The sequence below is a fragment of the Vidua macroura genome, chromosome 6 (assembly GCF_024509145.1).
Source record: "Vidua macroura isolate BioBank_ID:100142 chromosome 6, ASM2450914v1, whole genome shotgun sequence".
Classification (NCBI taxonomy): domain Eukaryota; kingdom Metazoa; phylum Chordata; class Aves; order Passeriformes; family Viduidae; genus Vidua; species Vidua macroura.
In genome coordinates, this window is record NC_071576.1 from 12644713 (window position 1) to 12788891 (window position 144179).

At 41.5% G+C, this 144179-nt stretch overlaps 1 protein-coding gene across 2 annotated transcripts; it reads left to right on the forward strand.

Moving 5' to 3' along the window:
• The first annotated feature begins 9846 nt into the window (after positions 1-9846).
• BCL11B (BCL11 transcription factor B) lies at positions 9847-101068 on the forward strand. Of its 2 annotated transcripts, none has more exons than XM_053980242.1 (4): positions 9847-9904; positions 23518-23886; positions 52250-52465; positions 99057-101068. In XM_053980242.1, exons 1-4 carry the CDS (start codon positions 9847-9849, stop codon positions 101066-101068), a joined length of 2655 nt encoding a protein of 884 aa, XP_053836217.1. The 2 variants fall into 2 exon arrangements, with proteins under 2 accessions (XP_053836217.1, XP_053836218.1); XM_053980243.1 differs by having other exon boundaries at positions 23521-23886.
• The last annotated feature ends 43111 nt before the right edge of the window (positions 101069-144179 follow it).

The following is a 144179-nucleotide window of genomic DNA, read 5'->3' on the forward strand; positions in this document are numbered from 1 at the left end:
AGGTTGGGGATGGGATCTGTATTTTTAAAACCTTGGTGCCAACTGCTGTGTGCTGTTGTACTGTGGCTGACTTTTGCTTCCTTTACATTTCCTCTTGTGTTGTAGATCTAAGTTGTCCAAAGTATCTGCTGCAGTATGGCCTCTGGACCCACATCTCCTGGTGACCTGGGACATAAAGTGTTGTATGACAAATCCTGACTCGATCAAATTGGCAATAGAGTCTCAAGAATTATTTAGGTACCTAATGACCATTGGTTTCATTATCAGGCAAGACCCAAATTGAGAATTTGTGCATTGTTTTTCAGTGGCTTGATGTGTCCCTTCAAAATCAGAGTATTTTCTAGACTTTTCTAAACTATTCCCTTCTTCCCTTCTGAGCAGACAGTAGTTTTGGTTACCCAGCATTGCTCTTGTATCTCCAGACAACATCTCCAGTGGGCTGTCATAAATTTTCAGTCCTCTTGCATTCCATTTTATCTTCAGGCAGGGTTACAGCACAGACCATGGAGCAATCACCCAGAAAATTCAAGGCTGTGCAGGTGCAAACCTTGAGTACCATCTCTGTATGACATTGAGGGAATTTACTCAAGCTGACCCATGTCTTGTACAGTTCATGAGTAATCACATGACATTTTCATATTGCTGTTGTTTAAAAAGAGAGGTAGAGGTGCTGTTGGGAGGTGGGTTTTAGCTGTTAAGAGAACCATTTTTCAGCCTGGTAAACTTGCATTTTTGCTTCAGTCCTGCAGCTTGGCTGGGTGACCTTTCAAGGTTATAGGAACACCTTCTATGCCTCCTTTTTCTTATTACTAGTTCAAGCATTTCAATCATTACACACCTTTGTAAACTACCTGGAGATGCATGGGAGACATAAATGCAAAAGCAACATTATTGGTATTGCATTATTATTTTCCCCAAACAATTAACTATTTTCTACAAATCAGAGCATATGATTTCTTGTTTATTGTGTAATAATAGCCCTGTGTTGTGATGGTGAGACACAGATACGACTTTTCAGCCATGTACAGTACTCTTTCTTATCTTTAATTAAATGCTATTCCCTTGTATTGGAACACATTCTGTGATTACACATGTTTACAGTCTCTAAGTAACTTACCATCAAATACACTAATGAAAATCAGTGCCCCAAAGCAACTTGTGCCTTTTGTCCTGTACCAAACCACACCTCTCTAATATTATTTTTTAATTTTATTGGTACTTCCAGTTTCCACTTTAAAAATTAAGGGGTTGAATTAAGTACTTTTTTATGAATTTCCTCTAACCATCTCTGCTTTTGATCTAGGGACATGTATCTATCTAGCTCTCTGCCCTTCCCCAGCACAGTAACCCCTGGGGATACCATAGAGCATAGAGATGATACAATTTAATAAAGTCACAATAAAACATCCAAGGCCTTTCATACTTTTTCACTTTCTTTAACTCAATTTATTTTTCATTTCATGGACAGAGATTTAGTCCTGGTATTAGTTTATGATTTTGCTGAAAGAATTACCGAACACATACAAAAAGGAAATATTATTTTTATTATTTATTTTGTGCCATGTATACCATAGGAAAAAAAAAAGAGTTGAAATCACTTCAGTACCGCTGTGTTTTTCATTACAAAGTTATTACATATAGAAATTACTCCAAATTATCTGAAATGAATGGAAATTATGAGGTTTAAATTCCCCAGGTTACTGCAAGCACAGCACTGGAAATTTATTTTGTCATCTTGCTGAACATAATTGCTACAACAAAATTTCTTCCATTTTACAACCACAGCATAACTTATTTATACCAGTGTTGTTGTAATTTTACATCAATAAGTTGCATGGGAAGGAGTACACAGGTGGTAATTGAAAACAGTAATTTGTAGTGGGGTCCAGGTGGAATAGTTGGCTCAGAGAAGATTTCATTTGCTGCTCTGTACATGCTCCACTTCTCAGTGGCCTTTGACTAGGGTGCTATCAAACCTCTGGCCCACCCAGCACTGAGGGGGCCTGATCATCCTAAATTACCTTTCAAAGCAGCAGTGAGCAGTGGAGGTGAGGGAAAGAACTGATCTGTCCTTGTGGCACTGACCTGCAGTTCATGCTCAGAAGTTGGAAGCAAGGTGCATGGGGAGAAGGTGAAATCACAACTGGGAGAGTGAGAAGCAAGATCCTGGAGTCAGCAGCAGCATCCTTAAAGGAACTGAGCTGGAAGGGAACACAATCCAGAGCTGGAGTATGCTTGTGTGTGCACATGTGTGTGTTCTCAGTGTGTTATGGCCAACGCCAGCTGTTGCCCCTGGCTTTCCTGCTCAACTGTCTTCAGCAAGTGCAGCAAGACATTGTCATTTTTTTGTCAAAGGGAATACTGTTACTTGATCATTTTCAATTAAGATGTGACTAGTTGCCTGAGACACGAGCAATGATGCTAACATTCATATTTTGCTCCACTCTTTATAAACAGGAATGTGTAATTTGGGTACAATATACAAGCACTCCCCGGCCAGGCATCCACATTTCTGCGATCCGTAATTGTCAACAGGAATAATGAAACTACAGAGGCTGATACTGAACCTAGAAACTGATGAATTTCCCTGTTTGAGTTCTGTTGCACAAGTTAAAATAGTAAAAATAATAATAACAACGATGCCGATTTGTTACTATGGATATACCCTATTTAAATAAAATAAGGTAGGATGAAGGTAGAGGGAAAAAGAACAAGAATGAATGGGTTGTCGCTCTCTTCTGATGTTCAGATTCAGATTTTCATGATTCACAAGAGACAGGTTGGAATATTTCTGTCATTAGTTCAAGCTGAAGATTTCATTGCAATATTCAGAGCTTAGAGGCCTTTGTTATTTTAAACAATCTAAAGATTTCAAATCCTCTTAAAATGATCTGAGAAGGGAAAGAGAAGAAATTGGTTGAAACTTGCACTTGAAGACAGAGGAGAGCTGTACCAGATTTCAGCTTGTGTAAGTTCTGAGGAATACCTGTGGAAGGAAGGGGGTTTCTTTGTCCCCACCACATGCCAGCCAACTTGTATGTGAATCTCTAAGCAAGACTATCTTATGCATTTCCATAATGGACCAATTTTTAAAGTACTTTTCAGACAAAAATAGCCCTCAAGTTCTATTGTTTTCAGGGGTTTTTCAGGGATTTTTTTTTGGATGAATTTAATGCTGCTTCACAAAACTCAGCTTACTGCACCAAGCAATGATGGCATTTGTTTTCCAAAGGCAAAAACAATCCTTGGATTGAAGTAGTTAGAAAGATGTGCCAGTTTTTTTTTTAAAAAAACCTCCCCAGCAACAGCGGGTTTTGCCCATCTTCCTTCAAATATTTTTTTGTCCTAAAGCGGGTGCTGTGTGGATGTACAAATGGCATTCATAGTGGGATGGAGTACTTATAGCAGATGGAATGCTTGACTCCTTTTTGTGTTGGATGCTTGTAAAGCATGTTCCCCTCTATCTTTGCCTGCCAGCATGTGCACACAGGTGAAGGGAGTCCTTTGCAGGATGAGAGAAGGTGCTGGACAGAATTGTTATCTTTTAGAAGGACCCTCAAGTTACAAATGTGGAGGAAGGTTTAGCTCTCCCTGCAGTCCCTAAGGTCCTGCAAATGATTTCAGTGGGAAAAAAACTGAATATCTACTGTCAGAAAGTCTGAAGCTTAAAAGAAGGAGAACATGGAAGGAGAAGGAGAACATCTTGCATTTTTTGTGATTTTTAGAAAGCCTCAAAATTAAAACAGTGGTTTTTTTTTCTGTTCTGGCTTGCTGGTTCCATTAGGGTGTTTTTTTTTTTTTTTTGTTTTGGTTTTTTTTTTTTTTGTTTTTGTTTGGTTTTGTTTGTTTTTTTTTGTTTTGTTTTGTTTTGTTTTGTGGTTTTTTTTCTGTGGGTTTTTTTTTTTTTCTTTTGAGAAGTGGCATTGTTTTGCTTTTGTTTATTTTTATTGAAAATAGGTGCAGGGGAAACTCAGCCCCAGCATTTGGACTATTATCTAGTACATTTGACACTTGGAAAGAGTTAGAAAAACAAGGGAATGTGTGAATTGAAAAAAAAAACCTATCAAAAAATCCCAGCAAAAGAACTCACAGGCCACTGACTGAGGAAATGACTCCAAGGAAGGTTTAAAATGTAAATGTTGAGAAAAATCTCATTTTCTAAATTCACTTCTAGAAACATCAGCAAGTCACAACCACTAAATATAAGGGGACACCAAACGTCTTGAAAACACAGCAAAATCTTCATCCCTTTTGCTTCACTCCAAAAAGTCTTGGGAATGGGGCAGGGGATAATACATTATCCTTTTAAGCCTTCATTTCACTGCACTCTCAAATACACTAGTGTCATGGAAAAGAAAATCAAGTGAATAAATGTTGCAATTTATATATATTTGAATAGATAACAAGAACAATTTTACTGTTTGCCATAAATGAAAACCCCACCAAATCATTCCTCTAATTGAGGTTCTGAAGCTCTGTTTATGGCTGCAAAGTGATTTGATTAAAAAAATTACACATTTTGAGTTATTATATCACCCAGAAATTTGATGCCACTTAACTATGTAATTTTCAGAAATGATATAAAACCACTGCAGAAAAATATTCAGGGAAGCCCAAAAGACCTCTTTTTATCTGTTTTTATGAGTCTAAAATGAGAACTCGCAGAGATCCTTGCTCTGTATGTGAAGGCTGAACTGCCACCTCGGGAGCTTTATTAATATGTATGTAAATATGATCTGGTTAGATCCTGTGTTTCTGTGCCGTTTCACAAGGTGGAGCGGCTAACTAAGCCGAACAGATCAACGCCCTGTGTTTATTTTCTTTTTTTTTTTTTTCCTTCTCAAGCAGCAACATTTAAAGATTCAAAGAGAATGAGGACAGCAGCCTCATTTATGCAAGATTGTCTCAAACTTCCTTCCTTCCTTCCTTCCTTCCTTCCTTCCTTCCTTCCTTCCTTCCTTCCTTCCTTCCTTCCTTCCTTCCTTCCTTCCTTCCTTCCTTCCTTCCTTCCTTCCTTCCTTCCTTCCTTCCTTCCTTCCTTCCTTCCTTCCTTCCTTCCTTCCTTCCTTCCTTCCTTCCTTCCTTCCTTCCTTCCTTCCTTCCTTCCTTCCTTCCTTCCTTCCTTCCTTCCTTCCTTCCTTCCTTCCTTCCTTCCTTCCTTCCTTCCTTCCTTCCTTCCTTCCTTCCTTCCTTCCTTCCTTCCTTCCTTCCTTCCTTCCTTCCTTCCTTCCTTCCTTCCTTCCTTCCTTCCTTCCTTCCTTCCTTCCTTCCTTCCTTCCTTCCTTTCCTTCCTTCCTTCCTTCCTTCCTTCCTTCCTTCCTTCCTTCCTCCTTCCTTCCTTCCTTCCTTCCTTCCTTCCTTCCTTCCTTCCTTCCTTCCTTCTTCCTTCCTCCTTCCTTCCTTCCTTCCCTTCCTTCCTCTCTTCTCTCCCCCCACCCCGCCCCAACTTCCACACCTGTATCAAAAACAATTTACTTCTAACTTAGCATAAGCTTTCACATTAAAGACGTGAGCAGAAACCAAAATGACATCACACAGAATCTGCAACTACAATTTTTCCACTGAAAAAGTTGTTTGAAATATGTCCAAGTGGCACATGAAGATTATCCTCCATGAGGATATTTGGACTTCCTCTTTACACTGATGCTGATGTTATTTTATGCATCTATATCTGTGACAAATTAGCTAAAGACACAGCACAATTTAAGAAAAGAAAAGAAAAGAAAAGAAAAGAAAAGAAAAGAAAAGAGGAAAAGAAAAGAAAAGAAAAGAAAAGAAAAGAAAAGAAAAGAAAAGAAAAGAAAAGAAAAGAAAAGAAAAGAAAAGAAAAGAAAAGAAAAAAGAGAAACCTAGAAGATAAGCCTCTGTGCTGAGTTCTTGACTCAGCATGCCTTGCTGTATATAGGATAAAATGGAATTTTGACATCAGATGAGCTTATTTTTCCCTATAAGGATGGTGTTTCTCTATGAGAACTCCTCAAACCGCTTACATATTATGAAAACAGAAAGATATTATTATCTTCTTATACAAGATATTTAGTGCAAGAGAGTGCTTTTCTCACCCCTAATTTAAAGCAAGGGACATAGTACTTTTAAAGCTAGCAAAAAGCTTGTTTTCTTCTTGCAGATGATGCTCCCATTTTGCTTGGCCTTTTTTTTTTTCTTTCTTTCTTTTAGAGATATTTTAGTGGGGGGTTTGGGTGTTTTGTTGTTGTCGTGGGGAGATGCCGTCCCAAGTTTGCAGGCCGGTTGGGCGGAGGCCGGAGCTCGGCCTCATCCCCAGGACAGCGGAGAGGAGGCTGGGGGCGCTCAGCCCCTGTGCCGGCGGCGGGCGCCCAGCACGGCCGCGCATCTCGGGACAAAGCGGGGCGATGCCGGGGCCGCCGCCGCCCCGGGCAGCACCCGGGGACCCTGGGCCCTCTACAAGGGGCTGCTGCGGCGGATGGGGAAGAGAGAGAGAGCGCGGGGCCAGCTGCAGATGGAGGCAGGTCGAGGCATAGGTCAAGGTTAGAAAGAGCCTGCTATTGATCTGGCTTTGAACGCGAGACAGGGAGAGCAGAGAGACTAAAGGGGGAGCTGTGAGACAAGACATTAACAGCTTTCAGTGCTAATGATCACAAGTGCCAGACAGGGGAGGAAAGAGAAGACTGAGAAATCACTTTGGAATTTTTTTTTTCCCTCTGTTGGGATGTATTTTCGGAGGAGGAGGAAGAGGCAGGCTGGGGGTCAACCCCTAAAGCCTTGCCCGCAGCCGGAGGGACGGGAGGGGACTTGCAGTAGCCCCGCTGCCCCGGGCAGTCGGGAGTCCTCCTGGTCAATCATTGCCGGCCCTTATCTCCTGCTCTCGGTGCCCACTGGAAGACACTAGTTAATCAACAGATGATGCCCAGTAACTTCCCGATAAGCTGCGCTCCCAAGGGGTGCAGCTTCCTGCAGCTCGCCGAAGAGCGGCGGCGGCCGCGGGCGGCCGGACTTTGCACCCCCACAAGGGCCCCGTGGCCGCGGCCGCAGCCCCGCGGCGTGGCCTGGGGACGGGCGGCGCTGAGCGCAGCAGCACAGCCACACAAAGCCTCTCGGCCCTCGCCAGCCGCGAACAGAGCGGCATCAAAGCGGGGAGAGCCGTGCGGGCAGCTCCGTCCCCGCCCGATCGGCCCGGACCCCTTCCCGCGGGGGCGGGAGGTCAGCGAGGGGAGGCTTTTCTCCCCTCCAGCTCCCCTGCGATGTGCCACATCCTTTACCCCGGACTCGGACACGGCTGCCCCGCAGGGCAGGAGAGGGGGCTCCTTCGGGGAGCCGGGGGCCATGGACCTGTCCCTCCCCGCCCAGCGCAGGGCCCCTGCCATCACCACGGTCATTTTCCTTTGCAGGACACCGCAGAACAAAACCAAACACACAGGGCGAGCAAGCGCAGCAGTTTAAACGCAGTTAGTGGTCTTGGACGTGTTTGTCGAGCGTAGTAGAGGCGGAGGGCCGGGCGCGGGCACGGAGGGCAGTGCCAGGCTGGCCCGGCGCCCACCGGCCGGGGATGGGGGTGCCCGCCGCCTTCGGCACTCGCCGGGCCGGGCTGCGGGGTCTGGCAGCTCCGGAACGCGAGCTGTGAGCGGGCGGGCGGGCGTGGGGAGGGAGAGGCAGATTTGCTGTGAGGAGGCGAGAGCGATGCTGTTTAGCCAAATTCTTCTCAAAGCTGATTAAGGGCACCGAGATGAATTCTGGTCCCCTCAAGACTCTCATGCGATTTAATACGAGAAACACTCATTTAACGTGGAAAGTAAATGACATGAGTGCGGCGCGGGTCTCCAAGTGGGCTCCGGGAACAGGCTGGTTCCTTGGTTTCCTGGTCCATCTGCCTCCGAGCCTCAGGCCTCCCCTCTCCCCGTTCCTCTCGCCCTGGCGAGACCTGGTGCTGAAAAGCTGTTTTCACCGAACTGTTTACTTATCGGGGGAGGAGGGAGAGAGAGAATCAATCTGGGGAGATGGGCCGGGAGAGCGGAGGGTAGAGGGGAAAAAGTTGGTTTCCCAGAATCTTCAAGTTAGAAACGCACGCAGTTGTGGGCATTTACCTGCGTGTGAGATAGGAGGACAAGTGCACTGGGATGCAGCTTCTGGGAGCTCGGCGTCTCTCCGTTCGTGGCTGAGACTTAATTTCTCCAAGGAAAAATAGTCTCTGCCAGGATTTTAAGGGAAGGGGGGTTGGGGGGTGGGAGAAGGTCGGAGCGTGTGTGCGTGTGTGGATCGAGTGTGCGCGCGTGTCCCGCTACCATCGCACTTCGGGTAGGGAGAGAGGAGGGGAAAAAAATCCCTTTCCCCAGCCCACACAGATATTTGTGTTGTTGTAAAACTGTTTGAAAGAAATGCAGGGGGAACGCGCTCGCCGCCGAGGAGCTGCGGCGGCGCCTGGAGGGAAGGAAGAGCAGCCCGCGACCCCTGGGAAGCCTCCGCTCCTGGGCACGGACGGAAGGAGCACGACCCAGCGCCGAGCCCGGGCGGCGGAGAGCGGCGGCCGCGATGAGCAGCGGCGAGGCGGCGGCACGGGCGGGCAGAGCGGCACGGGCGGGCAGCGCCACCGCCTCCCCCGCGCCCCCCGCGGACCCCGGCACCCTCCCCCGCCCGAGCCGCCCCCGCCGCGGCCAGCGCCGGGCTCGAGGAAGTTTGGCTGTGCGTGAGGATGCGGATTTATTCCTTCCCCCCTCTCTTTCCCTGGCCGCCGGCGCTCCGAGTACTGAAAGCGGCATTGCACAAAGCCCGGAGCGGCGGCGAGCCCTGCGTGTGCCGTAGTTGGTGTGTGTGCGGTGTGTGTGCGTGTGCGGTGTGTGCGGTGTGTGCGAGTGGCGTTTCTTGTTCTCTTGCAGGGTACAATGTTAAAAAGCCACCGCTAGTCGCCCCCAGTGCTCCTACTCTCTGGGTCTTTTTGTCTCTAGTGCAGATTAAACGTCACGTCCGCACTTGAACTTGAATTTTATCCCATTGTACAGAGGCAGCCCCAGCCATAGAGAGACAGAGCGCTCCCAGAGAACCAGAGACTCCGCCATCTTCACATTGCAATATATAATAGTAATAGCCAGCACCAGCCCAGCTGCACTGGGGGCTTCCTTCCCTTCCAGTCCCAGTGCCAGGCGAGGGGGGAAGAGTGCAAAGTGGTGCAGGAGCACTGGCAATCCAAAAGCACCAGGGCAAAGCAGTGCCACTTGAACTGGGAAAGAGGAGACACAGTTTCGGCTACCCCTTTTAAAAAAATTTCTCTCTGTATATCTACCCAGCAAGGGTCAATCTCTGAGAAACATTTTTTTTTGGCGAATTTTTTTTTTGAGTGGGGGCTATCCCAATTCTAGTACTTTTCTTCTTTTTTTTTTTTTTTACTACAGTTTTAAATTTTTTTTTCTTTTTTTTTCTTCATTCTTTTTTTTTTTTTTTTTTTTTTTTTTTTTTTTTTTTTTTTTTTACCCTCTTGGTGGAAAAGCGCACTTGCCAATTTGCCAAGCACTCTGGAAAGAGGGAAAGAGAAAAGTGTCACTGGCGGTGCATATCCTCTTAAGTTCAAGAAGAGATCTGGAAGTCCAAGTGGCAGAAGCAGTGGAGAAAGACAGTGTGTGAAAGAGAAAAAGAGCAAGAAAGAGCTTTTTCTGATGATGATGATTTTTAATTGAAAGGGAATCCCAACCAGTGCACCACAGCAGCAACAAAAAGGAGGCGTTTTTTTTCGTTTTTGATTTTTTTGAAAGAAGAACTCGATAAAGAAGAAGAAGAATAAAGAGGGGGAAAAAAAGAGGAGGAGGAGGATCGGCCCCCCAACACATCCCCCCAAACCAGTGCAGCTCTCCAGGCGATGCCAGTGTAAATGCCAGGGCAATGTCCCGTCGCAAGCAGGGAAACCCGCAGCACTTGTCACAAAGAGAGATTATCACACGTAAGTTTGAACTTGGAACCAGACCGAGCCGAAATCGAGAAGCAAAATTAGGGAAGGGGAGGAAGCGGTTGGGGAGAGGGGGGTGTGTGTGGGGGGGAAACTCCAGGAGCAACCAAAGCTGGTAAATGACTTCAGAGAGAGGGAGAGGAGAAGGGAATTAAAGAGGGGAGGGGGGTGTGCGGCGGGGGGGATGGGCTGGGGGTGGAGGGGGGGAGAAGCCCGAAGTTTGCCGTGCGTTTTTGCAGCGGTGCGGAGGTGAGGCGGCCAGGCAGGCGGGAGGGCAGGCGGCGTGGAGCGGGGAAGGAGCTGCCGGCGGGCAGAGCGCGGCGTGGGGCGGCGCGGGGCTCTCCCGGGCAGCGGCTGCATGTGCGGGGGGCGGCGGAGCGGGGCGCGCTGCTCCAGGCCGGGCCGGGCCACCCCGGGCCCCCGCCGGGCCACCCCGCCGGGGCTCCGCCGCTCGCCCCGCACCTCGTTCCTTGCTTCGGGGGTAACACGGAGCGGTGGGAAAAGTTGGCCGAGAGCCTTGCCTCGGCGTGACAGCCGCGGAGGGTGGGGGGAGGAGGATCAAGGTGGGCAGCAAGGGAGGGAGACGCGGAACGGCCGGGGGGACTTAGCGGGAAGCACATGGAGACTGTGGGCCGGCGGCGGCGCGGCCGAGCCCCCCGGCACTGGAGCGCGGGGCAGGTAGACGGCCAGCTGCGCCCAGCCCGCCCCAGGTGCATCGCCGGCGGGGGAAAAGAACTCTCCGAAGCGCGGGGCAAGGCAGAACCAGCTCGGCTGGGGCTAGAGGCAGGGCAGGGGCTGCCGAGGAGCCGGGTGCGGGCGGGAGTGTCTGTCGGTGGCGGGAGACGCGAGGAAATCCGAGGCGGGGACCGGGGATGGAGTGCACGAAATGCGGGTCGGGCAGCGGCACCGGCTCGCCTGCGGGGCAGGAGTGGAGGCTGCACTTTGCTGAAGCTCCCATTGTAAATGAAAATACACACAAATACCCTCCCTCCCTCCCCGCCCCCCCCCCACCCCCCCCCCCCAAAAAAAATAGGGAAGGAAAAAATAGAGGGGGGGAGGGAAAGAGGCATCCCCCTCCCCCCAGCATCAGAATCCCCCTCCTCCCCGTTCCCACCCCTAAAGCTCCGGGAGAGGGGCGAGTGCCTGCAGGCAGAGTAGGGGGCAGGTCCCCGAGCGGGCGCCCCACTCCGGCTCCCGTCCCCCGGGGCCTGTGCAGCGAGGCGGGGGGGGGGGGGGAAATGTGGGGGCGCCTCCCGGGGCTTGCGGCCCCCAGCGCTCCGCGCTGCTCCGAGGCCTCCGGGGCACGGGAAGGGGGAGGTCAGGAGGGTCCCCATTTCCCTCCTATAGCATAGGACAAGTTTGGGGGGTGGTAAAAAAATGCCCGGAACGCCGTGGCCCCGCACCCGGCAAGCCAGGTGGGACCCCTGCCCCCCCCCCCGCCCCGCAAGACGAGTCCGCAAGTTGTTGTGCTGCGGGGGGCGGCGGCTCGCACGGAGCCAGCCCGGGGTTGAGCCTGAGCCACGGCGGATCCGAATATTTATATTGAGATTTTAAAAAATTTAAATAAATAAATAAAATATTTCCTCGGCTTCTCTCCCCTCCCCTGAAAGCCAAGAATAGGAGCCATCTGCCAGGAGCATTTGGTGCTTGCGAGCTCCTCTCTTTCTTTGTTACCGGTGATAAATTTCTGTTTGTAAGATTTCCTTGGGAATCGACATATATATGTGTATATAATTTTTCCACCTCCATTGGGATTTTCTTTTCATAGCAGAGGGCTGTTGGGGGACGGTTTGAGTTCCAAAATATAAATTTCTTTCGCTATTTTTTTTTTCATACACACACACATACACACACACACACACACACATATATATATATATACACATTTTTATTTGCATCTTTATTTTTCAAAAAGTACCCCTCACCCCACCTCCAGCCCACCAGCTGGTGGAACCTTGATGAAGATGCATCTGGTATTCAGCTTTTTCTGGGGGGTTGTTTTTAATTCATTGTTATTTTGGAACCAGATTTACATCACCATAAAAGGTAGATTCCCCCCTTCCTCAACTCCCTCTCCTTCGTTAATTGCATTTTTGATTTTAACCATCCGGTTTGGAAAATGTCTTGTCCTTTTTGTTGGTGGCTTCTTATTTTTCTCCCCTTTCTGTTTTTAAATTTTCTTTTTAAAAGAAAAAGCATCAACAGCCACCTAAATCGCCCAGTGTAATTTCTCCCACTTGTTTTCTGTCTCACTTGCGAGGAGATGTGGGGTGTTGAAAGGGGGTGTGCGGAAAATCTGTTTTGTTGCGCGCGTCTGAATTTGTTTCAATGGGTGAAACATTTCTTTTCTCGTTGATGTTGCTGCTGGGGAGGGGGGGAAGGGGGGTGGAGAAGAGAGTCAGGTAGGCTTGTTATTCCAATTTGATCTCCTTTTCCGATCGCTTTACTTGAAGGTAAATAATGAGGCAGGAGAGTATTCAAAGGTGCCGAGGAGCTGCGTGTACAATGGGTTTAGCGGGAAGGCTGGGGGAGGAATGGAGAGCAGAGCTGTACGAGCTTCCCTCCCTCCCCTCTTGTATTTATCTATCTCTCCATCCTGAGGAAGCTGGCGGAGAAATCAGGCTGCATACTGAACAGTGGCAGAAAAAAATGAAGGTATCCAGGGGAGGAGGTGGTGGGAGGCGGGGGGGCGGGGGGGAGCTGCGTCGGGCTGGGGTTGGGGCTGGGGAGCAGGAGCGCAGGCATTTCAGCGCACAGGTCTAAGCCTCAGCTGCAGGCGTGCAGGAGAGGGGATCGCAGCCTCTGCACTCCTTGGGAAATGTCATTCATGGGGGAAAAGCAGCCAGGCAGTGTCCTCTCTAAATGGGAGTTTGGAAAGTAGTGGGCAAACAGAATAGGAAACCAAAGCACTTACAACAAAATAGAGTCAATCCCAAGCCAAGACCCCAAAGCTAGGATGAATTGATATTGTTTTCAGAAATCTTGCTCTTATGTTTTGTTTAGCTTGGGCTTTTTTTCGCCCTGTCTCCCTTTTTGGCATCTGTAAGGGAAGTTGCATGTCAGGAAGGATTGGAGGTCTCTGTCAGGCAAGGAAAGAGATGGCGAGAGAGATGGGGAGAGAGACAGAGAGAGAGAAGGGTTTTCTAACACTGTTCAGCTGGAGTTTATTTGGTTTCATCCACTTGGTGTTTGGAGAAACATTTAGATCCTGAGTGTAAGACAAACAAACTCAAAAAGGAGAGAAAGTGCAATGTAGTTGTGCTCCAGAGTTGCAGCATTTCATTAGCACAGTGGTCTTTAAGACTGCAAAACGGAGTGGCCTGCCTGTGTTTGTCAGGCTCACCCAGGCAGCCTTGTAACCGTGTATGTGCAGGACAAAAGAAAGAGGTGAAACACATGGTGAGAAAAAAAGCAACTCTGGACCTTTCTTCACCACTGGTTGACAGATCAAACTTGGTAGCCAAGCTCATTTAAATGGTTGGACAATGCAAAAGAACTGATTATGTATAGAAGAGGAGGCTGAAGTGTTGAGCTGCTCTGTGCAAAGAAATGTTATTTTGGTTTTGTTCAAATTGCTGATTTTCCAGCTTAAGATCTTCCATTTTTAACTTAAGAAATCTGTTTTCAAACTAGCCCTGCATTTTGCATTTGAAGGAAATGTGAAAGGAAAGAGCATGTGAAAACCTCACTGGTAGCAGTTTTACAGAAGGTGGCAAAGCCAGAACATTTCTGTAAAGCAGCAGCAAAGATTGAGAGGGAAAAGCACAGGAAAATCATACAATTCCAGGCAGAGAACCAGGTTTCCCAAGGCAGGTCTTCAGTACCTGGTCAACAGGTTTCCTAGGAAGAGCAATAATTTCCTGTATCACTTTGTTTTTTACGTAGTCATTAAAAATCATAACAAAAACCCCTATGATTTTTTGCATGTCAAAGTTTTGCAAATTGCTCCAAGGAGCTTCTCTTAAAATGCATTTAGATTTAGTGCAATTAACGCACTTTCCCTGCAGAACAAAACCCACACCAATGTAATCAACTCTAATACAAAGAGAATGTAAGCTGTGACTGAAGAATTAGAGAGGAAATTACTATTATTTTAAGGATGGATGACTTTTTCATAATACCTGCATGGCTGTGCACAGAAAAGCACAGCCTTTTAAAAGACATTACATGTGTTTACTTTAAGTAGGACAGGGGAAAACAAAGGTTGTTTGCCGTCGACTTCCAGGTTGTCTTTCATTTGAATATATTTGTATTGGACTTACAAGATAAGTAAAAAAAAATACTGGCACATTTTCATAGTTTCTGTTCTTTAAAAATGTTTTTTAAAACTGCTGCAGAGTAACTAGGTTGTGGCTGTGGGTTGTTCTGTCCTTTTTGGTTGGTGTGTCCGGTGGCTTAAATAGATATACAGTGGGTGAGAAACCATTTTGCAGTTTTTTTTCTTGTCGGCAGATGCAGAGCATATTTTGTCAGGCTTATTTAAATACTGAGAAATAATACTCTTCAAGATTTCACAAACTGGCTGCCTTTAATAGAAATGGTGGGAGCCGTTGTTTTGCACAAAATGTGTGTTTCTCTGCAGAACAAAGGGTTGTCTTGTGGCATATTTGGCAATAATTATGACTTAGAGAAGTGTGCGCTCAAAGTAGTGGTACAAATTTTTGATATCATTTTTAGACGCTGGTTGACTTCAGCTGCTCTTCCCAGGGCTGAGCTTGCTCCGAGCAAACCTCTCTGCTTCCAAAATGCCTTGTACACGATATTAGCTTGTCTCCCACATTTCCTACCTGCATCTCTGCTCTTTGTGTTGTTTGTTGATGGAAAATACTTTCCAAAATAAACTTCGCCGGCTGCCGGAGCCTGCCGTGTGCCCCGGCCGCCAGTGGCGGGGGTTGGCGACTAGGGGGAGCTCCCAGCCCGTGCGATGGCCGCGCGGGCCCCGCCGCGGGACGCGCGGGATGCGCCGCCGGAGCCCGCACCGCCGCGCCCGGCGCGCACCGTGCTGCGAAATGCGCTCGGCGTAAAGTTGTAGTATTGATTTTCATGCGAAGATCTATATAGAGCTAGCCGAGAGAGGCTGACAGCGAGACAAATCTATTTTTAGCTAAATCGCGGCTGATTAATTGACTCGGGCGGACAGAAGTTTTAATTAAAATTAGTTTTTAACGGTGCTTTTTATTGTCAACAGACAATGTTTAAGTTCTCAATTTGTTGTTGTCAGATAGTGATCAGGGTAATGATACCTGCACATGAGTGAGCTCCTGCGTGGTGGGGTGTGGGGGGAACCCACAGAGCGTATGTTTGTTCCAGTGGATGTGAAAACACAGAGTGAAGAAGCTGGAGTTGTAGGACAAGATGTGTGCAGCAGCAAAGCAGACACACATGTACAGAAATTGGCTTCTATTACATATCAGAAAGCCGCATGCACTTCTGCGGAGAGGATTTGATATGAGATAGTTTAATGTACTTTGATCCTCAGGTCCTTAGAGCAAACTATCTGTAGTTCCTGCAAATGAAAATAAGCATTCTTTTTTTTTTCCTAGAGAAATAAACACAAAATCACATCTGTCACGTAGAAGTTGCTGCTGAGCAGCTCACAGGCTTCTCCGACAGGCTTGTGCTGTTCTCTGCTGCAGTCGGCTTGGGTGTCGGGGATGGACTTTCGCAGGACGCTTTCTTAACCAAACGTATAATTTAGTGGCGTGCACACGGGAAGCTTTGGATATGTGTTTCATGCATCCTGAGAACTCCATCGAGTTGCAGCACTATTAACATAGCAGAAGCGTCTTCTTACTTTTAGGGTGCAATATGTGCATGGAGGTTCTTCTGTGACAGGAAAGTGCGCTTTATTCTAACCTTCAAGAGAAGTAAATTAGGTCAGACAAAGGATCAGGGCTGTCATCAGCTGTACAAAAACCCTTCACTCTTGGGTAGAGAGGACCAGTAATTTATCTGATGATTTCTCTACTTCATTTAATGTTTGAATTGAGCTAGTTGGAAGCATATACACAGCAGCCAGCTCATTTGACAGACTGGTAAGCTGAAGAGCACAGTGCCTGGGCCGTTGCTGATGCTAGTGTTGCACAGCCATGGAGAAAACCTTCCCTTCTCCCCTCCCAAAACCTCAGACTTCACTTACTGTGGCTTTCTTTCTATTGCATGATTGTTAAATTTTATCAAGAGAAACAGCTATCCCTCTCTCCCCCTCCCCTTCCTCTACCCACCAAATTCACACACACCCACGCTCCCCTTCCTCTCTCTCCCTCTTCTGCCTCCCACCCTTCCCACTCCCTCAGGTCAAAGCCTGGTGGGAAAGCCTCCCTGCAGAGACCTGTTACCCCAAAATGGCTCTCAGCCTCCTTGCCAGAGCATTTCCTAATCTTTGGTTGCAGTTTGGTTTCTCTAGGGTTGCAGTGCAGTTGTTGGTTGAATTTAGTCTCCCTTCAGTACCGTCCAGAGAAAGCACATGGAAAAATAAAGAGGGCTGGGGTTTACCCACATGCTTTAAAGTTAGCAATTCCACTAAAGCACTTGGTGAAGCATCAGCATTGTCTGTTGACGGCTTTATATGTATGTACCTTTTTAATGAGGGAGGGAAAAGGCATCAATAACTGCATGCACTGATAAATGCATGATTCATTCAGTTGCTTGTACTATAGCATCTTCCTCCTTGGTGTTTATTTACTTTTTAAAAATGTATCTGGGCAGGCTGCACACCATTTCTCGGCACTCAGTTGCAGCCTCAGAGGTTCCAGAACATCAGTTAAATTTGCTCGTTGTCTGTCCTCCTTCTCAAAAAGCTGTTGCTTGATCAGTACTGTAGACCCTTGCTGGAGCTTTAAGTAGCAGCTTATTTCTTTGCTTTCTTTTTTCTTTGCTTTTCTATTTTTTCTTTCTTTTTTTTTTTTTTTTTTTTTTTCAAAGGATATATAAAAAATGCCTAAAGCAGGCTATTCGAAAACAAATTAAAGTAGAGGGACACACTTCATGCATTGCAGGCACGCGCCAGTAGAAGGGGGTTAGAAGAATATAATCATTTTACTGGCAAAAAGTGACACCAGATCGGGGATTTGATTAATGATGCAGCATTCACAGGGACTTAGTTCTATATTTTTGACATATGCAAGTCTTTTGTGTAGTTGCCTCAGTGCAAGAAATTCCGTTTTGTTTTTTTCCTGGAGCAGCTGATAATTTGTATGTGTGTTGGATATGCCCAAGGTACTTTCCAAAGACTAAGCACTAGACAGCACAGTACAAAAAAGGAATCCAAAGTTAAGGGAGAGGAAAAAAACATACTGGTTTACTTAACTTTTTTATGACCCCTTTTACTAAGCCACTGGAAGAAGCCATAAATTCGCTGAATGTTATAATGAGTATGCTTCAATGAAAGTAAAAAAAAAAAAAAAAAAAGGCTTAAGAAAATCGTATATGAGCAACAGTGTGCCACAAACAATTGAAAAATACAGTCTCTTTTAAGTCTGATATTTAAGAAAAGATCTGTTGTGTGTTTAATACATGCTCAAAACTAATTACTTAATTTTGATCATGCCTTTTAAATCCTTGGGTAAGAATCTCTGCTTCCAGTATTCTTTTCTATGCCAATTGAAAGCCTGTACCCAAATACTGCTCCTTCTCCTTTTGTGGCACCGAGCACTCCTTTCTCTCCTTGGTTGTCGTTTAGTTTTAAATAAAACAAATGTATTCACTGGGGAACAAAGAGTGCTTTTATATCACATCATCACATCCCATTTTATCTGCAGAGATTTACAGCTTCTGCAGTCTATAGAAGAGCCTATACATTTTCTGCTTTCAAAAGCAGTAAATATTTTTTATGAATGTATAGTTTACTTAAGAGACACACTACTCTCTTCCGTACCACTGTACATAGTTTCTGAAGAAATAACATCTGACAAGTGTTGGTGATTTGTGCAGATTCTTGGATATTCTTGTCTTTTGTCCTGTTTGGGTCCGGCGTGGTTATTATGTTGTTTTCCTTCTTCTTTTCCCTAAATCCTGATGTGTTGACTGGCTCTTTGTGGCAGTGCTTGGGCTTGTTCTGTCTCAGGTGCGTACAGAGGGTTAAACTGCTTTCTGAGAGATTCGGTCTTCTGCAAAAGGTGCCTGAGGTACCAGTGCTGCAGCACAGTCCTTCACCTCGCAGCCCTCGGCGGGTGCTGAAGCGTTGGAGTGACCGGGTCATTTCGCGCGCCCTCTCTGCACCGCCGCGCCCCGGTCCCCTCGCGGTGCCAGCGGGGGCGGCCGGCTCCATCCTGCCCGCGGGGCCCCGGCACCTGCCGCGCTGTGCCGCTGGCCGCCGGCACGTGGCGGCGGGGGACTGGACGGCGGCGGCTCTGCGGCTGCACCGGGGCCCCGCTCGCACGGCACGGAGGGGCACAGCCTCGCCTGCCGCTGCTCCGGCTGCCTTTGTGCGCTTCGCACATGCCGGAGAGTCCCTGGGAAAGCGAGGCAAAGTACGGTCTCCTGAGTTTTGGGAGCTTCTCCATCAAGTTGTCTTTTTTTGGCAAACTCAGCCTCAGACTTACATTTAGGAAAAAAATTAAATACCACAAACAATTGCTTTGCAGTCTTCAGAAAAATTAAAAGTTGGTGTCAGATAAGCGGTGCCTGGTACCGCTGAATGTGATGCTGGTGCAATATGTAGGCATAATCTCAGCTCTGCACCTTGTGGCTGCAGGGAGCTGCTGGGATGCTCTGGAAGCAGGTTATGGATAAACTTCGACGGCAAAGAGCCGCGTTGACCGCTTTGAGCAGCGTTAGTCTTTGTGCAGCAAGGATCCTGACACCGATCTCGGTGATAACCCAGCCAGAGAGCGTGTGATTCGAGCTACTTTCCGTTAAGCATGTTGATGTTACAGTAAATGTGACATGTGGGTGTTGATTGAAGGGACATAATTTTCAGGCCTGCTTTGGGCCAACACCCTGAAGAGCAAGTCAGTCCTTTGTGCTCGCTCCCCAACTAGGCTGAGCTCTCTCTGCCTGTGCCTTCAAGACAGCAGTGACTGTGAGAACAGTGCACTTGATGTGCTGCAGCACATTTCTAGGCAGTATCCTGCACCTGACCACCAAGAACTGTGTCCCCATGGTGGACTCCGGGCTCCCCCAGTTTGTCCCAGAGAAGGGTGGCCTCTGGGGTAGGCTGTGCCTGGTCTCCCAGGTGGGCACAAGGGTGGGCAGAGGCTGTGGCAGGGTGCCGTGGCAGGCAGGGCACCCAGCAGCACCTCTGCAGTGAAGGCACTGGCAGTGCTCGCCTTCACCACCCCGTTATTGATTTGTGCAGAGAGCACCCACGGGGGGGGAAGTTTCACATGCAACACTTTGACCCAACACCAAAACATTTCCTCTGCCCCCTTTGCCTCATTTTGATGCTGTAGAACAAGAAAAATAAGGAAAAGAATAGGTTGGCAACTTCTAGATTCTTTTTTACCCTGGTTCTGCAGAGCAATAAAAAGACAAGAAAATAAATGGTTGCTGTCTGGACCCAGTCTCATCCAAACTCTGTGAACAAACATCCATGGTTCTGTCCTTTAAAGCTTTGGAAATGACTTTTAGCAAAGCAGTCTTTTCCACTATTAGTGGGTAAGATTTTGGAACAACTGACAGGCAGAAAGTAGTAAGCATTTGCATTCACTTTAATACTGGGCATGAGAGCATTATTTGCATGGGGCACATATGCTCTAATGATATCACCACGCTGGAGTAGGAGTGCTGGTGGCTTTGTGACAGTGCCTTCATGGAATTAAGGGGTTTGTCCACTGTATTTCGGTGTGGTAGACAGGCAGAGACCTTGGAGATGCTGCTTAGAGTCCAGTCAGCAAGTGTAATGCTTTTTTTTTTTGAGTAAAGCAAATGATTTAGATCGTCCGGTTGCTTTAATTTCACAAAGCCATCATATAACAACTGTGTCACTCATGTCCCCAGAGATTGCCCATCGCCAACTCACTGTGCTCCCTAGGCAGGCAATGCCAAGGCAATCCTCTGTGTAGGAATCTCTGGATGTAGGGAAAATACTGGGCACACCTTAACACGCCTGAAAGAACCAGGGCACGAGTCCTGGCTGGAAATAGATAATTTGCTTTTTTTTTACTTTTCCCATGTAAGCGACATGAGATGTTTTCCCTTCTATTTTGTGTGGCCTAATTTCTTCTTCTTAAAAATATAAATTAATTTAAAATAAATACTTGTGAAGAAATACCCTATTACCTCTAAACCCGTCTACCAACAACAGCAATAAAACCACAGAGTTAAATTCAAATAATGTGAAGCGACTCATTTTAAACCCACAGACACAAGCAGAGTCAGAACTTTAGATTGAGACTGGCCTAAATTGCCCCACTGGTATTAAGGGGCTCCTTAAACAGCCTAAGATCTTGGCTGTTGTATTAACCAGGCATGACCCAATGTGTTATGGGCTGGACTTGCAGGCTTTTTTCTCTTTCCCTTTGTGGGTTTTAAATCTCTCCTGTAATGTTACTTGAATGTAGGTTTTTAATGGCTTAATTGAGTTGTCAATAGGAAGCCTTTTCTTTCTGATGTTTTTTTATTCTAAGTAAAAAAAAATAAATGCAAATTGACATGGATAAAATGCATTTGAAGATCTATTCAGTATTTTGTTTTTCATTCTTTTATGTCTGTTTTCCATGTTGTGAATAAGGGGATGTAATATAGCTTTTGCATTGTTGGGTGAATAGCTGGTCTCATGATTGATGATTTATTAAGCTCAAATCAGAAATAGAGTTGAGTAAAAAAAAATCTTTTGATAGTTTGAAACCCAATTACTACTGATCACGAGGGCTCGGCGTACCAAGAAAACGAAAAGCTGATTTTTGGTGATGTGACGACTGCCAAAATATGAAGGAATACCAGATGTTATTTTAAAAAAGTGCCATTGCAGAGTCCTTGGAAAGAGAGAGTGAGCGAGTGTAAGCGAATAGGCATATGTGGATTTAACTAATATTCAAATGAAGTGTAGAACTGAAAAGAAAGAATTCGTAACAGTTTAGCTGTTCAAACCTCCTTCATGTTTCCACAGACGCCTGGTCAGGACCCTTATCAATTGCAGTAATTTTGCTACGCTTTCTGAAGAGCACAATCTAAATCACAGGCAAAAAAAAATTATGAATCCTCACATCAAAAAGATAATAAAGTTGAGATCTGTGCTTTTCTTTATATTTGTTACATATATATAAATGCCGAAATTCAGTTTTTGTAATTTAAGACATAGACTTTAATCAAAAGGCTTTACAGGAATGTTAGTGAAACTAGTAAAAAGCATTTTTCCCCCGTGCCATCTTTTATTCTTACGACCCTTGGTTCAGTTCTTGTTTTTGTGTTGTCTTTTCCAGCTCTTTGTCCCATCTCCCACTTGTGTATCTTCGTGCCTGTGTGTGCCTCTCTGTACAGTTTTTTAAAATATTTTGACACACTCTTCCCCCTTAATAGGAATTCTGGCTACAAATTGCATGCACATTTCTAAAAGACCCTTTTCACAGTCCTTTTCTTTTGGCTCTAAAATGATGTATATGTAATTGGTAATTAAAAGTGCAAGCTCTCTTCAATATAAACAATATTGCTCAATGTTAGATCATTAAAGGGAGCTGCAGCATTAAATAATTACCTTTTGCATCGTGACACACTGTTCGCAGGTATCCACTCCCTTCCCTGCAGTGTCTTTTCAGCACAGGGTTATAGTCACATTTTCACTAAGGCAAGGAGACATCTTTTCATGATATAAATTGCTGAATTAATTGCTTAGTATTGTCTTCAAACTCCTTTTAAACCTAGATTAAGAGGAAAACGGTAATTAATGATTTTCAGAATGAATGAGTGAGTTGGGAAGCATAAGCCTTCTTGTGCCCATCGTTGGCTCCAGCAGGATGGTCCATGCCTGGGCACTTCTCTGGGGTCCCTGTGCTTTTCTGCCGTCACTGTCGCTGCTGCTGCCGCTCTGCCTCCGCTTTGCTGTTAGAGAGCTCTGATGCAACTCATAATACAGCTGGTAGATCTGCTGATCAGTTATTTATTCTGGAAGGCAAAAGTGGGAGTGATTCTTTTTCTAAACTACCTTTTTTTTGAGGCTTAATCATTTTTGTTGCCAGGCAATGCATTCCACCTTCTACCTCTTGCCCCTTTTCTGTTTCTTGTTGTTTTCAGGTTTTTGTTTTGTTTTTTTTTTTTTTTTTTTTTTTTTTTTTTGCAATTGCTGTGGGGTGGGACAAAAATCCTTCTGTTTTCAGAATGGAGAAGCATCCAGGTCTGAATTATAACATCTGTCTATCACAGTCTTACTTCTTTGAGATATTTGTGTTACTTACTTTCCCCAGGAAATCCATGAGGAAACTAATAGAGAACATTTTTCCTCCTATTCCTTTAATCCTGATTCGATATTCGATTAGAGGTCTCAGTCACTGATTTACATACTGTTAGTTCCTCTGTTTTGTTCAGCCTAAATCCTATAGTCCTTGCAGAGGCAAACGAGCCTTAGGCAAAAGTCAGTGGAAATTTTGCCTAAGTATAGTCCAAGGTTTGTATGATTTGGCAGTTACATGGCAGAACAAGAGAAGACAAACAAAAAACCATGTTTTGCCCAGAAATGGATTGTGATCCACAATTATTTAATAGTGTAAAAATTATCTTCTGAATACTGATTTAAAATATACTGTGTTTTATTAATTGTCAAATGAGAAGTTACATATTTTCTAGAAACTTATTCAGGTCACCCAGAAATTCTTTCCCAGTCTTTGGGGGTAAAGGTAGAAAATTCAACACATCTGTGGACAAGATTTAAACAAAGAAAAAAAAAAAACCCAAAAACTTTTATTAGCCTATATAGCAATGGCAGGGTTTTTGGCTTTGGAAAAATAGAGTGGAATATTTCAAGCTCAGCCAATATTCCAGTACGTTAAATAAGTGCCTCATTCCCTTTCCTACTGTACACAATTTTGAAACCCCTTAACTGCTCATGAGACCATACTCTGCTTATGTTAGTCTTGCAAGTAGTTTTTTGTAATTTCTGCTAATGGGTGGTCATTTAATCTTGCCGGTAACTCTGTAATGGGACAAGGTGGTACTAATTTTGTATGTCACGGGGAGCCCAGTCCTGCTAGTTTGGTGCATAAAAGCTTTCCCTCTCTCCCTGAAAAAGAAGGAAAGACTTGGGTGCACAAGCTTTGCTGGATGGGGCCTTGGCCAGATGGCTGGGAGACGCGGAGGGAATGAGAAGGTGGGATAAAAAGAGAGGAACTATTTCAGAATGTGACTTGGGGCTCGAACGCTTGCAAAATGGCTCTTTGCTGATATCCTTGTAGTGCTGGCAGCAGTGGGAAGGAGCTGTCAAGAAAGCTATGCCAGGTCAGCCTTTCCATTTTGTTTCGGGCAGGCTTGGTTGCAAAATATATTGAAATCATTCTGGGAGAGCGGAAAAGCTGAAAAATAAAAGAAAGATCTAATCAGCCTTGGCTCCTTTGAGGGGGGTGGGGGGAGGCTGGGCCTCTGGTGATGCATCCTTCAGAGTCTGTGAACGCTCAAAGCAATCTCTTTCTCTTTTCCCCTCGTCCCTTTCCTCCCTCTTTCTCCTTGTCCATGCAAAGCAGAGGCTGACCATGTGGAACCGGCACTGGCCGACGAGGACGAGAGCCTGGCAATAGCAGACCCAGGCGGCATCAGCATCGCCGCAGGCGGGACAGACCCCGACTTGTTAACCTGTGGACAGTGTCAGATGAACTTCCCGCTGGGAGACATCTTGGTTTTTATAGAGCACAAGAGAAAACAGTGCAATGGCACTGGTGGTGTCTGCTATGAAAAGAGCATGGATAAGAGCAGCCCTCCCCCCTCCTCACGCGCCGAGCTCAGGAAAGTGTCAGAGCCAGTGGAAATCGGGATCCAAGTCACACCCGATGAAGAAGACCGTCTTCTCACGCCTACAAAAGGAATTTGCCCCAAGCAGGAGAACATTGCAGGTACAGCACGTTTTACACTCAATCAACTTGCCTAGGTAATCTTTTAACTAGAGTCCTCTAGAAAGTGCCATGAAACAGGCTTCAGCAACACGTCTTTTTAGGAGCCATCCATCTGGAGGATCCTCACGGCTCTGCAGGGCTGTCCATCCCCTGTTTAATTCTTTGTAGCTGTCTGTGCAGGGCCAGCTGCTGAAGAAAGGGGCCTCTCAGGCAGCTGGGAGAGCTAAGGGGCAGTCTGTACATCTGGGAAAAAGCAGAAAATTTGGGTCAGAAAACATTTCAGGAACATCCTTAAACAAGTAGCAGTGGCAGAGGGATAGGGGACTTTGATGAGGTACCCAATTCAGTCCTGTTCCAGATACCCTTTGTCACATGCAAACTCACTGGGAAGGGCTGCGTCCTGACACTAGGAAAAAATCCTCTTTCCACTGACTGGTAATGGGAAGAAGATTTTTTTGTGAGGGCTAAAGCAGGGTTCCATTAAGTCCTTCATTTTTCATTCCCTGGGGTAGATGTCAGCTTCCTGGCCTGCCTGTGCTGCCTGTGCTGCCTGTTCTGGGTCTCCTTAGATGGCTTGGGTTGGGTGGGTAACACCTCCACTCTCGTGCACACCCCAAAGAGACTTTCTGAATAAGGACACAAGAGCACAGGCTGGCCTGGATGAGCAAATTGCAAATTGCAGGCATTTATTTTTCTAAAACTCTCACATGTGGTGAAGTTAACATTCATTCAGTGGACCTCCCCCGCTCAGACGTGGGCAGGCAGGTGATGATTATCCACCTAGGTGAGATGGTATGCAGTGGTTCCTGCAGAGTGCCTGGTATGGGGTTGCTTCCATCAAGCAGGGTGTTTTTCCCCTCTGCAGTGGTGAAAGGATGACTCTCCTCCCTGCTAGTGAGTGGGGGTTTTATGTTACACAGTAGGATCTCCCCTCAAACAGGCCTTTTTTGTTCAAACCGACTGCATCCCATACAGAAGACCAGTGACAATCTGCCTTTGCTGCCACTATCCCGATTTATGTAGGAATTGTCCTATGGGATTAGATCTGACAGTCCAGGATCTTTGTGGTGGAGATGCTCCCATGAGGGGATCCCCAGAAGGCAGGTGAGCAGCTCCTATCTTTACAACTGAAACGTAAGAGATTTCTGCCTTTAGTGTTTGAGGTGTCTGAGCCAGTTCCCAGCATCTCTGACAGGCTTGGGCATCACATCAGTGAGGGTGTGGGCTTTAAAATGCTGCGGTCTTCAGACCTCCTGTCTTTTAGGACAGGGCATACAATGCCCATTGACTACACTGTTCTCTTCTAGGAGTATTTTTTTGGGTGCAGCCACCACCCTGACATGGGGCAGCTGGTAGCTCTGGGAGCATTGGCTGTGGCAGGCCTGTGCTGTAGCATTGGAAGCAAACCTACCATAAGACCTGACCCTGTCTTTTCCTCGTCCTTTTTCAGCTTTCCTCATTCTTTTGCAGTCGTGAATACATTTCTTGGTAGAGATGACTACAGCATGGTGTAGCAGATTTGAGGGTTAGATTTTCCTTTCCATTTGGTAGAAGCAGAAGGGAAGTATTCAGGACCTTCCCTACTCTGCTGAAGGCTGCCTGAGTGGTGCTGAGCACTCCCAATAGCAGTTGGTTTCTGTGCAAGCTGATGGCACTCAGCCCCTTGTGGAGGGTGTGCAGTGCTTAGTAAGGCATGTTTAGGAGAGCTCTGCTGCAGTTGCAGTCCAGAGCTCATCTCTTACTAATCTCTACCCAAGTTCAGTCCATAGTACCTCAATGGTTACTCCCAGAGCAGCAGGGGCTGTCCCATCCCAGCTTCGGGGGGTCAGCAACAACATAACCAAAGCTTTTGCCATGCAGAAAATCTGCTGGGGTAGGAGGTCGTGAAGGAGATGTTCACATGTGGAAAAGGCATAAAAAAATTAAAAGCCAATCTGGAGCACCTAATCTCTTTCAGACTAAACTGAATATCAAATGAAAAATATGTAGGAAAGATTTTGAATTGAGAAAAATAAAAGGGTTTATCATTTGATTGGCATTTTCTCAGCAGTGCGTGGAGATAGGGACATCCACTAAACAGTGCTGTAATAATACTTTCTCAATTAGGAGCCCAGCTCTGAGATAAAAAGGTGCAGTGTCCTTCCATATTTTTTTTAATAGCAGCGGATAGTTTTCAATAGTAGGATAAAAGCCTCACATTACAGCCATGGAGGGTAGCCATGAAAAACCCACAGAAGTCATTCACTGGAAAGGCTTTAGTGGGATATACCAAACCCCTTATTTATATTTCAATAGAAAGGCTTTCTGCATTAGCCAAGAAAATCAGAATCTGCATTTAACATTAAAGGTATTTCCCAGTGAGCGGCTGTAGAGCATTGTTGTTAGATTTGTTAAAAAAAGAGACTAAATACGATTTCATAAAAGGGAAACTTAATCTCTAAGGCAGCTTTCTCCTACCCTGCCACCCCCTCTCTTTATTTTTTTATTTTTTTGTAATAATGCAACAGCCTACAGTATTTTTACTTTATATGTGACGAAAGATATTCTTAGCCTTTCTGTACTGCGACAGGAAGAATGAATTTCTTTATTCCACCAAGAAATATGTAAAATAATCCCTTAGAAGTATGGGGAGATATGTTTGTTCAAAGCATTTAAAATGTTATTTTAATCAAAGGCACAAAACACTCTACATGCTGTGTCAGCTAAAGGAGACCATTACATTTTAACAGCAAATCATGTTCTTTTTCCCCCTCCTAGGCAGCCCCCCCCTTCGAAACTAACTTTTTTTTTTTTTATTAAATAAAAAGGCAAAAAAGATTAAAGAATAAAAAAAAACTTCAGTGGCTCAAATGTATAAAGTAATTTAATATGGTGGAAGCATTAATTATTTTAGCTTAATTGAATTCTGAGGACTGCAGTAGTTGCATTTTTGTAGACAAGCTCTGTTTATTATTTCTTTGTGTAGATTAACAGTAAAGGAAACATAGATAACTTTCAGTTATTTATTGTAAAATAAATGTGTCAATTCATGTGTAAAGCAAGCTGCTCAAAGATAATTGAGTCTTTATATTTGAAGAGGGAAACCAGAAATCACCCTTTCGCCACTCTGACTCCCTGAAATATGCTGCCACCACTGCTGTCCTCGAAGAGGTTTCAGCTCCTCTCCTTGATCTTGTGTTATTTTTGCAGACCTTCTTATTTGGTCAGAATGATTTATAAAGCCTTCCGTGGTGTGACTAAGCCACCAGACCTTACAGCTTGCCATGGCTGAATGCTCTGAGGGTACGGCAAGTGCTGAGCTTGGCTCTGCCATTGTATCTCTTGTAGCTCTGAGTGTGAGGATATTGGGATGCAGAAACCACGCTGAGTATTCATCCTGAATGAACGTGTCCTGAGGTCTTTCTTCCTCTCTTTTTTTTTTACTTTCTTGGTAGCTCTTCTTGCCCCAGTCACTGAATACCTCTTGACCACACAACAGTCCTTGTGCTGCTTTGAGGGACACGTTGAGGCAGAACTCAGGAGCCCACGAGAATTTTTATGTATGCAACACAAATCTCCGACAGACATTTCTGTATTCCAGTGGAAACAAAGGCAACTTTGTCTCTGCAATCAGCTTTTAAAGATCTGCTGATAATGAAATCTGTCATCTTTCCCTGACTGGTAACTTGCAAATCCAAGTTTTCAAGGTGTTTTCATTTAGTTACCACTGTCCATAAGATGTGTGGTAACATGTTAGCTGGCTCTGAGAGGACGTGACTTGCTTAGGAGCAGTCTGCCCTGTAAAGGCTTTTTTTTTCCTGTTTTTCAAATTGGCTGACCTGTTTGAAAATCAGTTCTGCCTCTTGTATAGAGGGTGTGATAGTATCGAAGAGATGTACCAGATTGTTGCACAGCAAAACATAACCAGGCCAATGAGTTGGCAAGTAGTTATTGGTCACTGTGTCTTTTATTTCACTGCTGGCAGGTATTTTGGAAAAAAATAGACCACGGTTGTATTTTATACCTCTTTTTATCTTTCATATTTATCAGATCTTGGGCATAATCAGGTGACCTGTCCTGGCTGAAGAATGACCTGGGAAGGTGCTCCCACTGTCGTTCCACTGATGGTATCTCATCTCTTCCCCATGGCCCTGTGGTCTGTTTATTAGCAGGATTATCTGAAACTACCCAAGTTAAAAAAAAAGGACCAATCAGCTTGATTTTAATGCTGAGTGGTTTCATAGAAGCCCAGCAAAGAGGAGGGAGCCTCTGTGGAGCAGGCACCACTTGGACCAGACCTTTTCCAGATTCACTGGCAGGTCTGGACCTTCAGGCCACCAGACCTTCACAAACATATAACTACAGCAGCAGCAGAGGTTCACTAAGATGGTGAGCTAATTTTTGCAAAGATAGTGCTAGGAAAGGGGAGGGGGTTGATTGGAATTCCTCATTCATCCTGTCCCGGCCACCAGTGCTGGGCTCTATACATTGTACTAGATGTACACCATGAAAAAAGGCTCCCTGTCAGAGGCAGGATTTAACTGCAACCCCTGCTCCATGAATGTTCATTTCAGGCTTTTGAATGGTAAAACTGCCAGTGAGAGAAACTAAATAACTCGCATGTGCTGGAAGCCAGAGATAAACACCGCTGCAGGTTGCCATGAAATGGGCTATTTGATATATTTAGAATTGTTATTTTTCTCCAAATTAAGATTAGTTAAATCCATGTGTGTTGTGTGAGTGACTGTTAACTCAATGGCATGGATTATCCTTTTTTCAAATCTTGACAGCTAATTATTATTGCTGCCTACCCTGAGACATTCTCTTACAATGTACCATTATGGACCCGTGCACCCATATTTAACTGCAGGACTCAGACAGCCGTCGTGATGCCTTCACACGTGAGGGGAGAGAAAGGCGAGCTGAAACAACCCAAGGACTGCGATGGTGACATCAGGCAGGTTGGGAAGAGGTGTTCTGAAGCTGAGCTGGCACAGGGCTTGGTGGCTGTCCCCTTCCCAAGCCTGTCATGGTACCAGGTGCTGCTACCAGAACCTCCCTGGGGCAATGGGTCTTGCAGGAGTGACTTGTAAAAGTGAGGTCAGGAGAAAACAGTATGTGAAGAAAAAGAGGCTTCTAGAAGTATGTGGTAACAGTGCCTGAGAAACTCAGCTGCAATCCTTTTCATGAGGCTTTTCCAGGCTTGTTTCTTCCCTTGAATCTGCTAGGGTTTTCCTGAGTGCAGAGGAGTTACCTGGTCACCTCCTCCTACTCCTTTGCTGCTTCAGCAGGTATTTAGCAACACGTTCTGCTAATTGGTGTTGCTGAACAGTAAGGGGAGGACACAAGACACGAGGAAGGTGTCAACTGACAGTGCCCTGAGAGTGGGTTAATGAGCAAGCTTCCAGCCCCTGGGACCTTGTTGAGGTCCCTGCTGCGGTGTGGAGAGAAAAACAAACAGGGTGATCTCTCACAGAGCCCTGCTTGCACCTGCTTGGATGGGGGTGGAGGGCATGCTTGGGGAGCTTGGCTCTCCTCTGGGGACAGGGCACCCGCAGCCCACAGGAGTAGCCTGCAGCGGCAGCTGCCCTCCCCGGGTTTGCTGAGGCTTCAAGCTTGAACAAGGGCTGCTGAAATGTTGATGGCTTAAAATTTTAAGGCTGCTGGTGGAGGTCAGCATGGGGCTCTCCAAGGAACATGATTGTGCCCCTGTGGGAGATCCTAAGAGAGGGCAATGTGGAGGGTGCCTGTCAGCATACCACCCCCAGGGCTGCAGCCACAGGGCGATGGTTCCAGTGTCTCTCACCAAGGCGGCAGCATGGACCCTGCTAACCCCAGCAAGAGTTAAAGGTGAGAAGCCTGCCAGTTACAAAATGCTTCCTTCCCCTTACTTGAACTCCACCACACCCTGGGGCCCCACTCCAGCACCCACTGCCGAGACCCAGCCTGAGGCCACCTACCACCCTCTCTCTGCTGCCACCCCAGCTTGTCCCAGTTGTCCTGCCCAGGGTCTGGCCCTGCCAGGCACCAAGGCTTTCCTGGCATCTGCCAGCAAAGAGTGAAATTAATCACACCGACTTTTAAAAGCAGATAAAAAAAAAAAAAAATACTGAGCATATTATGCCCTTGATTCTCCCTGCTGATCTTCGCTTTTTGTTTTGTTCTTCTCGCCATCCTGTTTTTCAGAGTTATCTTCTATGCCCTGTATGTGGTTAGCAGGATTCCTACAAGGCTGCAGGAGTGGTGGGGGTCCAGTTTACCCTGCTGTGCCCCTGTTTCATGTGGGATAATTCCCCTGAAACCAGCAGGACCATGCTGGATTGACTGGGTGGCACAAATAAGACCTGCCCGTGAGTGCGTGGTGTGCTGTACTGAGAAACAGGAGCTTGCTGCTGTTATTTTCTCCTTCTCTAATCTCTCCTAGTCTTAGTCATCTTCTGTTTTATGAGTGACAATGTTGGGTAAAACCTTTTCGACAGAAGTGCCATTTTGCAGGCTGATGAGAGGGGATTTAAGAAGGTCATTCAGTACACACAGTCGGTCTTCTTGCTCTGGGGTGAATGCGTGTGAGGAGTCACCCTTTAAGAGCAAAACTTGCTTGTTTGTACCATGTTGGCACTGCTGTTAGCTTCTTTTAATTCAATGAAAGAACTCTGGACTTACTCAGAGTTAGAACCCACTAAAAATGTCACCCAAAAAAGCAGCTTTTTGCCTTTATTTAATTTCTTTTGTGAAATTGCTTGGGTCATGTGTCCAGAAACCGTATGTGTATCTGGTTATTATTAACCATGGAAAGATCGGTAGATTTTCATAGGCGACAGTGACGGTGGATGGTGAAAAGGCACTGTTCAGCCAGCCATTACTCATTTTTCTTGACAACTTTGCGAGCAACTTTTAAGAGCAAAGTAAAAGTAGTGCCCAACCAGCTTGTGGACTTCTTTGGCATTTCTGTGGATGTGACAAATAGCAATACGCTTGTGCTTGTTGGAGTGTTGACTGCAAGAAAGAATTTGTATGTGTTTGCAGGGGAATTTTGGATTGGGATGTAGCTAAAGGAAAGTCGGGTGTGTGGAAGTACTGTAAAAGAGAAAAGCTCTCTCCAACGATGTTATTCTCCAGTGGTGAATAAATACTTAAAGGCACAGAAATGGTTCCTTCACTTGAGCAGGACAGAAGTGTTGCTGTAGCATGAGGTTGCCTCCCTTCATGTATTTTCCATAGATTGTTTTTCTTTCTCAGCCAGTGTTGAACTGTGCTGCCTATACACACAGTGACCAAATCAGCTGTGACATAAAGGTTGAACCTTTCTAGGTTTTTTCTGAGATTGGAACATTTTTCTATCATAACTGGAGAAAAAAAACCAACCCTGTGAAGTAATCATACTTTTTGTACAAGAAAGGCTTGGATTTCTATGTCATGTCACATAACTTCAAAGGGCATAGATTTGGGGCTGACTTTCAGCACTGGCTTTGGTGGCCAAGTGGAAGATGGGAGCCCAGAGGGTAAGAAATAGAGGAGAGAGGCCAGGTATAGAAATAAAACCATGTTTCTCAGCAGAAAATCCTAGAAGCCAGGAGAAACTGGGTAACTCTTGTCTTGGGAGATGCGTGTACTCTCTCCAATAAGAACATCCTTTTCTGCATGGTTTCTTTTCCCCATTCCCTCCCACCCTCCAAATGGTAATTGGTGGGCTGTGCAGTAGAAATGTTATTAAAAAAAAAAGAAGAAAAACTGGGTGGGTGGGGTATCTAGGGATTTGGTGTCTAAGCTCAGGAGTTAAGCCGGAAATCCCAGAGATGTAATGAAAACAAAACGGACTTTTCACTCGCGCTGTGGCATTCTGGCAGTGAGAACGCTTTCGTGAGCCAATGTTTTCATTGTAGGTTTTCTCGAGAGAAGTAGTGGAAATGAATCGTTAACCCCTTAACAGGAATGAATGTGGTTGCTGCAGTGAGGAGAGGAGAGCCTTCTTGGCTCCTAGCTGCTGTGTTGCAGAGCTGGGGGGGTGTGTGTATGTTTGTGTGTAGTGGGGAAGGTGGGGTAGATACTGCTTGTAAGGAGTTTAATAACGTTAATGGCAGATGTGAAGTGGTTACTTAGTGGTTGTTGTTTTTTTCTCTTTGCGTGTGCGCCTTTGCAGAGAGATTTGAGTGTGATCAGCACAAACCACTGTTAAGCCCAACAGCTCTTAAACTCTCTCCTTCTTCTGGCATTTGGTAGCATATTTCTCAAGTGAGAAAAGGGGGGACACTGCTCACTGGTCCCTCGGCAGAGTCATAAAAGCTGCAGATGGAAAAGACCTACCAAGTAGCAGATCGCAGTTTTCTTGGAAAGTGGAAGTACAGGATGTGTGTCTGTAGCAGGCATGCTACGTATATAGCTTTAAATGTCCAGCAGGCTTGGACGGTGTGTGCAGCCGCACAGGAGTCAGCCTCTTCTTTAAAATTAAGGGAGTTTGGAGAGGAAGAGAGCTGGGAGTGATTAATCTAATTTACCTTAACAGCCGCTTTTGGTGACAAGATCTTGTATCCTTGTCCTCCATGTTGTGATTAGGCTGCATCTTATTTCACTATTTTATTTCACATTTTGATCACCGCTGGCACTTGCCCTATTTCTCTCTCCATTCTCTCATTAGGGTATTTTATCTGCATGTATTCTTGCAAGAGGTACAGAGCACCAGTCCCTCTGCTCTAGCTAAAGAGCATCTCATCTACCTTTTAGCATCTTGGAAGAGCAATTAAAATCATTATAGACCTTCTTCCAGCTGTCCTAGATCCGCCACTCCAGCCCTTGCATGCAGGTTGTGGGACTCTTGTTGCTGTTCAGACTTTGGATGTAATTGCATAGCTGCTGCAAAAGGCTGTGTCTCTGCAGCTGACCTTGCTCAGAGCATCTGGCCCCTGAATAGATGTTTGCCTTCTTTCTTCCCACTTTGACAGCTCCCCCCTCTGCACTCCAGCCCCTCACTCTGCTCCAGCCCGCTCCTTGTCTCTCATGCTGGGAAAGCACGGCAGCAGCAAGGTATTTGTGGCTGAAACTGCCTTGACAGTGAGGAGAGCTTGTCCTGCACACCCCTGTTTGGATAGGGGAAAAATAAGAAAGGATGCTGTTGAATAAATGATGGTTCTACATGTTTTTTATACCACGCTGCTTTTGTAATGGTCATTTAAACAAGGTGGAGTGGTGGGGGAGGAGAGAGCAAGATGAGACGGCAGACAAGGATTAAACAGCCCTCTTCCTCTTTTAAGACATTTATTATTTTCAGAGTCAAACCTGTAGTCAGCTAATGTAACTGTAAAAGTCTTCTTTGAATTATTGCCGAGGTGCTCTGAAGTCTTCTATTAGAGCTGATGCACTTGTGCGCAGACAAAATCCAGATTTGAACTTAGCACCTACTTGTTTTATTTTCCTTATTAAACCAACTTCTGGTTCATTTTTTCCTTTCAAGACCCACTTTTTGTTTCCCATTTTCTAGACTACCCTATTACTAGCTCATAAAAAGAGTTAGAAACTGAAGGGAAGTTTCCTGAGCAAGAAGGAATTTTTTTTCTTGTTTTTTTTTTTTTTCTTCCCCCTATGTCTTGGCCTGGAGCCAACCTGTCTTTCAACAAGTAGAGAGCCATTCCAAGTTGAAATTTATAGAGCAGAGTCCAGGTTCAAGGGCTGAAGCCCGCCAACAGCTCCAGTCTCTTTGTTACTGATTAATTCTGCAAGCGGTTCAGCTGGTTTGCTCACTTCTGCCCGCTCTTCACAGCACCGCAGCGCTTCCGAGCCGCCTGCCGCTGCTTCGCCCTCCCCTGCTTTTCAGCAGGGCTTTATCCCTCAGTGTATAACATCCCCCCACAAATGTATTTTAACCCCATGCAGTTCAAGCTGCAGTGAGTTGACTTTTTGGCAAAAATTACAAAGCATCCTTTCCCTCTTTCTGCTACTTACTTTTTTTTTTTTCTTTTTTTTTTTTTTTTTTTTTTTTTCCCTGACAGCTGATTTTAAATGTCTGGAGCTTCCCATTTCACTTCAGCTCATATTAATGATTGCTTCTTGGCATTGGTTGGAACCCAAGTTCCCAGGTTTTAATTAGTTTACTCAAATGCACACAGTGGAGCAAAATAGTTTCTTTCAGCTTTACCTGCAAAGGATGTTTCCTGTCTCAGCGAGGGGGGTTTTCCTTGTGGAGGGATTTGAAAGGCAGAAGTTTTCAAGTGGTCTCAATATGAGGCCCCACAAGAGCAAGTGTGGGAGGTGAGGGGGAGAAAGAGCAGAAAGAGAAAAAGAGAGAGAGAAAAAACCAAACAAAAAACTAAACCAAAATAGATTTTGGGAAAGTACCTTGAAATGAGGATGGTCCCAATCCTGCAACAAATTGGATGTCGAAGCACAACCTTATTGACGTCAATGAGAGTTTTGCCATTGGCTTGGGTGCAGGCTGGATTCCATCCTTAGCTGCACCGAGCTGTAGGTACGCCAACGGCCCTCTGCAGTCAGCGGGATTACTGATGTGCAGAAAGTTAAGCATGTCTGTAAGCGTTGGCAGGATTAAGATCTGTGCTGGTATTTTCAGACCAAGTGAAATGCATGTGGGAGTTTTTTAAAGAAGAAAATGCATGGGAGTTTTAAAAAAGGGAGAATATAGCAGAGCCTGCCATTTTTAAGTGCCTTGGGGAAAAACCTGGGTTGCTATTAAAAATATCGGAGGACTAATGTGTTACTAATTGTGACACAATTAACTTCTTAAAAGTATTTGATTGTGAGTCCCAAGAAAATAAAAAGATGGAGATGAACAGCTAGAAATTCAGGCTTGTGTTTCAGTTAAAACATTTCTATTAACTAGAAATAAAAGCAAACCTAGAGGTTCAATTTACTGTGCATCTTGGTTACTTTGTTCCTAGAAGTCTACTTTTTAGTGGGTTATTAAAAGAATTAAAAAAACAACAACAAGGAAAAGAAGCTCAAACCCAGTAGCTGTCTGAGACCCCTGTATGTGGCTTTACCACACAGCTCTTAAATTCTTGTTTAAACATTTCTCAAGAGCTGTTTCTTGGGAAGTAAAAATGTGTGCTGTTTGTCTCTAGCAGATTAAAAGTTTACCTTTCATGTGACAGCTTCTCAAATCTAGTGTCGGAAATATGCCTCTATTTTATGGTATTATGAAACAGGTCTGGAACAGAAACAACATATTTAAGTAAGAGGGAATGAGATAGAATTTGTGGGTTTCTTTCTTTAATCGTTTATAACCAAAAACCTTTTCTCTGTCTGTCTCTGAAACTTTTGTTCATACAAGTGGCCAGCACATGTAAACCACACTTTGAAATTTAACAGTTAACCTTAAAAAATATTAAGTTCAGCAAATTTTTTTTTTTTTTGTAATCGACAGACAGCTCTTTGTAATTATCTCACAGAAGAATCTAAAGTTGGTTGGTTTTTTTTTTTTCTCCAAAACATTTGTAATTTTAGCAGTAGAAAACTGAAGCACACCCGAGCTCTGAGAAGGCTCTTTCACATCTGCCTCTGCCTGTGTGCCGATTCCCTGGGGTCTCATTTATAACATTCTAACAAGATAGAATCTGCCTTTGAGTATCAGTAAATATAGCTAAAGATCACAAAATTGTACTCATAATTGTTCAAGACTAAAAGGCAGAATATAATGTTTGATTAATGTTTATGGTATGGTGCCTTTTCACAAGAAGGAAGTTAAAACTGTAAGCCCCCCAAACTCCCTAAAAAACCCCTGAACCCCCACTCCAGCTCCCAGACTCTGCTGAAGGATGTTATCCATCGTGCCAAGTTCATAATTTAAGATGATGCATGTTATTTTTGATTTTGAAGCTGATTGAGGATTCCTGGTTGGGGCTGATTATCCAGTGGGATGTACAAGACTGTTTTCTGTTAGTGGTGCCAGTAGACAGGAGCAAAAGACATTTTTACTGGCCACCAGAAGCACCCATCCTTTCAGGGAGCCTTTGAGAATGAAGTGTCTTGGACTGGCCTCAGCCTTACCATATCTGCTCTGTGGGTAAGGAAAAGTACCCTCAATCCTCAATGCTCCCTATCTGACAATTAACATTCATAAGAAATAATTCTGCAAGGGGAGGTCAAGGATGCAGTGGTGGTTGGAGACCCATAGCAAAGGCACCTGCTTGTTTTGGAAGGACTAACCAGCTGGATTGATGAAGTTTATGGGCTGGGGCCTTGAGGCTGCTTGGGCTAGGGTTTTTTCTGGGCAGCCAGCAGCTTGCAACAGGCGTTACCCAGATGGGGCAATTCACTGGTTGTCCTCACTCCCTCTGCGGGAGGCTTGGGAACAGCTATTGTCTTCACTTTTGGGACACTTCCATGCTATCTGGAAAGGGTTACTTCTTTGAGAGATAGTGAGTGGAGAATACAGTACAGATGGATCTGTTTCTCTTTCATTAGCTCTTTTAAGATGCTTGTTTAAATGTGTTTTCTTTGCTTTTCAAATGGTAGATGTCAGTGTTTCAAGTATCACTGCTACCAAAAAAATTAATTTAAAAAATAGATCTTTGAAAATGCCCAGGACAGGACATTGAAAATGCCCAGGACAGGACATTGTTAAAATTCTGGTCTAGAAGTGACAGAGATCATTCTGGAAATGCACAATGAGATGATATGGGGAAGAGTCAGTGCTAGTCTGCATTCAGGGCTGGTCCCTCTCAGAGGCTTCTGCCAGAGCAGGTCCTGGAAGGAGCCAGTGGTAGGGTTGGGTGCTGGCCAGGGTGCCTAGGGAATGTGCTGAGAGAGTGGTTGTGACTTTGGAAGTGAAAACCCCATGATTTGTGGAATGGGGTAAGGGTACAGAGAGAAAACCTGGAAGGGCAGATGTGTGTATGCTCCAGTGGAGTTTGTTTCTCACTGAGGAGGCTGTGGCCTTGAGGGTGAGACAGTAACTGGGGTGTGCAGAGAACCGTGCTAGCAGAAATACCACCCCACCATGCCATGGCGGGAGAACCCTGGCATTTCCAGAATCACACTTAAATACTTCTGTTTCCCACCCTCGTGTCCCTGTGCTTCTCCCAGCCCTGGCTGTGTGATGACAGTGCAGAGCAGAGCCTAAACCCCGTCCCATATAACCCTTCTGTAGGACAGGTTGGCGTGGTTTGATGGGTGAAGCACAGGGTACCATCGGCCCTTTTTCCCACCCTCAGCCTCAGCTTTGCTCCTGAGAGGGGAACAAGTCCAGGAATTTTTAGTGTTACCTGTTGTTGGTTTTAACTCTCCCATGTCTTTGCCAGCACCAGCTTTAAGATGCCCACAGGAGATATGCACTCTCATTTCCCAGGAGGCAGAAGAGATTGTGAATGGGTTTATTTTCCCAAGCACCCAGCTGTGTCACTTGGGGTAGGCTGCAGTGCTCAGCACCCTTCTGGATGAGGCCACAGGTGCTACTGTCCAAAATTCCAGGGGAGGTCAGCACGGCTGCAGGTGGGAGAGCTGCCCTCTGGTTCACTGCTCACAGCCCTACCCATTTGTGTGTGCATGGGTATGTTTGAAAAAGCCCTAATCCCTGTGAGCCCCTGTGCTGTTAGCATGCTCCCCCCCTCCTCAAACTCCTTGGCAAAGATTAAACAAAAATGAAATCACAGGCCAGGCACTGGGGAAGGCAGTGGTGTCTCCCATCCCCTCTCACAGCCTGCACTGGTTGGTGAGGATGGATGGAGGATGGGAGGCTTCATGCCACTTCCTGGAACCTCGGCAGCATTGCCACTGTGGGCACAGTGCCAGGAGATGAAGGATCTAAGAAAATTTACTTGTGAACGTGTGATAGGGCCCTTCCCTGTGTGGGTAGGCATGAACTCCAGAGCTGGGTGGCTCAGGTGAGACTCTGTCTGAGTTTGGCTGGGTCGGGACATGGCTTATGCCCTCACCTCCGCTCTGAGTGTTGGTTCCAAGAAGAGCTGGCACTCCTCTGTTCTGTATCCCTGCAACTGGGTGCTGAGGAAGAGGAGAAGGCAGGGGGGAAACTGGGGGGAGGAGAGGGGAATAGAGAAAAGATTTCTGACAAAATCATGCGACACCCACGTAAATATTGTTTGTATGAATTGGGTCCTTCATCTTTTGTTAGCAGCAGCTTGTTAATTAACAGCAGATTAGTGCTGCTTTCTTCTGACACATGAATATATTTTGGGCTAGAAAATACTTGTACTTCATAAAACTGTGTGACTGAACAATTCAGAAAGTACCAGCGGAGTGCCGTAATGGATTCCCTTTTCATCCCCTCCCCCCTTCCTCCTCCTCCTCCTCTTGCTCTAAATGCAAGCAGATTTCTGCAGTCTAGTGCAGAAGAGACATGTTAAACACAGCTAAATAAATCATGTTTACTCTTGGCGTTCTTGGTAGTGAAAAATCTGTTGGCTGTTTTTACTTCCTTATTTCTCAGCATTTGCTTCCTACCTGTTTTTGAGCCTGTGCCCAGAAATAGTAGTTTTGTCAAACGAGTGGATTATGCCAACCAGCAGTTCTCTCTGCCAAGGAAGCTGCTGGATCGCAAAACCGGGTGACTTCTTTCTTAGAGTGACACTGAGATTCCCACTCTTCCTCCCCCCACTCCCCATTAGAATATATAATAAAAGTATTAAAATCTGGAGAAGGAGAAAATCTAACCAGATCCTGGCAGTTAAGAGCCCAGATTAAGGAAAGTTGAACTTCAGTTACAGAAGCCTTTCTTTAAGCTGTTTGTAGAGGTGAAAGTGCTGGAGATAGTAATAATAGGAACCAGACATTTTCCCTTATTATTCCAAGTCCCATTCCCCCCCACAAATGGGAGTGGGTTTTCTTTCAAAGTTTTTCTGGCTTTATTTTTTTTTTTTCCCTTCCCTCTACAGGGAGCTTTGCAGTTGGGAAGGAGAGATAACTAAGCCTTTATTTAACAAAATTGGCTCTGTTGTTGCAGGCAAAGGGTGAACTCTGGTTTTTGGTCTGAATTCTGTTCCTGACCCTGCATTTTTAGATGACTCTCTAAACCTCCTGCTTGAGTGAGGGGTTGAGCTTCCATTGCAAGATGGCGTAAATGCAAATGTAACAAAGCAATGCACAGTGCATGTATATATCTATCTACCTATCTATATCTATATAATCTATCTATATATATATATATCTATATCTATATATATAATCTATATTTATATATATCTATATTATCTATATCTATATCTATCTACCTATATAAAACATAGGTAGATACCTATATATACATAGTGTGGCATACCTATATATACATAGTGTGGCACATTTGCTGTCATCAACAGAGTTGTGTAGAGTGGAGGGGAGTGTAGCCCAAAAGATAAATAAGTAAATTTTCACAGAATCCTGAGTGTTAAGTGCTGCTCTTTGACCCCAGGTGGCAACTTTTTAGCCTGGACCCATCTTCCTCACGGCTGTTATTCCAGATGTCAGTGATCCCAGATGTGACTGTAACATGGATTATGAGCCTGGTGGACTCTCCCTGTTTAGTTTTAAAATTAGAAAAAAGATCCTTTTTCCCATCAGAGCTTTGCATGTATTTACTCTTTGATCACATTGGAAGGGCCTTATCCTGTCTCCAGAGAAGCTTTAGTTCTGCTTTCAGTGGTAACAGGGATCTGGCCCATGCTGAATATTAGCATTTTAATGGCTTACTTAAAACCCTATTGCTGGTACACTCACAGGGCTCCAGGCACGAGGAAAGTCCAGCTCTGGGGTTTTGCAAAGCGATGTTGCAGGCTGCAATGTCTGCTGAAAGAGAGGAGCAGGGATGGCCCATTTGTCATAGATTATTAGTATTGTCAATAGTAACATGTCTACAGAAGCCAAATTAATTCCTTCTTCCACTTAGTACTAAGTCCAAGAAATGCCAGATCAGTTTCAGAACAGGGGAAAAAATAAACAGAATCCAAGTTTGTATGTTATGATCCCTCTGAATTTCTGGTGGGAATACTCTGTGATAGAAATGATATTTCCATAGAGGCACTGGCTGCCAGTTTGCTTAATTACATTAAATAGTGGTATAAACCTCTGCAGAACATAAACCTCTGTTAGAGCTAGTCATTAGAATATTGAATCATAAGGAATAATGATACCAGTGCTAACGGGTTACAACAATCTTTATTATATTAGCGATTCAAGTGTTATTTAAAAAATAAGGTTTGCTGTAGCGGTTTAGGTGTGCATGCATATTTTCTCTGATCACCTATTAAGAGACTGAAGACTGGATTTGAATTTATTACAGGCAAATAAAGGGCTTGCTTCGAGGAAGAACTACTAGATCGCTGCTTATGATTTTACAATTTGATTCCACTTGTCCTTAAGGAAGGTTCATAATGCTTACTGTGGAAATATCATCTACATCTAGAAAATTAGGGTTAAAAAGGATGACTTTGTTGAAACTAATTACAGGCTGGTTCAGTTTTTTAGTTGGTGACATTTTAGAGATTTTGCTTGTAATGCAGGAGGTTATAGAAAGATTTGGTTAGACTGTGATATAAAGCAATAAACTATCATTTGAGAATATTGACATTTTCATCAGAAACAAAACAAGCCTACTCAGCTTTATTTTTCTGGAGTGATATGTATGAATTTAACATTGCTTCCTTATACTAACCATGGATTTTTGAAGGAATTCTCTTGCCTCACCTTCCTTGTACAGTATGCCTGTTTTTTTTTATAATTTTGAATTTTTTTGAATACACTTTCCTAGGTAAGTGTATTCAGCTTCTGTTTCAAGCAGACTTGATAACAAAAAGCCTTTTTTGTGTCTTATGCTTTTATGTTATGGAGAAAGATGCTGTTCTGTACAAATAATGGGTAAATTGAGAGTTAGGGGGAAATCTGATCCAGAAAATAAATACCTCAGAAAAAAATTCTTTATGTAGAATGGTTCTTGTTTTCTTGCACTTTGCTCTTAGTTTTGTGTCAGAGTGAAAGGATTACAGGGTTCTTATTATACTGCACTTGTGTTTTACCTCTCCTGGTGCAAGGTTCAGGTATCCTGTCTAATTAGTGCTTGTGACTGATCAAATTCTGTTTGGATCCAAGTCTTTGGGTAAAACTTCATTTTTCTATTTAGCGGAGGGATTGGGCACAAGTTTCCAGCATGCTTCCTTGTGCAAATGAAACGCTGTTTCACTATTTCCTTTTTTTGGCTTACATTATAGTCTGAACAAAATTCCTGGTTGCTGGTTTATTTATCTGCTTTCTTTCATTATTTAAAAGCAAGTTAATTTCCTAGCCTCTTTTCCATTCACAGAGCATTATTTGCTTAGTTGTGCTGGCGTCAAGTGGATTGAAGACTGAACCTTTAGATCCTCAGTGTTCTTCTCATTTGGTGTTTTACCATCTCCAAATGATTGCTCTGCTCATTTAATTTGACAGATTCAGTTATCAGACTTGGGTCTACTCGTACACACATAGCTGGAGTAGTTTTCACCTGCGAGATCCAAAACCCAATGGGAGCCCTAATTTTAAGTCTCTGCTGCTCCCTCCCTCCCTCCCCAGTCAGTCGCTCTGTTTTGCTTTTTCAAGTTTGCTTGGTGTTAGTGAATTTCTTTTCTAAGTGTGAAAGTGCTCCAGGAACAAGGAAAAATTTGAAAATCATGAATGTGCCTGTTAATGTCCCTCCCTTCCCCCACTTATTTTAAAGTTCTATTACTTTAAGTCTGGTGTATACATTCACACTAGGCAGGTAGACTATTTTTCACATTGAAATTCAGCACTTACAGTGTCTACACTTACATTGCTTTTGGCAAGGTGTGAGCCAAAAAAACAGAAGCTGTGATTCTCCCCCAAAGCTAATTGTTTCTGTATATTAAGTTTGTCCATCTGTGCTGTGCAGGGACATGGCATCACCTGATGGCTCTCCTTTGCATTTCCAGCAGTGAAGGAGTTAACAGTGCTGCTGCTTAATATATTGCTGTTACAGAGTCTTTTTAGTTTCCAGGACATTTAACTAAATCAGGTGGATGTCATTAGCCGATTTTCACAGATGGGGAGACTGAGGCACAGAGGAGCAGAGTGACTTCATCTGCTTCTTTTTCCCCAAGTTCCCTCCCATTCCAGGAATTGATTTTGCTGCCAAACAGCTGAAGAGCCTCATTTTGCCTAATTCCTTCAAGTTTTTAAAAATTATCATTATTTTTTATTGTGAGAGATAAGGAAAAGATTTAGAGACAAAATTTAAAACTACTAGTAGAAAGCAAACTTCAGAGCGAGGCAGAGATACTTACCCAAGCAGCAGATCCTGCTGTTCTCTTTTCCAGAGGCCATATTCACCCTGAGGATACATGTTTGCAATGCAGCATCTGCCAGTGTGTGTGGAACTCAGCTCCAAAAGCCAAGGCAGAGAAGCCCACTGGTGTAAATGACTCCTGCTTAACTGTGGCTCTTCCCTGGCCACTTCAATTCCTTCATTTTAACCACTTGACCTTCCTCTTCTAGTCAAGCCCTCTGATTATTTGTAGGGCTGTTTCTTGCTCTAATATATATATATATATATATATATATATATATATATATATATATATATATAAAAAAATAAAAATTTTATATATATAAATATATATATATAATTTTGCCCTTTGGAAGCAGCTCTTTCCAACCACTGAGTTACTTTATTAATTTCAGGGCCTGTTAAATTGCTACAGTTGTCTGTTGGGGTAGTTATATGTTTCAATTACATGAGAAATATTTGCTGGGAGATAGAAATATTAATTATATAATTTTTAGTACCCACAAGTATTTTTACAACCATTAAAAACTCCCCAGGACTTAATTACAAGAGTTGGGGAAAAAAATTGGGAAAATTGATGAACTGTCTATTGTCTCCCCTTTATGCCTTTTGGGGAAAAAAAAAAAAACAACCCAAAAAAACCCAAAAAAAAAACCCTCCACAAATCAGGGTGATTATTATTATTTGTTAGTTTATTGTGGTAGCTTCTGGACATTGCAGCTCAGATCAGGCCACCCTTGTTTTAGACACTTGACATTCCCAGAGTGAGAGCTGGGCTCTGCTTGAGAACGTGTTGGGGCTGAGCAGACCAGACAGGCAGTCAGTGGGAAGCTCAGAAGGGAAGCTGAGTTCCAGGGGAGAACGTGCCATAGCCTGAGTGGCTCATGCCCTGGGGTCTGCACCCCAGCCTTCTTCCCAGCCCAGTGGTCTGCAAAACCACCCTCCTGAGATGAAGAAACTCCCTGGTTTCCTGTGTTATATTTTTAGCACATCTATCGATATGTCCTATTTACTCATGCCTTGTGATGTTTTTAGGCCAAATCCTGCACTGCTTTCCCTTGCTCTTGCACCCAGTTGCTCTCATCACAAAGGGATATGGTCCTCCAGGGGCAAAGGCTTGTGTTGGTGGGGTGGGCACAGGACACAGCAGGGGGAGGTGGGGAATGCAGCCTTGGGTTGCAAGAGTCCTTTTTCTTGTGTGTTTCATTGGGATGAGCCAAGATGTTTCAGTTTTTCTCTTTTCATGTTCATAGCACATACAAGGGGTGAGGAACAAGTTCAGATGAGCATCAGGTGGGAGGAGGGTACAGGTGGTCCTGCAGGAGCCCCTGTGGAGACCTGGCTCAGAGGGATGCTGCCACTTGGTACTTGGCTACCCCTGGGGAGCACTCACGCTGGCCCCTGAGTGGGACCACTGACAATCCCCACCCCGGTTTTCTAAAAGAGGGAGTTTGGCAAAACAGTCCTGCAGGCATAGTTGGCTACTTCTGTGAATTCACATGGTCTCAAGGTAAGTAAAATTCTCCCCAGCCTGCCCTTGGTGTCAAGCCTCCAAAATGTCATATGCAAATACGTGGATGACATAACATGGATTTTTACACAGTGAGAGGAATTGCTCTTTAGATATGCTGGGATATTTATTAACCACATGGGGTGTTCCAAACTCAGTTTATTTATCTTTGTAAAGTACTTCCAGATCTTTGCGTGGAAGGCACTAGAGAAATGAAAAGATTATTATTATTATTATTGTTATTATTGTTGTTGTTATTATTATTACAGCATCTAACTACTGACAGGCAACCACAGCTGCATGCTCAATTCAAACCACTTAAATTTAGGGGCTGATTTTTACAATATGGACTCTTAATGCTTTTCCCCATTGACTCCATATGCAGAAATGTGTGTTCACCTGCCCTGCAGAAGTATCGTTATTCTCCAGAAATATGTAAATGGGGTACTTTTAAAGAAAGAATGAAAATATGGAATAAATATTAAGTATTCATATTTGTAAGGTAGAATTTAATGGCCATTTAAGAAGCGCTTCAAAGCAACCAACTTGTAGGAGCTGGTAGTTGCTCCTCTATCATTAAAAAAGAAAATGCACTGATTAAAACAAAGCCAAGGAATTTTGTAGACAAAGGATAACATTTTCAGTGTTCAGAGGTCTGACACGAGCTACAAACAGCCCAGGAAATGGAGATCTGGGTTTCACAGTCAAGCGTTTTAATCAGTACGGTTGTGCACAGCCGCTGCCGCGTGTGAGTTATGTAATATCACACTTCACCCGCCCACACGCACTCAGAGACAACAGACATCTTCGAAAGGTCTTGGCATTATTCAGAGCAAAGACTCCCAGCAATACCTCGGCGTGGTGTTTAACCTTATCTTTACTTACATTTAGGCATTTCTTTTTTTTTTTTCCCTCTCCTTCCTTTCTTTTTTTTTTTTCTCCTGTTCTTTTCTGTGATACATCAGTAGTGAATATTTTTGTATTTCCAAAAATGAAGCAAATATAGGGGGAAAAATCCCATCAGCTACATAATGTGTTTTCATGACAACTTTGAAGGTTCTTATCATGGCCATTTTTCTGCATTTTGTAGCATTGTCCTCATGCTGCTACTGTTATTATTTTTATTTTAAGTATAGTTGAAATTTTACATTCTGAAAACCGCAGTTAATTATTAAATGGTACCTAGCCTATGCTTTCTTTAGATTTTTAAATAAGAAATAATTAACCAGAGTTTTTAAAGGTCTGCAGAAAAGGCAAACAGGCCTGTGAAACCCCAGGATCTAATAACAAAAAGGTGAGTTGGCTTTCCAGTACCCTAAGACTTTGAAGATATCCTTACTCTGGCTTTTGAGTAACAGAAAGAGCTCAACCACATTTCATTCTGGTATAATACAGCCCTGAAGTTAGCTGTTTTTCAAAGAAAAACAAAATAAAAAAATTAGCTGGCTGCTAATTAGATGTATTTTAACTGCAAAGTCATTTTAGCAGCTAATATTGTTACTATGTGCTTCAGTGTGAATCCTTAGTAAAGCTATTAAACTGTGAGAGTCTGAACTTATCAGACATTTTGTAATGTGACTGAATTTTTGTATTCTTGTTCAGAAATCTGTGGGGAGTGGAGGACCTTTCTGGCTCAGACATGGAAAACACATTTTTTACCAAGTGATTGCCAGGGTGGGCAGCTGAGACCCCCTTGCATCCTTCTTTTCAGTTTTTTTCTTGCTTTCTTTTCCCTGGCAATAATATTTCTTGTTTCTGTTGCACTCCCTCCTCTCCCAGACAGCAGTCAAGCCCTGCAGTGTGCTCTTTATCCAAGGAAAGGGATTTAACAGCAGGGACTGGTCTTGGCAATTTCAGGATACTTTTGACTCCTACCTGTTGTATACAACAAGTTGGCAATTCTCAGTAGCCAGGAGGCTCTCAGCATCAGGCAGGGTCCTGCTTTTGAAAAGCAATAGCCCACAGCAGAGGGTGGCCTTAGCCATCATTTTCCTATCGGTTTCTGACCCAGGATTCTTACTTAGTAATTGCTGGGTTCTGTTTCTCAGGGTTTGAGTATTTCCCCCCGTCTTATTACATTGGTTGATTTTATTCTCCTTTACATTCTAAAACAAAGTGACTGATACAATAATGTGACTGATACAAACTGATGAAAAAGAAGGTGATTTTCTCCCCTTTATTTGCTCAGATTTGAATTAGGTTATCTGCCTATCTTGTTTATGAAATTTTGTGCTGTCTTTTCTGCACAGACTGTGACTCCCAAATCTTCCACAGCTCCATTTCCATATTCCTGCGTGCTTGTTCTTTGTTAATCACTTGGCAAGCGCTTATTTGAATATTAAAAATTTCTTTAATCATCAAAGGCAGGAGCACAGCTTCATGAATATTCATATTTTTTCCCTCCTCAGACTGGATTCTAGTTCATTACCCTGCAGTAAAGCCAAACAGTCATCAATCGCGCTCATTACAGCCGCTGGCGTTTTGATTGGCTGCCTGCTGCTGGTAGCCCGCGTCCCCCATCCTCCCGCTCTCCTCCATGAGCTGTCGTGTACCTGCCAACAACAACAACTAAAAAAAATATATCAACAATGCAAGTATAAAATTTCTCTGGTTGAAAAACAACTTTGCAAACTTGTCAAGCAGTCCTCATCACTTTTTTTTTTTTTGGTTTTACACCAAAAATCCAAAAAAAAAAAAAAAAAATTAGAAGGGAGAAACTTGAGCTTTAGAAATGAATATTTGTCAAGAGAGTTGACGTAAGTTTCATTTGCATAATGACTTTGTACTTCTGCATTAATAAAATTTGCATATGAAGCCATGTTAATTACTCCTGATCATGCTTTTTGCATTCATGCATAGTAATTTTCTCCGACTTGTGAGAATTAATGTCTTGGCATGGGGGGAGGAAGGGGGGGAGTTGGGGTACTGTCAAATTTCTGTGCCAGTGCCCCTCACTCACACTCTTTCTCCTCCTTGCTCACCATGTCGCGTTCTTGATCTATGACTCATTTATGCATTATCATTCGAAATTCTTGGGAGAAAGAAATGTATCAATTCAAAGGGAATCCTTGTCTGCCAAAATGAAAAAAATCCCTGAGCAAAATACAACAAGGAATCTCTTCCCTGCTTTCCTTCTTCTCTACCAGGTGCAACTTTTGCATTTTGAGCTTGGGCAAAGTTTCAGTCTAAGCATCACAATCAGTGTGGGGGGACCTCTCTCAAAGTGCCGTGTGTGCGCTGGGGGGACAGGTGAAGGCTGGTGTGCAGGGGTGTCTGGCTGAGTGCTGGACTCTGGGTGTGAGCGTGTGCAGTTGTGGTCTGCCCACACCAGGGAGTCATTCTGCCTTTCCTGGGGGATGCTGTGTGTATCTGCCCCTTGCAGGGTGTGCAGGCATTACTCTGCTGGTTGCTGTTGGAAGTGTTTGTGCTTGTGTGTATTTAGAAGTGTGTCTCTGTGTGTGTATGTGTGTGTGCTTGTGTGTATTTGCTTCCCAACCCTGTTGGTGTCTGCAAAAAGAGACATGTCAGAGAGACAATACTATCAGGTGGGAACAGTCCAGAAGAGAGGGTGTGATGCACATAAGACAACTTGTTTTAGAAAAAGCTTGGAAAAAAAAATCTGTTGGAGAGATTAGTGGATAGATTTGTCTATCATTTTTGGAAACCTGCTGCAATGGTTCATGTAAAACTCCCCTCAAAACATCTGCAGTATTTTCCCTGAACACGATGGGCACAGGGCAGGGATGATGCTTCAGCCCGCACTCCAAATTTGTAGCCGTACACTGAACAGATGTTTTTCTTTTTATTGAAAGAGAATTTTTTAATAATGGAGCTGAGCTTTATTCTCTAACCAGCAATTGATTGGATTTTGTATCACCAGACAGGCACAGAGAAACAAGTAGAAAAACTTGGTTCGTGCCCTGTTAAGCAGCTCACACGTCTGCCTGTGCACCTGCCTGTCTGCCTGTACATGGATCCACACCCAGGCACCCACACTGCCAAGCACACAGCCCCCCTGGGACACACCAGCTACGTCTGGCTGCAGTTATATGTGACATGAGATGTAAAGCCAGGTCTCTTAATTTAAGATTGCTTCTCCTGGTCTAAGCCATGATGAGGTGGGACATTTTGAATGATGCTTTGGCTCCTTCTTTGTATTTTGCTCAGGGACTTTTCTGCAGATGTGCCAGAGGAGCATGGTGTTTTACATACACCATATCATATGGCCAGCCATGCCTAGGCTCTGGGAGAAGGGCAACAAAAGGATGCAATTTATACCTTGATTGTGGCTTTTGTCAGGTTCATCTAGGCTTTTCCATTTTCCATCTGGGGTCATGTCCAATTTACCTTATTTTCTTCTTTGCAAGTTTAAAAATAGCAGAGAGAAAAAAGAAAATTACTCTTAGTGATGCATTGGAGTCAACATCACCTGTGAGCTACTGCCATGTACAGGTTCTGAGGATATGCTGAGACTGTTTAATGCACAAGAACAAAACCTTCCTTTACCATCAGCAATGCAGATGTTTTATTTACATGGTGACAGTCCCTGTGCGTGTTTCACACTCATGCTGTGTGCAAAACTCTCCATGCAGAATGAATGCAGAATATATAATTGAGATCTGCAGTGCAGGTGAGTGATTTCCCAGTGCTGACCCAAGAGGAAAATCGAGCCTCACACATCGTGTCAGGGATGTCCAAGCAACACAATGCTGCATGTGTGTGCCTGCTCTCCCCATCCAGATGGGATATTTGCCTCTAAGATTGTACTGCAGTTCTTGCGGTTTGCTTTCCCTTTACTGTTGATTGTGGCTATGCCCTTTGTGGCAGTCAGGGGCTTGCAGGTGTGTTTTCTCTTTGAAATTGTGATGTGGTTGATTGGACGTAGAATTCCGAAGATCAGCTCCACTCCCATGCCTGTTGCTGTGTGGGCTGAGCAAAAAACTCTCTGCACCACCTTAAGATACTATCTATCTATCTATCTATCTATCTATCTATCTATCTATCATCTATCTATCTAATCTATCTCTCTTTTTATCTTTGTTCATTTTGTGTTTGTCCGCCACCTGTAACAGTTAAGTTGAAGAGCCTCCATCTTCATTTTCAGCTTTAAATAGACCCTTTGTGGAATAAAAAATACACCTAGGATCCCACAGAGAGGAACTGAAGAGATGAAATGGTAATATGTTCCTAGCAAATACAAACTGAGTATTTTTGAACACAAGTGTTATTTTTTCTATAACTATGAAGAGGTATCATGTACCTAATGGTGGACCCATCCTTTTCTCCCTGCCTTTTCTTGAGGCCACTGGATATGATTTCCATCTTCATGATTTTCCACTTGATCTGATTCTGTAAGACTGTCCTGATTAGCAACAAAGAAGTAAACCTTGAAGTGGTAGTAAAGGAGAGAAGGAATCACCTGATTTGACTCTGCTTGTAGGAGCAGACTTAAGTCTCCTGGTCTTGCAACTGCATGGACTTGGGAGTGCTGGTGGTAATCCCTGGTAATCTGCCAGAGTCTCTCTTGGTCCAATCTTCTTCTCCCTTACCAATCCATTCTTTTGTGATACCAGCTTAGCAATTTTTAGATTTCCTCAAATTTACATCTGTCCTGGACAACATCAAATCATAGAATCACAGAATGGTTTGGGTTGGAACAGATGCCCCTGCCCTGCCATGGTCAGGGACACCTTAAAGACCCATCCAACCTGGTCTTGAGCACAGTTCTCTGGGCAGCTTGATCCAGTCTCCCACCACCCTCACAGTAAAGGATTTCTTTCTTAAACCTAATCTACACCTATCTCTGTCAATTTAATTCCATTGTCCCTTGTCCAATTATCACATATCCTGTAAAAAGTCCCTTACCAGCTCCCTTGTCAGCCCCCTTCAGGTACTGGAAGGCTGCTATAAGGTTTCCCCAGAACCTCTCTTCTCCAGGGTGAGGACAAGAAAAAGAACTTCTAAGTGACAGTTTCAGTTCCATCCATTCACTAGCATCTGGTTCATACAGTTCTTTTGCTAAAATTGTTAGGTACCTTGTGAAAAACATTGCTGTTTTGCCCCCAGTAGCACTGTTGGGAGGCTCCTACAGGATCCCTTTGACCAGATGATGAGACATCGCCTATCTGAGACCTTTATTCCCTTTCCACACTAGAGATGCGCTGAGTAAGATCTGGGAAGGCCTTCCTTGATGACACCTTTTTGCATCTTCTTGTACACCTCAGGGCTGTGCAAAATGCATTAAATTCATTGCCAATGGACATATGGGACACACCAGAGCTAGAGAGGAGGCCGTTACTCTCAGGGTAGTGTTGTGTGCCAGGGCCCATGGACCTCCACATTAAAGCCCTGTGCAGTGGAGTCAGATGATGCATTTGTTGGACTTCATATAGTTTCTCTGTGTGATTATCTCCTTCAAAACCCATAGTAAGGCATCATGACATATAGAGGGCCAAGTTACTGCAAGACCTGTACCCTTCGTCATGGTGAAACCACAGACACATCTCAGTGTAACTTGAGATGTAGCTGCCCTGTGGTTTTACTCTAAATCTCCATTTCAAGCTGATGAATTTCTAAGCAAGGACAAGTGCCCAAGCAACTCAACACAGCCTAGGAATTTTTATTCTATTAGGAATATAAAATACAATTGTTAAGTCATTGGAGGGAATCTGTACTATTCTTTCCTTATTCCATGAAAAAAGCAAACATTATTCATATCTGTTACAGTGGCAGTAGAGTGGTGCCTACACACATAGAATCCATGTCCAACATCTGTTTCCACATGCACAGAACACCATCTTGCCAGAAATGCAATGTAGGTAGGATCTGGATAGCAGTTATCATACCTGCTTGTATAGTACTTCCAGAGAGATCAAAGAGTTACAAAAGTCAAACAACAGAACTCCCAAAATTAAAAAAAAAAGTCCTTCCTTGTCCCACAAGCCACAGAGATGGCTTCTATTTAAAACCAGTCCTCACAAAACAGCACAAATTTTATCCTCGATGCTTGAAGCTCAAGTATTTACACAGGGAATTTAGACTCTTCACTTGTGGTTTTGGCAAAAGCTTCACACAAATGTTTTGCACTGGTGGTCTCTTAGCCATTTAAGATAAACGCCAAAATCAAATGCAGTCCTTGCAGACTGGAGCGCTGGATGTTGTGCCAAGGATGAAGTTTCCCCATTTGCCTCACATGTGTAGCTGTCAGATCAACATGCAGGCCTGGTTTCCAAATTGGGACTCTCAAGGTGGAGACTCCCTTGGAAAATGTTGCATATTTAGGGTCAGAAGGAGCATGGATAAATATTATTCCTTGCTGCCACAGTCTAAGTCCCTTTTGGAAATGTTTTTTCTAGGATTGGAGGGAACACAGATAAATGTTTCTGCTTGCTGCCATGGTGCACACGCCATCTATCTGCAAGGCGCGCATTCATGCACAGCCAGAAGTGCCACCATTTAGAAAGAAAGCATTTGCCAGAAGGTACCCCACAATTAGCACACATATTTCCTGATCTAAATACAGGGGGAAGCTGTGGTTTCTGATCTACCACTGTGCGGTAACTGTTGGCAAATGCCAACTTTTTAATGGCGACTACTCCACCACATTTCTTCATGTAGAAACTGGCTTTGATTAGTAGCTAATAGTTAATAACTAAGTGGCAGGAATAGTTTGAAATGGAGGGGTTGGGATTCCCAATGAATGGAAAGTGATGCCGTTCACTTGGACTGAGGAGGAAGGGCAAAAAAGAAGAAAATAAAAATACTTCCCTTTAAAGTCTGCTAATTTGTGCCAGCCAAAAACGTGACTCCTACATGATTCTCTGTGTGTGTGTCTGTATTTGTGCAGGTGTATGTCGATATTTAAGACTTATATCTTAGTTTTTCAAAGCCACAGAATTCAGATTGGACTAGTGCCAGGAGGAGCAAGCATTTCCAGTGGAGCAGGAGAAAACTCTTAAATGCAGCTTTTAAATGGCAGGTGATTCCTAGAGGGGTTAAAAATAAATAATAAGGTTATAGGTTACAATATCATCTTTTAGCTACCAGGAAAAAGGTTGTTCCCTTCCTCGCAGGCTCAGTAGGGAATCAGCCTGCATAATCAGGGCATGCAAAATGCACAACTGGCTGCAGCTCAAGCGGGAAGGCAGCACATGGCCGCCAAGGCTTCCTTCTGGGAGCTCGGCTCCTGGCACCTCACTGAAGCCATTTGAGCTCTAAGTCACCGCACTTTGTCCGGGCTGGTGTGTGAAGCCCGCTTCAGCAGTGGCTCGGCAGAAAGCCTGCCCAGTTTTGTGTCAGCTCAGTGCATTAGCACAGCCATAAAACAATTATCCCCCTTTTGATTTGGTCCCTGAGCAAGCTCTGGTGGCGACGTCCGCCGCCTCCGGCTCTGCTCTGTGCCAGGGCTGGCCATCCCCCACCTTCACCCTGATCCTTGCCCACACAGGCCCTCAGCCTGGGTTCGCAGGTCCTCCAGGTCTTTTCTTATTCTTCCCCCACCCAGCGTGAGCCCACCAGCCTCAGCTGGACCCAGAGAGGGGTTCAGACCAAGCGTGTTGTGCGTTAGGCAGCCAGCCCCCACTTCGCTTGTTTGATGCCTCCTCTGTCCCTTCAAACTTAGATCCGACTGACAGTTTTTTCTATTGTTTTTTCTCCAGGGCCGTCCAGGCCTGCAAACCTGCCGGGGGCTCCCATAGCTGCCTCCTCCCACCCTCACACATCCGTGATCACGTCACCTCTCCGCGCACTGGCCTCCCTCCCGCCCTGCCTTAGCCTGCCCTGCTGTGGTGCACGTGCAGTCTCAGTTGGCGGGACTCAGACTGAGATTCAGACTGAGACGTCAGGCACATTTGGATGTCATTGTCAGTTGTCAGGTAATAGAAATACTTTTTTTTTTGTTGCTATCTGAAGGTCAGTAGTGCTGCCAAGTGATGTCGTCTTTGCTGTGGGAGAGCTGCCTTTGCTGGGTCACATGGGGAAGGCAGAGAAAATGCCCTAACCTGCCCTCCACCCCCCACTTCCCTTCCTCCTTCCTTCTCCACCCTGGAAGAGGATGGGGAGTGGGAAAAGGCATGCGACTCTGTCCATTTCCTCATCCCTCCCCTCCTGCCTGCCCACCCTCAGTTGTCACCTGCGGCCACTGCTGGGCCGTTTGTGCCATGTTGTGAACAAATGTCTGACTCCTTGCAGAATGTGATACCCCAGTATCAAGATTTCATCCCTCTAGGCTGTTTATTTTAAGCTTAATTGGATAGTATTTAACATCTGAACTATTTTTATTTTCTTCTTTTTTGCCCTTTCTCCTCAGTCATTCATATTAAAGGCTCTCCTCCACATCCATGTGCACGCAGGATGTATTTGCTCCATGCTGTTTTCTCCCTTGCTTTGAGAAAATGCTCCTTGGTAACTCATCATGCATCCCTGGCCTCTTACCCCATCAGTTTTCCTTTATTCCTTTTGGATGCCTGACTTTTATCACCACAAGGAGGGGAAAGTGAAAATGAAGGCAAACCAAGTTAGCCAAAGAGAACACGGACATATTGTCACCAGACCCCATCATTTCAGACCCAGTGATCTCTTTGAAATCAGTGGGTGTTTCTGAGCATGGCTCAGTGGCAAGACTTGGTCTGTGATGAACTCTGGACTGGTGAGGTGAAAATGGGGAGGGTTTAAAAGAAAATACAGATGTCGCAAGATCCACAAATGTTTATGGACTCTCACTGTGGTGGGCCAAATCCCACAGCCCTCATTCATGATAATGTGCATGTAGTTTTAATAAGGAGTTCCCTAAATTATGCTGGATAAGTAAAGCGTGAGGACCAAAGGATTCAGAGAGACAGCAATGACTGTCAGGAGTAAAGCCTTTGGGAAATGGCTCCTCATTTCTCCCCGGAAGCTGGCAAAACTTTGTTGTGTTAGCTTTTTCTTCCACAAGCGCTGGTACCACTTGGCTACAGTATGCTGTATCACACGAGAATGTTCCTGTACATCTTTCATTGATGTAATAAAGTGAGATATAAAGTTTTGCAAGAAATTCAAATTTGTATCTTGGAAACCCTGGGTTTTGAAAGATAAAATATTCTCAGGAGGAGGCTAAGAGCACTCTGCAGGGTGCTGTGTAGGTCCTGGGTGAAGCTCAGGGCACACAGTGAAGACTCTCTTGCTGCCTGGAAGATGCTCAACCTGCATCCATCTGCTTGCAGTGGTGCACAGGTCTGGGTTCGTAGCAATGTGCTGTGTGGTGAGGTGCCATCAGTAAATCCAGGGTCTGGTTAAATTTTCTATCCAAGCTGCTGCATGCAGTATGGCAGAGGATGCTGCTTTAATGAAATTTGCTTTATCAGCCTCGGCAGACTGACCAACTGGCCTGAGACGGATGTCGAGACAGGTTCCTGCAAATGGTGAGCGTTGGATCAGAAAGTCAGAAAGCTTCCCTGCCTTCTCTCCTCCCAGGAACCAGTAAACCAAACTGGAACTGGTCTCATGTTTTGCTATCCTCTATCTTCACTGGTGTAGTATGCACTTACATGTCTTCAGGGGGCACATTGTTGTAACACTGAATTGGATACCCTGGTTCCCTCTTACTTCTGATGCCAGCAGCTAGTGGGAATGGAAGCAAGTACACCTCAAAATAGAAAAGGAAGGAAGGAATAACTTATTGAAGAATGTGGGGAAGGTGAGGCTTTTATACTTTGTGTACTTGGAGTTCTTTGGAGTTGTGTGCTGTGAGTCTTTGGAATTGCCTGTTTGCTGGGAGAGCGATGCCAGCTCTGTGGAGAGGGAGACCTGTTATCATGGCTTCCTGTAATTACTGCTGCAGTCTGAGACACTTAGAGAATAGGTTTTATCAAAGTGCATGCTACGTGTTTATGACAGTAGTTGGTCAAGGTCTGCTTGAAAGAAACATTTTCTTCCTTTGAAAAAGGAGATTATGTCTACTTAACCCTTTCTTCGCTCCCATAGCATTCACTGTATGTGAGCCTAGGCAAGGGTTATGGGTTCTTTCTGTCGCTCAAAATGTTTTGTGGAAATGATAGAAATGTGAGTTCTTTGTGTTGATTAATAATCTAGTGACAATCCCTGCATTGTGCCTTTTTTAAATATAGACATATACAACAGTCACTTGCTCCAGCTTTAGAGATCAGTTTTTCTCTCTGACTTGATTAGCCTTTTATTCTGTCAGCCCTGTTCTTGCTTCTGAGGAATTGGTTACTTCTTTGAACAAAAGCCATCAGCAGTTCCCGTCTCCCCTCATCCTTCATCATTTCTTACCTTTCCTGTTTTTCAACATTTATTTAATTCAGGACCTGGAGATTTTCCATGCAGTTCTCAAGCAGACTGAAACTCTGATGGCTTGAAGTTGCAGGTACTCCAAAATCTTTGCTGGGCACTCACAAACTGAGCCCTCAAGAGTCCCTCACAACAGTTTGTGCAGGAGAATCCAAATGTCTGGCTGCTGATGGGATTTGGGGTACACATGTGTGAAAACTGCGTTTGGAAATCTCCGACCTAGATAAGAGTGATTGTCTGGGATGCTGACTAGTGTTCAGTCATGCACAGAGGAAGTAGTGCTGCCTCATCCACAGTTGTTAGTGATTTTTAGAAAATGTGCTGCTGATAGTTTCATTCACAGCAAATGGTGCTGGGAGGTCTGCTTGGATGTCCACTGTGCTGCTCAGCCAGTGCTGATCATGGTCTTCTCTGTCTTTGTTCAATTATTTGTGCTCAAAGCACCCCAGGACGAGGAATTTACAAGTAAAGGTCCATGTTTTTTCATGTGATTTATAAAAAAATCTCTATTGCTGGTTCAATCTCTCTCTCAGTCTATTTATTTATTTATATATTTTGCCCCAGAAGCTTTTGTCAGTTGAATTGGGTTCTCCCGTTCAAATGTTTTTAGTGCCTATTTAATTAGAAGTTGGAATGGAGTAATGAAATTCACAGGGTTATGTAGCTTGGATCTAAAATATAAATGGGCAAAGCATTCATTTCGCTTTACCCCTTGCCAGATTAGGGTGCTTTTTTTGAGCCTGCTTTTTATTTCATTTCAATGAATTGCAACTGCTCAGAGTAACTGTAAAACACACAGAGTTTTTAGAGGTTTTTTTTTTGCATAACAGAGACATGCAAATGATTGTTGAGAGACATAATTATGTAAAGAAAAGTATATGCCTGTGTGCATGCACACATACACTGCAATGCTTTTTGTGGGGCTATTTTTTCACAATACATCTTCATAAGGCTCTTTTTATGATGCTGATTTATTAATATTGTACATTAAGGCTTAAATTGTCAAAGCTGCCTAAGAGATTTGGATGCCCATTTCCCATTAAAGTTAACGAGAAACGAGCATTGAAAATCTCAGCGCAGAAGTGCACGGCACTTTACAGTGTGTTCTCCAAAGAAAAAAGTCCCTGCCTTGAAGATACTGTGGTGGAAAAACCCCAGGAAGAGGCTCATAATCAGCATAAGACAAAGAGGATCGTAATGGCACAGAGAATAATTAATCCCCTGTGCTTGCATTCAGATATATACCTGGTCCAAATTCTTTGCACCTGGGCCTACGAGTGAGGGTTTTATATACCCCTGTAAAGATAATTAAATCTGTCCAATACACATATATTCATCTAACCAGTGAAACTGCTTCCTTCCCACATGTAGGCTGATGGAAGGAGGTGGAAAGCAATTACAATACTTAGTTGCATGTATAAAAACAGCAAGTGGGCATGGACAGCAGTGATTAATGGACAGGGCTGTGAAATTTAAGGTCTAAAATAGAGGAAGGCATGGGGCCATATCTTGGAAGAGAGGAACAAGCTCCTGCTAATTCAAGGAGTCAGCTGTGTTAGTCATTAGGACATTCTGAAAATCACAGTCATCTTGTAAAGTTAATATCAATTTACTTGGCTACTGAAATTCTACTTACTGCATCATTTAACTAGTCTGGTGTTTTCTTGGCAGAGATTAAGGTGACAGTAAAGATAAAAGCAGTCCCTGTAACTAAATCATAGGTTTTAAAAGAATACTTTTTTCTCCATCTATTATATCACCGTATTCATTTTATGTTGGTTTTATAACTGGAGTCAGCCAATGAGAAGAGCTAGATTAGACCACCCTGATGTAAAAAACTTGGTGCAATTAATACAGTCTGTCTAGAAAAAAGTATTATTTCAAAAACTTTTATGTTAATGATATGGTATGCACTCGGCACATTTCTTACTTGAACAAGAAGCAAGCTTTTGTTCACTCCAGCCTGGGTTTTATTAACACAGGAGGATCAATGGAAAAAAAACAGTAATCAGAACAGAGAATACAAACTCATCTAGCAAAAACCTTCTAACTCATAATGTCCCAGGACAATGGCTGATACTCTACTCTTCATTTTTTGCTGAATGGAGTCTCAAAAAAAAAAAAAAAAAAAAAAAGGTGCAAAAAATTTGATTTCTCTTTAGCACCGGTGCTTTTTTGAGAGGAGAAAGAGGAATTTGGTGTAAGTGTCAGACGACAGATAAAGATCCATAGTTTCCCTGAGAGAGCCTTTGTAAATGTATCTTTTCATTTTGCTGCATAAATAAGAGGTTTGCATAAAATACTAGCTAACATTCAGGAAAGATGTCCCTATGAGTCATGTATTTATTTATTTTAGTGAAATATTTAATGCATGCTATAGTAGAATTGACTTTGTGGACAGTACTTACAGAGTGCAGGGATGTGTGAGAGATGTATACACTAAAAAGAGTAATGCATCGGTCTGAGTGCACGCATCCATCTTTACACCTATCTATCAATCTCTGTGTTCATTCACCTATGCAAATATTAAAATCATATGTGACCTGCTGTCTAGGCAGCTCCCTGTCTCACCAGGTATTAAAATCAGATCCAAACTCAAAATAAGTGGATTTAACACAGACTGTTTTTTTGACTGACTAGTGTGTTTGCCAAGAGGCAGTGAAGTGACCTTAAAATTGCAAAGAGGTGACTAAAATGAGGGTGCTGCATGGGGCAGGGTCTCTGGCAATGTGAGCATGGCTGTGGCTTTGTTCTAGACAGATGGCTGATCACTATAACTTTGTAAGTCCTAATTACGTCAAGTTAAGAACCAGCAGGAGTAATAGTGATATTTAAAGGTTCTTTAAAGCGGATGCTTGCCATTTCCGGACATCCCAGGAAAAAAGAAAAGCCCTTAATTGCAATATTAATGGGTAGAACTGAATCTGGTAGTCTTGGTACAAAAAGGTTTAAGGCAACATTGCTTGCAGTAAGGACAATGGTTCCAACATTGAGAGAGTTAACTTGATCACATACCACTACACTGAGCCTGAGAGTCTGAACTCTTCAAACGCTCCAAATGGAGAGCTAAATCAAAGAATCCTGTTTCAAATCCATCCAAGATGTTGCTGTTTTTCTCCTCTGACAGGAGAAGCATTTGGAAGTGCAGTTTCTTTCTTTTTTTATAGCTGTCTTAAAAAGGAGTTTGGATGTTTAGCACAGCTGGTGCTCATTACATTATGCACTATCAATAAAATAGCATGTGTAATTAATTTTTAATGCAGTGCTGTATGCAGCGCTTTAAAGCAGTTACTGTATGGGGAGAGCCGACACCGGTCACTGACATCAGAAATATTGAAATAGAGGGCTAGATTTTGCATTTTTAAAGGGTGTATGTGAGAGTGGGGGAAGGGTAATTTCCAACCAGCAATTCTCTAGCCACAATCAAATTTAAAAATATAGGAACAAGATGGATGAAGGTGATTTTATAATTTGTTTATTGGAATGAATGAATTTTTGTCCTTTTGGAGTTTGCTGAGTGATAGCTGAATTAGAAGAGGTGACTTCAGAATATAGGTAAGGACCAAAGGAGCACATAGCCACAGATCCATATTTGTTAAAGCACAAACAGGCTTTGGTGGTATCAGGTAGGAGATGAGGTAAAAAGGGAGCTTTTGGAAAAGCAAGGGAAGGACATTTCTATTCTATTCTATCTCATTGAACAGTTTTTTTCATTGCAGGGCTTCTTTCTTGTGCCTTGTCGTGTCTTGTTGTTCCCATTAGTAATAACCCCATTTTTTTCCCCCTTGATTCATTAAACATTTGGGAGTACTGGTAGTTTGGAAGGGAGAGAGTAACTTGGCTACAAAGAGGCACCACTGATGACATGGTTTATGCTGCTCTGACAGAAGACCCAAACAAATTAGTCTTCTTTTTGCATGGCAGTACTTTCCACAAGACACCAGCAAAAGTGAAGAGTGCTTTAATTAGGCACAGTGGGAAAGGTTTGGGCACCATCATGACTCTCAGCAGCCATTATGTCCAGAAACACCTTGGTTAACTGAAGGAGAAGCAGACCTCTTTTTGAAGTTGTAGCATGGTGCATGTCCATGATCAGCAAAGGGATGGGAATGGCTTTCATGTTTCTGCAACAGAGTAACTGCCAGGGATGGTTTGCAGGATGGGACCAGCCTCTTCCCTGCTACTGCTGTTTTCCTACCCATTTTCAGAGAGTTGAATGCCTCTTGGTGAACACTTCCTAAAAAGAGAAGAAATCAACTGCAGGAAGGGAAGGAAGGAAGCAATCACCTAAAAAGCGACAAAATTAGGGGTAGTGCTTGTCAGGTGCCTTGCCTTTTGGTTGGGCAATGCACCAGCTTCCTAAAAGCTGTTTTTTTTTTTTTTTTAATACACGTGCACAAGGCATAAATGTTTGCAATTATTCTTTCTTTCTCTCAGCAAATTGCCATTCATTTGTACATAACATATGCTAAGCAGTTCACTTGTACAGCCTCACCTGGCATATTCAGGATGGAGTTTCCTTCTGCCCCTTCAGCAGTAGCTTTTTGACATCACTTTTCTTCTCGCTTTCTGTCAGATTTGTTCGGATGTGTTTGTGTGTCTGAGCCAGGAAGTGAATTGGCCTGTTCAATTTGTGAGAACAGAGATAAACCTCTTGAGCACAAATCTAATGCTCAGTGTCAAAGGAAGTAGGGCAAACCATGGTGCATGGTGTAGGTAGCTGTGATGAGAACTGCTTTTTAGTTTACAAGCCAGAGTGGGAAAGGTGGAGGGAACAATGAGGTGTTGTACATTTTGTGGTGAAATCACTTAATTTTATTTTATTTGTTTTAGAGGAACTGGATCATTTATTCCTGGGGTGGATCAGGTTTAGGCCAGAGAACTGCAAAAAAATTAGCATGTATCCCTCCAGAGCTAATTCAGAGGACCTCTGCTCTTTTGTTTTCTGAGTGCTTCATAAAAATAGATGAAAGGAAGGCTTCTATGCTGAGATGGAATGCTTTATGTTCAGAATGGGATTTGAGTCAAAGAAACCATGCTGATGCATCTCATGTGTGCCCCACTGGGTTCCTGTGTTCTGCATGTTGGTCCTTCTTTCTGCTGAGCAGTAAACAGCTGAGCAACTGTTAGCAACATACCTTTTTATGCTCTTTGCCTTCTTTTGGACAGGATTTTTTCAAGAATTTTTGCAGTACATACAGAAATCTGGTAGGCTAGTGTATGGTACATGCCTTTGGTATCTTTATTTTCCTCTTGTTTTTGTCTTTAATCAAGCCATTTCTCTGGGCCCCTGTTCCAGCTAATGTAACTTGCCATAGCACAGGCTGGGCAAGCCAGGTTCAATGAGACACTAAAAATTGCACTTGGAAGGAAGCAGGCAAAAATCCCACATAGCAAAGGCTTGCATTTTTTATGAATTCAGCTGTATGAGTCAGAGGTCCTGGGACTTCAGGAATGAGGTTAATGCAGGCACTAAGCAAGGAGATGGGGAGACAGCCACTGGAATTGTGCTATGAAACAGTGCTTTCTAAATTACTGTCTTTGCTATGAACATAAAGGGCCTCTGGTTAGAGAAGAACTGGTTTGCACAACATACCTGCAGCTTCAATTGTTGTTTAGACGTCACCTGGTATTTGAAGCCAACTATAAATATATTATTTTCAGTACATCCCCTTGGCAAAGTGAGAGGAGCATCCCATCCTTCCTGTGTGTCAGGCTGGCTCCTTACATGTCCTGTATTGACCTAGATTACTTCATGTGAGACACAGATCTAAACCTGATCCTTACATCTCTTCCATGGCTGTGTGACAAACGTGGAGCTCCCAGGGTGTGCTGTACCATGCCAACAGTCCACTGAGAGATGGGTTAGGGGCTGCCTAGAGATGCTTGACTAAGCATCTTCCTGTGAGGTGTTTTCTGACTTCAGTGGTGTTATACTGTTCTGCCAGTGGTGATCATGGTCTGTGGAATTCCAGGATGTACAGAGATTTAAGTAAGAGTCAGAGTGTTGTTGGAAAATACATATAATTTAAAACTGCCCATGGTGATGAGAGTAAAACCTAAAAATTCATGGAATCTTGTAAGACCTCAGTATAGCAGCAGTGCCTTCTTCTTGGAGGGGAATTATTTCTTTCCGTTTGCATCTTCTAACAGAGTTTTGGGTTATTTTTTCATCTCTTCTGGTTGAATAAGGAGAGAATAAGTTAACTTATTATGGCACAGACAGGCTTAAAATGTAAAGTGTGTCTAAAATTTGGAGCTGAGTGTTTATGGATTGATTAATCCAAATCCTTTATAAAAATGTGTGAACTGTTGATTAACAGGGAACAGGATCATTGTGGACATACAGTGAGTACAAGACTAGTGAGTAACTTTACCTTCCTGTAAAATCTAATTCCAAAACCACCAATTTTTCTCTGTTTTTTTTTTTTTTTCTTCAAATGGAACTAATTCCTCCACTGTAAATTTGAGGTAGAATCTTAAAAGCTCCACAGTCTATTGAAACCAAACACTTCACTATCATTATCAATAGATACATAGAATAGTTGTAAAGTGATCCTCTGAGATTGCTGTAAACTCCTTCCCAATTTCCTTCACACTTTCCCTGCCCATTTTCCATGAAGAGTGCTGTGAAAGCTGCATCCATCCTGCTCCTGCTTCAATCACTGCTGTCACCATTCATTAGTGCAGTTGAGCACACTCATAAATGTCTGAGCTCTTCCCATATTTAGAGCTCTCTAGCCAGCAAATCTCCCTTTCTGCTCTTCCTTTTTGAGAAAAAACACAGTGGTCAGGGTTTGAGGTGGGCACTTGAGATATAATTTTAATTCAGTGACCTGGTATCATCCAAAGCTGTAAGGGGGAGAAAGAGTGTGGGAGACATAACTACCAGTGCTTAAATAATTCGCTCCTTGCCCTTTCTGTCTAAGCTTGTCAGGCTGTGTCTTGTGATTATAAACTGAGATTTCTTAAATTTGTATTCTCCTTAATAGGTAAAGATGAGCGAAAGCTATTTTTCACTTTCTCCTCACTCTTTCTTCACAGATGTCTTTGCTCTCTGGGACTGGCTGGCACTGCTGGGGAGGTATTTCCCAGGGGATTTCATTGCCCCAGGGTTAGATTTCTCCATCTACACAGCAGCATGGAGCTGTATTGCATATAGCTCCCTCCCAGCAAGTCTCAGTGAGTCACCATCCTGCTTGCTAGCTGTCTGATGGGAACAGGATGCTCTGTCCCAGGCCACTCTGTCCATGGAGCTTCTGCCCATCTGCACCTTTCCCTTCCCCTGCTCTGCCCTAGGTATTCATATTTCTTTCTTATTTTATATATAACATTTTAATTTTTCCTTCAGGTAGGTCCTTCATTTGTTGCTGTCACTGCCAGTAGTCCCTGAAGTCATAATTACAGCACTTTTTTTTTCTAAAAAACAAGTCCAAAGTGAAATTGTTCTTTTTAGTGTTTTTTTTTTTTTAAACTTCATATTTTTTAAAATGGAAATGACTGCTGAAAATAAACACAGTTTGCAATGTACAGACTTACTGAGCCAGCATGAATTTCCTTAATAAGCTGGGGTATGTGTGTGTGCGTGCATGTGTGTGTTTTTCCCCCTTAGACCTTGGAATAAGAGTGCTGTCTCTTTAAATCCTAACTCAAACTTTACTGGCGATTTTACAGAGCCTGGTTTCATTTATAGTGGAGCCAGACTTGCTGTGTGAGAGCCGTCCGCATGCTGGAATTAGTCTTAAGCTCGCTTCTGTGGCATTGCCAAATTCCATGTTTGTGTTTTATTTAGAATTCTTTTCACGGCCAGTCGAATCTGTTCAGGCACACATAGGCAGTGTTGCGCCCCATGGAGAAAATAAGCAAGTTTGCGTTTTCTTTGGCATAGGCCATGGCCACAAAAGACTGCGGTCTAAAGAAACATTTTTTAAAAGCTATTTTAACCCATAACAGATGTATAAAGTAGGCACACACATGCCAGCTTCCTTAGTTTTAATTAAAAAATAATTATGGCTTTAATGGGATGCTAGTGACAAATTTGGATGAATGGTAGGTGACATTATCTCAAGGCTTACTTCAACTTAAAAATTAGTGCATTTCTCTTGGCCAGTGGTACAGATGAAATTAAATGAAGGAACAGATTAATATTTCTTAAAGTTACATTGAACCAAATGAAAAATCCATCAATTAAAAAAAACATGGTCCCTTCCTCCCTCTCTTCCTCAGATCTCCATTTGCATGAGATCACAGAACACAAAGGACAGGTTATTTTCTCTGGCTGATAGTTGCTCTGGCCAATGATAAACTGGACTTAGGTTTTCAAGGTGACTGTCTCTTTCATAATTTTGCATTAGTAGCCACATTGCCAAATTATTGTGATTAATGTCAACAGGTGCTTCCATTTATAACCACATCTAACCAGCTAACATGGTACCTTCAAGCCAGGAAATCTTAAATATAAACCCAACCCTACATGTTGCATGTTGCAATGGTTCTCTCTCCATACCTTGGCTAACTGGTGGTGATGCTGGCTGTGATTTCTCACATCTTTAGGCTATTTTCAATTTGGAGCTTTTAAGGCTCACCAGAACTGGGCTAGATGCACAGGCTTGCACAGGTAGCAACAGTTTATATTTATGAAGAAATAAACAAAGCAGTAATAAACATGTAATGAGCTAACCCCAGATGATATCTCTGCTGTTATTAGTCAGGTGTATGTAGAGTTGAGGAAGGGAGATTGAAGGATCAGCGTGAGTGGCTCTGGATATTGAAGGAGAGGTTGGATGGGTTCACTGGAAAAAGTCTCTTCCTCCTTCCCATGCATCCCACCCATGGACGCCCTGAACAGATGCTGAGAACAAAGGCGATAAAGCAGCACAGCTTTTTAAGGCGTGCAGCAGAATCACATTTCCTCCAGACCTGCTTGTCCCACCCTCATGCTCTCCAGCAGCAAAAGGCAGCCCAGCGTGGGATGGCGCTTTCTGGATGAGAGCAGATGATCAGCTTTATGATCTATGGCACCAGCAGATGAGGATCATTTTGGTTTTGGATGGCAAAACCCTGTTTCCTGTTCTCCAACATATTCTTTCATGAAACTTCTCATCTGCTTAACATTTAGCTCCCATTGTAAAAGACAGCCTTGGAATGCTGCTGATACATGTAATCTAGATGGTGGGAACTCCACTTAGGCAGTGCTAGTTTTCTCTAATGAATATGTTGAAATGTTTCCTTAGCAAAAATTGAAATGACTCTTGGAAAAAAGCAGATTAAGGAAAGAGAGAGTATCAGGTGCTTGGTGGATAGCTGTGCACCTTCCCCGTTCAGGGAAGTCCATTCATCTTGTGACTTACAAATATTTTGCTACTAATTTTCATGCAAATGTGACAGAGTCTCCCACCTTGCTTGCTTAAAGCTATCAGCCATGTTAAGCTGGGGAAATCTATCAAGAGGAAGCTGCTCTGCTTGGTTTGAGACAAATCTGTAGAATTTGAGCTCTTCGGGGCAATCCATTTGATCCCTCAGGGATGGCAGTGTCTCTTCTTGGTGTGCAGGATGTCCATTGCCTGAAGCTGAACCAAGCCAGTCTCTCTAAAGATACAATTCTTAGGCTTTGTTTAACTGTAGCAAAAAAAAGATTTTCTTTTGTCAATTGAATGAGAATTTCTGTGGTAACATTTCCATGGTTTGAATTCCTCATGAGTGAAAATGAAGCTCCATCATTAAAAACATGAGTCATGCAGTGCACATGAGACTAATTTTTGCATTCCTGGAATTTTTGGAAGGGAAACATTACATTCATGATAATCCTTTCAATTATACCTTATTGCTAAAATAATCCATGAGGCATTCTGCAGTAGAGCCCTCTGCTATTTGGTTACAGTTGAGGCTTTGAAAATAGCACCTGAAAGCTTTTAGACTCCTGTGTGTCAGTATCTTAATTTTCTTTTTACGTTGATGCACACAGGATGGTCTGCCATAATTTTTATTTACTCCTTAGGATTTTTTTGTTTAATAAATAAGGCTAATTTGATTTGTTCTGATCTGTCTCAAGTATCTAATTGCTGCTGTAGAGGAAGATTAATGTCCAGTTGAAAGGATTCCATATCTATAAATGAGAACTGAAAGCAGATGTTAGTTTGATGAACGTGTGCTGCCCATTCCTTGCCTGCACTGGCTCAGACAGCAAGCTGCTGAGAGACTGCTATCTATCAGAAGAGAGATGTTAGATGCCAAACGCAGTTCAGAGTCACACACATATCATCAGCAGAGTGAGCAGTTAGCAAATAAAATATCCCAGGTAGGTTTTTCTCTGCTTGTGTAATATCTATACACGAGACAGAGTTATCCTCAAATTGTCAGAAGTACTTGACAAACTCTGGTTTGGGGGAGGCACTGTGAATTGATGACAAGAAGGACTTTGTCTCTGAGTTTTCACTCAGGGAGTAGTGTTGGTATATTGTCCAAGGGGCTGGTAAGCTCAATTTCTAGTGCACAGTGCTGATTCTGAAGTTAACCCAATCCCTGAAAAACCACCCAACAAAACCAAACCAAGGCTGATACTGATGTCTTTGCTACTGGGGGTCTGGCTAGGTGCTCAGGCATTTCTGGCAAGCCAGGCCAAGTGCTTTTCAGAGTTTTCTAGCTTGAGCTCATGCAGATCTGTGGAGAGCAAACAGTGAAAGGAGTAAAAGACTAAATGACTTGGGCACACAAGATCAGTTTTTGTATCATCCAGGCAACTTTGACGTGCACTGCACATAGTAAGTGCAACAGCTTTTCAGATGAAAGCAGGTACAGATGGGATCTTTTTGCATGGGTCTTCAGTTTAGTAAAGATGCTTTTCAGCCCTTTCACAAGCAGGGCTCCCTCGTGTTCTCTGGGTTGCTGGAGTTCCCCTTCCCAGCCACTGTAACAGCAAGCTAGCGGCCAGTGCACAGAGGAAGAGACATTTTAGCCAAGGGCAGGAAATTCTGATAATGGCAGTAGGATTGTCAGTGTTTCCAAAAAACAGAGCGAGCTTTCTTTATAAAGCCTCTTTTAAAAATATTTCCAGTAGTTTTTAAATGCTCACCAGTATTACTGTGAGCTAGAGAGAAAACATAACAGATTTAGTCACTTTGATTTTTTTGTGTCTGTGTATGAAATAGCTTTTGCATTTTTACTGTTTGTTAAATTGCTATTCAGGTAATGTCTGTGACAAGAAAACTATTTCACAGATGGACAGACAAAGATGTAACGACCAACATAACTCTCCTTGATGTCAATAAATCAGGCTGACCTGGGATGTGTGTATGGCAGGAGAGGGAAAGAGAGAGAGGAGGGGAGATAAAAGGCACAGAGAAAAAGGATTAGGAGTCATGGAGAAGGACAGGTACTGGCATCCCAGAACTCCATCTATGTCAGCTGTTCTACTGTAGTCATTGTCAAACTTACAGCAAAGAAGAGTACTTGCAGTATCACCTCCTGTTCCCCGGGAATCTCAGTGGGGCTCTACATACAGCAGCCAGGTCAGAACAGAGAAGAGACTGTTTTTTCAAGCTGTTTTTATCATTTGGGGTGTAACTATAAAAACAATAATTCCAAATATAACTATATATATATTTTTTTTTATTTTTTTTTTAAGACAGTACTGATCTGAGCAGTGAGACTTTTTCAGTTAAAGTAACTACACTTTACTGGTGTAAAAGCTGGGCATTCAGATTGTTCTTGATGATTTTCCCTGACCTATATCTACCTGACTGTTTTATGATGTCAATAATTCCCAGCTGATATATCTCACAAAATGACTGGAAATCAGAAAGCAGACCAAAATAAAGTAAATGGTAACTCTCTACCTATTAGGACATACTTTCAAGTTCCAAAAAATCAAAATCTGCTTTTTGTCTTTACTTCTCTTAGTTTCTGTACCCTCTTCTTAGCTTTTATTTTCTTATAGGCAGGAAATGGAATTGGTGCAAATATAACTATCCTAAATTAAGCTGGTGAATTACTCATGTAGCTGATATTATTATTGGTCACTGAATAATGCATGGCAAACTTCATTTCTTTGGAGAAGAGTCAGGACTGAAGTTAAGAGATGGAACACAGCTGATCTTGCAATCAACAATACATGTTGCAATTTCTTTTTATCTGGTCTCCTGTCTGGTTGCTCCTACATCTTTATGTGGAGTAGAAGAAAATATCTTTAAGAAAAGGGAGATATCTTTTATAAAGATGTCTCCCTTTTCTTAAAACTATCTTTTATAACATGGCGGCTTTCCTCATTGCAATGAACTCAGCCTGCAGAATGAACTGTGAGTGTGTAATTTTTGCAGGACAGGGCTTGTCTGCAGTATTTTATTGTTCCTGGAAGTGGTCACTTGAGCAAGTACACATGTGCTATGAGTAAGTATTGGTTTTCTCTGGCTGCTTCTTAGCAGGTTTTCCTCTGAATGAAGGTGTGTCTGGCCCTGGGCAAATTGTGGAACTCCCTCATGTTGGCAGTGGGAAGGTGTAATGGGGTTGGGAACTTCACGTGGTGCTCATAGCTCAGTGCACACTTCAGGCTTAGCATCAGGAATCTCTTGTTTGCTCTGCATGGACAAACACTCTGTTGGCCTTACACAACTGCAGGCATGGCTGTAAGGTTTAATCATGCATCTGAAATCAAAGGAAAACACCGCACAGGGAGTGTTCCTTGGAAAAAACAGCTCTAGGAGACCAAAAGCAGACTGTCTGTACAGGTGGGAGAAAATAAAACATTCTTGTCTAGGGGTCCCCAGTGTTCCCAATGTAAGGACCCTACATCTGGTTAAAATAGGAAAATCCAAGTTGAAAAATACTGTGAGATAATTTGAGAATTTACTATACGCTTTTATTATTATCCAGTGAAAAACACTGATAAGAGAAGAAGATTCTTGCATTTCCTGTCCTATTCCCTATGGCTGGGGAAATCTAAATCCAAGCCTTTGTTGAATTTTCCCTGCGATCTTGGAAAAATTCTTTAATTTCTCCATGGGAAGCCTCCTACTTCAGTAAGGAATTCCAACTCTTCAGTCTTGGATGGGAATACTATGAGGATAAAGATGTGGAAGTTTCTGAGGTGCTCAAATACTAAAATAATAAAAAGCTACTGAAGTATATAAAATGAATGCAAATAATTTAGGCTAATTTTTGATGAATTGCTTGTCCAAGGTTTTATTGGATGTGATGTAAATGACTCTGAGGGCCATTGATAGTGATTGATGTTTATCCAACTCTTACTGTGTTTAAAATACCCACAAATACATAAGAAGTACTGCTGTTACTCCTCTCTGTGAAAACAGTGGATGAAATTGTGCTCTCAGGTACAGCAGCTCAAGACCATTGCAAATTAAGCCACTGGAAATCAATGGGGTTGCACATTTGTAACTGAGATCAGAATTTACCTTGGCCTTGTGAGGTGCTCTGTGTGTTAATTCTTGCATCTGAAACTGGAAGAAATGGCTTTTTTATTACAGCAGTGCTTGAAGAGACCCCAGGAAAGTGAGATGTGTATATTAGAGGCTGCCAACAGCTAGTGGCAGTTTCGGCCTAATAAACTGGAAGTAAATAACTTGGTGATTAGCTGGAATTGGCAGGCCACTTAAACACAGCACTGACTGGGTATATGGTTTTCCCTGTTCACACCTTAATACTACATAACAGCATGGATGGATGCCTGGAAGATATATGGCCCTCAGAAAAACTTGCTCTGAATCTACCTTGACACTTCTATTCGTAAATGATCTTAATGATAACCACTACAACAAGGACTTAGCTGGAGCTTCTCATTTCAAGGAGCCCAGAACACTTCTAATTTGAAGACTGAGCAAACAATAAACAATGAAATCCAAGTAATTATAGCAGGGGTAGTTTTGTAGTTCAATGGGTGAACTAGGAAGACACTGGAAATGGTTTTCTTGCTGCTGCCCCCACCACACCATCTCTCTGTGAACTGTGGCTGGAGTGGGGATATGTGAGGCTTAATCTCAGGCAAACAGTTTTGTGGATAAAGCAAGCAGTACAAGAACTAAACAGGATTATTGTGAATAGACTTGTATGTTCAGAGAAATTGAACCCATGGAGATCCACTCTAAGAAGAAATATGGTCAAATAGTGGGTGAATAAATGAACTCTTTCAGGGCAGGACATAGATGAAGTCCATGGAAGTAACCCAGAGAATCAGTTGCTATTGATTCAGTAAGGATTAGGTCAGGTTGCTTGCTCCCTGACTGCTGTTAAGTTGTATTTCAGGAGAAAACAGGGCATTTTGGCAAGGGCAGTAAGAGAAAGTCTGGCACATCCATTCATTTTTGCAATTGCCATGCTCTTGTCTTACTTGTCTCACATCTTTTGTACCATAAGTAACAAGAGAAGATTCTGATGCAGTTGTCATTTGCCACCTTTCTGGGTCCTACTTTAAGTTCTAATTCATAGGCTTGCTTTAACATTTTGCTTCTCCACTGGATTTCTCCACTGGATTACTTTACTTTTTCCTTTGTGGTCCTGAGGTTCCTGCTGCAAGGAGGAACCCCATGCAATAAAATGACCAGGCTGGGTTAGCATTGTGTTCCCAAAGAGAAAGGATAAAAAATATTCAAACAGTGCCAGGTTCCCTGACAGAAGTAGTACTTCACAGTATTGTGTCATTCCTGCAGCCTCTTCCTTTCAGTTACCCATCCCTCTTAGTCATTTCATTAGTCATTATTTTTGGAAAGGGGTGTAGCAATCTGCTTTGATTGGAAGGCACCAGGGTAAAGTGTCCAGCTTTGTTACTAATAGTGGTCATCACATTGACATGTAGATTTCTACGGATTTAGGCTGTGTATGGGTCAGAAAGTGCAGTGCTTCTTGATTGCTCTGCTTTCTGAAGTATAGAATTTTGGTGGTTTAGAAGTGGAGCGATAATCCTTAAAAACGCTGCAACTTGCCTACTTGCCTGAAATTGTGTAGCATAGCTCTTTGTGGTTTCTCCTAATCAGCCCTCACAGGTGCATATGACCATTTTACAGGCAGGAAAAAAACAAAGAGCTTGGGTACAAACTTGATTAATATGTTCCCAGCCTCTAGAAATCTGGTCTGGTCACGTTGCTGCATGAACAAAAGGCATAAAATGAATTTACTGTTGAAAGTGGTTTGCTTTGGGTTTGGATTAGGCCCACAATCCAGGTCAGCAGTCATCAAATTATCTTGCAGAAGGTAAGAGTATTTTGGCCCAAGGTAGTCAGAATTGAAATGCATGATGGACGTACATCTACAATTCTTTCTTAGGCATGGAGATACTGGAGCATTTTGGATCAAATAATGGGTTTTAACTTTTACTGTAATTGAGAACATGTGAAATAAATTAAAAAAAAAAAAAAAAAAAAAAAGAGGGGACCTGAATGATTTAAATGCAATTAATTTTATTTTGTTGAGATTAAGTATTTAATACCTGGAGCCTGCTAAGAAGGCAAACCAGGATTGGCCCTAGAGTGTGAGTCTCCAGGTTTTGAAGAAGCCAAGAATCCATAATGGCTGCTTTATGCGAGTTTTCTTAATTTCTTCAACCTCCTGGGCGAAAGTCAGGTCTGTGTGAAGGTAGGTGTGTGCAGTATTTTGCAAGAAGACATGAGCTTGCTCTGCCCATGCTTCAAGCCAACTGGAGTCCAGCCAAGCTCCAGCGGAAGCTGTACAGCTGCCTGAGCAAGGATGTGGAACCCCAGCCCTGTTTCTCTGCAGGGCTGGTGAGCTCAGGTTTGGGGTTTACCAACCACAGCTACAGGTCCTCTGCATTGGTACTGCCTTGTGCCTGGCCAGGCTGGAGTGCAGGCAGGGTGAGCTTTGTCAGCCTGCAGGTACCATGCAGGCATACCCTTCCTCACCCTAGGTAGCAGTTTCTCAGGCACTTAATTTTCGTTGAAGTCAGCATGAACAAACGTTAGTCATCTTGAGTGGTGGCTGCCAAAGGAGGGCCTTTGTGTAACGCATGGATTTAGCAATGTAGGCACTGACTTTGCATTACTAATCTTTGGTCTGCTTTCTCCCAGGACTTTCCACTTTCTTGGTCACTGTCAACCCCCTTTCCTGCTGGCTGCTCCAGCTCTGTAATTGCATGTGACTGCAGTGATACAGTTGTCAGCCCTGAAGAAGTCTCGAGATTTTATTGCTACCCTCCCTTAGGCAATGCAGTTTACCACCAGCCCTGAGAGGCTGGTTTGGAGTCTCTTGAAGTTGTTGAGACCTCGATAGTGCTTTATGGTGATATTGCCCTCTCTCCTCACCTTGAAGAAGGGAGTGGTGATTTAGCCAGAAGCGAACAAGTGACTTCAGCAAGCTGGTGCTTCTTCCCTAAGGAGTATAATGAAAGTTTCACCCTACAGGGTACAAACTATGTTTTGCCATGTGAAAACAAAGATTAAAAAAGAAACTGGTGTTGGCTCATGTTTCCAAGTTATCTGAGCTTTGACTGGTCTCTGTAATTCAAGGAATTGTGGATGTATATTTTATGTGTTTTATCTGTTACTAATTCATTAATATTCCTACCTTGGCTTCTTGCTATGGAAACCTGAACTTCATAGTGATGTAAAAACTTGAAATTGCCCAGAAAAAATTAATCTTTCATTTTTTCATGTACTAGCACTAGTGTTCTGAAAAAACCCCACATGATCTACGTATGAAACTGTGGTCTGTTAAACCCACCAGAAACTTCATGGTGACTTCTGTAGGTTTTTCATAAGGATTTGCATCCTAAGAATTGAAAAGAGCAAATGTTCACTTTGTAAAATTATTAAGGTCTTGTGGGATTTTTCTACTGGAATGAAACCCAAATGTGGAGACTTCTGAGAAATTAAGCTTTGTTCTCAGTTTGTTAGGCAAACACACAGTATTTTATACCTGATGACTTCTGGGTAACTACCAATAATATTTCAGCATTTTTCTCTCACACGATTTGTAGTCTGACAAGAGGAGTTGAACATGGGGCTCAGGACCACTTAGCAATTCTCTCTCACTCAGTCTTTCTGATGAAACTCCACTGAAACTCAGCTCCTAACACAGGTCATACTAGCTGTCAAGAATCTTTGGTAAAAATGTTCCGAGCATCTCTAGTTCATTGTCTGCTAACTTGTTTTAACTTTAAGCATGTCAAATCTGTAAGATAGGATCTGTTGTGTTCTGTGAGAAGTGGCCTTTACATGTTGACTAAATTGCTTGGCTGGTACAGTTATCATCAAAGAGCTTTTTTAATGTGATAGACATAAGAAAAACCTTCCAATTGTCTCTTTTATGTCCTGACTATCCCCTCTAAATTACAAATAGGATATGAAAGTCCAAACATGGGTCACTCAGCCCTGGGGTATTATGGATGCCCTCTTGGATCTGTGTGGAAAGTGGTGGAAACATACCGTGTAGGGTGGATGCACTTCACAGTTGGAGAGAGGTAACCTAGTTTGTCAGCTATCACAAAACACTCATTTCATTTCTATTGCTACAGTTTTGTCTAGAACTGTTCAAGCCCTGCAGGGTCCAGTTCACAAGGTTGTATGTGAACTGAACCCTGCTCTCAGGTTGAGGAAGGGTGGGTGGAGAAGCAAACCTTTCAAGCTTGCTTAGAGGGATGAATCTGAGAAATTCACACCTTCACAACTCCTCTTCGTCTTCCTCCACTCTTATGAGCATTGAGCCCTTTTGTACTCTTTACTCAGGACTTTGAAGTGATCCTGGTTCCCTCTACTTGTGTTTCTGTCTTTCTTTGCTGAGTCACTCTCAAGCTGTACAATGCTTTCCTTCAGGGCCCTGTCTGCTGCCACTAATTAACTCTTGCATTGCTATAATATGCATTCAGGATCTGCCCCATGCTGTAGGTTACCTTGCTGGTGATTTGATCTTCTTTTGGTAATTCACATTGGAATCTGTTGCTCCACCCAAATTCATGAGAAATGTGGGTTATATTTTGTAGAAAATACAGTAGGATACACTCAAGCTACTGAGAATACCATTGCAATATTGTGGCTCATTAAGGTTAATTGCAGTAGGGTCCACGTGTGAGAAAACCCTAGCCTAAAATCCAATAGGCAAAATCATCTTAATGTTGCATATCCTTGATGTGGCACATGTAAGGAGTCAGTAGCATTTTTAATTCACAGCTGTGCCCCTATCAGTGTCCCCTTCTTTAACATTCATAATAATTTCCAACTTCATTTCAGTGTTTTGGCTGTTTTCTGTTCTTGCTTACATCCAGTTGATTACTGGGAATTAAATTCTTGTAATGGCAAAACATCTCAAAGATGAGATAATAAAATAACAGGATTTTGTGTATGCTTCCAATTACCTTAATGAGTTTATATATTTTCACTTTGGCTGTAGAAATGTTTTAATGTGGCTCCTCAACTTGGCACAAAGTAATTCCCTTTCTTGCTACTTCCTGTAGGTCTCCTAAGAAGAAATAATCCAAGCCTGTAGAGTGTTTTACCTGCATGGTCCAGCTCACTTTTCTCACAGCAACAGTATAATTTCTCTGTTTAAGTGCAGTACAGAACATGTGGCTTTGAACATGTGGATTTTGGTGAAAGACAGATCCCTTCTCCCGTGATGCTAGAAATAGCAGTAGTGCTGAGCAGTCAAAATATTTCAGTCTCTCATTCTAACTGTGTTTGAGAGTGCCTGTGTTTCATGTCCCGTTATCACTGCAGCAAAGAATTCCCCATTCTTGATAGCTTTTTTTGGTTCTTTTTGCAAAGCTGAGAGTGAAGAAGTAAGGGGGAGCTCTTCCACAACAAATATCGCTGCATGCTCTGGGATCTTTTGGAAAGAAACCTTTTTATATTTTTAAAATTTATATTCCAACAGTTATTATTAAGATATTCATTCTTATAAAGGGATGTTAAATAATTAAGCCCGTGGAAGGGGCAACATCAACAAATGCTGGAATATATTTAAATAATGAAGAACATCTTTAATTTGTACATGTAAAATAATTGTGGGCCGATGGCAGGTTAAGCATTCATATTTATTAAAATGTACTTGCCTCTGCTTTAGAGGAAGGAGATTGTCATTTTATATACTCTCCTTCAGCCTGAGACACTTCAAGACTTCCTTCTCTTCAGTCAAAAGGAATCAATTATGCATTGCGGTTACTTTCCCCAAAATACTTTGATTGCCTCATTTTATTTTAGCTGAGAGCACTCAAGTCATTCCTCTTTATACAGGAGGGAAGAGGGGTGTGGAAATTACCCAGTCTGTAACCAAATAACCTGGCCTTCAGTGAGGATTCCTAGTGATTCAGAATATTGACAGCAATCAGGAGTCTCAGGCTGTTGAAACTTCCCCTCTAATTGAACTGGGAAAGGTAAACCAGTTTCAGTGCTCCGCACGCTGTAATTGCAATAATTTAATTTAGCTATTTAACCTGTAATTCAGTGGTATTTATTAAAGAGCATAGGAGAAAATGAGGCCATTAGGAGCCAGAGATGAATACATTGAAATGAAAATGAACACTTCTAACTGCTAGTTGACCTTCGTTTTGTAGCAGTTTTTATTAGGCTGGTCACGGTAATTACTGGGACGTGAATCACGAAGAAAAGTGAATAATTCTGTAATGAACATTTTTATTCATTATCTCACATTTTCAGGAATCAGAAAAGTATCATGTAAAAGTATCTCCAATGTTCTCCTTCTGTTTGTTTTTCGACAAATAATGGTTTGTGGACAATAGCCCGGTGCAAAGCATCACTCCAGAGTGAGGATTTGAATCAGGCTGAATTGATGGGCCTGCAGCGTTCCAAGTGCAGCATGCACGACTGCAGGACATGCTCAGGAAGACTGAGAGGTTTGTAAATCAAGCAGAAATCATATTAGGAAACATAGGACATGCTGGTCACCCCTGTTAACACTTAGGAGGGCACATTTTGGGTCAAAAACTGAGGTATTGAAAATTCCCAGTGATTTGTGTTGGGCTGTCTGGGCTTGAGTACTTTTACCCTGGCTGCTGCCAAGGAGTCCTTTTAGGAATGGTTCTTTCTGACCATCAGCGACCTGTTTTGGGGAGCACAGTCAGCTTCTGTGGAGGCTTCCAACTGGATTTTGTAAGGCAGGAGTGAGGCACCTCCCAACACCACTGTGTGAGTAACACCATCCTCCATTCCTCTTCTGCTTTAGCCCACTCCAGCATTTCCAGCACCAGACTAGCTCTGGAGCACCAAGCTGCCTTCCCAGGGCTTGCCTCAGAGGACAAAGGGTAGAGGGAGAGCAGGAGTGGGTGGCTGTGTCGCTTGCATGGCCACTCTAGGATGGGCATTTCCCTGGGGAGGAGCCCTGGTGCTGCCGTGTCACACAGGCTGCTGGGCCTCCTGCCACCGCAGCCCTGCCAGTTGTGTTGTTTCATTAAATCTCTTCTTTGCTGCAGCAAATTGTTTGGAGTTAGTGCCTCAGCAAGGAAGAGAATGGGCAGTGCTTTGGCAGTTGTGCTGTGGTTGGTACTCTGTTCTCTGCTCTTGAACACTCTCATGCAGTGTTGTTTTTACCCCTGTTGTTTTCTTACTGGTTTTATTAAACGTCAACCTCTATAGGGATCTGGCCTCCTTCACTCCCGTAGTTCACAAGATCTGGAGAGAGTTTAAATTTGGTTTTGTGTTTTGATTTATTTTTTTTAATGATAAAAAAAAAATCTCTAGTTTTGTAAATTACTGCCCAATACAATGAGATGTAAGTTCAGAGAGACCAATGTGGTGAGCAGGGTTACTACCCAAAACCCTGCACCTTATTTACACTATTCACAGCCACAGTAATTCTAACATGGACTAAGAGGGTGAATTTATTTATTGTAATTATTTACCCTGAAGAGGCTGTTAATAGTTCCAGGTTTGAAGCTCTTTGTGCTGAAGATGATTTCTGCTAAGCATTCTTTTCTCTTATTGGCCACTTAACAGTGGCCAATGAACCTACACTAAGAAGCAGTGATTAAGAACGCCATCTGCACTAACCTCTTAATTTCCCAGATTGTATGTTTTCTTACTTGAAACTCTGTTTTTCAGTCTGACTTTGAAAAGGAAGATAGGTCTCATTTAGATTTAGTGTCCCTGTGATGCACATTCCCAAGATAGTTTTCCTAATTTCTTCGACTGTCTTCACTTTAAGGCAGATCTCAGTCCCTCTGGCAAATCTCTCACTGGGACTGACATTGACTTGAGGTTTGGTATTCAAATGGCTGAGGCTATATTGTGTGGGTTTAAGGTAGTAAAAAACAAAGGGAGTTGTAAGTGGTAAGATGTGAATACTTTCAGCATTCACCTGGGGTCAGAAATTGAACGTAACTTAAAACCTGAGGTTGGAACCCAAATGTGCTTGCTTATGGAGAGGCACCTAGCACCTGGGCTGAAGAAAAGGAATGTGATGTTTTCCAGCTGACTGAATTTCCTGCTATATCCCCTAATCTGCAAGCTACCTTTAACTGCTCAGCCTAGAATCCCAAACTGGTAAAGATGCCACTGTTTGCACCAATTTTCTTTACCTGATACTGATTTAAGCTCTGTGTCACCAAAGAATCTAGCCTCTCTACTTACTGGGGATTGGAAAGCACTCACTCCTTTGGAATTTCACAGTGTGATCTTAGGGTGACTTGCCAAGTCTTTTGTGGGGGGTTTAGTTACCTATGACTAGTTTTCTTTAGAATACTGCCTCATTCTTTTGGGCCTCTGTGGCTAAATGGAGATGTACAGATTCATGTCTGACCACCTCCATTCAGTGATTAGCCAGAAAACTTAATCTTGGGTCAATGTAATAGAGTTAAGTTTTATTACTAATAGTTTTCAACTGTGGTGGCTAGTTGGCAGTTAAGGATGATACGTGAATGCTAACTCAGTATTATCAGGATAGTCCAGGATTTGAGAAGACTTAAGAAACCTCAGAGTTTAAAAACAATTAGCAGAATCTGGGCTGCATTTCTTTTAAAGATATTTCCCTTGTTTACTCAAATTACTAGAGCTGAATGTCCTTACTAAAAACACTCTCTTTGCAAGGCAAAGTTAAAAATCCTTATTGTATTTTTCTACATCTACATCAAAGATGTTGTAGTGGTGAGAGTTACAGACACATGTGTATAAATAAATATACATTCCACATATTCCTTTTATGTTCAAGATATATTTAATACACACACATCTATCTGCATGTATATGTGGGCCAGCAATAAACAATTTTACCAATACATTTTTCTTTGGAAACAAATGCCAGCCAGTGATAATAGTATACTTTTTCTAGCATAGGATCTTTTCAAGCCATAGACTTTGCCACTGGGGATAGTACTATGAGATAATTGACCCACGTGAGTTATGTGTCCTGAGTCTAAAGCAAGGGCACACGTGGTGGCATCAAAATCAATTATCTCACAATATATTCCCCAGTGGAAAGGACTACTGCAGTTAGAATAGACCCATGAAAAAGATTTAGGTATTTTAAAATGTTTTCAGTGACTTAATTCTTATAAATAATGTTCTTGCCTTATAAAAAAAACCAAAAAAACCAAAAAAAACCAAAAAAAAAACCCCAAACAATAACAGTGGTGGATTAAACTGTGCTGAGTGTACCTACTGATGAGCGCTGCTCACTGGGGATGAAATCTCATTGGGGTACCACTGATGGAGTATCACAATGGATGTATTAACTGGGCTGCCTCCATTGCTGCTATGCAGGTGACTGTCAAGTAGATGCATCTTCATTTCCTCTGTGGTCATCATCCTCTTGTGTGTGTCAGGGAGCAGTAGAAGTAATGAACAGATCTGCCAGGCTCTGAGGACAAAATTCTACCTCCGCCAATCCTTGCAAACCCTTGCCAGGGTAAAACTATTTGGAGAGAGCAGAGGTATTTAACTCAGGAATGGGTTCTCCAGTCAGAGCCCGATCACCTAAATGATCATAGCTAAATTATCATGTACTGGAACTTTGAAACTCTTCAATTGCCCCGTTGCTTGGTTACAGAATCATTAGTCATCTATTCTGGTAGCAGGGTGAGAGGTGGGGGAACTGGAGGGAAGGGGGGAGAATATTACATGTGCTGTTGAAAATGCAATGAGCACATTTGATCATATCTAATTCCCATTTATATTACTGTGGACATCCCTACTGCCCAGCTGCCCTCTCACAGACTCAGAGCTATGGGATTTTTTGATGCATGAATGAAGACTGGGAAGAGGGCCAGCATGCTGTTCATAGGCTTCTTCATCATTTATTACCTTCTAGTTTTAATTGTTTTCCTGCTTCTCCTGAGATATTTAACTAGGAGGAATTGTACTATGCAATGCAGACACGCAAGGTGGCAACTGAAGATTGCCTGTTAGTTCAGTGCACTGTACACCAGATGGATCTTAATAAAATGGGGAAGACTATTTACATGACTAGAAGAGGCCTATTTGTAAACCCTTTATTACTGAAGTACACAAGTTTGACTCCTGTTTGTCCATTATAGAAACGTCGATTATATAATAATCACCTCATATCTGCACTGTCTATCCTTCTAGTAATGAAAATCAGATCTTTCCATATACCATGCTGTTGCATCCTATTGTGTGTGCAGGGCTACATTTACCTCTGGTAAAAGGTTCTGGTAGTTTTACAATAGGGCAAAAATTTGGTCTGCTTAGATTCTGACAGGTAGTCCAGTGGTGGAAAAATTAAACAGAAGCTCCCATAAGAGAGCTTGATAATAGGAGGTAAAACAAAGGGAAATTTGGCAAAGGAGGATGGATAATTATTAGGAAAATATGAATGGACTGTGTGTTTCACAGAGTGAGATTTGAAGGGAAAAATGCAGATCTCTCATTCCCTGTATCTTCAATGGAGCTCCACAGTGTTTTTCTTTGAGCAGCTTTCCGATGTCACCCTTGCCACCATTTGCCTTCCCTCATCAGAGCCTGATGGCTTTGTCACAGGCAGTACCTCTGTGGCAGTTACCTTTTGCTGTCCTCATGCTGCTTCCCAGCCCTATTCTGTCCTGCTGGAACTGTGCATGCCGTGGCCACAGCCTTTGCTCAGCACAGGGCTGAGGTGTGCAGAGGAGCTCGGTCTGCCTGCAGCTCCAAAGCCAAGCGCAAACATACTGGTGTACCCAAGAGATGGAGGGCTGGCAGTGCAGAGCTGTGTGGAATATGGCTCCAGCCTCCACCAGTTCTTGCTTTGTGCTTTCAGAGAACCCCACTCTGTGCATGGGATGTGAAAAAGCACTCGCTGTCTCTGAGGAAGGTCAGAACCCTCGGCTGAAGCAGGAGTGACCACTTTGATTCAGGCCCTCTTTGATTTGAGAAGTAAAAAGATACAAGTCCCTATCCATGCTTTGAGGGTTAGAGAATTAGGGGTGGTTTCATGCCTCTGTTCCATTTTAGTCTTCAGTAATGCAAGGGTTATGCATTACTCCAATTTCTTTTTTTTTAAACATAAGAATACAGTTGAGAACTGTGTGTGCACTGGGGTTTAGAAGAATTGAAGGCTACTATTTGTAGGGGATCTTAGATGAAGAAAGTGGCTTTAGAAACTGATGTCTTTGGATTGACACCCCCAAAATTACTTTATTATTTCTCCCAACACTTCAATTACCTTGAGTGTTTATCTCACCTCTTAGGAGAGTCAGTTGTCTTCATGAAAGTTCATGTTATTCACTGCAGCAGTCAGGACTTTGTTTGCCTCACACCTAGAATTCCCTGTTAGTTAATTGGGAGAGTATTTGTTGACTTAGATAGCTCTGCTGAGCAGAGTCCATGTTGCCAGGTTCAGTAGACAAAGCATATACACCAGATTTATCCATTCCTCATCCATCTTGACGAAGGGATAAATATTGACTCAAATGTTCAATCTTGTTTCCCTCCCATCCCCCTTCCCAGCAAAACCTGAAGTACATGTTTAATGGATAGAGCCAATTGACCAAGCTTAGATAAAAATACCTCGTGCTTGTAGTTATGAAATAGAATCCATTAGCCTGAGTAACAGGTCATCTTGCCTGAGACAGCACACATCATTAGGCCTAAAACAATGATAATATGTAATTTATAAATATATATCATATGTTTTTCCTAATGAGTTAGGAAAAAACCTTTTACCATCATGTCTTTTTAATTATATAATGAATGTTACAGTATGTGAATCAGCTTGATTTAAAAATACAAAAGAGTTGAAGTACCCTAATAATAAATCTGTAGGTGTGTGTTGGAAAGGAGATGAATTTCGCGTGACTGATGAGATATTAACAGTTTTGACCTGATCTCTCAGTGACTGATATTGATAACACTCATTTCTAGAGCACACTGAGGCTCCCATACGGCACAGCCTCCGTTGAGGTTGGAGGGGGTGTGTGCAACTCATGCTGAGTCCAGTGTTTCTAAATGAGGTGCCTGGATCAACCCAATTCATTTTTGTAAATCACAACTGTAAATTTAGAAAGTAGAAGATGCTTGTTTCATAATGCTGCCTGACTTTGGCAATGGGACATTATCATTGTGTACTCTGAAGTGCTCCTCCTCATCTGAGATGTCAGTGTCTTGGGGCTCCTTGCAAGGATTTGCTGGCCTCAGAGTTAGGAAATGTTTTCCTGATAATCAGCCTATACTGTCAGTAGTCCAATTAAATCTCATTACTTCTTCTTATACCCCAGTGGGATCCTCAAACAATTCCTTGCTAGCCTCACTATCTGTCCCCTGTCAGACACTCCTGGATGATTATCTGGAGTCTCCAACCAAATTCTGGTTATAAGTCAGCCTGATTGCTGTCTGCTTTGTGCGTGTCCAGGGCCCTTCTTCCTTTGTATCCCATATCCCTCAACTGCATTTTTCTGTAAATCTGGTGTGCCATGATGTTTTGGTTAGAAAAGAACTTCTGTGTAGGGTTAAACACCTGCCTGAGTGATAAAGGCAAAACAGTCCAGACTGAACGCTGTCAATCAACCAACCCTTCTGTCACCCTGGTCTCAGGGTAGAGGAAGGAAGGCTCTTCATCCAGGAACCTTGACACAGAACTGTGGAAAATAATCTTACTTCTCAGTTAAGTACATGGGCCAAATTCTGTCCTTAGTTTCAGCATCTCAAGGTGTTCTTGAAGTCAGAATGTGATCCACAGCAAGACTAAACGGGAAACTATTTTTTCCGCAGAACAAAGACCCAAGATGCCCTAGGATTTTGTGCACCTTGCTAATTGGAGGGTGTTGTCAAATTGGAGGTAATTCAGAGAAGAACAACAAAAATGATTAAAATGTTGACAGGATTTTTTCAAAAGGAAAGATGAAGAAAACTAAAAATATATGAGCAAGTTAAATAAAGAGCAGGTAGAGGAATTATGATTGAAGTGTCAAGGAACACTGGGGATGATTCAGTAGTGAGACAGCCCTTCCAGGCCCCATTTTCAGAAGGTTTTGAGTGAGGTTTCAAAGTCTTTGAAGCTAAAGAGACTTCAGTATCAGCCTGATGCTACACATAGGTGTATTTTCAGAATGAGAGCTATAGCCATGAATAATAGGTAACAGAACTATGTGTGAAATGAGTATTAGAAAAAAATTCCAGACCATGACTCATTTTCAGGTCGTAGAGCATTCTTAAGAGGTGGAAAACTGCCAAATTTCAGCAAAATACTTACAAACCCATCTCCTAGCATTTGGTGAATATGTCTCCTTTGTTTAAGCCTCAACAAAGCTAGGAATGGACAAGAAACTCTTTAGTCAATTAGAAATCAAGAGCAAACAAATTAAGGGAGGGATGATCTGGAAAGGAGCTACCCTATCTGACTTATGCCCAATCCTGAAGTTTTCTATTTGCTGTTAGTTACAATTCAGTCTCCTGTGGGATCAGTAAGGATTTGGTTAAAGAAAGAATTGTGTAAAAGCAGACAGTGTGATTTTTCTGTCCATATCTCTAGAGAGTACCTTGTGATGGTCTGCTGCTGTGGCCTGCTCAGGTTGCACTTGACAGTGCAAACGTCCCAGTTTAATACCTCATGGATCAGGCAGTGGACCAAAAACTGATGTTGTTTTTTGTTCACAACAGATAGAATTGTGGAACTCATTGCTGCAGGTTGCCCTATGGGCTAAAAATAAAGAACAGGCTAGGGCTAGGCAAAGGCAAAATCAGGAAGATTTGGTGGGTGCTTTATAAAAATGCTGATCTGGATCAAGTCCTGGCACTGAAATAATTGATTGCTAGGAGGTCTGGACAGGGTCTAGTTGTGACTTTTTTTCTACCTTGGTTCACAAGCTTTTTCCCTCAGTTTCAGCTGGTGGCCATGATTGAAAATGGGTTCCTGACTGTGGGTATGATTTAGGTTTAGGTTCTTACATGAACAAGAGCAGCAGTGTCTGGCTGATAGTTTCTCACTGATTTCACTCTGTCCAGAAAGAGACCTTGAGATTCGGCCCAGGAGGCCATCATCTCTCTCTCCTGTGTGAAGCATCATTTGGGTCTGGCCTGAACACCTCCTCCCACTAGTTTAGCTAAAGGAGTCTTCCAGACAGATAATCAAAATACTTCAGGGTATAGATTATTTAAACTGATTGCCACTCCAGTTTAGCTGACCTGTTTTAGCATACCTATATAACTGTACAGTGAGAAATTCCTGATACAGCCAGTTTTAAGCTGACAGAAATAGCGGCTACACTGGGGTTTGCACTGGTTAAACTGAGTCCTTTTGATTAAACTGGTGCCAAATTCTGTGTGGACAAATCCTCATATTGTAACAAACCCACACATCCTCCCTTTCCTCTGACAATCATATCAGGCTGGTGAGTCCTATGGACCCAATCTAATAGAAATGGAATTTTTACCATGCAAATCTTATTACCTAAAGTGCCAATGAAACTAATGGGATTTTGGATAGTAAAAAATACTCTGTATGTGATACATAGTTTGGAATATAAATTCATGGGGTGGAGGGGAGGAATATAAGGCAAAGGAGCTGTTATTACGTGTAGTCCTTTGTGACTTTGGAGGACCTATTCCTCCCAACACCTCTCAGCTCCCACTTGATTTCAGTAGGACCAAAATGGTGTTTCATATCTTGCTGAAAATACTGAGCCCCTTGCAGAATTTGGTTTTGAAACGACACAATTAAGTGTCTTGTTTGCTTCAGAACTCATATAAGGGAGACGAAAACAGAGATAAAAAATATCCCAAACGCTCCACTCCAAGGATAGACATATAGAGGAATACATATTTTTCCAAAGGGAATGATTTTTACTGGGGAGGTTGACTGAATGCATAAAGAACACAGGGAACATTTGGACATATTTTGACAATCCCTGTATTAAAAAAAAAAGAAAAAAAGAATCTATTTAGATAACACTTTCATTTAAGCCCCCTCCCCAATATGCACACACATATATATCTGCTAGTGTCCTCAGGCTTCCAACCTGTATGGCAGCTCTCAGCCTGAGGACAGTGTCAACAGACAGATCTAAAGTTAATAACTGAAGTGTTGCAAACACTACATTTTTCCTGTTTCCTGTAGTTCCTGTGTTGTAATAACACAGCACATCTTGAGAAGGGTTCAACACCCCTTGTCATTACTTGGGCATAATTCCTACTGATTTTTCTGGGTGCTTAGTCTATGTGTACATTTAGGCCTAAAATATTTTGAAGTAAAATATTTTTAATAAACTACAGTGTTGTGCTATTTTGATAGTGATGGTGATTCCTCAGTGTCGCTGAGTTTAATCTCAGTTGGCAGCTAAGCACCACACAGCCACTTGCTCACTCCTTTCCAGTGGGATGGGAGGGCGAATTGGGAGGGTAAAAGTAAGAAAACTTGTGAGTTGAGATAAGAACAGTTCAATAATTGAAATTAAATAAAAGAATAATGAAAAATTGTAATCAAAAGGCAAATAACAAAACCAGAGAGAAGTAAAACTGAAGAAAAACAAGTGATGTGAATACAAACCCACTGCTTACAGGGAAGAGAACGATGCCCAGACTATAGACAAGCAGCAGCCCCCAGCCAGCTTTTCCCATAATTTATATAATGAACATGAGGGCATATGGCATGGAACATCCCTTTGGTCAGTTGGGGTCAGCTCTCCTGGCTGTTTCCTCTTCCATCTTTTTGTGCACACCCAGCCCATTCACTGACAGGGCAGCATGAGAAGAAGAAAAGTCCTTTGAGTAAGCAACAACTAAAACATCAATGTGTTATCCACATTATTCTCATTCTAAATCCAAAACACAGCTCTGTACTGGCTACTAGGAAAAAAAAATAGCTCTATCCCAACTGAAACCAAGACACTTGGTTTCCTGTCACTTTGGAAGCAAAGATGCAATAAATGATACCTTTATTTTTGTATTTATTTTAATGAAATAGGCAGAAAAGGCACTTCAGAAAAGTGTAGGAAAGAGGAGGAGGTCAGATATAAACAACTGCAATGTGATGTACGTTTTTGTGGCGTTGATAGTTATTATTCCCAAAGAAAATAATGCCCTTTTTTATTTGCTTTTAACATTTTGCCCTTGGCATCTGTTCATTCCATTGTGGACTAACCTACACTCTGTTCTCTGACAATGGGTTAAAGCAAGCACTTACTGAAAAGCATTCTCTACTTAATTACTTTTCCTTCTTCTGGAAGCTATTTTTTTATAGTCACATGTTAATTGTGTATTAGTAGGCCTTTCTGATTAGTTGAAAACATAATGAAACCTTTGTAAACAACAGGGAGAAAGAGGGAAAGAGGGAGAACAACAGGGAGAAAAAGGGAGTGGGAATGGGGGAGAAAGGGACCCAGAGAAAGAGAGGTGTGAAGTGGGGGCTGGATCAGTGGGGAGGAGGTCAGCCAGTTTTGAAAGGCAGAAATTATGCAAGTGGAAATTTCTGGTTTTTTGAATGACAACTTCCCTCGCCCAAATTAATCAACTTACTTAACGAGAAATGAGATGCATGGAGATGCAAATTGCTGTTGATCTCCAAAAGCAGGGTGGCAAAGGCAGCAAGTTGGAATGGTGTGGAGGGGGGCTGAGCCGCAGCTGTCCACTAACAAGTCAGTCCTATTTGTAAAGGGCATGGAGCTGAATAACGGTTTTGTTATTGGCTTTTTCTTTTGCTCAGCCGTAGGTAGAAATGCTGCATTTGTTTCCTGGTACTATTGCAGCGAGATAGATGTCCTCCTTTTTCATCTCTCTTGCCCGTTTGGTTTTCACAGTGGAGCCCTGTGTTCTTCATGCACCCCAGCCTCTCCACGATGAGGCAAAAAATTGGGGCACACAAGGAACACAGGTGCAGGGTCTCAAACATGCAAGGTAATCCTACAAATTATTAAGCTATCTGCACACCCCTCAGAAGGGCAGGAAAAATATTGAAAAAAAGAAAAAAAAAGAAAGCACATAAACAGTACTTAGGACCCAATTCAGTGATGCTCAGAGCTCAGCCTGTGCAGATCAGATTCGGTGAATCAGCTGAATCTTCTCGGAGATGATTTTTCTTTCCTTGGAAAGCTGCTCCTTAAACACAATTCACATTGGTTGTTTTTAAAAGGACTATCCTCTGTTTGCAGCGCTGGATTTTGAACGGGCAGAGCCTCCCCCTCTCCGATCCTCCGCCCCCACCCCCTTCTGTTGCTGCTTTAAAGAGCTGTGCTTATAGGGATTTTGCAGCTCTCCGTGTGTTATTAGAAAACGTGTGGCTGGGACGGTTAAAATGGGAGTGCTACTGTATGCAAGAGCAATGTTCACTGTAAGCAATCCAAGGAAATCCTGCCAAGGCAGTATATGAACAGCAGCCAAACAAAACACAGGCGCCTTTCCAGTGAAAACCAGCACACTTCTGCAAATAGAGGAAAAATTGACTTTCTGATTTGGAGTGTTTCTACAACTAAGAAGAATTACTACAGTGATTGTTCTAAAAATATTTTTAAGCAGCACATTCTCCAAGGGGTTGGGATGCTTAGCATTGTTTAATTATGCTTCTCTTAGGTGACCAGTCTGGATTAGATTTATAGAAATAAAATAGGAACTTTTTAGGTTCTTTTTACCCAAGATCGGCATTATTTTTCTGCAGTGTTATAAGGATATAAAACATCACCTATTTATGGAGAAAAAGTTGTATTTTTATCTTTGCACTTCAAAAAGTATGATTGGAGATTCACCTTTTTTAACTTCATAGTCATAGTTTGCAATTTAAATGCTTTATCTAGAGCAACCCTCAAGATCCCTACCTCTGTAATTAATGGGTTTTATTTTTCATCCAAGTGTTTTATACCTTCCTCCTTCCCTTGTCCCCCCCTGCATCCCCTCCACATTTAGGCTTTTAAAGCTTCTGTTCATTTTGCTTCTTTGTTCACTCAGACTGGATTTCCCTTTGCAGGATTTCTGAGTCCTGTAGTTCTGTGTAGATGTGTCTGCAAACATTCTGGCACTCAAACATTTCCATAATGATGGAAATTGAATGGGATTTCACAAATTTGTGTATTGTCAAGAATAAATATGTTATTAACAATTGTTTTGCTAGTCTCAAAAAAAGAATTCTTTAAAAATGAGTTTAAGAATGCAGTCAGTTTATCTAAAGTGAGCTAAAGAAATAGGATAGACCTAGGGAGAACTGCTATTGTCCTTTTTTTATTTCCAAAAATCAACATAATATCAGCAGAAGAAAAAGCAACAGAATTGTCAAGGATTAATTTCAGTTCATGTATTTCTTGTATTTCAACTGTTTTTCCTTTTAACTAAAGATACAAAAGATACTTTACAATCTGTGTCTCCATTTATTCCTCTAAAGTATTTACAGCTAAGTTCTTTAGGTTTGTAGCTGCTGTGAAATCAGTTATCTTCTTTTAACTACACCACCACAGCCAGATTTATCCCCACACTGAAGACAGTGTCTTGAGACTAACAAATCTCAGAATGGAAGAAGACTTGCTTCCAAAGCCCATTGAAGCCAGTGGAAAGATTCATATTGACTTTGGTGGGCTTTGCATTGGGATATTAAACATTCATTTAATCTTTTTTTAAATTTTATTTTTTCATTTTTTAAATTTAACTACTCATTCTAAGAGTGACAGACCTCACTTTAAACAAACCTTAAAGTTGCCCTAATTTACTAAATTAACTTGGGCTGTGTTTACCATTCAAAAAAGCAAAACTTCCAGTGGGGTGCAAGTGTTGCATATACTTCTCCATGGTAAGATCATGTGTTTGAAGGTCTAGTTTAAGTAGCTAAGGAAGGATGGACCTCTGCCCTGTCCAGAGTCATCCTTCTTCTTTGTGCATAATGCTGTACTCATAGCCAGTCTAACAAAGACCAAATAATATATTTATACACATATAAACACACATATATGCATAAACACACATATACATTTGTATATGTATACGCATATAAAAATAAAATAAAACTTGAAAATGTAATCATTTCTGCCTTGACTGTGAAGGATATCATTCTCTGTGTTCAAATTAGGACAGGGAAGTCGTGGCATATGTCGTGTCAAGCCACAGAGTGCAGTTCTGTGTCTTTAAATGTTGATGCATAGCAGTGAAACCAGGTGAGATCTGGCCCCAGGTGCTGGCTGCTGCATGCATTGTTGAACAATTTTTAAGGGATGCAGACTGGGAGGAGGAAAAATGATGCCTTTTTCTAAATACATTTTTTTTTCAGTGAAATATGTTTTAGGTTTAATGAAATGATTACAAAATTATCGACTTAAGCTTCATACATTCCTCTAATAACAGCTCTGTATAATCTAGGCCTGACCTGGCTCTCTCTGAGGAGCAGTACTGGTTGTCATGCAGCCCCAGTTATGCCAAACAGAGGGAAGATTTTGTTGAGACCATGCAGCTCATTTCACTGGTGGTTGTGCATAAATGCTGAATTAAGGTTCCTTCACAGAATTATTCAGAGGGGAAAGCTTGGATGCTGAAGAAGTGCTCCAAGGACTGCTTCTGCTTTCCCTGTCTGCACATTGAGAGCCTACATGGCTTGAAAAACTGCTCCACAGCAAAGTCTTTTCCTTCATTTCTTTCAACATCAATCCAGTTTTAAATCATTTTACATTCAAGGTTCAAATTCTGTGGTCACCAGAGAAGGGGCATCAAGGTAAATTTGCAGATAATTTGGGTAGTGGCCTGTATTGAAGGTGTGTGGCTTCTAAAACCTAATTAGAGGTGTAGTTTGTTGCAGGCAAAAATTATTGATACACAAGGAAGGTTTTATTCAGAGACATCTGTAGGTTGGCAGCTGTGCCAGCCATGTCTGTTCTTCTGAGTAACGGAAGCCACACAGCCGGGAATAGCAACGTTTTAGTGACAAGTGTTGAGAATATTGGTTGAATTGCACTATGAAAATATTTTCATTATTTTTATTATTACTGTTCTGCAAGCGGGTTTGAGGTACGTGCCTGCCTATGTCTGCATGCTTGAGCAGATGAGCTGGAGAGGGAGGGCTGTTATTTTTATTTTTTTTCAATCACACCTCCTTAGCATTTTGTACATATCAGCATTCTAGCCGAGCGATTTGCTAATTGCACTGGAAGACCCACTTTAAATTCAGGAATACTGAAACTTTGAAACTGTAACATTTTGACTGGCGAGAATGACCAGTCTTCTTTTCTCTTTCACAGTGAGCTAGTTGAAGGAAGCTGGCATTGTCGCAGAGTGAAAGCTCTGCAGAAGTGCCGCAGGTTTTTCATATGGAAATGTGAAATAATGGGGTGATTAAATAGAGCTGTATATTAAAGTACATCTGACATTAGAATTAGCATAATGTGCTCTAGCCCTAGGCTGAGTACTTTATTTGCCATCTGCGTCAGACCAAAATCCCCTGGGGAAGCGCTAAAATATTCTGAATAAACTCAGCCCGAGTTCTTATTGAGAGTAAAATACCATTTGTGGCACGTCGTATTGATTCGTCTTAATTGCGGTGCAGAAAAGAACATTCAGTTGCTGATGACTTTTGTACTCTGTGACAAGTCGGCTGGAGTTATTCTAACACTGCAGTTGGTTAACCTGAACAGACTGTCGTGCTCAGAGAAGGAGAAAACCTTATCTTCAGTAGCATAAACTATAGTATCATCTCCTGGCTTTACTCCTTTCTATCTTGATGGAACGTCCTTGGTTTTTTTTTTTTTTTTTTTTTTTTTTTATTATTATTATTATTCCCTGAAAACAGCAGCCAATGAGCCAATGAACTGGAGGGAAAATGGAGTTTCATTGAATCAATCCAAGAAAATTCACATTCTTACCTAGTTATTGTCTGCAGTCTCCCTCCCTACACTTCCACCCACATATATTTTTTTAAAAAATCCAGGAACATCTGACCAGCTTTCATCTAAGGGAGTGAAAATCAGTGGAACTTGTCCTTGAGGATCCATCTCCAGAACCATTAGTTCAAGAGATTTATTATGTATATTCTGTAAAAAGCTGTGGCTTCTTCTGTGCATAAGCCCACAGTCTTAGCTGGCTGTAATGGTTTGATTTTTGTCAACTCTCCGCTCAAATAGGTTGCTGAATACCTTTGAAAAAGTGCTTATAACATGCATAAAAGATAAATATTTCATCTGAAGGAAAATACTTTGATGCTCCATGCAATTCTCTAACATTCATAAGGTCCAGTTTTTACCCTATAATTGCCTATCATTATACACAATTTACATATTCAAACATTCTCTACAAACCTTAGTCTAGCATGTTTTTATTACAAATTCAGATCAAGGGAATAACCTTTAACTTCAGAGACAAATGAGACAAATTTACAAGTGCATGTCTGCTGTTTTCTTGTGTTTTATAAATCCCCGCAGACCTGAACACTTTTGCTATAACGCCACTCAGAACAATATACATATATTACTACTTGTTTGTAGTGCTTCGGTAATGAGTCCCCTTTGTATTAGATAACCTATATAATTCAGCATCTAGGCCCTCCATAACGTCAATTATCTCCTCATAGCTAAATGTACATTCCATTAAAACAAGATTTACAGCCTTTACAATACTTCTTAGGCTTGAATGTGGAGATTTTGTAGATTTAAAGAAGCAGAGATGGGAGTTAGCATTTGTTAAAGAAGCAATGAATTAAAACAAAAATGCTATTTTATTTAGCAACTATGAATAGACACCTAATACCCTTAAGAAACAGTTGTAGTAAAACAGACAGAAGTACTCCTGGGGAAAAAAAAATCCCAGGAAAATTTGTTTTCACCCTTTGGCTTTTTTTATTGTTTTCTAATTTTCTCTTTGCTTTTCCATTATGTGACATGGACAATTTCCTTCATGTACCCTCCATTTAGTTCCTATTCAGATTACTGAGAATTCTTGACTGTAAGATGAGAAAATGGCACCTTAGAAGTCTGTGGGAAAAAAAATCCCAGCACTTGCCAGTTTTCAAACAAAACTGCTTACAGGAAACCGATTTAAAGGGAAGCTGCTGGCATATTTCATATGTCGTAGAAAAGACTGACATTATTTCAAATGCATTTGAATACCTTATGCAAAGAAAAGGCCTAAAAGTGTCCTTGAGCAGTACAAGAGTTTTTCATGAGCGCTGTAAATGGGATTCTATATATTACACCACTAGTCACGGGTGGTCCTGTGGTCTTTTAATCTCATGAGTGGGTATAGTGCCCCTCTGTATCACCATCCCCATTTTAGCTGATAGTTTGCACTATTTTATGCTGCAGGTTTGTAAAACATCCATTGAGTCTGCTAGTTGATGTGTTAGGTTCAAAGAAACTATCTAAAAGACACAAAGCTGTTTAGATGCTAAAGGTGGAGTTAGTTGAAACTGTTGTATCACAAAGGGCTAATTTAAAAGTTAACTCATTCACTATTGATCTTTTAATATTGATTTTCCTGTTTGCTCCTTACTTTTCACACTTCTCCCTTCCTCTCCTTTATAAATTGCCTTTGCATTTTAGATTTAACACCAATTAGGAGAAGGTGTTCAGAGATGACAAACATGTTTTTTTATCTTCCATTTAAATAGTGCTTCTGGGTAAAAATCCCTGTGTCACAAGTTCCAACTTCTGCAACCCATTTTTCTTTCCTTTTCTGCACTAAGTGAAAGCATATCTTATACTTCTGTAGGCTGAACATTAACTTCCAGTAAGCCAGAAGCTCTTTTAAGGAATGAGAAATTGGACATCCAGAAGGAAGTTGCCCAAAATGCCTATTGACATTTTCTACCTAAAAATAGAGTATTACCATTTTGTAACGCACTAGAAATTAAACTGAGCTGTGCATTTGGTTCATTTATGTGAGTCTGGCAGTACAGATCTGAGGTATGATTAAGTCTCACAGAAAATGGGACCATTGAACACAAGCTGCTTCAGCCAAAGGTCGCCCATGTCCATTAAGAAGCAGGAAGCATCTGTTTGTGTTATGCATGGCTGTAGTCTGCCTGCAGCCTCCTCCTTTTTTATAAGTATAAATGCCAGAGAGGACATATAATATGCTTCTGGGGAAAGTTCAATGAAAAAAAACAAATGAATTGCAACTTGGTATATTTATGTAAGTCTAGTTAAGATCCTTGTTAGTGACAACTGGGTATGGTTTATCTGGAAAATTCTGCGTTGGTGATCATCACAGCTACTTTGAATTCATAGCAGGGTAATTCAAATCAGAGTTTGGCAAGGTGTATCAGCTTGATATTGCTAAGATTTTAAGGATTTATGCTCTTTGTTCTTGGAATTCTGAAAGGTTGGCTGTAGGTAGCATGACAATTTGACTTCTCAGCTCTGTATTGGTAATTAATCCATTTGGTTTTCCCCTCATTTAATAAAATAGTTAATTTGGCAAAATAGATATTTATTATTACAAGAGTGACAAACAGATTATTTGCAGTTCTGCCTAATAGGGAAAAAATACTGCTGTTATGGCTTCAGAAAATAAAATCGTTTCCCAAAAGTGGGGCAGCACTTAATCCACCAAAACTAGAGTTTGACAGTTAGCTTTAGCACAGGAAGAATGATAGTAACTGTTTACAGTAGTGTAATATTAATATTTTTTAATATTTGTGACAACCAGTACTACTGTAGATATTTTCTAACAGGTAGAAAATGCTCTCAAGAATATTCACATCACTAATCAAAATCAGTGCAGGGAATAATGGGGTCTTGTGGGGTGTGTAGGTTCTCTTGGCATAAAGCTTCTTGCATAATCTCTGTTGAGAGCTTGCAGTCTCACTAGTCAAGGTAGAAAGAGGATGGGGAAAGCTGTAAAACATACAGGCAGTGTGTGGGAGAAGAATATTGCATGAAGTCGTGATTTTTCTTCTGTTGAAGATGGCACTGGAGGAGATAGGCTATCAAGAGGCAAGGTAGGAAAAGAGAACAGGGCCTTGTATGGGAGGAAATAGGATTCTGTAACTGAGAAGTAACACCTCACGATTACTTCTTTCTTCAGAAACCCCTGATTTTCCATCCACCTCTTAAAAATATTTCATTTTTGTTTCCCTGTCACATTCTTTTCTTTCACTGACCTCATCCTGAGATTCCCCATTTCCAGATGATGACAGGCCCTGTGGCCCCTCATGCCTGGGCTTTTACACCTAAACCTTCACCTACTCTTCTTGACTGAGATGCACTTCAGGTTGGCTGAGATTTACAGGAGACCAGGGCTGTTTATCTGAGTGTAGAATTGGAGGTGCGTGGGTTGTGAGACTGCAGGCGACTTGTTAAGTCATAAAATACCAACTTTAGCTTCCAATTGATACTAACTTTATAAACTGTTGGTGATAGTCCCCATAACCCTCAGCAGGATGTGCTGCAAGACTCTCTTGAGCCCTTTCTTTAGATGAGGCAGTATAGGGACAGATGAACTGTGTTAGCTCTGGGGATAGAGTTGTGCTTGTTTTCCGTCTTCAATTATTGCTGCCATCAAAACAGAATTAATATTAAGAGAGCTGAAAAGGGATATGGGACATTTGTGTCTGGTGTTTAAAGCTAGTGACTGGCATTGGACTGGCAGTGGTGATTCACACCCATATTTGGACCCTACTTCGCATTTCTGTCTTAATTTTTATTGAGACTGTCAGTCCTTTTCAAATGGAGGTAGCAGCACTTCCAAACAGCTCAGTGAATGCAGGGAAGGAGGATAAAACTCTCAATATTGTGTGTGCTCAGATAATGTTTATTCTATTATAAACATAGGTGAGTAAAAGTTCTTGCTAACTTGGAAAATTTAAAGTTATAATATGGCTTATTAAACCCCTTCAGCATAAATACCTATATTAGAGATATTTTTGCAGACCCAATGAAGCACCAAGCATGAACTGATATAGGTCACATAGCAGAACCACACTGCAGACACCTGAAAAGCATTTGGCCTTTGTCTGGGTGATCTGTCAAACCACTTATGATGATATTTTTTTTTTTTCACTATGAAACATTAAATCTTTCTAGTATTTAATGTCCTTCTCTTTAATGTCAGCTGGTCTTATAAGGAGACTTGTTAAAATTGTGTTCTCGATTATGGCATTTTAATTTAATAATAATTCAATTGAAGGTGTGTTTTTTATGGAGCATCAATGCTACCTTTATTGGTATTATTAGAGTAACCATCATAATAACAAGGAGTAATTATTTAAATGTTCATTAAAAATCAAGTGGTGGAGAAGAGAGCAATATTGGAGGAAAGATTGTAGGAACCTGATATATGTCTGTTCCTGAGTGCTACAATAAAAGGTGTCCTTTCTCTAAAGCTTGCAAGTTTCTACCTTTCCTGAACTTCTAAAGGTGCAGTAAACCGACATTAAAATTCCTTAACATTTTTATTCCTGCTGTTGTAACTTTGTAAAATGGAGCCAGAACCATTATCTGGAAAGTCCTGCTGGAGGTAAGGAATGGCAGTGGTTATATGGACCTGACTGCAGGTCCTCACTGCAGTCCTGGCAGGGGTTATGGGTGGGTGATTAAAATGAGGGGGAGTTCATTCCCTGTTACCGCTAATGGAATTATTCAGGCATGCTGAGGGGAGGATTCATAAGGCACTGGATGTCACTGTAGCTCAGCAGAAAATAATGAATTCTCAACAGTTCTTATCTCACACTGATTATTGTTTGATGGTATCCAGAATAACTGAGGATATTTTGAGGGAAATTTTTATCTCCAGGGTAAAGGCGCTCAGCATTCAGGGTACATATAAAGTTATGTACCAACTGGGCAAGGAAGATCTGCATATCACTAAATGATACAAGTCAGACTGCAGGGGACAGATAAGTCAGGGATTCAGGCTGACTGGTGCAGTGGGGTGGATGTCTACAGACCCAATCTAGTCTTGTTCTGACCTGTATTTTCTCACTGTCTCCTGTAAGGGCAGAATTTGGAAGGCAGGGTCTGAATTCAGCTTTGTTTAGAGCTGTTCACAAAAGAGAAAAAGGCTCATTATTGTATTGACATTTTGAATGGAACATAATCTGTCATGCACTAATCGAGGGAACACATTTTAATATTTCTGGAGAAGACCATCTTTTTGCCATAATATGCAGAAAAGGCAACAGTGTTCAATAAGTTCAAAGTTTATAATGACCTGCTTTGGGAGAAGATACTAGAGAGATTTTTAATCTCCCAGGTAAAAATACAGCAAAATCTAACTGTTGGGAGTTGAACTCAGCAATTAGAATTGGAAAGACAGCTTTTTTCTCATACTGAAAATAGTCAACATGGCCACTGACTACTCCAATGCAAAGTGAATTCTCCCTCAACATTTCCAAATCAACTTGAGAGAAGAGGGTGCTAAAAGACACAAAGTGGTTCAGCTGAAAATCCTTGGGTTGGATGATAACTGTGAGGTGCAGACCAAATTTTTTCCTGTGTTTTACATGTACATCTGGTAAGGATAATATATTAAGATCTTAAATTGCAGGAAGAAAGATTTAGATTAGGCACTTGGGGAATCTTAATGATGGTAAAGGAGAGAAGGAATAAGGTAGACTTTTAAAAGATTGTAGGCTCTCCATTTGGTGGCCTTTGAAGTGGGATATTGGAGAAGCTGGCATAGATATGAATAGATTCACAGACATGGACATGTAGTGACAGGACAAAGAGGGAACTAAAAGAAAGTAGGTTTAGACCAGATATTAGGAAAGAAATTCTTTACTATGAGATTGGTGAGGCACAGGAACAGGTTACCCAGAGACGTTACAAATGTCCCATCCCTGAAAGTATTCAAGGCTAGGCTGGATGGAAGTCTGAGCAACCTGGTCTAGTGAAAGGTGTCCCTGCCCATGACAAGAGGGCTGGAATTGGATGAGGTCAAACCTTAGGGTTTATCCCAGTCCTCTCATTCTTTAATTTCACAATCCCTCCTAGCCTTTAAATGGTATTTCTGAATACCTGAAATACCATTTCAGTAGGTCTTAGTAGGATTCAGCCCTACAAACCTCTATCATGTCTAAACTGGCAGTATTTGTTTGGCATTACTGCAACCTGAAAGCTACAATTGATTGCTCAGGAGCTGTGACCTGGATGTCTCATCTCTGTACATACACCATATCTACAAACTACTGTAAAAATAAAGAATTATACTTCAGCTCTCAGCCCCGAAATTCAAGCATAGTTACAGACTGTAGGACTGAAACCATGTTCAATTCATCTAACAGTATTAATGAAGTCTTGGCTTGTGTTTGACTCTAAGCACATGAATAATTTCATCACCATCCAACAGAGCACTTCAGCCTATGCTTATGTTTCACTGATGTTGATTACTCACATGCTCAAAGTGAAGCACATGCTAAAGTGATAAAGACTGCATATGGCAAAGACTATATAGGTAGTTGTCATAAAGTGGGTATTTAGACAAACTTCAGTGCAGGTGGCAAGGGATTAAGATAGCTATATATCAAAAATAGCCTTATAACAAAGACTTTTATAGTGTAGGTGCCTTATTAAATATAAGGATCATTCTTGAGCAATACATGGCTGTTTCTGGGCATGTTTAAAATATTTAGCAAGTTTTTGAACATAAAAATGTTCGGAGAGGATCTTCAAAGACTTTTTGACATTGTTCTGTTCTTAAAAGTGATCCTCTACACTGCTCAGAGCAACTTTTAGGCACGATAACCATGAAGTGATAATATGGTAATTAACTTTTTTTTTTTCTATTTTTTTTTTTAAAGAGGGAGTCTGGGGAGAGTCTTTGAGGGTTGTGAATATATATATATATATAGGTATGCATATATGAACATTCATGAATCAGTCAGAGATTAGTAGCCAGGTGGCCTACAGTCAATTTTGCTGTTGTGCTGAGGTCTCCTGAAGAGGAGCCCTGAGGGACATAAAAGCTAACAAAACAAACAAGGGAGAGAAGATCTATGGCTGCTAGCATATAAATCTTAGATCACTAGTAGCACTAATTTTGTCTTTTTGAAAGAAAACTAAAAAGGTGGGAACTTACTTTCCTCTCTTGAATTTCATGGAGGTGAAGTTTTGGAGAGCAAAACAAACCAAAATTTCTTAGTTCCATGTAACATGTAATAGCAAGCATCCAGCCGGCTGCCATTTTGAGGGTAATTTTTTTAATCAGCCATTTCAGTTTTAGGTTGGCCTTGATCCTCAGCCTGCTCAGGAATTTTCCTTCTTACGTATGCGCCTTTTCTGAAGTAAACATGTTGCTGTTGTTGTCGCCTAATACACAGCTGCTTTCTTCCTCCTGTCAGTTCTTGAGCTAAGCAAAGAGAATGCATGCACATACACAGACACTCAGTAATTTTATTTTTTTAAAGGAAAAAACCCCAGAACAAAAAAAAAAGAGTGCATGCTGTGACTTTAAAAATGAAAGAATTGAACAGCTGTAGGTAATAAATCGATTAATTAAAGTGGATAAAGTGAAGGTGAAGGGTGCAGAGCACTCTTTAATTTAAAGATATATGACCTTGTAAGATGCTGCACTGCATTTGCTATTAGATCACACTTCGTAAGGGGCTTTATTAAAATCTATTCTAGGGTGAGCTGAGGTAAAACATATTGTTTAAAAAAGCTTTTGACAGAGTATGTTATATACTTTAATTTGCTTCAGTGATTTCTGTCACTTTTTATACTACACGTGTTGCTGTGCAAGAAAAGTTAAAGGTCTAGACATTTTCATAATATTTCTGTACGAAACAGAAATTTAAATATTTGAAGTAATAATGGGAGCATTTACTGTTGCTTTGGCTGCAAAGCTGACATAAAACTTCCTAACTGCCTCAGTACTAAGTAGATTTTTAAGGGATAATGTAACAGTTCCTTTCCATGTTTGTATGTGGCTTTCATTAATGTCAATAGCAGTTATGGGCACTTTTTTCAAGCCAAGGGCAGTTCCCAAACTTGGTTTTTTTTTCCAATAATGATTGATAGAAATTAATCAAAGCAACTATGTCTGGCCCATACAGACACAGAGTGTGGGTCCAGTGCATGGGGGCCACATCAGCCAGGCAGAAATGTCTACTGTATTGTGCACATTTTCTATTGGCTGTAAAAAGACAGCTTCAGTGAAATTAGGGTTTGAAGCTGCTATCCACAGCAATAGTCTTACTAAATCAATAAGTGCATGAAGATTTGCACCACATTTATCACCTACCTTTGTAAATAAGTCTCAATCTGATACATGCTTTTTCCTTTATGCTGTTATGGATGCATATTGCTTGATAAGATTAAATAAACTGACAGGCTGATAGGTAGGCAGATAATCTTCTAGCCTCCTTGTCTAAGGTTTTGTAGGTTTTGTTAGCAGCAGTCATTCCTGCAACAGCCAGAAGAGGGGAATTCAATCAGCTTCTCTTGATGTGCCCAAGTTTAAATGTTTGGTTTTTGGTTTTTGTTTTTTTCTTTGGTCTGCTATGAGTCATTCCTTTATACAAGGTAGTTTCGATAATATGGTTCTGTTCACTTTATAAGCACTTTAATTTTCAAGCTCATGCAACAAGCTTTTGGGAATGGCAGCTCCCTGTCTAGAAAGGATGTGTTAGTTCAGCTTTGGATTTGAGCTCCTGTGGAGGGGCTGAATCAGGCATTGCTTGGGTCCTGGTTCCATCATGGGTCAGGCAGGAAACTTGGTTCAAGTACTGAGCTTTCAGGAAGTTTAGTGCCTTTAGGTTCAGTGGGGCCATTGCTAGACAAAACATGCGCTATCATAAACAAATAAGCAAGCAAGGAATTAATTTTTGGTTTTCCGGAATGGTCAGGTTTTTTTCAGGAAACCTCCCACTCATTTAAAAACAAACAACAAAACAAATCCTGGATCATGATTTTCAAGTTGACACATATGTATGAATTTATCAGAGTCTTGCAGAGGCATTGAAAAAAGGAGGGGGGGGCAAGGAGGGAAGTGCTTTTTGCAGATACCACATAGTTTACATTGTGCCTAGGACCAGAATTTTCTAGCCAGCAAAATTATGACTGTGATGCAGACTTGTCCACACCTGTCCTTTATGTAAAGCTGAATCAAGGTTAAAGGAATGCTTTCCACCTTTATGCAGTTGTTCCAAGAGGCTAGAAAAGCAAACAGAACAGTGTTTTTGGCTCTGGTGAGCATTTCTGCATTGGAGGGCAGGCTCAGGCTCAGAAATTCTTGGGACCTGGTTCAAGCATGGCCCGACATTTGTTACTGTTAATTGCAACTGTGCTGTCGGCTTTGATTACCGGATGTTTCATTTGAGTGGCTTCTTGGTGTTTTGGCAAAAAGAACGTCAAAGTGGTTTATGCAAGGGTATGTTTTCCAAGCTCCTGTTGACTTGAATAGGACTTTTGTGGCTAAATAGCTACATAATATTTTAAAAATGGAAGTGCTGGCATGACTTAAGCATGTATAAATTAAATTCAGCAAGATCTCAGGAGACTGCTGCATGAAGTATATAAAATGAGAGAGTGAAAATGACACTAAAGGTCCTTACAGGTGCCTTGTAAAACCTACCACACTGCATTTTTCTTGGTTTTTGTCCGTGGTCATAAATCCCTTGAAACAAATTCCTTTTTGTGGAATAAGCACATGAAAGGATTTGTATCCTTACACGTCATAAAAGAAGGTTTTATTTGCAAATTAGAGGATGTAAACGTATATAGCACAAATGCGTATGTGTGATATTTGTCATACATGTTAAGTGAATAAGTGCAGTGAGTAAATGTGCTGTTCAACAATTTATATCAGTCAATACGTTGCAATTAAATCCTTCTTTCAGAAATGCCAAGGAGGAAGTGTGTTAGCAAAATAAAGTGAATGCCAACTGTATTTAAATGTTCTCCGCTGTATTATTTTTTAAGTGCTCTTTCTGTTTTTTCTTTTATAGGTAAAGATGAGCCTTCAAGCTATATTTGCACAACATGCAAGCAGCCTTTTAATAGCGCTTGGTTCTTGCTTCAGCATGCCCAGAACACACATGGATTCCGCATCTACCTGGAAACAAGCCCTTCAAACAGTTCCCTTACTCCACGCATCACCATCCCTCCTCCTTTGGGACCGGAGACTGTTGCACAGTCCCCACTGATGAATTTTCTTGGAGACAACAACCCCTTCAACCTTTTGCGCATGACAGGACCCATCTTGCGTGAACACCCTGGCTTTGGTGAGGGTCGGCTCCCAAACACGCCTCCGCTGTTCAGCCCACCGCCTCGTCATCATCTGGATCCACATCGCCTTAGTGCCGAAGAAATGGGGTTAGTTGCCCAGCATCCCAGTGCCTTTGACAGAGTTATGCGTTTAAACCCCATGGCAATTGAGTCCCCAGCGATGGATTTCTCCAGAAGGCTTCGAGAGCTGGCAGGAAACAGTTCCACCCCTCCGCCAGTCTCACCCAGTCGCACCAACCCTATGCACCGTCTGTTGAATCCTTTCCAGCCGAGTCCTAAATCACCTTTTTTGAGCACCCCACCACTGCCCCCCATGCCCCCTAGCAGCACTACGCCTCCCCAGCCTCAGGCCAAGAGCAAGTCCTGTGAATTTTGTGGGAAAACATTCAAGTTCCAGAGTAACCTTATCGTGCACCGGCGCAGTCACACAGGAGAAAAACCCTACAAGTGTCAGCTCTGTGACCATGCTTGCTCCCAGGCCAGCAAGCTAAAACGCCACATGAAAACGCATATGCATAAAGCTGGCTCCATGACGGGCAGGTCAGATGATGGACTGTCCACCACTAGTTCCCCAGAGCCAGGCACAAGTGAGCTCACTGGAGAGGGACTGAAATCCAGTGAGGCAGATTTCAGGAATGAGAGCGATCCTTCCCTGGGCCATGACAATGAAGAAGAGGAAGAGGAGGAGGAGGAGGAAGAGGAGCTTGAAAATGAGAGCCGGCCAGAGTCGAGCTTTAGTATGGACTCAGAGCTGAGTCGTAACCGAGAAAACGGCTCTAAGTCGCTGCCAGATGAGAAGTCCCTCGTCCTGGGAAAAGTCATTGAGAATGTAAGTCTAGGTGCCATTCAGCAATATAACGACATGTTAGCTGAGAAACAGAAGAGGAGTAGCTTCATGAAAAGGTCCTCTGACCAGCGAGACTTGTGTCCTCGAGACCTCTGTCAGAGAGATCCGGGTGATGAAGACTCAGTGGTAGGAGAGCTAGACCGCACTGAGGAAGGTACGGTCAATGGAAGAAACTTTGGCCCGGGTGAACCCTTCCCAAACTTGTTCCCCCGCAAGCCAACACCTATCACGAGCCCCAGTTTAAACAATTCCTCTAAAAGAATAAAGGTAGAGAAAGATTTGGACTTGCCACCAGCAACGATAATACCTTCCGAAAACGTTTACTCCCAGTGGCTGGTAGGGTACGCAGCATCGCGGCACTTCATGAAGGATCCGTTCCTCGGATTCACAGACTCCCGACAATCCCCCTTTGCAACCTCTTCTGAGCACTCATCGGAGAACGGGAGCCTGCGTTTCTCCACTCCGCCGGGGGACATGCTGGATGGGGGGCTCTCAGGGCGCAGCGGCACGGCGAGCGGAGGCAGCACCCCCCACATCAGTGGACCCGGCCCCGGGCGACCCAGTTCGAAGGAAGGACGCAGGAGCGATACATGTGAGTACTGTGGCAAGGTCTTTAAGAACTGCAGCAATTTGACGGTACACCGTCGGAGCCACACTGGAGAGCGGCCTTACAAATGCGAGCTCTGCAACTATGCATGTGCCCAGAGCAGTAAGCTGACGCGCCATATGAAAACGCATGGCCAGATAGGGAAGGAGGTCTACCGCTGCGACATTTGCCAGATGCCCTTCAGTGTTTACAGCACCCTGGAGAAACACATGAAAAAGTGGCATGGAGAACATTTGCTGACAAATGACGTCAAAATTGAGCAGGCAGAAAGAAGCTAAGGCCCCCCCCCCCCCCCCCCCCATCCCCCCTGCCCCCACCTCTGCTAGGTTAAATTTCAGGGGTCTAGGTAACATTTTATTTGTACAGTTTAACTATTGCCAACTGAGAAAAGATGACCTAACTTGCCTCCGTAAACATAACTTAGCATAACTATGGTAAGGTGCCAGACTTTGGCACTTAAATATAACCTGTGTCTACAAAGTTCTATTAAACCCGAGGGTTGATTAAGGCAGTAAAAATTGTGGAGCCTTTTAACTGTGCAATAATTTCTGTATTTATTGGGTTTTTGTAATTTTTTGGCATGTGCAGGTACTTTTTTTATTCTTTCTGTTTAAATTTCTTTTAAAATTTTGTTGGGTATCCCTTTTTAATTTTACCCAGTCGTAGCCTGAGATTACTTGCAAGTAGGAGAGAAACATATCTTTTAAAATTATAATTTTTGGGCCGCTGCTTTGTTGAAATTTAATCTAAGTGTGTGTAATTTCTTGTGAGGAAGCCAGCATTTGAACTGAAATCTTTCTTTTTTCTTTTTTCTTTTTTCCTTTCTTTCTTTCTTTCTTTCTTTCTTTCTTTCTTTCTTTCTTTCTTTCTTTCTTTCTTTCTTTCTTTCTTTCTTTCTTTCTTTCTTTCTTTCTTTCTTTCTTTCTTTCTTTCTTTCTTTCTTTCTTTCTTTCTTTCTTTCTTTCTTTCTTTCCTTTCTTCCTTTCTTCCTTTCTTCCTTTCTTCCTTTCTTCCTTTCTTCCTTTCTTCCTTTCTTCCTTTCTTCCTTTCTTCCTTTCTTCCTTCTTCCTTCCTTCCTTCCTTCCTTCCTTCCTTCCTTCCTTCCTTCCTTCCTTCCTTCCTTCCTTCCTTCCTTCCTTCCTTCCTTCCTTCCTTCCTTCCTTCCTTCCTTCCTTCCTTCCTTCCTTCCTTCCTTCCTTCCTTCCTTCCTTCCTTCCTTCCTTCCTTCCTTCCTTCCTTCCTTCCTTCCTTCCTTCCTTCCTTCCTTCCTTCCTTCCTTCCTTCCTTCCTTCCTTCCTTCCTTCCTTCCTTCCTTCCTTCCTTCCTTCCTTCCTTCCTTCCTTCCTTCCTTCCTTCCTTCCTTCCTTCCTTCCTTCCTTCCTTCCTTCCTTCCTTCCTTCCTTCCTTCCTTCCTTCCTTCCTTCCTTCCTTCCTTCCTTCCTTCCTTCCTTCCTTCCTTCCTTCCTTCCTTCCTTCCTTCCTTCCTTCCTTCCTTCCTTCCTTCCTTCCTTCCTTCCTTCCTTCCTTCCTTCCTTCCTTCTTCCTTCCTTCCTTCCTTCCTTCCTTCCTTTTCCTTCCTTTTCCTTCCTTTTCCTTCCTTCCTTCTTTTTCTTTCCTCTTAAATAACCTTGAAGATTAGGAAAAACAAAATTGTACAGCGGATAACAATCTTGAAAATTAGCACTTTCTTTTGAAATTGGATCAAATACGTAGCACTGACAATGTCGCTGAAGATAGAGGCCTTTTCTAGATGGATTTCAGCGCTAAAGTTATGGCAACAAAAAAGACATGGATGCAGAAGGCTGCTACACTCAAAACCCAGAAACATTGTTAATTGTGCATTACTATAGGATAGTTTCTTCTTGTTAAAAGCTATGGCAACATAATGATGCCAGTTTGTCACTTTCTGGAGTGTTTTTCCCTCCCTCTTCCCCTCCTGTGACTCTTCCCAGAGACAATAAAAGTACATCTTGAGCATTTTAATATTATTTTCAAACCTCAGAGGAGCCAAATGCCATATTTTTTTTTTCCTTTCAAAACCACAAAATCATAAATTTGAATTTAGGACATCTACTTAAGTCCGTATTTGCTGTAGTTGATTACTAAAAGATGGGAAAGTGCGAATTTCTCAGTGAAAAGCCTCAACTCAGGCATTTGGTTTATTAATAGAAATATTAGAACTATCTTAGATGCTGTACAGTGATGTTATTATAAAGAAGGGAAAAAATAAATTCTGTTTGATTTACCTGTCTTGGCAAGATTCTGCTCCTACTGAAGCCGGTAAGATTTTTTCCAACTTAATTAGGAACAGAATGAAATTGTATTCAGATAAAAGCATTTCGACAGAGAAAAATTAAAGCAAAGAAAAATACACCTGCTCTACTTTCAAATTCCAAATTTTTAAAAGCCTTTTTCAACTAATATTAGCAAACAGTAGACAATTGTGGTTAGAGATTTTAATTATGTTGACCCGCACTTTAAATCTTTTGTTTGTGGTTAAGAGAAAAATGGCTTCTCAACAAGAAATTACATCATATTCTACTTGGCCCAAAGGTGGGTTAAACTGTAGAGGAACAGCTGAGATTAAGTGTCAGTGTTGCTAAGCATGGCATTCACAATACTGGCACTATAAAGAAAAATAAATAAAAATAATTTATTGGACAGTTTTTCTACTGCCATTCAATTTGACGTGAGTGCCTTGAAAACTGATCTTCCTATTTGAGTCTCTTGAGACAAATGCAAAATGTTTTTGTGAAATGGAAAGACTTTTAAAAAAAACTAAAACAAGAAAAGTACATTCTTTAGGAAAAAAAAAAAGAGCCACATTTACTTAAAAAAAAAAAAAAAATTACTGGTTGAAGATAGTGGACATGAAAATGCCATAAGACCCAATCAAATGAAGATGTATACCCAGCACAACTTCGGACATACATTAGCTGAATTATTCTCAGCCTTTTTTTTTTTTCAGGACATCGCTGCTTAGGAAATGGAATGGAAATGATTTACTGCTGAATTAAAACTCAAATGACACAAATTACAAGTTGCTATCATTGAATGAGAAAAAACAATTCAGGAACAACGGCTAATTTTTTTTTAAAAGTTAAATTTAGTGCACTCTGTCTTAAAATACGTTTACAGTATTGAATACATACAAGGGTAAAAAAGAAATTGTGTGTATGTGTGTTTGAGCAATCTTTTTTTTTTTCAAAGTTTGCTTAATAGGTTATTAAAAAAATGCCATAATGGCCATGTGTATATTGTTTTCTTTTGGTGACGGGGTTTTAGTATATATTATATATATTAAAATTTCTTGATTACTGTAAAAGTGGACCAGTATTTGTAATAATGGAGAATGCCTGGGCATTTTACAAAACCAGAAAGAAAAAAAAAAATTTCTTTTTTCCTTGAAAATGTTGCAGTAAAATTTAAATGGTGGGTCTATAAATTTGTTCTTGTCACTGTAACTGTAAAGTCTTGAGTTTTAGTAAATTTTTTTCTGCCTTGGGTGTTGAATTTTTATTTCAAAAATGTATAGAATCTTGTATTCGGGGATTAAAAGGTGATTGCTACACCATGTAGAAAAAGTATGTAGAAAAAAGTGCTTAATATTGTTATTGCTTTGCAGAAAAAAAAAAAATCACGTTTCTGACCTGTACCTATTTTTCTCTTTTTTTCTCCCCTTCCCCCCTTCCCTTCCCCTTCTGGAATGGATATTGATATTGGTTGATTCATATGATGTAGGCACTTGCTGTATTTTTACTGAAGCTTGTAATTTTTTAACTGTACGCTTGTCCTTTTAAAGGGATTTAATGTACCTTTTTGTTAGTGAATTTGGAAATAAAAATAAAAACAAACAAACAGGCTGCCATAATATATTTTTTTAATTTGGCAGGATAAAATATTCAAAAATAAAAAAAAATTTGTATGTGAAGTCCTTATTGTACAGGAAAAAAGGGGGTTGTTAGACGACCTTTGAGTAAAAGAAACAAAACAAAATAATTAAGTGCTTTTTTTATTTTACTTTTTTTTTCTTGTTGTTGTTCACAAATAATTTTAGTTGTATATATATTTTTTTGTCAGAAATGGCCTACAAAAAAGTGCTGTTCCCACAGGGCTCTAAATAACTTCAAAGTTGCCTGGACCCCTTGCATCAAGGTTTTACCAGGTATGGTTGAACCAGGCTGGATGGATATTAGCTATTCGTGTGAAAAGAAATTCCGTTCCTGGAAAGGTGTCTGGGGTAACATCCCACAGCTTCCCTGCAGATTTGAGAGAGAGAGAGAGGAGATTTCTTCCCCTCCTTCCAAACAAGAAGATGTCCAATACATCTTCTCTTTCCTGGCCAACCCCCACTCATTGCTCCTCACACCCTGCCACTGCCCTCTGGAAGAAAGTCTTTTTATAGCAAAAAGTGAGAGCTGCTGCATCACTTTGACATAAAATGGTGAAATGGCCTGCTGTTGGTACAGCTGTAATTGGGTTGAAGTAAAATTAGTCCAGGCACAGCCCTCCTCTTCCCTGTTAGAACAGGATCAACTCCGTGTACAGGTCTTGCCAGTCCATGTTATTAGCTGCTTTGCTGCTGTTCACTTCTAATTGTACATTCCATAAATTTCTGAATGTTTGAGGGACTGGGATGAAATCCTGTACCTTTTGATGTCTCTCTTCTTTGCAGTTATTTTTCTCTCTCTCTCTCACACTCTCTCCCTTTTGGGTTGAGGGGAAGATGTGGCAGAAGAGGCACTAATGCTTTAGTGAAGGGGAGGAGAAAATGATCACCACTCTTGCAGAAAATGACAGTAAAACTTAAAACAAAAACAGGAAAAAAATATATTGCCATGCCAAATTATTCTGCTTTCATCGGTGCAGAACCACTGGAGCAATTGGAGTGTCATGGGTGTGACAGTAGAGAGAATTTGGTCCACCTTATCAGATAAATATATGCCTTTGTGGCTAGAATGTCGCACCCTTAAGTCTTCTGGACAAATTCTGTATCTCAATTAAACTGGTATAAATCAGGAAGTATTCATCACTCTTAGTCCTGGATTATTCCAGCATAATTGAGGTTGGAATGTGGTCCCTTAAAAGCACATTTTCACTTTTTGGTGAAAATACAGATCTCTGGCTTTTGTATAAGTCCAGTCATGCCACAGAACTCAGAAGAATGTCTTGGACTTGCATCAGTGCAACGAAGATCAGAAGTTAACTGCACATTTTCAGTCCACAATTCATTGATTTAAGAAAGAATTTCACTTTTCATTTTATTGTAAGTTGTTTAGGAGTTTCAGTCTCGCTGTTGTTTTTGATTATCCAGGATAGCTAACACCAGCAGTTGTCTAATTTTGTGACTTAGATCACTTAAACTAACAATAAGTCACCCAAAAGCACAAGGGTTGTGTTTCTGCAGACTGTAGTGATACTGAAATGGCCCACCTTTTCTTCTTGCTTAGAAGAGCCGTAGTTTACTAGGCCATAAGCACAATATAACATGGACATAGCTAGAATGATGCCATAGCTCTTTTCACACTTTCAGTTTTACATTTTTTTAAGGTTGAATTTATTACTTTCATTGTGTCTAGTCTTGCTGCCACTGAAGTCCAGAACAAAACTCCAGTTGACTCCCCAGCAACAGGACAGGTGCAGAAACCTGGTTTTGGATAGAGAAATAGAAATTTTTTATGAAAGGGTCAAAAACAAAATCAGCATTTCATCCCAGTCCTATGTAAAAGACAGTCCAAGGTTTTGTTTATCACAGGCAAACTCATTTTTATGGTGCTCTTTGTATTTTAGAACTGCAAAGCAAAGTAACATTGATTTAAGTTGTTTGCATTTGTACCGGCAAGGCAAAATATTTTTATTACCTTTTTCTATTACTTATTGTATGAGCTTTTGTTGTTTACTTGGAGGTTTTGTCTTTTACTACAAGTTTGGAACTATTTATTATTGCTTGGTATTTGTGCTCTGTTTAAAAAACAAGAGCACTTTTTTTTTTTTATTATGGATAAAATGTTGAGATGGCTGGAGGTCATTTCAATATGGCTTAGTGAAATATTTATTGTTCCTTTTATTCTCTGTACAAGATTTTTGGCCTCTTTTTTTCCCCTTATTGTCACAATGTTGAGTTCAGCATGTGTCTACCATTTCATTTGTACGCTCGTTCAAAACAACGTTTGTTCCAGTTTCAAGTTACAAAAATAAATTGGACATTTGACTTGATCTCCAAATCTTGTCTTTCCTGTTTTTTTGACATTGAGGGTGGGAAGGGGAAAGAAGGGAGCAAAGGGTTGAAGCCTCAGTACCGATGATAGAGCTCCTGCCATATTTTCTGTCAGTTCTCATGGGAGTCCATCAGGAGAGAAATCTTGTTTGAGAAAGCTACATGAGACTCTGAATGATGCTGAGCAGATACTCAAGTCCTGCTTACATCCCTTGGACTTAAATAGAACGCAAGGTATATCCTGAATAGGGGTCTTGAGAGAAAGTGGTCGAATAATGCTTGAAACAGACACATTTCTCATACAAAATTATGTTTGGGGCCATTGCCTCAGTTTTCTGAAGGTGCTGAGAAGTGCTTTGCTCATGTTTCTTCCTTCCCTCCCCATAAATGTAACCGTATGGTTTATGCACTCAGGTTTGTTACCATGTTCTGCTTTTTGGATGCCAATGCAAATAGGGAGAACACTTACAAATTCAACCAGGACCTGAATTTGGGCCACAGACTGTATTATGTGAGACGCACCAAAATGTAACTGCAGCTAAACATCTGCTCCTCCTTCTCAGCTAGGGACAAAGACATGAACATTCAAAGGCAAAATTTTGCACAATTTGCATTTTGAGGATAGAGCTGACAGCTACAGGCAGTTCACTGTCCTGATGCTCTTTATCAAGCCAACTTGTTAGCTAATGCATGGAAATCTTAAATAAGAGAATTGTTATTCAAACCATTATTGGAAAGCATAGGAAAGATTTGGAGTGTTGGAGACCAGATTCTGGTTTCCTGGAGGCCCTGGTCCAACAAACCATGTAGCAGGCTTTTGATTCAAAGCAGGCAGGTAATTGAAATTCATTTCAAAGGAACTGCTCCTGGACTTTAAAGTATTTGGCTCAACACAGAAGTCAGGAGGGGAAGTTAAGTGGTGTGTGCTACAGAAGAGCTCCTACAGATGGTTCCTTCCTGATCTCAGGCTCCCTGAATCTACAATCTAAATTTAGGTATGTGTGTAAGCGCTTTGCTGGATCAAGGCTTCAGAGTGATATAAAAGTTACAGGCTTTGAAAAGTTGCACTCATGAAAAAACAGTGAAAATGAAATCAGAACCTGACGCTGACAATTATATTGGGCAATAGTTCACGCTACAATTTCCCAAATGCCATGTTCATTTTGGATGCCTTCTGAAGAGAACTGTAAGGGCTGTTACATTTTACTTCTAAGTTTTGTACAGTTTGCATTTGAATGGGGTGTTTTTGACACCCCATAAACATGACTTCACTCCAGCCGAGCTTTACACCACCATGTCATTTTGCCAGCTGTAAAGACTGCAGGCCTTGCAGATGTTGATGTGGTGCTCAAAGATTTAGCATCAGCAGCCACTGCTGTGCATGCCAGCTTGTGGCTGGGAGAGTTTGGAGGTACAAGGGGTCTCTGTCTACTGCCTCTGCTAGGGAAAGTGATATATGCCTGGCAAGGAGAATTCTGGACTTCCTGGAAATTGTAATGCCTTAACTCATCACCACTGGATATGCTAGAGCTTGTCTGTCAGAACCCTGATTACCCACACACATTGGCATGAGGGGGAAAGTAGAATTAGGCCCTTTTGACAGAGAAAATGTGAGAAATCACACAAATAAAGCTGCAAGCAACCAAGTCCAAATGAGTCTCTTTGTGACATCCTTGGGTTGGTTTACTCTTGTTTCACACATGCTTGTGTAGTCCAAGAACTCCATAATAATTGGTAAAGGAAGAGGGCTTAGAAAAATCTTTGTGAAATACAAGTGAAACTAATGGAATTCAAACTTTGGTATGAAGGAATGAAAAACTCTTATAAAGGAAATTTGATTTCTCAAGGTCTTTATTTTTCACAATGGTTGTACACCATATTACTTCTTTGGATTCAATACATTTACTCCTGATTTGCATAAGTATTCCATGGACTTGAATCTGGTTTAGAGGTTTTATGTACATAAAACTTACATAAATGATAGGAACATATAACAGAACGGCCGTGATCGCTGAACTCCAAGACAATGACTGAGATTTTTCCATCAGAAAGTAGAGTTACATTTAGCCTACCAAAGGACAGAAAGATGCCATGTGATCTGCACGCCCAATTAAAACAGCTTGAAAACCAAGCACCCAAAATGAAAGGCTTGTGAACAGACCAATAATTACACACAAAAATAATTCAGGAAATAATTCTGAATAATGAATATATTTGAGAAAATTGTGATCTATTTGCAGACAACTTGTAAGCAAAAAAGAAGCAGCATTTGCCTAATAGTTGATTTGCTCTGAATTATTCTCCTAGCTCAGCTAAACACTGACCTTTAGCTACTCAATGACAATATGCATTTCATTGTCTGGCAGATGACAGATCATTCTCTGAGATCACACATGTGAGAGATGGAAAAGACCAGTTCACGCCATTTGCCAATGCTTTACCAATGCAAGACTATTTCTTTCAGTACATTTCCTAAACCAGCTGTTATGGAGAACAGAATCAAATGTAATTGTACACTGGAAAAAAAATGGCTGGTAGGAAAAGATTCTTCATCCATTCTCGTCACTATCCATTTCCCCATGGCTTTAACCACAGGTTCTAAATTTACTGAGTGTGGACACACAATTCAGGACTTTGTTGGACTGCAGTTTGAGGGTGAGACTAGTTTAAAATTTTTTTCTGATTCTTCTACTTCCCAAACTAATGAGGAGACCATTGCATTATGTAGAGATTCATAGATTACTTCCTCTGCACAAAAGTTAGACACAGGTTTCCTTCTATATGTATCTTTTAAATTATTCTTATTCTGTCAGGATATTTGTGACAAACTTCCAGTGCACGTGAAGATCACTTGCATATTTTCAGATAGAGTTGGCAAGTGCCTGTGCTGATTATGGTAGAAATCATAGATATCATTAGAGAACATAATATCTCATGAGAATGTGAAAGAAAACCATGATGAATTAATTGTTCCTGAAAACTGACTAATAATTACATTAACGCAAAAAAAGAAAAATATTTCTCTTCAAAAATATTTTAAGCATAAAGAATAGATGTCCAATGAGCAACACGTTAGATGCATGTAAGTGTGCAAAAACAATGTATACATCTCTCTGTACCTAACTTAGATATTAGTGTACCTGTAGAAAGCCAGAGTATAATAGTGCTTTCATTTGAATTTCTCCTAATTAACAGACAAGTGTAAATGAGCTTATTTTAGTCCACCACATTATGTTCTTAAGATTGCCAGTCACTTTAGTGACTGATTTAAAATGGATATTACAATGATAAATGAAGACCCCTATCTTCCCTGGTAGAAATCACAATTGGAGCACCCATTGTATGTGAACAATGTCTATATAACATTCTATGAGACACTATAAAATATCCAAAATGCTATTTTTCACTAGAAACCAATAGATCGTAAAGCAAAGTTCAATGACTAGCCAAGATAATCTGGTACATGCTAAATTTCCACAGTAGCAAAGTACCATGAGGAGGTATGTTGATAATTCTTTCCCCCACTGTATTTATTAATTCATATGTGAAGATGGATAAAACTACATAAAACGACATGAAACTACATAAAACTACATGTGGGACTTCACTCATCATGTTAAAAGTTCTTCCCAACAGGGTGAGATGTAGAGAGACAAAGTGAAACTAAAATAAATTAGGAAAGCCAAGTAGACATGAAGCACAGAACAAAGAACTCAGGACAAACTCTCCTCATTTAACTCTCTGTGATGTGATGGTGAGAAGAATTGTTGGAGTGAAAAAGGAGGCCAAAGGAGTAGAGTCTTCATATAATATATTTCCAATGTGAACCAGAACCAAAACCAAGGAAAAATTATATTGATAGCAATAGTAGTTTCCATTCAGAATGTGGCTCAAGCAATCTAATCAGAATCCAGACAGTTATTACAGAATACTTTGAATTCTTAGCAATGATGTAACATAATGCAGCTTCACAGAGAAAAGCACCATTCCAGCACAATACTCCCAAATGACTGACAGAATGAAATGACAAAATTACAGAATTAGAAGAGGAGAGGTAAGGAGATATTAAGAGATATAAACAAGAGAGAAAATCATGTTTCACATGATAATCATGTTCAGATGAAACGACTGTGTTGGAGGATCATTGATGAATCAGGACTGTTAGACATTTCAAAATACCTAAGTGAAATGGGATTTTAAATCGCATCTTGGAGATAACTTGAGTTCTAAGACCTACAGATTTTAACAACCTTTGTATTTCCAAATGAATATTGAAAAAAAAGGCAGTGGTCCAAAGTTATTTTAGAAAAATTCTTGTCATAGGTATTATTCTGCTCATATTCAAATGGCTTAAGTTATTGCTTTTAATGTCTGACCATTTTAGAGGAATTGAAATGCCAGATCCATCCTGTTTCAGTTTGTGTCTTAACCTCATCTTTACTAAAGAGAGACATAACTCCTAACTCCCTATGTTTCTGGTGGAGAAACCCATAACTGTACCCAGTGGATAACACAAATTCAGGGTAAGCAGCACGTTGCCAAGACCGTGTTTTAACCATTTCACTGGATATGAAAGGCTGCAGAATTATCTTCAGATCTATATGGCTTGTAAGTGCAATAGTCCTATGAAACTCTTGGAATGACACCCTGGTGGATACCACTCTCTACCTGCAGGAGGTTGAAATTTAGATATTCAATTTGGTTTATTGCAAAGACCCGAAGTAATAGTATGAAATCGTTGCTATTTAAGATGTCCAATCTACAAGTGACAAAAAACATGAACTTTCTTGTTGAGGGAAACACATTTTTAGTTAAAAATTCATGTCTCTGTGTGAAAAATGTTCTCTGATGGAAATGTTGCTATGTATGCACTAGTTTTGAAGTTTGATATGTGAAACATTTGCAGTTTACTCCTCTGCCAAAGTTTATTCTTTCTATAAAAGAGTGGCAGTACAACTCTCATAGGTGCTCCTTATTCCCGCTTGTGCAAAGTCAGGTAGATTAACCAGTTCTCTGCTGGCAGATCAAGCCAATCAGAGAAAAATAGAGGACTTCAGGAGTACAGTTTCCATTGGCACACCTTGTTCTACATTATATGTGTGACGATGGCTGTAGAATGTCTTGTCCATCCATCCCACAGGGATACTCCACAGCAGATATATGCAGAACAGTGGTAATGACCAGTGGAGATGGAGCTGTGTCTATGATGATGGACTGTCTTCCCAGATGTGGATTTTAAAAAATGATTTTTTTTTTTTTCTTTTTTTTGGTAATAAGTTAGAGAAATGAATTTTCTAATTCTGCTTTGTGGGGGAGCAAACTAAACCGGGATATGTGCTGATGTAAATCAGCATCTCTCTGTTGTGCCAAGGCAGAGAGGCATATTTACTTATCAGCTGAGAGTAATTTTCTAATTTGTGCTATCCAACTCAGCTTGGTAAATGGTTTTAATATTGGATATATTTTTTCAAAAGAGTACCGTATTCTTTTAAAGAACTTTTTAAAGCAAGAGTTGTTTTAAACCAAATTACTTGATTGCTTTGTGATATTGAGTGTCAGTTCCCAATAAGTCAATCCTCAAAAAAGAGTAGTGGAAAGCAGTAACTCTTGGCAAATTAAGTCTCCTGTCATGTCAGTAGGAGCTTCTGTGAGGTATGTGAATGATCAGCCAGCAGAATGAAGTAACTTTTTTGTCATTTCAGTCTGATGTAATCTCTCAAGCAATTTTTCCCAGAAGTATATACTTGTCTTGATATGCAAAAACCTTGGCCAGAGAGTTCACATGATTTTCCATACTCAGACTGCTTCTTTCGTTAGCTGTTATTCTGATGTGATTTCATGTTACCACTTTAACCTGGTGATGAATGATTCCTCAATGTAAAATCAGTATATTTCTCTTCACCATGCTGTTTTCCCACAGATGAGGTTTCAGTCTTTCTTTCTCTGGCCTGGCAACACTGGACATTGATTTCTCCCTAAACTGCTAATGTGAAGTAATTTGTACAGGTAATTGTGTCACAAGTGAAGTTTCTTGATCTGTGAAACACTTCTGGCCCAGGAGTCTGGTGATCTGCTTCTGCAGTTGTCCCACATAATAGCTGCTTAAGTGAAATAAGAGCTTAAAGAAAAATGAATTCAGATCGTCTGAGCACAAAGGACACCAGAACAACCTGCATACCTACAAGTAAAGTGTTGTTCAGCTTGCCTCTCTGTCTACCAGCCAAATATCATGTCTCAGTTTGCTTGTATTACTACACGCTCCCAATTTTCTTTTCAAGGGACCTTTTCTGTTCAGGAAGAGAAAGACACATACAGCTTGAAGGGAACAAAATCATCTTGGAGGAGCCACTCTCAAAACAGAGCAGGTTTTAAGGGGTCAGTACTAGGGCCAGTTCTGTGCAGTTGAATTTAATTTCATGACCTCCTTAGGTGAAAGACTGAAGACAATTTATTATATTTGCATACCAAACCAGGTTATGAAAGACTAACACTGTGCTGAAGGCCGATGGTGGTGTTCAAAGTGATCTTAATATTTGACTAATTTACTAAACAGCCATTGGTCAGAGAAAAAAAAAAATGGGCATGAATGATCATAAGTGACAGGGAGGCAGCAATATGCTCTTGCAAAAAAGACAGATACCACCGTGGCATGCATCAACCAGAGTAGCCTATAAATGTTATGATGTGCACTCTACCCAGTATTGGTGAGAACTTTGGACATCCAGATGTGGGTTCGGTTCATAAGAATCGAAAAAAATGCAGTCCAGTTGGAAGGCTGACATAAAGGGAGAAAAGGAAACTGTGTATGTTTGATGAGGAAATATTGGAATAATTTGGATTGTTTGTGCAAATATGAGCAGAAGGAGCCAAAGTAAGGAGGAAAATAACTCAAGTAGGAAAAAGAATGTTGTAAAGGTGTTCTCCCCCTCTGCGGGGAATCATATGATTCCATGGTATCTGGAAGAAGAAACAAATCCACTACATCTTCACATTGAATTTCATCTTATGTCGCTCGCAGAATTTTTCCTTGGCAAACTTTTCCTCACAAATTAGTGATCATGGCTCCCTTGAATGGCATCTTAAAAGAGCAAGGGGTTTTGGGTTTTTTTTATGTTTACTAACCAGAGAAGCTCAGTGGCAATCTTGCCTTCACCTAGGCTTCATCAAACATAAAAAAACACCTGTGGACTAGATTCAGACCTAGTGTAAGCTAAAGCAACATAACCTTTGAAAGGATTCTCCCTTCTTTCACCAAACCTGATTTTAGCCCTTAAATTAACTCAGAGAAAATTAGGCAAATTAGCCTAATTAAAAGTACAGTTCAAGCAATCAAGATACTGGTTTTTACTATATTGATCTATTTTAAAATATCAACATAGGACAGTTAAAAGCAAAGGGAGCAATTAATGTCTTTCCCTGGAAAGGTGTGAAAGGTACCTGTCAGGTTTCATTAAGTGTATTTATTCTTTTCTTTCAAATTGTCTCTGCTTTGAGCAGACCACTCTTCTGAGTTAATGCTGACAGAAGACAGCAGCACTGCTGTAAGCATTCTATACAGCAAATGTAGCCTATTAGTGAAAGATGGGGAATCCTGAAAATGAATTACTTTATAGCTGATGCCTCTGAAATACACCATATGCATATAACTGTCCCAGAAAAGCAGCGCTGGAGCTTGTTACCTCTGGTTTTGTGAGACCTAACATCTTTGGGCAGCATGTATAAACAGTTAGAGAAAAACCTATTATAATATTTTTAAATGGGGATCTGAATCACAGAAATATTAATTTATTTGTTGAAGGTCATACAAAAAATTCTATGAAGTAACCAGAAACTTTGTGCAGCTCTTCCAAGTTCAGCTCTGGTGGGTTTTGATCTTAGTCCTATGGGACACTCTTTGGGAGACATGTTTTTATGGCATTGTTTTTATGTCTCAAAGTCTAAGAAATTAGGTTTTTCCATCAAAGAAGCTTCACATAGAGCTTGCCTGAATCAGTGAAAAATGTTCTGTTGGTTTCATTCAGTGGGCCAGCTAAAAACTTTAGGGAGCAAAGCCATTCTCCACTTTTGGTGTGAGCACAGCATGACTGCATTAGACCCCATGGGATCAGCCTGGCCTTGGCCAGCCAAGGCACCTGCCCATAACCAGGAGAAGCTGACCTGCTGTGGAGAGGGAGAAGGCGATAGGGGGAGTTTTCTAACTGGACATGCTGCAGTGATAGGGATGGGGCTAGCAATAAAAGAAGAGAAGAGGCAATGGACAAAGAGGAGGGTCTTTGTGTACTTCCCAGTGAAACCTGTGTTGTGCCTTGTGTGTGTTTCTGTCTGTTCCTCTGGAGCAAGTACTGCAGGGCTGTGATCACAGCCATACAGTTTGCAAATAACCAACAAATGTGAGCAGCCATAGGTCTCTGAGTTGTGACCTTTGATGATGGAATAGATTTCCCTTGTGATGCTGAGATTCTTTGACAGCTGAGCCTGACTCTGAGTTTACATGTTTTGTCAGGCCAGTATCTCTCCGGGTTTGTGGTTGGGGTGGCCTTGGTGACAGTTACTGTTTTCAGTTCAAGAAGTGAAAGAGATGCTGGGCTATAGCAGTAATTCTTTGGATATTTCTCCAGCTGAAAATCTGCACATCTCTGAGAATGACATTTTCTTCTCAGTAGCTTTTAATGTTATATGGATTTTTAAGAAGTATAATTTATGTCAGTGCCATTTAATGATGCACCTTTAACCAAAGATAAAACACTACCCACGTTGCTTCTGATTTAGCCTTTCTGGCCTGGTTGCTGCAGATCATTTTAGCAAGGGAAAGGTTGTCTGCAGTATGAATCCCCCAACCAGTGAAACTACTTTGTCTTAATTACCTCAGGACGAGAGAGTGCCCCTGAAGCAATCATCTTTGTTTGTTAACACACCCTATCTGCTGCGCTATTTCCCATAAATAAAACATGACCAAGATTACAATGTCATGTTCCCGTGGACTCTAGACCCTGGTAACTGCTCAAGTAGAATGCACAAAAACATCCCACAGCAACCCTGTGCATATCGGAGGGCATAGCAAAAGGATGTTTCTCATTCCTAAGCAACCACATGCATACCGGCTTCTAATATTAAACACGATGTTTGCTCGAATGCTAACAGGATGCATAAGACATATTCTTTCTCGCGTTTGTCGCGGGAAAACAGATCTCAAGCCAGATCTGTAGGTGGTAAAAATCGGCAGAAGCTCCGAGATCCAGCCCCAATGTTTAACCCCTTGCAGATTGCCTAATTGGAGCCCATATCTACCATGTTAGCAATTACCCTGGAGCTGGTGGCAGAGGGTTGTAGGTGATGTTGAAGATTTAAGGATTTGCAAGTGTTTTGTCTTGGTTTTCTTTGTAAGGGTTTGTCCATTAGTGCTCGGCCACTGTTGGTGTTCTCCCCAGGCAGGGTAGCACTTGACTGCTTAGGCTGGGATAAATGAATGCTATAAACAAATAGATTGGCCTCTTAAGTGTCTGTGAAGGGGTGGTAACAGGTACCAGCTGTTAAATACCTGTGAAATACTTCCCAGACTCTGATTCTTAAAGCAAAAGTGGAAGGTAGGGTCACTCCTGCCCTGAATAGTGTCTTAATCTGTGGTTGATCTTACTAAAATTAAGGGGCACTGTGGAATTAAAGATGGTTTAATGGAGGTTAAGATAAGGGCAGTGCGAAATCACCTCTTCCAAGATAGAGTAAGAGGGGAGCGAAGCTACCCAAGTAGCTCAGAGGAAGGCAGATCTTACTGCTATCCCCTGAGGGGCTTTCACTTTTGGTGCAGTGGCAACCTGGGCTGGTGTGATAAGACAGTACAGAAGATGGGTTGGTCAGAGATCTGGCATCTTCTAACTGTTCTGCTGGGCTGCTTCAGCATTATGGGGCTTCGTAAGAGTCGAAGGGACCTCTTCTGATCTTCTCTTTGTACAGAATATTTCTATTACAGAAATGCTGTTACATCTGCATTGCATTTCTACATATATGTTAGGCACAAAGAAGTTAATTTCAATGTACTCTCAAATCTCTCCTGTCTTCTTTTTCTGAAAGAAATGTTTTCCATTTTGCTTTCCTCTGTCACCAAACACCTTCCCCTGCCCCCTTTCCCCCCATTAACACGGATACAAAACTGCCTTCCACTGGTCCTCGGATCAGATACAAAGACCATTGGTGGTATTTGCTTTTACAAGTGGTTCATTGTGGTTCTTATTCAGAGAAGGTCTACAGGGAAGATGCAGCATATGGAAAGAAAAATTAAGAAAAGATCTCTGCAGACCATGAAAAAGATACTTGAAGTTTGTAAAAACATGTTTGTTGATAGGGATGGACGAAATGATGATGGCTGGAGAAGGTCAGAAGTGATTTTTCACCCTACATGCAGGTAAGCCAAAGCACTCCTTGATTCATCTCTTTATAAAGGTGTACTGCCTTAAAGGGAAGGCTTTGCAAGTGTGCAGAAAGGAAACCTGAGGATTCCTGAATACACAGAAGCCATCTTTGGCCTAGGAGGTTGCTGAGCCACAAAGGATTGAGGACTGGAAGACAACAGAAATGTTGTACATGCTGCCTTGATCTTATGTGCTTCACATGCTCCTGTATTTGGGCACGGCTGGAGAAAAAAGGTGCAGACCTTTGTTCTGATCCCACACATTGCTGCTATGGTCATACTTGGGGGCTGACAATCAAATGTGGGAGGCTGGTGTATGCACTTCATGGCAGCTTGCTAAAATTTTCTGAAACGGTCTCTAATGGCCTTCCTAGCAGGGGTCATGCTACGTGTTTGTAACTGTGATGCTGTATTTGTTCATTCAGAATATCTCTATGTCTTAGCCCATATATAAAAAAATGTAAAAATCTCTGTGCCCAGTCATCTCTCAGTATCTTTGCTCAGAGACTTGGTTGTGCCAACTACCCTGGTATCCTTTGTAAGAGAGACAAGTATCTCCTGCAAGGGGAACCAACAGCTATTTTTTTATACAGGACACTAAACAGACATCAGAACGAGCATACTGCTGTCTGACAGGCTGTTGCATGGATTATCAAAGGCAACTGCCTGCCAGTGCCTTGACCTGCTGTACGCTTTGGTCAGGCCACGCATTTCATTCATTTGTGAATTCAGAGGTGCTTTTTGAAGGCAAAAAGTCTTTTCTTGGCTAGTTGCTATAAACGCAGGACTCCAAGTCTCTGTAGAATACTTCAGTTCTTTTAATGATTTGTGCCCTGTCACTTACAGAGTTCTGTCTTTTTCCCAGCACTGCAATAAAATGTTATTTCCCTCTCTTGTGTTTTCTTTCTACTACCATACTTTCAAGTTTTGTTTTGTTTTGTTTGTTCAGTGTTGTCTTGATAAATTCCATATTGTTCTTCCTGGTTTTCTCTCTCATCTTTATCTTTGTATCTTTGTCCTGATTTACAAAAACCTGCTTTATTTCTTGAGCTTAAATCTCTGTATTTGCCTTCTTATCTCTTTCAGTTGCCTTGTTTCCTCAGATATATCCCTGGCTTTTATCTGGCATCTCACAGCCTCTCTTGGCAACTTTCTGCTAAGTGTCTTCTTTCTTCATTTGTAGCACCATTGTTCACACTGGTTTTACTTTGAGATTTGTTGGCTTTCGTTAGTCAGAATGGCACACTGGAAGTTATGTAAGCAATGATTTTTTTTTTTTTTTTTTTTTCTAATTTAAAATCTATGAGGTTAAAATGTGTAAAAAAAGAAGGGAGTGAAAAACAAAAGGGTGGCCAAAGCAATAGAATAATCTCCGGTCAAAGTTTGCTGCTAGAAGACAAGAGCTTTGTTTTGCGGGGAAATATAGGGGGGGAAAAAAGGCCCAAAACCAAACAATAAAGCAAATCTCCATATTGCATGAAATCAGCGTGGCTCTAAGTCTCCACAGCTGAGGGTTTGGCCCTGGCTCTTAACACATTCATCTTGCTCAGAGACCTATCATCTGAGAAGATTTCAGTCATTTTGCAGCTGGGGAGCGAAACCTGTTGGGGCAGATCAGTGTGTCCGTGCAGAGGAGTGAGGATGTTGCGAACCCGCCTGTGCCCAGGTGTGCGGGTGCGGCTCCCGGCTGCTCCCGCTCCCACGGGCAGCGGCTCCCAGGGACGGCGGGGCTGTCGCGGGGAGGGCTGGCGGCAGCTGCTGGAAGACGCTGGGGGCAGACAGAGCTTTCTGCCCCGAGGAAGGGGCAGGAGCGGGGCCTCAGTGCTGCCGGGGCTGTCTCTGAGCAGCTCAGCCTCCCAGGGCTGCTCCTGGGCTGACTCGCCGTCGTCACCTACTGCTGTCCCAGGGTTGCGCCTGCGGCACGATCAGAGCCGTAATTTGTCGATGAAAGGATCTCTTAATGTGGAAAGTCTGAGTTACTGACCTCTGAGTCCTGTTAATTAAAGTTTGGTAATCCAGGAGGGAGGGGAACCTGGAAAATCACACTTTGTCCTACGTAAATGTAGGTTGCAGGAGGCCGCTGCTGTTACATGCTGGCACTAAGGGAGGCTCCAAACTGAACAGTGGAGTCAGCAGACAGAAATTGGCCTTGTAAATCGGAATTGCCAGTTTTTGTGACAATGAACAAAAATGTATTTTTTTAACCAAATGTATGTGTCATAACTGGGTGACCTCAGTGAATACGCTTTAATTAAGTCCTTTTGTTGCTTTTTACCCTTTTCCCGCAAGCAATTTCAAGTTTTTGAAAACAGCCAAACAAAGTCTGTTGTGATTATTGTGTATCTGTCAGAACTGTGAATGACCCACAACTATAAAAACATAATATACCAGCTCCTGTCTTTGGCCTTTAGGCAGAACTAGCCATGGCCATTACTGGGGTAATGAGAACTTCTCAGTGTGATGTGGTGCAGTCATCCCCTTGGGCGAAGCTGCCTGTGAGCTGCTCAGCTGCTTGGAGCCTGCAGCCTTCCCCTGAAATCAGGAGAGCCAAGCTGATGCATATCAGATTCGGATTTGGCCCAAAGACATCTGCTTTTGACTTGGGAAAGGGATAGTCTGTAACTGTACCATTCAAGCTGGAAACCTGACCTAGAGGCATGAAGCAGGGGAGATTGTGGGAGCTGCAGGTGGGATGGAGATATGGAAACCCTTCAAACAAGTTTGAAGAACTTCAGAAAGCCCGGGTGATGTGGAGGATGCAAAATAGGGGATAGGCCAAAAGAAGCAAGGAGAGAACAAGGAATGCATGGGAATGGAATCCAGGCCAGGGAAACGATGGGAAGGCAGTGAGAAAGAGCAGGGCTTTGTAGGAGGTGAGGGTCAGCAGAATGTTTAGGAAGGTTTCACTGCTGGCCACCTGAGCAGGAAGTAGAAAAAGAGGGAAAGATTGGGTAATTGGAAATACTCATTTAAATTGAGATAATAAGGCATGAGAGCACCGGGAGGACCCAGCAAGCCAGGACCTGATGTGATCTGAGGCACAGGTCAATGACTGGGTCTGGTGAAGTGTGTCTGAGTTTACAATTCAGAAGCAGAAGGAGAAAGGAGCTTGACTGAACAGGCAATTATTCTGCTTTTGCAGACCTATGGAGAATTTTCTAAACTCAAAAGAGGACCGCAGAAGCACAGACCATTGAAAATAACTAAGTGGATGATCTCATTTCATTATTTTTAACTCCATATACCATTGATAATTAATTTGTCTATAACGGTATTGATTTTCTGTCTCATGTTTTATTGTCAGTGTTTTGTTTGCAATGTATAACTGGTAAAGTTACAATTAACCCATATTGCCCTGTCCAAACACACCTTGGCATGTTTAGAAGCACAACACAAATATCATGGCTTGAACTGGTGCTTGCAATGTACAGTAAAAAGCTCATGTCTGTAAAAAAAATTATGATGGGGTCCTTTCAGTCAAGTTAGGACTGAGCCCTGTTTAGGGAACATAGGGTAGAGTACATCTCATCATGAAATTATTCCTGTTTCACTCGTATCTAAGACAAAAGGTCTGTGCAAAACAGTCTTCTCTTGATTTTTACCTAACTGGTTAGTGTTTCTAAGGGAATACTTATGCTCAAGCCAAATCAGGATAGTTTACATTTCTTGATCAAACTTCCCCTCTGATAAAATTAAAAATCTTGATGTGCACATGCTAAACATGTGATTCTCCTTGCTATTCATGGTGGTCTGACATTGTATTTATTGTCTTAAATGTAAGCTTTCTTGCTTCTAGAACAGTTAACTTTGTTTTGAACCTTCAGAATAACAAATATGTGTATTCACACACACACACACACATTCGTTCATTTTCTTTGACTTATTTTTCAGTTGCACACTCTGAACCTCAGCCACCAGGTACAGCAGTTCCTTTGGGCAATATGCAACAGAATCACTGAAATGCCAAACCTAAACAAGCAGCAATGCCCTCCCGTGTGCCTTGGCTTCTGCACTGTCAGTTTTGCATGTCAGAATGGCTTTGCTTTGCCATCAAAATTCACAGGGTCATCCAAAGAAGAGTCTAAGAGAAGCCCCTCCCAACCATGATGAGAGTATTCACAGACCCCTTGTCTTCTCAGCTGCTCAATCTCCTGCAATGGAGATACCCGGATCTTCCAAAATGTTTAATCCACCTGCAATTTCCCTGACTGCCCAAAACTGTCCTTCCTAGCTGCCAACAGCTCTCACTACATCCTGGACAAGCTGACTAAACATCCTCCTTCCTCTCATGATCTATGCCAGCAATCATGGCCATGCAGTGTTGTCACATCTTGCAACTGTTTCTCCTGAATTTTACATAATATTATGGTCAGTAAGTCCTTAAATTCATTCGTATTTGTATGCAGGTCTGTGATTAGTGTTGGTGTGATTTGTGTTCATGCTGGCATGAGGACACTGGCATAAGAGCTGGACATCTGGGAGGATGAGTAGGCTCCTAGCTCTCAATCCCCAGCCTATAAACACATGAGAGTTTGGTCTTAGTCAGCAGAGCTCTCTCCTGAAGTTAAATAGTGTTCACACGAATTTAACATTTGTTGCAGAGGTTGGTTTGGGTGTTAAATAAAAGCTACAGTACCTTTTGTTGTCATGGTTCATAATGCAAGGATCATTAGACTTAGTAATTTCTAATCAGAAATGGGACCAAGTCACGACTCCTCTCTTGAATTCTTTAGGGAACACCAGTGGTTTATTCACTGAAGTTTCTAGAAAGCTACATAAATGGCATTCTGGTGGTGGACAGTGATCGTTTTGTTCCTGTGGCTCAAGAGAGCACTCTTCCATTTGGATAAAGCTTGTCTGGGAGGGAAACAAAGCCTTAGGGAAGCTCTCCATCAGTTAAAACAAAAGCCTAAGAAGCTAAGGACTATCACAAGCCTCACAGTCTTCCACTCCAAATGTGAGACATGCGTTGTGACCTTGATTTATCCAGTATGCAGAAACATGTGCAGACAAAACCAGAAAAAAGACAACAATCCCTAGGAAAACAAGAGTCCTGGCACCACATACTCCTCCTCCATGGGGAGATGATGAGAGAACAAAGAACATGTGATGGATGTGAGACACATCCCATATTGTGATGTCCTCAGATACTCAGATGAGCAAGTATCTAAGTTGCAACAGGACAGAAGGACACCTGAATTTCTGCAGCAGATTTTAATAGAAAGTGAAGATTGTTGGGGTGAGTGTTTCAGTGCCATGGTGCTCTTGCAGTGAATGTTCATGGATTTAATGAAATTTAGTGGTTAGTATAGACATGTTTTCTTCTGGACATTTCATGGCATTCCTGACTTTATTAAAATCATGTGTTGTACTGCTCTTTTTTTTTTTTTTTAATTTTTTTAAATTTTATTCTTCCTTGTATGTAGAATGTCCTAGTTTGACTGCTGGTCTGGTGGCTATTTTCCAGGAAAACTGTTTTGTAACAGCTGGCGCACGTTCCTCGACTTTAGCTCATAGACTATCAGAGTTGAAAGTCTGCCTGTAATCATGTAATGGAGACAGGACATGTTTTTAACTTACATAGTGAGGCTGAAGCTATGACAGCAAATATCACTTTTCATACAGAGGAGGCTATAGAGAAGCAGAGGGAAAAAATAATTGTGACCAAAGGAAGAAATTCTTCAGTTCTGCTCCCACACTGAGTAACTGGAAGTCTGTAGGTGCATATTGTTGGTACCTGCTGTGTTTCCTTGCCTGTGGAAGATAATTTTCACACAGAAGGTTTAATAATAAACAATTCCAATATTTCCCAAAATCAGGAGCAGTTTTAAGTGGGGAAAAAAAAAATTCTTAGTTGTTTTTTGGGAGTGGAGCTTTGAAGACAATACTTCTGGAAATTAAACTTGAGAAAATGAACAGCCATAGTTTAATAATAGTCTCATGTAAATTATACATGGAGAATTGAAATGATAAAGGGATTTAGGAATTTGCTGCCCATAACCATCAGACATATTAGATTCAATCTTCAACCAGAGTTATATTGCAAAGACAGTTGAATGTGATGCTTTTTACAAGGTCTGATCAAGGAATCATAAGACGTGATTTTTCAAGGTATACAGGAAAGAGTGGTTCTTTGGATAAGAGATGTCAGTTAGTCAGGGGAAAACGGATTTCTTTGTCCCTCTGAGTGTTGTCTCACTTGGTGAAGATTTGTGTAATGGGAAGCCCTGATGGGGTTATTGGCTGTCAGAGTCTTTCTGTCTTCTTCACTTCCTCAGCTGGTCCTTCTCACATTTTTTATATTGTTCTAAAAGGACAGGCCAAAGTTTCAGGATGTTTGCAGCAGCTTCCATACCTGCCTTTCTGAATTTGAACTGACAAAGCAAATTCTGGCCTCAAAAGGCTGAGCTGGCTCTAGTTACCCTGCCATTTCAAGCTGTCCTTGATGACTGGAGCTGAGAATCAGAGGTTTACCTCACCTGTGGCAATTTGTTGCTCTGCAGGCACAACATATATATCCAAATCTGTTCACCTTGTTTGCTTGCACTGGGGTCCTCCGCCCCTCAGCTTTTTCTCTTGCATTTCATCCTTCCCTTCAGGAGGCAGCTTTCTGGGTGCCATCTCTTACCAGATACCTGCTGAAATGAGACATGCTGTTCTAGCACAGGTCCAGTCTGCCTAGGGTACAGATTCAATCTGGAAAGCAGGCTCCAAGGCACATAATTAAAAAGGAAGTTGAAAATTATTTAAACATGAGTCTTAGCAGGGGAAAGCTGTAATCTGAATATGTGTTTTCACTCACTGCAAATATTTAGTGGCTGTAGATACACGGAATGAATCCAATGTCTTGGCTTCCTCTTGTAGGTGGGTGTATTGATATGGCGTTTGCGCTGCGCACTCATTTGACACGTAGGAGGACATAACCCTGCTGAGCTGCAGAAAATGGAACATCATAAACAGTGGGACAGTTGTCTGCCTTCTTGACGTCAGCATATTTGGGTTCATTATCAGCTGGACTTATGTCAGATTTAATACTTTGTTAACTGTGGCTGAGTGGAGTGTGGTTGGCTGAGGACACTGGCATGTCATTCATTTCTGCCCACAGTACAGCACAGAGACAGGTTATGTGATTGTTCCTATGCTCAGTGGAAGTTGGTCTCAATGGAAAAGTTATTTCAAAATATTGGCATTTTCTGTAGTAGAAAATAAGAAATGATGTGTTAAATTTTGGGTCACAGTGTAGAAAAACACTATGGGAAAAACAGCATGCATTGTTCCTGCTGATGAAAACCCAATAAACAACAAAACAAAGGCCCACGGAAGCCAAAGGATCTGCTAGAGACAAATGTGAAGTCCCGTTTAAGAGAAAAGAAGCAATAAGTCTGCACAGCACTAACAGGTAATGCAGAAGGTGACAAGTAACATGTCTCTTCAGAACTTTAGACAATGTCTTCTCTTTTACAGCTGTTGTCATTTCATTTGAAGGACATTAGCACCTTCATCCTTACTGCACTCTTGGGAAGAAAGGAGAAGAGACAGCACCTAGAAGTTACACTTCCCTGAAAGGATGTGTTAAGTGTTATCTGGTAAGCTTGAAAAGATGAACTAAAAGTGAACTGATGTCCTTGGAGTTTGATGTTCAAGCACAAAAAGAGAGAGAGTCAAAGTGGTACATAGTTCAGTTTTAGTCCTTCCTACACATATAGTTAGGGTTATCTATCATAGGAACTTCTTGAAAGAAATATTAAAGATATATATATATATATAAATATAAAAGATACATAAACCTATCACACAAGCAGCCTATCGAAATATAATATCCCTTATTGGGAAGCCACCTTTCCTAATGTGATTCTTACCGTACTTAAATCAGCAACATTAAATGTGGTTAGCAGAACTTATATGCTTTAAATTCTTCTCAATTATATAACTTCACACTGTTTCACACCAAGTTCTTTCTTTGATAGCTTTTGTGAGCTTCCAGTTTGCTTGGAGAATTAATGTGTTTTCTTCTGAGTTTAAGAGTTACTTTCTCATGCCAGTATTGTACAAAGCCTTGTGTTTACCTTGCAGGCATCTTGATGTTGGTGCCAATGCAATTTATTCTTGTGATGATAAGAGGCTGGCTTGTACTTGGTTCTTCTGTTAGCAGGGTGTTTTGAAAGTCTGTTCTGATGTTTACTGGATGTTTTTCTGCTATGCTCCTTTCCACATCCTGCAGACTGAGTCTCAGTGCCACCTTCATGTTAATGTCCTGAGTTTGTAATAAGTGTGTATCTGTGATTTTTGCGAATAATATACCCAGCCACTGCTGTGTGACATGATTGAAGCTTTATCTGTTCAACACACGGATCTTCCTCACTAGTATATTATTTCTCATGAGGTTGCATTTGATCCCAACAGGGGCTCCTGATGGTAGTTTGAGATGTTTCTGGTTCATCACCTATTGTATGCTTTGGAATCAGGACATCTCAGTTTTTGTCTTGCCTATCCTTTCACTGTTGGCCCTAATAAAGCTCTAACAATGCAGGGACTATTGGCATGCATCTGTATATCAACCTAGTAAGATCATGTTTGTGAGAGATCCTCTGTTTTGTTCCTTGTTTAACTTTCCTGTAAGAGGCTGGAAATATTTTCCTTTCTCTATTTGACCAGCTTTCACATTTCCTGGTAAATTGCTCAAACTCATTGCTAACAAACTGGTGTCTATTGTCTGAAATTGCACAGTGTGGGATAACATTCGTGATGAAATGCTTTACTGCTTTGTTTGTGATGGTCACTGTGGTAGTGTCTGACAGCTTGTCTTGGTGCCAGGAGGAGGGTTTTATATAAACAGTTTAGCATGAGTGTATCTCTTGTTTTGACCAGATCACTTTTTCTCAAGATGCTTCTCTCTGCAGTGCCCTGGCCAGACTCCAATTCAGGGAATAATTTTCTCTCTATAAAAATCCCTCTCAAAGTTACAAACCGTCATGTCCTAAAGACTCTTGAATTTAACTTGTCAGGTTAAGGAAATGTCAGTTTAAGATAATGAGGAGAAAGTCTGAGATGTTTATTCCCTTTTTTATTTTTTCTAAATTTTGAGGAAATTGTACTTCAGCTTTTATTAACTGCAGAACATTTTCAAATGGTAAATAAATTTCTCCTATTTTTTTGACATATCTTATGTTTCAGGCAGCTGCTGGGGTGTGTATCTTACAAATCAATCTATACTTCTATCCTGAAAAAGATGTTATGCTATTGAACTCTTACATCATTCTGTAAATCATGTTTTCCTGTGTAGTAGATTATCAATTTAAAACAGTTTTGTTGATTTGTTTTAATATACGTTTTGTTCAAAAGTTAATTTTTTTTAAAAAATAGTATTGATCAAAAAAGAAAATTCTCACTTTTAATTTCCTTTTTAAATTTATATTTTCACTGACTGAAATGAGATTTTACTTCCATGCAAATCCTTTCAAAATAAGATTTTATCACTTTTGTTATTGCATAACTAAAATTGCCCAACCATCTCCAATATTTGAGCAAAAGGTTTGCAAAATTCCTGCAATGAAGAAGGCAGGTATGATTCATGAGAAAAACTTGGCTTGTACTTAAGCAAAGGTGCCTGTATGAAAACTGTATGGAACCCCAAGACACTGGAAAAAAGTCACAAATAAATGAACACTGGCAAGAACAAAAATGGTAGTAGGAAATTTAAGTATGTATTGTGCTGCATGGAACAAAATAGTTAAAGGTTGACATGTTATTTTTTGGAACGAGAAAAATGGAATTACTGACAAGTCCCTTTGAGATCCTTTGGGATGGAAGATGGCACATAGTGGCAGGATGCATAGTATTTGCTGTATTATTATAATCTTTCTAATTGTTCAGAGAAATAAAATGTACTTTGCTTGCCATCCTGTCCCTCAAATTTCCATCCCCTCTTAGAATATGCATTTGAACAGTATAAAATGATGTTTTGGCAAGCCCTGTTGAAGATAATTACACAGACACTTTATTTAGGTCAAAGCAACTGGGACTACTGTTTCTTCTTCCAAGTTCCTAGAGATTGTTATTTTTGCGGAGGGGTCATCTGCATAACTTAGAAATGAAGAGGCCCTTGCATTGTATATGAGGCATAATTTTGTTTTTTTCCCGTTTGCCTTTGATCTGCACAGAATGAGGAAAACCTCCTCCAGTCTGAATTTCAGAATTACACGAATTCCGAGTTTGGAGAATCACAGTGTGCTGGGAAGAAAGGGATCGCTGGTTAATCCTCTGTAATGCTCTCTGGATGAAAGGAAGGAAATATCTTAATAGCATGTTGCAGCACCAAGTGCGTGGTGTGCGCGGGAGCATAGGGCTGTACGCGAACACCCTCGTGGCCTGTGGCTGGGGCTGGCACAGAGAGCCCAGCTGACACACACAGCTCTGGCAGGTTCTGTTAACCAATGCTGCTCCTGGAAAACAACTTTCATGGGCTTTAGTGTGTAACACTCACGCAGTACTCAGGCGGTTAGTGCTCTTCTTCTGTGGAAACATTTTGTAAGCCACTGTCGTTTCTCTAAACAGAGGAAGAGAACCTAATTTTGGGGTTTTCCAGATTTACAAGGTAAATTTAAACATTCGTAAAAGCCAGAGCCAGGCTATGTACTAAAAGTTGCAATTATGGATGCATCTTAAGTAGAACATTTTAAAATAAAATTGCCAGTAAGCTATGAGCTTTGTGTGAATGTGTGAACCTAGGAAAAGCTATGGCAATTCACCTATCATCCAGTTCAGGGATGTTCTACAAAAGATTAATTTGTCTTACCCTTTTTTTCAGGAGAAAAATGGGATGTCATATATGTTGATAGTGTCTAAAGAATTTAACTATGATGTCTTAATACTTTTCCACTAGCAGTATATCTGATGTGTTTCATATGAAATTCTTAAATAATAGGACATCATGGGCGCAACTTCTTTAGTCTCTGACATTACAATAGATAATTTCCTTATGTTTTAATATAGGCCTTATAGAATACCTATATCCTTATTCATATCTACAAAAGAATAACCATATATTTCATGTGCTTATTATTGTAAAAAATAATGTCTTTATATGTTAGTTTAGATTATTTATTTATAAATATAATAAAGGGTCTGAAAAGCTTTTATTGTCTTGAAAGTGGAAAGTGGAAAACAGTTTTGGCTTTTTTTTTTTTTTTTTTTTTTTGGATAACATCACAGAACTCCAAAAATCCTTCTGTAAAACTGCAGCTGTGTGGTGCTCTTTGGCTGACAGCCTGTGCAGTGGGGGGATGGCAACAGGCTCTTGCCATTACTTACTAAATGATTCCTTCCTTGGCTTAGTGATTGAAGAATATTCTCTGTTATCCTATATATTATTTATATCAAATATCTTAATTTTTGGAAAAGAATGCAGGCATTCTTTAATCATAATCAGGAGAAATTTAGCATATAATTAAGTAAGGATATATGGAGGTGTTTTTTTTAAAACATATGTACCCCAGGGATGTTCAGTTCCATAGCATTTTATTTTATATATTCTTCAGAATTGTTTTTCATTCTTATATTTCCTACTTTATGATAGGTGCAGGAGCAGAGGGATCACCAAAGACCAAAAGGAAAAGAAGAAAAGGAAAAAAACTTTGCTAAGATGATGTAAGCTTGTACAGTCCTTTATTTACTGAATCAGAGAACTATGTGGCAGTCCTGTGAAGTGGAATCATTTAATTAGGAGATGGTACAAGTATTCAAACAAAGTGCTACAGCTAAATTCTGTAATTGCCACATGGAGCATCAACTGTGTCTTCTTGTATGCTGTCTGCTTCTATAAGATTGCATCAGAATGATCTATTGTGCCATCAATATTACTTCCTATTTTCAGTGGGAACTCCAGTAAGTCTGTGCAACATAGTCAGACTCTTGAGTAATTTGGAGTTAAGTAGGATAAAATAGGATCAATTGTTAAAAAAAATATGAAGAGTGTTATCTACAAAAATTGAGTTCTGATAGTTACATTCTGGTGGATACATTTAGTAGCTTTGATTGAAGTATCCCATGATCCAGAGAGACTTTGTTTTTAGATGGCAAATGAAATTCAATGGTGGTAACTGCAAAATAGCTACAGAGAGGGAGGAATTCTCCTTAAAATCCTTGTCTGTTCATGTCTATGTGTATCTATGGACAGGATGTTATAGCTGCCCAGAGATGTTTAAATAAATTCAGAGAGCTGTTCAGAAAGGTCAGTTCAAGAAAGGCAAAGGGGAGATTAGGACTGTTTAGGTAAAGAATAGTGGGAGCTTTGTTATGTTCTTATGCATGTTCATGGCATATTTGTATCTTAAATACTGAATGCAATTATGGAGAAATGTGGTGTGCTTTACCAGATGCAGGAATACCTTCCATACACTGTGGACTGGAAAAAATTTGACTTCTTAGCTTGGAAAGGAACTTTTGAGGGTATATAATTAATATTGCAGAGAATGTCATTAGGGAAGGATTAGACTCTGATTTTCACAATTCAGTGAAATTACTAGGTTTAAAACAACAAAACCTTCCTTTTTTTTTTTTTTTTTTTTTTTTTTTGGGCAGTACATAATCAAAATGGGGAATAGGATATGATAGAAATGAAAAGCAAAAATGAGTTAAAAAAAAGAATTAGACATATTCCTGAAATTCTGGTGGTGGTTTCTAAACCATATGTTTCAGATCATAGACTCTGCTTTGTGGGATCTTTAGAACTGATTGAGGGAGGCTTGGCAGGTAAACTGGAGATAAGGCCCAACCTGGAGCTGCATCTCTGCTGCTTCCCCAAATATCCATCACTGGGCACATGCTGGGCAGATTGCTGTCTGATCCAGGGTGGGTTTTATGTTATGTATCCGGTGCTCAAAAAACTTGCTTGCATTTATTTTAAAATTTTAATAGCCTTTTTAAACTACTTTGAGAACTTTTGTCTGGTGCACTTCTCACCCTATTAGTCCAGTCAAACAAAGTGGGGAGACAGTCCCTGTGCTAATGGGCTTGAATATAGAAAGAAGCTGTGGGAGAGACCACAGGAGTCTGTGACTTGCTCTTGCTCACACAAGAGCAAGTGAGGAACAACTTTATCTATCTATGGTGAGTTCTTGACCTTGTTAAAACCAAAGGCATAACTACCCTTAGCTCCTAAAAAGTTAGCTCTTCACCCTTTGTAATGAAAATTCTGTAGACATTAGTTACTGTATTCTGAATTATGATATATATTAGAATAGGCTAGTCCAGGCTAGAAAAGTAATTAAAGAATGCTCTTTCCAATTAATGGAAGCCTATTTACCTTGCCTTCAGAAACTCTGAACTGCTTCCTTCACTGTGTGTGATACTTATCAAAAGCTGCCTTGGTGATTATCCAGTAAGAGGCTGCAATTCTCAGCTCACAGAGAGCTCTGAGAACCCAGGAGAGGCAACAGACAGCCCTTAAGAGACAGAGTGCATCTAGCAAACACAGTTTTAAAATTAGTTCATCCATTTTTTTTTCACGTGTATATGAATTCCAGCCCTGAGTGTTAGTGCTCTAAGTCTCACTCTCTCTAAATTTTCTTTCTGCATAAGTTAACTTCAGCATGGAAAACCCCTGGGGAATATACCAGTGCCTGTGAAAGGGGGACCTGGATATTCTTGATTACAAGATGTATATCTCAAATAGAGTAGGAATGATTTTAATCCAGATTATGACATTTGTATTCTTTTCAAGTTAGTCTGCATAAGGGAAAACTTATTAACATCTCAAATCTATGGTAGAAAAATTATTTTCCATACTGAGATAAAAATCTTCAAGTTCATTTTAAATGTTACATATTTGGGTTTTTTTTTTTGGTTTGTTTTTCTTTATGAGATTTTTGTTGCCACAGTGCATTTCATGAATAATAATATTCAGTCTTCAAAAGAACAATAGCACTTGGATTTTCTTCCACATTAACTGGACTACATTTTTTGAACACATGCTAGAGATTTAGAGCCACATCCTTGTGAAAACTGAATCAAAGGAGCTTTGCTGATTTACACAGTCTGAAGATTTTTCTCTGTGTTCTAAGCTTTGCTGCTAGCCCTAGATTTCATGCTACAAGAAACCATGAGAGTTTCCATCATCACTGTATAACTGGCTCTGTGCTTCCAAAAGCTGGGAGAAGGAGAAATACAAATGATCTGGAGAATATTGGTACTAGAAATTTGTTTAAATTTAGTAGTACAAAGTGCAAAGTACTTCCCTTAGGAAACAGTAACAAGAATTTCTTCAAGAAAAAAGGAGACTCATTTAAACAGAAGACATATGCCTGTATCTCAACCATTGCAAAGTAATACACAGAGATGTGTCTAAGCCATTGGCAATGATGTGGCTGTAAAAAAGGCAAATGAAATCCCAGGTAAGACATACCTAGTAGAAATAGCAAATTATCAATGATACTACACATGGCATAAAAATAATCTCTAGAATATGGTGTACACTGCAATTGTTCATTCTTATTGACTAAAGATTAATTTAAGCGGGGGAAAATGTATGCATGAATCCACTGGGAAGAAGACAGAGAAGTAATCTGTCTCAGAAAAAGAGATGGAAAGATGTCAGTAAGAGAAGCCAGTGTACTGCCTCTGCCCTCCTGCCTGAAAACTTTATTTCTGGCTTCAAAAGCAAAAATGGGAAGAAATACCCCAGACCATTTGATGGTTAAACAATGGCAGAGAATTTAATGTGGACCCTAAAAACAATCACTTCCTATGTACTTTGAGATTTCACAGCTTGGTTTCTCACAGATGAATTTTAATATATCCGTCAGTCTTCTTTAGATAGGAAAAGTAGGCTACAGTATGCAACACTGAAACGATTTCCTATCCGGTCTCCATATGGATACCGTCAGAGTTAACTGCTTCACATAAAAATATTCTTAGTGGGAGCATAACAGCATCCGCGTGAGGATCCAGCAGGGGATGAATTCTTCCTAACTGTAGGTACCCTAAGGTGTTTCACATAGAATCCTACTTGTATCCAGAGGGCAATCAGATCTTAGGTGGGTTGGAACACCCTGGGGAGATGTCTCTCTTGACAAGGTGGTAAAGATTTGGCACCTGGGTTTGGTGTCTCAGACAGTGTCTCTGTAACCTCTCATAGGTGAATCCTTGCCCTTCATGCAGAATTACTGGTGTGCTGCAAATTCTCATCTAAATGTGAATTGACTTCTAGACAAAGATGAAGCCAGCATTAAAAAACAAAATCAATGGTTGCTTTGTCACTGATTTGAAGGCAAGAGAATTGAATTTAAATTACATTTCTACTCAGAATATGGCTTCTTAAAATGTATATTTTTCCATGAATCCTTTCCTCTCAGGGCAAGAAAATGGCAGTTAACTAATTCTGAGTTTCTTTACTGGTCGCCTCTAGATGATTAATTCAAGCCTCTGAGGAAGAATTACTTCCAGGTTGACTTTTTTACCAGTTGGAATCTCTCCTGTCAGGCTTATGAAGCTGTCTCCCACACTATTCAAAAATCTCTTTGATGTAACCTGTATCTCGCTCTAACTGCACAGTAAATATCTGGGAAATTATATTCTCTAGTGGGGAGGGTATCCTGTGGTTACAAGTATCTTGAGAGTTGGTCCAAGAATTATTATTCTTGCTTTCCTCTAGTCTTGGTGATCTATATAGCATTTACCTCCTGTAGATTCCCCTTTGATTTTCATTCCTTTTGTCTTTGTCCAAAAACTTCACTACCCTATTCTCCATTTTCATATTGTCATCTGCTGGCATTGGAGATGTTTTTCACATACAAAACCATCCCTCCTCTGTCTCTTCCCGTTGCATCTCTTCTATATAAATTGAACCTGTCTGTACTGATATTCTGGTTATGAGAATCATTTTAAAAGGTTTCACTTGCTCTCATATATTCCATTATTTAGTGAAACTTCTAGTTCTTCTTGCTTGTTTCCCATACAGAATTTCCATTCACACAGAGCTACTTTATAACTTTAGTACTCTTACTATTCATCTCCGATTTCAGATCCTCAGCTTCTGTCTTTGTGTGTTAAAAGCACACACTTGATTCTTTGCATTAAGTAAAAGCTTCTCCGTTCAGAGTATTTTAAAGCCCACATAACAAGCCAATTTTGTACCTGAGAAGTTGTCGCTCTATGTTTTAGTGGAGACCGTCTAAACAAAGCAGCCATCTCTCATCACAGAAGATAGCCAAATGCTTTTTTATTCTAAAATCTTTTTTCTCTGTACTGCAGGAGGATACAGTGATCAGTGTCTCATAGCTGTCTTTGCTTTTCTTTGCCAATGCTTTGTATTGGAAGGCTCTGTGAAAAAAATCACCTGGGTTGATTTCACCTTTGTTTCTTTCCCTGTTTCTTTTCCTTGATCTCTGAGGAGGTCTTTCATCTTCCCTAAACAAAAATTATAGCTGTTCCTTAAGTCAGAGATTTCTTATCAGAAAAAAACCCCTTCCTTCTAAAGAAAGAAATAAATAGAACAAAACAAGACGAGTATGAAACAAATATTTCACATTGCTGTAGTTATCAATATGTCTGTGCTCTGCAGTATTACTGTGGAAATACTGTGGTATTACTGTGGAAACGATGATGTTGGTTACTAAAAGAAATATGATCTACTGTCAAATGGCTGCCAAAAAAGAAAGAGGGGTCAATTTCTTTATGAACTTTCCTATTAAAAAGAACAGCAGAAAACTGAAATCCCAATCTGATTCATACTGCTGCAGATTTTGAAACCTGAGCTCAAATAATCATAACAAAATTGCAGCACAAACACTTTGGGAGACATTCTAAGGGTGTACAGGAGCACTGAAGGGATAAACAGAAATATTATTTGTATTTTAACAGATAAATGCCATTTAGCTGTTTTCCTGTTTTAACAAGGAATTTGAATGATGATTCCTGAGTTTCTCTGAGGTTGGTTCACTTAGCAGCACTCTTTGATATTTGTGAAATGCCAGCTTTCTATGAATATAGGAGTTTGGCAAAGAACGAGAGAACTATTCATTAAAATTCAAAAGTACATAAATGACAAATAAGGAAGTAATTTAGAGGATGTATTTGGCATGTGGGGTGTGGAAACCAACCAAGTAGCCTACTGAAACTTTGACTATATTTGAAGTTATGTATTTAACTCATCCTTCTGATCCCAGGCTAGCTGGAGTCTGCAGAGGAAGCGCTTTCAGACCTGTGAAAAGGACCAGGTGTGCTTTGTACGGAGGTCAAGAGTTGGCTTGACATGGTGAAGCCAGGGTAAAGGCTGCCTGTGCTCCATGGGCTTCATGGAAAGTGACAACACTGACAGGACCAAAGGACAAATAGGGTAAATACAGTGATGTACCCAAGAGCTCAATTTTTTTAAATCAATTGTCACATGAGGCCAGAACGGTTGTCCAACTGATGGCAATTTTTCTCAAGAAAGGACAAAGACAACACACTGTATCTTTCCACAAGGATTAGAAGAGCTTGCTTTGTCTCTGCAGTGTGTAGAACCTTTGGATACCATCTTGAGCAGGGCAACTTGAGAAGAGGTTTTGCCTTACCTGGGCTAAAAGCCTGGGATGCTGAATATTTGTTGCTGTTTGTGCTTGAAATAGATGAAACCTATACTGGCATCACCTGTGCATGTCAACTGCACTGTCAGCACATAGAAACAGAGTGATTTTCACTCCAGCTAATGTTGTCTATGAGACAAAACACATCTCAGAGACGTCAAAGCCTCCTTTGCACGAGTGATTTTCTTTGCATGCCACAATGATTGTGCAGACTGCATTACAGATCTGTGCTGCTGTCTGGAGTTTGCAAACATGCCTTAGCTCCCTTTTCACAGAGAGTTGCTTGCATGGGAAAAAGCTAATGAGTTCAGAGGCAAGATTTGAAAATATATAGTCCCATGAAAAAATATTGCAGAAGGTCTTAACCCTACTCACAAAGAAAGAGATATATCAATTTATTACTCCTTCTAATAAGCTCCATGCTACACAGTAAAGCCAGGAATTACCTTTACTAGCTTGTGAGCCATTTTAAGGTGCACAAATGGCACGGTAACTTCATTGTTCACAATGGTAATTAAGTCACTACATTATCTCATCACAGTGAGTCACTTAACTGGCATCACTGTTGCAAGATGGGAAAATTTACCAAGGTGGAAAATTATGGGTCAGATTAACTCCTAGTGTAGCATTCAGAAGTATTATGCCCTGAATACATTTGGCCCACCCTTTATAAATTAGATTGTGTTTAATGTTCTTTGGAGAGGAGATGAATCAGACCTGCTGTTGGGAAAAGGAAAAAAAAAAAAAAAAAGGAAGAAAAAGCCTGTCTCATGCTTTTAGCTTGCCCATTCCTTAGGGCAAAAGGCAGTTGAAGTTGTGGAAATAATCCCTTGTTTTTCCAGAAAAGGCCTACCTGCAGCTTCAGCAGTAGATCACCAAGAGAGAATATCTTCTGTACCAGGTCATGGGAGTTCAGTGCAGAATTGTACAGTAGAAAGAGCATGCCTGCAGTCTCTTAAAGACATCAGACTGCTGCAAGTCAGCCATGCACATGGCCCTGAAGGGATAGCTACAAGGTACTTAAAGCTATAACATCACACAGAAAGGTCTGAGATGGGAATTGAGTCTAAAATATACAATTACATTTGAAAAGTGTTTTAAAACAGGCCATGAATATCTGTTTTTGAAAAGACTCTGTGATTGAATTTTTCTTTTGACTGATTTTTTTTTTTCTAAAGAAAGAAGGAAAACAGAATGTGTTGGTAGTGTAATATTTTTACTGATGACTCGCATTATCCCTGAGTGACAGTTCCTTAATTCAATTGCAGGAAAATACGGTAATGCCCAGGTATGCCCAGGTAAATAGTCATTAACTTTTCTTGGCAGCCCTTTTTAAATTAAAGGAAAAAAAAATGGCACTCCAAGTTGCTGCCAAATTTGGCAGCTCTGATCTTGTCCTGACTCTAATCCCAAGGAGTATTCACCAGGTTTCTTTTCCGAGAACACTGGTGTGCTCAGAGCAATGTGGGTGCCTCTGTCTCTGGCAGGCTTGGAGCTCTGGTGGCCCCCACGGTGGTGATGATCCCATCTGGGAAGTGAGAGGAGCAAAACCCCTCAGTGGGTGGGGAGAGCTGCTTTCAGATTTTATTTTTGCAGAAAGAGTTAAGCTTTTAAAGATGAGGGTTCAGGGGAGGAGAGTCTGAGCCTGTTTAACTTGTTTTTCTCTCCCCCAGCGCTGCCCAAGTTTACAGTCTGTGGCGCTATCTGTAGGGCTTCAGACAGCAAAAAAAGGGAGGCAGAGAGGTTCTCTGACAAAAGCCTGAAACCCTGGTATCTCTTTTGTTTTCACCCTAGTCTATGGCCACTGACATTACTCCCTTACACCATGGATGGGTAATAAGCCCCCTTCTCAGGAATAGAAAAGCTCTTATACATTTTAATGTGACCTTAGACAGTGCTTTTCAGAAATCACAGGCACATCTGACTACACTTGAGGTTGAATTGAGCTAATGGCATTCACCTCATCTTTAGATGCAAAATTGGAAGATAAAAAGACCTTGATGTGAAAAGGAAAGGGGGGTTGTGGGGAGCGGGGGTGGGGGGAAGAGAAGCAGATTAGAGATATTGCTTAAAAATCTTATGATTGCTAGTTGATAACGAAATGTCTCCTTCTCTTTCTAAAAACCCTATGGGCTTGCAAGATGTCCTTGCGCTTTTATTTTTAATGATAGAATCTTTTTATTCCCTGGCCAAGGAAATTTCAATGTTGCTGCATATGTGGCCAGGAGATACGTTGACCTTTAGCAAATCTTATTTTTAAAATCAGATGGAACAGTTATTGCAATATTCCAGCCCTGTAAGATTAAAAAAGAGCTTTCTTCCTCTGTAATCAGACGTGGATTAAATTTATTAAAGGTGCAGTATCTCTTTTTTAAATGACACTTGCCAGTCATACTGAATTCTAATAAGCCATTTGAAGATTTTGTATCCTCTTGCTTTTATTTTTTTAAAGCAATAACCAAGGCTTTATAAAAAGAGCGTGATAACTTATTTGACTAGCAAAGAAACTTGATGTTAACAGGAGAAGGGCAGCAGACAAAAGAAGGCAGCTGAAACATTAATGAATGATAATGCTGAGCAATGAAACATGCAAAGGAGCATACAACGTGGAAATTCAATGAGGAAAATATAATTTAAAGACCAAAGTAATTCTACTCAGTGAAAAGGTGCAAATGACACAGAAAAAGGCTTTAAAAAAATCGAGTGGTGAGTTGGTTATAATAATTTCAATTCTATTTCTGAGCAGGACTGACTGCCTATTGGGGACATGTGCACATTTGAGAGTGAGAGGCCAATCAATGGTATTTGAATGTGTTTTTATTTTTTAAGTACAAAGAGTTGCTTGGGGTCATCCAAAATATAAGTAAAGCCATAATCCTTTCTTTTGGGAGTGTACAGACAGACTAAAAGGGTTTCTTGACACTATTGTTGAAATTTTGGGACCAAATTTGAGGAGTTATTCAGCCGCTTCTATGAAAATTAATCTATGCAGAGTTTTTCTTGAAAATCATGTTATTGTTTAGGTTGGGAAATAGCCTGAAGATCATTGAGCCCAACTGTTAAACCAGCACTGCCAATTCCACCACTAAACTTTGTCCCTAACCTATGCTGGAGTAGCTTGAGGCCATTTCCTCTTCTATTGCTTTTTACCTCAGAGGGAAGACTGACCTCCCACCTGGCTGTACCCTCCTTTCAGGTGATTGTAGAGAATGATAAGGTCCCCCCTGAGCCTCCTTTTCTCCAGCTCCAGCCAGTCCTCATCAGAGCTGTGCTCCAGACTCTCCATCATCTCCATTGACCTTCTCTGGACAGGCTCCAGGCCCCCAATGTCTCTCTTGTTGTGAGGAGCCGAGGACTGAACACAGGATTTGAGGTGTGACCTCACCAGTGCTGAGTACAAGGGGACAATCCCTGCCCTGGTCCTGCTGGCCACACTCTTGCTCATCCAGGCCAGGATGGCATTGGCCTTCTTGGACTCCTGGGCACAAGATGGCTTTTGTTCAGCCACTGCCACCAGCACCTCCACGTCCTTTTTCACTATGCCACTTTCCAGCCACTCTGTCCACAGCCTGTTGCACTGCAGGGGCAGGTTATGACACAAGTGCAGGGCACAGAACTTGGCCTTGTTTAACCTCACACCATTGATCCAACCTGTCCAGATACCTCTGCAGAGCCTTCCTGCCCTCCAGGAGAACAACATTCCCACCCAACCTGGTGTCATCTGAAAACTGACTGAGGGTGCCCTTGATCTCCTCATCCAGATAATTGATAAAGATATTAAACTGGACTGGCCCCAACACTGATTCCTGGGGAACAGTACTGGTGACCGGTCACGAGTTGGACGTAAATCCAGTCACCACCACTCTCTGGGCCTGGCTATCCACCCAGCTTTTTACCTAGGGAAGAGTAGACCCGTGCACAACATCGAAAGCCAGTTTGCCCAAGACAGTTCTGTGGGAAAGTCAGCTCCTGCAGCAACCTTTGGTGGATCCCATCCAACACAATACACTTGGTTGTGTCTAAGTGGTGTAGCAGGTTGCTGACCAGTTCCTCTGGGATTATGTTTTTTTTTTCTGCTCCCACCCACTCTGAGCTCAGGGGGCTGATTAATTGGAGAACAATTTATCTTACTATTAAAGACTGAGGCAAAGAAGGCATTCAGTAACTCATCCTTTCCCTCGTCACTATGCTTCCCCTCATATCTAGTAAAGGATAGAGGTTTCCCTTAGCCTCCTTTTGTTGCTAATGTATTTATGGAAATATTTTTAATTGTATTTCACTGCAGCAGTCAGATTCAATTCTAGTTCTCTCTGTTCTTTACCTCTAAGTGTAGGTGTAAAAACACTGATATCATAGGTAATGTAGAGTGTACAAAGATACTCAGCTAAGTTTCTTGTTAAGCATATCCATCCTTTCCAAATAATTGATAGAGTCCTAATTAGAATTCTGATCTATGCTCTCTGATTGTGCATTGCAAGGCACAACCTATCTGACCTTCCCAGTCCCACTTTGCTGAAATTTCTGGTGGTTCTGAACATGCTTTGCAGAATCAGCCTACATATGTGATAATCACAGTGGAAATCTTCACAGTTGGTCTTCTGAAGAAAACAAATCCCCAGTTCTACCTGGCTCTGCCCAGAGCCCTGGATCACCAGCAGTGCCACAGCCTCGGGGTCTGGCTGGGCCCTTGGCTAAGGCGGTGCTACGGTGCACCAGGGTTACTGCTTGGGAGGAGATGTCCAGTGCCAGGCACTGTCAAAGCATGTTCCAGCATCCTAGCCTGGACTTCCTGGTTCTCCTTCTGGTTTCTATCTTTTATTCCCCAGGAGATGCCCATTATTGGAATTATATATGATAGTGTGACACATAGAGCCAAACGTATCCCCAGGGTAATTTGGCTGACACTAGTAGATTAGCATGTGTGATAAATTTGGCCATTCCCATGATAGAAAAATTCTTCTTTTTATCCCTAAATAAACATTAATTAAAAATTCTACATACATAAAATACATGAGAGGAAAAAAATACCCAACTGCTCCTGCATTATTATAAGGAATACCACTTACAACAGTGAAAGCTAGGAAATTAAGTAATTCAAGCTAGTCTGGAAAATTCAAGCATCAATGCCAGCTAACAGGAGCTGAGAATTAACTACTGACTGTAATTTGTTAGTCATATTATTCCCTTATGATTTTCATTATACATAGGAAAACAGTGCTACTTGAAATGTGTGATTTTTTTTTAAACACAGATGCTATAGGAGCCTTAAAAAAACCTTGTAAGGTTTCTTTCTTTCTTTCTTTCTTTCTTTCTTTCTTTCTTTCTTTCTTTCTTTCTTTCTTCTTCTTTCTTTCTTTCTTTCTTTCTTTCTTTCTTTCTTTCTTTCTTTCTTTCTTTCTTTCTTTCTTTCTTTCTTTCTTTCTTTCTTTCTTTCTTTCTTTCTTTCTTTCTTTCTTTCTTTCTTTCTTTCTTTCTTTCTTTCTTTCTTTCTTTTCTTTCTTTCTTTCTTTCTTTCTTCTTTCTTTCTTTCTTTCTTTCTTTCTTTCTTTCTTTCTTTCTTTCTTTCTTTCCTTTCTTTCTTTCTTTCTTTCTTTCTTTCTTTCTTTCTTTCTTTCTTCTTTCTTTCTTTCTTTCTTTCTTTCTTTCTTTCTTTCTTTCTTTCTTTCTTTCTTTCTTTCTTTCTTTCTTTCTTTCTTTCTTTCTTTCTTTCTTTCTTTCTTTCTTTTTCTTTCTTTTCTTTCTTTCTTCTCTTTCTTCTTTCTTTTCTTTCTTTTCTTTCTTTCTTCTCTTTCTTCCTCTCTTTCTCTTTTTCTTCTTTTTCCCTCTCCTCTCCTCTCCTCTCCTCTCTCCTCTCCTCTCCTCTCCTCTCCTCTTCCTCTCCTCTCCTCTCCTCTCCTCCTCTCCTCTCCTCTCCTCTCCTCTCCTCTCCTCTCCTCTCCTCTCCTCTCCTCTCCTCTCCTCTCCTCTCCTCTCCTCTCCTCTCTCCTCTCCTCTCCTCTCCTCTCCTCTCCTCTCCTCTCCTCTCCTCTCCTCTCCTCCTCCTCTCCTCTCCTCTCCTCTCCTCCTCCTCTCTCTCTCCTCTCCTCTCCTCTCCTCTCCTCTCCTCTCCTCTCCTCTCCTCTCCTCTCCTCTCCTCTCCTCTCCTCTCCTCTCCTCTCCTCTCCTCTCCTCTCCTCTCCTCTCCTCTCCTCTCCTCTCCTCTCCTCTCCTCTCCTCTCCTCTCCTCTCCTCTCCTCTCCTCTCCTCTCCTCTCCTCTCCTCTCCTCTTTCCTTTTTTTCTCTCCTCTGCTGCAGCTGATGGGAGTCTCTAACATCAGGCCAGTGTTCTTGTCATAAACTTTCCAAATAAAAATTATTATTATTAGAGGGTGGTCCATTATTTCTTGTGTTTTAAAATGTTTTTTAAATTTCTTTTATGATATTGTACAATGCCCCAAGCACTTCAGTGGGGGAACACTTTATAAATAAAATTATTATTATTATTATGCTTAATGCACATGTCAGCAAGTGTTCATAAGAAATAAGTGACTGGTACCCTTGCCCTCCAGAGACTGAGAGCCTTATTTCTTTAACTTGACTTTCACTGGCCTGAAGTCTGGGTAAGAATTAGAGTCACTTCTAATCTTGTTCTTCCTATTGGCACAAGAAAATGAGCTGTCATTGAGTAGCATTGGCAATGAAGAACCATTTTTATAATTCCTTCTACATCACATGCTATAACCACATTACCCCTTTTAATTTGAGGATGTAAAGTTGTCAAATGGGAAAAAAAAAAAGAGCTCTTTAAAAATTCAATGGGACCTTCTGGAAGATTCATGTGTGTTGTGTGCATGGAAGCGTGGGAGGACTGGCAGAAAGGCAAAAATAATTTTAGATTGTGTTAAAATTAAGGCTTAATAAGAAGTTTGGTGCAGTATATGGAGAAGGTGGTGGTCCTAAGTTTTGATTTTGAAATCCACAATTCTTTAATAGATATTTTTTTCCCTCTAGATGAACTTTAAAGAAAAATGATAATGTAAGCACTGCTAGTTACTCTAGGTTGGGATTTAAGATTACAGCATTTAGTAAGATTATATATTTGATGAACAAGGCGAGGTGGTGTGTGTCAGCCTTTGAAGGGGTTACCTCGCTTAGGAAGTGAGTATTAACAGCATCTCAGCCCTACCAAGATTAATGTCAGTGGAATCAAAACTGGCATTAGCAGAGCACTGTTGTCAGGAAGCTCGCAACAGTTCAATAACTTTAACACACTGGGTAGATTTCAGTGTGTGTGTCAAAGACTAGTACTGCTTAAAAAGGCATGTGGCAAGTAGGCAGTTTTAATATAAAGATCATAAAAGATTTGAATACCAAATGTACAAGTGTTGAGTATTACTTGTGGGTACTTGGAAAAAAACCCAACTTTTATTTCCTTTATTTCTGCCCCCCACCTTTTTTTGCTTTTGTTTTTTGCCATAGATTTCCATCTGTGAAGAATAAGTGCAGAGTTCTAATCCAACCTGTGTATCTACTTTTTTTCATGCATATATGGCTATCAATGAACCTAATGAGGAAATGGGGTTTATTAGCTACTGATAATAGGAAGAATGTGTAAGAAAGGGATGAAAGTGCTTTTGATGGTTTTGTTAAACATGATGCTGTATATCTTGAGTTTGATTTTCACTTAGTTTTATGTTTCTTTACTTTTTCTATCACTCACAATATTAAACAGTTCAAGCACCATAAAAATCTAACTGTAAATGACCCTTTGTTAACTGTAAAGGTTATTTATAGTTCTGCACTGATCAGGGAAGCCAGAGGAACACTGATGAAAATCAGTGATCAGTATATACAAATGTACCTTTAAGGGCACTAAAAGAATTGCATATAAGGCCTATCCTCTTTTCCACCTCCTTCCCCGAAGGGAGAAACAGCACAAGCCTATACTTCCAGTTCATATGTGTCCAAAGGCCGGTGCAACCCTTCAGCACTGGTTTTAGTAGTGATGCACACTAGAAAATGCTCCAATTTTTGCTTTCTCTGTCAGAGTCTGCCCTGAAAGTATCAGGCTGTGCTCTGTGTAAAGGCTCGGTTTCGTTTCAGGTTCACACACGGGTGTGCCATTCTTCTTGTGATTTGGGAGCTGCAATTTGGCACAAACACTGCTGCTTCTTGGGAGGAACTCATGATTAATTTCTTTGGAAATGCAGTTTAGTTTCAGGTCAGATACAGATAATATGTTGTGCCATGTCAATTTGTAAAAGTGATAAGTTTAGGGAAGTTGTCTGTATCTTCGGGGGGGGGGGTGGAAAGAAAAAGATTATTTTGGAGAAGAGGGTTAATTTGTCACTAAAGTATGAAATCTCAGAAAATTAAAAGGAAATGATAAAATAGTTTAGTAGACTTGTTTGCCTCTTCAGGCCTTTTTATAAATAAAGGATTTTGGCTGCCAATGATTTGAAGTAATATTTTAGCACAAGACTTAAACCACACACTATTATTATCCATTCCCATGATTTTCTCTCGATGTCTCTAAAGATATTTTTACTGTCCTTGCTGTTGTGGTAACATAGTCCTTTTCACAACTTTGTCCTTTATAAGTGACTAGGATTTGAAAACCTAAATTTGACTTCTGGTCCTCCCTGATTCTTTAATAACTGCTTCTGCTCTGCAGTTTGCTGCTGAAAATCCAGAACTACTGGGAAGGAAAGATAAATAAATATAAAAAATTTATTTGCTTTAAATGTCTGAAGTGTTCAAATAATTTTAAACAGTTTAATTTAAATTTTAAACTGCAAATCTTCAACCTCTAATCACTTCTAAACTGAAGTGGTTTTAACCGAATGTGAAGTGCTGCAGAGTTTGAAATGATTATGCCTGGAGTAGATGGCTGTAAACTTTGGAGAGGGATGAAAACTATCTTTTAAATTTTTTTTTTCTAAACACACACTTGTGCCTCATTGAACCATTCCTGCTGAAGAAGGCGAGTGGCTGAGAGGGCGGCTCTGCTAAATTGCAAGACCAAAATACTGAAAGCATCAAAGCATTTGGAATTTTCTGAGGTAAAGTGACTCAACACCAGGCTGAGGTGTACTTGGAAAACCCTTCCCAGTCCGAGAGCCCCAGCAGGGCCAGGCATGTGCCGGGCTGCGGGTGCAGGGCAGGGAGGGTGCAGGGGCTCTGCAGTCCCTGGTTCGCGGCGTTAGGGACAGGCAGCCCTGGGC

Coding starts and splice junctions, on each gene's coding strand:
- BCL11B (XM_053980242.1), top strand. CDS start 9,847: ATGTCCCGTCGCAAGCAGGGAAACCCGCAGCACTTGTCACAAAGAGAG. Junction 9,905..23,517: donor ACAAAGAGAGATTATCACAC/GTAAGTTTGAAC, acceptor GTCCATGCAAAG/CAGAGGCTGACCATGTGGAA. Junction 52,466..99,056: donor ATGTCATTGTCAGTTGTCAG/GTAATAGAAATA, acceptor TTTCTTTTATAG/GTAAAGATGAGCCTTCAAGC.